At 36.8% G+C, this 144,179-nt stretch overlaps 3 protein-coding genes and 1 long non-coding RNA gene across 19 annotated transcripts; 1 reads left to right on the forward strand and 3 right to left on the reverse strand.

Annotated features, from left to right (window-relative positions):
• Positions 1 to 60,489: 60,489 nt before the first annotated feature.
• On the reverse strand, positions 60,490 to 75,348 carry LOC105219974 (transcription factor glial cells missing). 2 transcript variants are annotated; one of them, XM_011196341.3, is made up of 2 exons: positions 74,746 to 75,348; positions 60,490 to 61,670 (listed from the first exon to the last, which is right to left on the reverse strand). In XM_011196341.3, the coding sequence occupies exons 1-2, from the start codon at positions 75,120 to 75,122 to the stop codon at positions 60,566 to 60,568; spliced, it is 1,482 nt and encodes a 493-aa protein (XP_011194643.1). In that variant the 5' UTR covers positions 75,123 to 75,348; the 3' UTR covers positions 60,490 to 60,565. The 2 variants fall into 2 exon arrangements, with proteins under 2 accessions (XP_011194643.1, XP_054083640.1); XM_054227665.1 differs by lacking the exon at positions 74,746 to 75,348 and adding an exon at positions 72,961 to 73,372.
• An 8,311-nt stretch (positions 75,349 to 83,659) lies between these two features.
• LOC105219973 (junctophilin-1) lies at positions 83,660 to 98,808 on the reverse strand. Of its 15 annotated transcripts, none has more exons than XM_054226917.1 (10): positions 98,666 to 98,732; positions 98,081 to 98,161; positions 96,321 to 96,763; positions 95,316 to 95,530; positions 94,498 to 94,757; positions 94,311 to 94,447; positions 94,114 to 94,254; positions 91,971 to 93,459; positions 84,062 to 84,262; positions 83,660 to 84,010 (listed from the first exon to the last, which is right to left on the reverse strand). In XM_054226917.1, the coding sequence occupies exons 3-10, from the start codon at positions 96,569 to 96,571 to the stop codon at positions 83,924 to 83,926; spliced, it is 2,781 nt and encodes a 926-aa protein (XP_054082892.1). In that variant the 5' UTR covers positions 96,572 to 96,763; positions 98,081 to 98,161; positions 98,666 to 98,732; the 3' UTR covers positions 83,660 to 83,923. The 15 variants fall into 15 exon arrangements, 13 of the variants coding, with proteins under 13 accessions (XP_054082892.1, XP_054082893.1, XP_011194639.1 ...); XM_054226918.1 differs by having other exon boundaries at positions 98,698 to 98,716; XM_011196337.3 differs by lacking the exon at positions 98,666 to 98,732 and adding an exon at positions 98,292 to 98,601.
• A 16,084-nt stretch (positions 98,809 to 114,892) lies between these two features.
• On the forward strand, positions 114,893 to 116,865 carry LOC128920251 (uncharacterized). The gene is made up of 5 exons (XR_008470359.1): positions 114,893 to 115,017; positions 115,128 to 115,250; positions 115,307 to 115,769; positions 115,830 to 115,989; positions 116,040 to 116,865. It is a non-coding gene; the product is annotated as an uncharacterized LOC128920251 (long non-coding RNA).
• Positions 116,866 to 131,809: 14,944 nt separating this feature from the next.
• On the reverse strand, positions 131,810 to 133,279 carry LOC128920354 (uncharacterized). The gene is made up of 2 exons (XM_054227454.1): positions 132,950 to 133,279; positions 131,810 to 132,881 (listed from the first exon to the last, which is right to left on the reverse strand). The coding sequence occupies exons 1-2, from the start codon at positions 132,951 to 132,953 to the stop codon at positions 132,430 to 132,432; spliced, it is 456 nt and encodes a 151-aa protein (XP_054083429.1). The 5' UTR covers positions 132,954 to 133,279; the 3' UTR covers positions 131,810 to 132,429.
• Positions 133,280 to 144,179: the final 10,900 nt, after the last annotated feature.

Below are 144,179 nucleotides of genomic sequence, written 5' to 3' on the forward strand. Positions count from 1 at the left end.
CGAGTCCTTTAAGTCTTCACCTTCTGAAATTATTGGCATCATAAAAGAACTTAATCCAAAAAAGTCGCCAGGACATGATAATATCACCCCAAAATTGCTAATTGAGTTACCAAATATTGCTGTAGAGGTGCGCTCTTTGCTCTTCAATGCAATTCTAAGTTTCGGATACTATCCAATTTCGTGGAAAAAGTCGCAGATTATCCTGATAGATAAACCTGGGAAAGACTTGACACAGCCGCCTTCATACAGACCAATCAGTCTTCTACCCTGCCTTTCGAAAATATTTGAAAAGGTGCTACTATCAAAGATGTCTCCTTTCCTCCACGAAAATAATGTAATACCAACGCACCAATTCGGGTTTCGTGCAAAACATAGTACAATAGAACAAGTAAATAGAATAACTAACGAAATAAGAAAAGCATTCGAGCACAAAGAGTACTGTTCAGCTATATTTCTAGACGTAGCTCAGGCATTTGATAAGGTGTGGCATGAAGGGCTTTTATATAATATTAAAAACATTCTACCTTTAGAATTGTATAAAATATTCTTCTTCTTCTTGACTGGAGTAGACACCGCTTACGCGGTTATAGCCGAGTCTAAAACAGCGCGCCACGTATCCCTCCTTCTGGCAGTTTGGCGCCAATTGGTTATACCAAGCGAAGCCAGGTCCCTCTCCACCTGGTCCTTCCATCGGAGTGGAGGTCTCCCTCTTCCTCGGCTTCCTCCGGCGGGTACTGCATCGAATACTTTCAGAGCTGGATCACTTTCATCCATTCGAACAACATGACCTAGCCAGCGTAGCCGCTGTTTTTTTATTCGCTGGACTATGTCTATGTCGTCGAATAACACATACAGCTCATCGTTCCATCGTCTGCGGTATTCGCCGTTGCCAATGTTTAAGGGACCATAAATCTTCCGCAAAACCTTTCTCTCGAAAACTCCTAGTGCCGTCTCATCGGATGTTGACATCGTCCACGCTACTGCACCGTAAAGTAGGACGGGAATGATGAGAGACTTGTAGAGTTTGGTTTTTGTTCGTCGCGGGAGAACTTTACTTTTCAATTGCCTACTTAGTCCATAGTAGCACCTGTTGGCAAGAGTGATTCTACGTTGGATTTCCAGGCTGACATTGTTACCCTTACGCTTCGCTTCCTTATCCAGTCTGGAGAAAGCAGAACTAACGCCGCGGGTGTTGTTTCCAATGATATCGATATCATCGGCGTACGCCAGTAGCTGTACACTCTTGTAGAAGATTGTACCTTCTCTATTTAGTTCTGCAGCTCTTATAATTTTTTCCAACATCAAGTTAAAGAAGTCGCACGGTAGTGAGTCACCTTGTCTGAAACCTCGTCTGGTATCGAACGGCTCGGAAAGGTCCTTCCCGATCCTGACGGAGCTCTTGGTGTTGCTCAACGTCAGCTTACACAGCCGTATTAGTTTTGCGGGGATACCAAATTCAGACATCGCGGCATAAAGGCAATTCCTTTTCGTGCTGTCGAAAGCAGCTTTAAAATCGACAAAAAGGTGATGTGTGTCGATCCTATTTTCACGGGTCTTTTCTAAGATTTGGCGCATGGTGAATATCTGGTCGGTTGTTGATTATCCAGGTCTAAAGCCACACTGATAAGGTCCAATCAGTTTGTTGACGGTGGGCTTTAGTCTTTCACACAATACGCTCGACAGAACCTTATACGCGATATTGAGGAGGCTTATCCCACGGTAATTGGCGCAAATTGTGGGGTCTCCCTTTTTGTGTATTGGGCAGAGTACACTGAGATTCCAATCGCCAGGCATGCTTTCTTCCGACCATATTCTGCAAAGAAGCTGATGCAAGCACCTTATCAGCTCTTCGCCGCCGTATTTGAATAGCTCGGCTGGTAATCCATCGGCCCCCGCCGCCTTATTGTTCTTCAAGCGGGTAATTGCTATTCGAATTTCTTCACGGTCGGGCAATGGAACGTCTGCTCCATCGTCGTCGATTGGGGAATCGGGTTCGCCATCTCCTGTTATTGTACTTTCACTGCCATTCAGCAGGCTGGAGAAGTGTTCCCTCCACAAACTCAGTATACTCTGGTCATCAATAATTAGATCACCTCTGGGGGTCCTACAGGAGTGTTCTCCGGTCTTGAAACCTTCAGTTAGTCGAAGGATCTTTTCGTAAAATTTTCGAGCATTACCCCTGTTGGCCAGCTTGTCAAGCTCTTCATACGCACGCATTTCGGCCTCTTTCTTTTTTTGTCTGCAAATGCGTCTCGCTTCCCTCTTCAGCTCTCGGTATCTTTCCCATCCCGCTCGTGTTGCGGTCGATCGCAACATTGCGAGGTAGGCAGTCTGTTTTCTCTCCACGTCATACCAGCTGTTTTTTTGGCTTTTCCGAAAACCAATGGTTTCGGTTGCAGCTGTACGTAAGGAGTTTGATATGCCGTCCCACAGCTCCCATATACCGAGATGCTGATGAGTGCTCTCTGAGAGCAAGAGTGCAAGTCGAGTAGAAAATCGTTCGGCTGTCGGTTGTGATTGCAGCTTCTCGATGTCGAATCTTCCTTGTATTTGTTGACGTGTGCGCTTTTCTACACAGAGGCGGGTCCGAGTCGATGTTGGGACCACGAAGCGTACGCACATCAGAAACACTGGAGACATGTCGTCCATCTATCACAACATGATCGATCTGGTTGCGAGTGATTCGATCAGGGGACAGTCAAGTAGCTTGATGGATTTTCCATATTTCCATATTTTATTGGACCATATTTCGGGCCCCGGCGAAGACGATCAGCCTCAGACCGTTTGGTGATGTTTCATCATGGAGGCTGAATTTTCCGACTGTTGTGCCAAAGACTTCTTTGCCCACCCTAGCGTTGAAATCGCCAAGCACGATTTTGACATCGTGGCGGGGGCAGCGCTCATAGGTACGTTCTAGGCGCTCATAGAAGATATCTTTGATCACTTCGTCCTTCTCTTCCGTCGGGGCGTGGGCGCAAATCAGCGATATGTTGAAGAAGCTCGCTTTGATGCGGATTGTGGCTAGACGTTCATCCACCGGAGTGAATGCCAGGACTCGACGACGGAGTCTCCCTCCCACCACGAATCCCACACCGAATTTGCGCTCCTTTATATGGCCGCTGTAGTAGATGTCACAAGGACCCACCTTCTTCCGTTCTTGTCCCGTCCATAGCATTTCTTGGATTGCGGTGATGTCAGCCTTTACTCTTACGAGGACATCAACCAACTGGGCAGAGGCACCTTCCCAATTAAGGGTCCGGACATTCCAGGTGCATGCCCTTAAATCGTAGTCCTTTAAACGTTTGCAGTGGTCATCATCAAAATCGGGGTCTCTCATCCGAGGCTGTTTCGTCGTTTTCATTGGGGGGTGTTTTTATCTGGTGGGTCCCAAACCCTAGGCACAACCGCATAAGCGGGTTTCGCCTTCTCACTTTAGCTCGCCTCCAAACGGATGTCTGTTGGCTACCCAGAGGATACTTGGTCTAAGACCGGAAGTCGTGAGCTGCTTGAGCCACATGTAAAAGAATCGTTCCTGGCCACTCCCAAGTGAATGACAGTCAGAAACTTTCCTCACTTACGTTAACTTCTACATATGACTCCATCCTCCTATAAAATATTGGAGTCTTATTTAAGAAATAGACAATTTACGGTTAAAGTGGGAGACTTCATATCTGATGAACGACAAATAAGGGCTGGTGTACCACAAGGCAGTGTTTTAGGGCCAACTCTGTACATCATATATACTGCTGATCTTCCAACAGCTAATAATGTTTTGACATCAACTTTCGCGGATGGCACAGTTTTAGTGAGTCGTAACAAATGCCACATTATAGCATCAAGAATATTATCGGAGCACTTAAGATCTATCGAAGAATGGCTAGCCAACTGGCGTATAAATGTGAATGAACAAAAGTGTAAGCACGTTACATTTTCGCTAAGACCAAACATGTGCCCGGCAGTAAAAATGAACAATATTCTAGTGCCTCAAGCGAATGAAGTTACCTATCTTGGTATTCATCTAGATAGAAGGCTTACGTGGAGAATACATATATCTAGTAAAATAACGTGCATGAAGATAAGAGCTGCAAATTTAAATTGGCTTTTAAATAAAAACTCTAAACTTAGACTAGACAACAAAGTGCTTTTATACAATGCGGTCACAAAGCCGATTTGGATGTATGGCATTCAACTGTGGGGTACGACCTGTGCAACTAATATTGATATAATACAAAGGTTCCAATCGAAAATGCTTAAATGCAGATTGAAATATATATCTAAACTCCGTGATCACCCAAACTCATTGGCTAATGCCTTAGTACATTCCTGCGATCAAACACGCCTAAAAAGAAGGGATATGCCTGCGTACTAAAGAGCAACGTTTCACCAATACAGCTCAATCACTTGTTTGAGCTTGTCTAGTTTTTTAAATAGATTTAAGATTTTATAACTTATTGTTAGGCTTAAAGTAAAAGCAGATTCAATAAATAAACAAATATTGAAAAAAAAAGTTATGGAGAACTTCGAGTTTTAGAAGTTTGAGTTATGGTGATCTTCGACTTATAGAAGTTCCACTGTATTTCGAAATTAAAAACTTTCACTAATTTATTGACTAGGTACATATGTATATGTTTAATCTTTTAAATAAAAAAAAAACAAAAATTATTTATTTTTTACAAGCGTTAAGGTAAAACATTTAGAATGCAAAGTAAATACAGTAATCCCCGCTTAAGTGCCCCCTCTTAACATGCACGAGTTTTGAGACACTTAAGCGGTAAAGCACTTAAACGAATCTCGCTTAAGTGCCTCGAGGTACTTACCAAGCCTTTTCCCATATAATTCGATCTATTTTTTTTTTCTTTCAGAATGAAAAGCACACTCATTTCTTATTAATAACAAAAATACTTTTTAATAACAATAAATATGAAAAAAAAAAAACATTTAAAAACTATATAGATGTTTTACTTTTGACAATACTCAGCGCATTCAATGTCAAAAGTATTAAAAAACACTTAAAAGAGGAAATTTGCAAACAAAATTGTTTTTGTGGCTTAAATATTGCAGACATTTAAGCGGGAAAGGCACTTAAAGGTAGGCTCTTAAGAGGGAAATTTTATATGTAAATTTAGAGAAAAAATAACGATGCCGCAAAATATGATCACTTAAGGGGGAAAGACACTTAAACGGGGGGCACTTAAACGGGGATCACAGTACTGTTATAAATGTGAGCTATCCTGGACTAATATTTAAAATTTTGACATTTTAGTATGGTCATTTGTAAAGTATATTTGAAAATTGGCCACCAAACAAATATTGAAGGGCGCGAGCTAGTCCTAAGTATTATAAAGACGGAAAAAGTCAACACTAAGACAGAACGGAAAGAAATTGCTCCAAACTATACAAAGACATTGGTGAATCCATGCTGAAACGTATTAAAGCAGTTATTGATAGTAAAGGGCATCCCACAAAGTACTAATCGACCTAAAAATTTAGTTATGTTCCTAAAAAATTGCAATATATTTTGTTTTTTTTTGTCACTGCATCATTTTCGCTGTGAGGTGCAATATTATACTGTAGTTTGTTTTTGTTGAAGATAAATAAAATAACTAAAAAATCTGATTTTTTTTAAAGCATAAATTTAATGTGTATATCTGCCGCTGTAAAGTGTAAGGATGGTATATCTTGAACGGCTGCATCACTTTGGCTGTGAGCCACTGTATTTAACTAAAATTAATTTCTAATTTAATTTAGCGACAACAAATGGTATGAAAAGTTCATTTCAGGACAAAACATAAAAACATCTCCAGGTTTTTATTATTCCCTGCTACAACACTTTCTGTGAGCATATCAACAATCTTCCTTACTACACTTTTTATGTTCGTTTTTTGTATGTATATAATATCCGAAATATTACAATAACTATTCTAATTTTAAATAATATACTTCCATTTACTTACTTTCATATATTTGAATGGTTTTACTCAAATTGTAAAATGATGGAAACAAATTTGAGAAATAGCCTTTGAGAAACTGTTGTCTTCTAAATTGCATAAATATTGAACTTCAAATTGCAAATTAATATTTTCTCCAACGTTTGAGAATTTCAATTCCAGTGTTTTTCTTCTTCTTCTTGACTGGCGTAGACACCGCTTACGCGGTTATAGCCGAGTCCAAAACAACGCGCCACGTATCCCTCCTTCTGGCAGTTTGGCGCCATCTGGGTATTCCAAGCGAAGCCAGGTCCCTCTCCACCTGGTCCTTCCATCGGAGTGGAGGTCTCCCTCTTCCTCGGCTTCCACCAGCGGGTACTGCATCGAATACTTTCAGAGCTGGGGAACTTTCGTCCATTCGAACAACATGACCCAGCCAGCGTAGCCGCTAGCCGTTCGCCGTTGCCAATTCTTAAGCGACCATAAATCTTCCGCAAAACCTTTCTCTCGAAAACTCCTAGTGCCGTCTCATCGGATGTTGACATCGTCCACGCTACTGCACCGTAAAGTAGGACGGGAATGATGAGAGACTTGTAGAGTTTGGTTTTTGTTCGTCGCGGGAGAACTTTACTTTTCAATTGCCTACTTAGTCCATAGTAGCACCTGTTGGCAAGAGTGATTCTACGTTGGATTTCCAGGCTGACATTGTTACCCTTACGCTTCGCTTCCTTATCCAGTCTGGAGAAAGCAGAACTAACGCCGCGGGTGTTGTTTCCAATGATATCGATATCATCGGCGTACGCCAGTAGCTGTACACTCTTATAGAAATTTGTGCCTTTTCTATTTAGCTCTGCAGCTCGTATTATTTTCTCCAGCATCAGGTTAAAGAAATCACACGAGAGTGAGTCACCTTGTCTGAAACCTCGTCTGGTATCGAACGGCTCGGAGAGGTCCTTCCCGATCCTGACGGAGCTTTTGGTGTTGCTCAACGTCAGCTTACACAGCCGTATTAGTTTTGCGGGGATACCAAATTCAGACATCGCGGCATAAAGGCAGCTCCTTTTCGTGCTGTCGAAAGCAGCTTTAAAGTCGACAAAGAGATGATGTGTGTCGATCCTATTTTCACGGGTCTTCTCCAAAATTTGACGCATGGTGAATATCTGCTCTGTTGTTGATTTTCCAGGTCTAAAGCCACACTGATAAGGTCCAATCAGTTTGTTGACGGTGGGCTTTAGTCTTTCACACAATACGCTCGACAGAACCTTATACGCGATGTTGAGGAGGTAATTGGCGCAAATTGTGGGGTCTCCCTTTTTGTGTATTGGGCAGAGTACACTGAGATTCCAATCGTCAGGCATGCTTTCTTCCGACCATATTCTGCAAGGAAGCCGATGCAAGCACCTTATCAGCTCTTCCCCCGCCCCCGCCGCCTTATTGTTCTTCAAGCGGGTAATTGCTATTCGAATTTCTTGACGGTCGGGCAATGGAACATCTGCTCCATCATCGTCAAATGGGGAATCGGGTTCGCCATCTCCTGGTGTTGTACTTTCACTGCCATTCAGCAGGCTGGAGAAGTGTTCCCTCCACAAACTCAGTATACTCTGGTCATCAAGCGGGTAATTGCAATTCGAATTTCTTCACGGTCGGGCAATGGAACATCTGCTCCATCATCGTCGATTGGGGAATCGGGTTCGCCATCTCCTGGTGTTGTACTTTCACTGCCATTCAGCAGGCTGGAGAAATGTTCCCTTCACAAACTCAGTATACTCTGGTCATCAATAACTAGATCACCTCCGGGGGTCCTACAGGAGTGTGCTCCGGTCTTGAAACCTTCAGTTAGTCGCCGGATCTTTTCGTAACATTTTCGAGCATTACCCCTGTCGGCCAGCTTGTCAAGCTCTTCATACTCACGCATTTCGGCCTCTTTCTTTTTTTGTCTGCAAATGCGTCTCGCTTCCCTCTTCAGCTCTCGGTATCTTTTCCATTCCGCTCTGTTTTCTCTCCACTGCGAGACATCAATCCTCATCATACCAGCTGTTTTTTTGACTTTTCCGAAAGCCAATGGTTTCGGTTGCAGCTGTACGTAAGGAGTTTGATATGCCGTCCCACAGCTCCCTTATACCGAGATGCTGATGAGTGCTCTCAGAGAGCAGGAGTGCAAGTCGAGTAGAAAATCGTTCGGCTGTCGGTTGTGATTGCAGCTTCTCGATGTCGAACGTTCCTTGTGTTTGTTGACGTGTGCGCTTTTCTACACAGAGGCGGGTGCGTATCTTAGCTGCTACAAGATAGCGGTCCGAGTCGATGTTGGGACCACGAAGCGTACGCACATCAAAAACACTGGAGACATGTCGTCCATCTATCACAACATGATCGATCTGGTTGCGGGTGATTCGATCAGGGGACAGCCAAGTAGCTTGATGGTTTTTCTTATGCTGGAATCTTGTACTACAGACGACCATATTTCGGGCCCCGGCGAAGTCGATCAGCCTCAGACCGTTTGATGATGTTTCGTCATGGCTGAATTTTCCGACTGCTGTGCCAAAGACACCAGTGTTTTTGGGGCGTAAAAATTCTTTAAAATGAATTACTAATTAGGTGGAAATGAAGCAGAACTATTTCGAAACTGAAAAAACTACTTTTCAGTTAATGTGAAAACGTTTTGTGACAACAAACTGAACATAATGGAATCAATGAAAAATTTACTAAATACAAAAGTATTTAATTTCGCGGCTTTTTGTAGCAAATTTATTTTCAAAATGTCCAGATACACACTCTTGTACATAGTACAATCGATGAATTCCAAATTCCCGACACCAGGAGATGACAGACATCCCCACACTGCTGGATGGTGCTCTCCATTATGTTTTACGCTACTACGTAGATTTTGCGGTTGTAGCTCAGCAATTGGTCTTGTGCTTACATATCTATTTCTATCCGATATAAAGAGGTTGAAATTACTCTCATCTGCAAAAATTACGGTATTCCAGAAGCTTGCAGACTTATATAACTGTTCCTTTGCAACCTTCAACCTTGCACTTCAAGTTTTAGCATTGATGTAAAGTGTATTTCGGGCTGTGAGGTCATTTAAATCAGCTTCTCTTAGCATTCTTTTTGTGTTTTTGGGATGATTTTTTTCCATTTCGTTGCTTTAAGCTGGAGCACTTAAATAGGGATTTTCTCGTATTTTCCGTGCAATCCAACGGAAGTCACTTTCGTTAAATGTTATATTATGAGTCGATTTATTTTATTTGCGACAATTTTTCAAGAACATATCATTAAATGATATGCCGAATAGTCCCTTGATTCAGTTTCGCCGTATTGAATGTTGAGTTGACTTTTTCCGTCTTAGGACTAACTCGCACACTTCAATACTGGTTTGTTGGGCCATTTTGAAATATACTTAACAAATGACAATACTAAAATATCAAAACATTTAAATATCTTTCCAGGATACCTCACATTTATAACAGTATTTACTTTGTATTCGAACCAAGCCGTCACCGCTAACGGTAAACATTTGTGCATAATTTTGGCTGTGAGCTTGTATTTCGGTATACGAACATGTTTTTACTTAACGTTTGTAAAAAATAAACATTTTTTGTTTTTTTTTTTTTATTTAAAAGATTAAACATATATGTACCTAATCAATAAATTAGTAAAAGTTTTTAATTTCGAAATATAAACATGGTTTTTTACTAAGCGATTTTTCATTTCGTTGCTGCATCATTTTGGCTGTGAGCCACTCTATATTATTTGATTTAAAATACAACCCAGTGGATCTTGAAAAAAGTACTTCTATATTTCATTAGTTTTGAAAGTACTTATTGGCTATGGAAGATGAAAGTGATTACTTCGTAAATTGTGGTATGCCAATGAAGAAAAGGTTTATAAATTTAATTCAACCTCGCTACTAAGCCGCTTACGATTTCAGCAAATTGTATGCTTGTACAAATTTCTGTTCTTGTATTCGATATGTTGAATTTATTTTTCAAGAAGTAACGGCATTTTTTGGTAAACGTTCTCGTCCATGAAGTTATTTGTCACTTTAAAGAACAATTTTGTTTGTGGGTGTTGCAAATAAATTAAGCAATAAATATAAAGTGCATGGAAATAAAAGTGGAGATATATATACATATATAGTTATCAAGGTAAGTACTAACATCAAATTTTATTAATCATTAAATTTTATTAAAGTGTGTTCCCGTTGTCCAACTTGGAAGCATTAAAAAAACTGAATGCAGATATAGTGGCAGGTTCCAGTGCAGACTATGTAAGTTGTCTATATAATCCCTTAAGTTTCACTATTTGACTAATAAATATTATACCTATTTTTCTATAGATAATAATCATTAAAAATATAATAGGCAAAACGGGGATTATTAAATCTATTGAGGGTATTTTCGAAAGGAGTCTTATTGTTCAGTTGAACTACGATGGCATTCATTCCAAATACTCCTTAAAGGAATGCAAGGGGTTAATCGACTGCTTGTTTGGTAAATAATTTTAGAAAAAAAAAAATACTTACATATTTTCTAAAATTTTTTATGATTTCAAAGGCATCAATGAAAGAAGGATATTCCCATGGCGAGTTTGTTAAAGACTTGCGACAAGCTTTAAAACTGGCGAAAAATCGTCATTTTATAACAAACTCCATATTAAAATCTAAAAAATAAAATATTTAAATAAAATTAATGGTGTCCACTGTTTCTGCTATTGGTAGGTTTATAGTAAGTAGTTACTAGTAATAGAAAAAATAGTTTGGAGGAAAGTACTTCGAAGTATACGAAATACTGGGTTTATAATAAGTAGTTTCTAGTAATGGAAAAAATAGTTTGGAGGAAAGTACTTCGAAGTATACGAAATACTGGGTTTATAGTAAGTAGTTACCGAATTAATAAAATATTGGTGTGGGGAAAGTACTTCGAAGCACACGAAATATTAGGTTTATAGTAACTACCTACTGAATTAATCAAAATTAGGTGTGGGGAAAGTACTTTCCGTCATATGAATTCGTAAGCGAAGTGGAGGTCCTTCGCTCCAACGACATTGATCAGAAAAACGAAATTAGATAGTATTATTGTAGGAAATAGGAAGAGGGAAGCGAGACGCATTTGCAGACAAAAAAAGAAAGAGGCCGAAATGCGTGAGTACGAAGAGCTTGAGAAGCTGGCAGACAGAGGGAATGCTCGAAAATTTTATGAAAAAATGAAGCGACTTAACGAAGGTTTCAAGACCGGAGCATCCTCATGTAGAGACCAAGGTGGTAATCTGGTAACCGATGTCCAGGGCATACTGGGATTATGGAGGGAACACTTCTCCGACCTGCTGAATGGCAGTGAGAGTACAACACCAGGAGATGGCGAACCCGATCCCCCAATCGATGACGATGGAACAGATGTTCCATTACCCGACCATGAAGAAATTCGAATAGCAATTACCCGCTTGAAGAACAACAAAGCAGCGGGGGCCGATAGATTACCGGCAGAACTATTCAAATACGGCGGCGAAGAACTGATAAGGTGCATGCATCAGCTTCTTTGCAGAATATGGTCGGAAGAAAGCATGCCTGACGATTGGAATCTCAGTGTGCTCTGCCCAATCCATAAAAAGGGAGATCCCACAATCTGCGCCAATTACCGTGGGATCAGCCTCCTAAATATCGCATACAAGGTTCTATCGAGCGTATTGTGTGAAAGACTAAAGCCCACCGTCAACAAACTGATTGGACCTTATCAGTGTGGCTTTAGACCTGGAAAATCGACAACTGACCAGATATTCACCATGCGCCAAATCTTGGAAAAGACCCGAGAAAAGAGGATCGACACACACCACCTTTTTGTCGATTTTAAAGCTGCTTTCGACAGCACGAAAAGGAGTTGCCTTTACGCCGCGATGTCTGAATTTGGTATCCCCGCAAAACTAATACGGCTGTGTAAATTGACGTTGAGCAACACCAAAAGCTCCGTCATGATTGGGAAGGACCTCTCCGAGCCGTTCGATACCAAACGAGGTTTCAGACAAGGTGACTCACTATCGTGCGACTTCTTTAACCTGATGCTGGAAAAAATTATAAGAGCTGCAGAGCTAAACCGAGAAGGTACAATCTTCTACAAGAGTGTACAGCTCCTGGCGTACGCCGATGATATTGATATCATCGGAAGCAACAACCGCGCCGTTTGTTCTGCTTTTTCCCGCATGGATAAGGAGGCGAAGCGAATGGGTCTAGAGGTGAATGAGGACAAGACGAAATATCTCCTGTCATCAAACAAACAGTCGGCGCATTCGCGTCTTGGCTCCCACGTCACTGTTGACAGTCATAACTTCGAGGTCGTAGATAATTTCGTATACCTGGGAACCAGCATCAACAACACGAACAATGTCAGCCTCGAAATCCAGCGCAGAATAACTCTTGCCAATGGAACGATGAGCTGTACGAGTTATACGACGACATTGACATAGTTCAGCGAATAAAAAGACAGCGGCTACGCTGGCTAGGTCATGTTGTCCGAATGGACGAAAACACTCCAGCCCTGAAAGTGTTCGATGCAGTACCCGCCGGAGGAAGCCGAGGAAGGGGAAGGCCTCCACTCCGTTGGAGGGACCAGGTGGAGAGCGACCTGGTTACACTTGGGATCTCCAACTGGCGCCGAACTGCGAAGGAGAGAGACAGGTGGCGCACTATCGTCGATTCGGCTATAACCGGCTAAACGGTTGCAACGCCAATCACATACATACATACATTGTAGGAAAGTACCTCTACTTGTTTTTTCAGTAGGAAGTATCCAATTCTTTCATACTTCCAAGTCCCACTGGGAATAATCAACATCTAAAATTTCAATTACATTTTTTCAATCAAAATACAGAAAAACCTGTCTAAGTGTCCATGTTATAAATAAATATTATTTTTTCTTTTTATTGACTTACAGCCCTATTCTGAAAAAACCTCATAACTGAGTTGTGAGGAAAAATTTGTGAGGTTTCTTGTGACGTATATTTTGTGAGTTATTCTGGCTCGAACCTCATAAGAAAAAAGCTTAAAAAGTCACCAATTGAGGTGAAAAGCATTTTGCTGTCAAACAGTTGTTTCAAAAGAAATAAATTCAAAATAAATACAAATTGATGTAAAATTTGTAAACAAATGAAATTGCGTATTTACAGTCGAAAGTTAAAAAACAAAAGAATTATAAAACAAGTAAGGAAGATATGGTTTTTGACCCATGTGACCCAGTGGGCGGAACCACGCTCATTTAAAATTTTGTATACCATTTTGAGAGCAGCTCTTCTGTACCATCTTTACAATTAAATTTAAGGTTTCTGGTGGGTTTCCTTACTGAACTTACTGCATTTTTAATAATTTTCAATATAACCTTTGTATGGGAGGTGGGCGTGGTTATGACCCGATTTCTTTCATTTTTGGACTCTATAAGGTAGTACCTAAAAGAAACGACTCTAGAAAGTTTCCTTGATATAGCTTAATTAGTTTGCGAGATATGTACAAAAAACATAGTTGTGGGCGGGGCCACGCCCAATTCCCCAAAAAAATTACATCCAAATATGCCCCTTCCTAGAACATTCCTTTGTACCAAGTTTTCGGCTATCGCCATTTTGTGGGCGTGGCAGTGGTCCGATTACGCACATTTTCGAACTTAACCTTATTATGGTGCCAAGAAATACGTCTTCCAAGTTTCATCAAGAGATCTCAATTTTTACTCAAGTTACAGCTTGCACGGACGGACGGACAGACGTCCGGATTTGAACTTTTTTCGTCACCCTGATCATTTTCATATATATAACCCAGTATCTAACTCGTTTTGTTTTGGACTTGCAACCAACCGTTATGTAGACAAAACTATAATAATCTCGTAGCAACTTTGTTGCGAGAGTATAAAAATAACCTGGGTGTAAATCATCGTCTTTATAAAAATAATGCGTCCTTATCGGATCGTAGATGTGGTTGGCAGCAAATCGCTCAACAAATGAAAATGCAAGGTACGACCATATTGCTCCAGATTCGGTTAAACACAATTATTCGATAACTGAACTTTTATAGAGGCCATTTTTTTTTAAGAACAATTCCCCTATGGTCGTTATAGCACGCAAATATTTACACATTTGTTTACAAATATTGCTAAAAACCAAAACAATTGTGAGCATTTGAGCTTTTGAATTTTCTCCAGCATAAGGTAATCATCACAAAATCCAAAAACCTCACAATAGTGAGTGTGGTGATTTTTGTGAGGGCATGAGAATAGGGCTGTTAATTTTAAAAACTGGGTAAATAACGTACATTGAATTCTATAATTATTGAATAAAATCAAATATTATAAAACAATTGACTATGAAACATTCCAGTTTCATACGCATTAAACTGATGCTCATGTAAATAATTGTTTAAAAGTGTTGACTGTTTTTCCTTTAAACCCATTTATTTTAAATTGAATTTAAATCGACATGAAAATCAAATGCAACTCTGCGACAAAGATGTACGATATACCCAGCAAGACATGGGTACTGAAACTCCAACACATTCAAAGAAATTTTTATAACACCACTTCATACACGCATGTGCAACAAAGGGTAAAATGTGCATGAACATTTACCTCAACTCTTCTCTCGTACAGCACCCTAAATGAGAGAAAGAAACAATTAAAGTTCTTGTGTGTTTGAACAAGTTTTGAGCTATATCATGGCTGCTTGTGAAATATTAGTTTGGGTGTTTTATTTAAATATGTGATCTGCAGACTACGTAATTAAAGTTTAAATTATTGAACCACGCATTTTTAAAGAAGTAAAACATAAAATATAAGTTTTCTAAAGCCAAAAGATGGAATTGAAGAGGGTGATACAGTAAAAATTCATCTCAATGTCAATTCGAAGCATGCAATAGAAGTTTGGGCAACAATAGTCAACATCAAGGGCGAAACCATTGAATATGTAAATAATTGTTGAATATAATAATATTGTCTTGCCTTAAATCCTAATTAATTTTCAATACAGATATTTCAACCTAATTGGTGTCACTTATGGTAGCAGCGAAGAACTCTCGAAGGTATAGAAATATGTGCTGCAAACAAATCTAGAACTATGGACGCAAACGCTGCTACATACATCAAAGACAAATCATTTACACACCAGATATTAGTATGATAGTCTTTCAATTTGAAATTCGTCCTGGTTCAGTTATATGTAGTTGAATCGGAACTAGTTCAGGTGCAATGCCCCATTTTTGTATATGCAATTAAACCATAAGGAGGATGGGATCATGTGTAGAAGTTCACGCAAGTGAGGAAAGTTTTTGATTGTCATTCACTTGGGAGTGGCCAGAAACGATTCTTCTCCACATGGTTCAAGCGGCTCACGACTTCCGGTTTTAGACCAAGTATCCTCTGGGTAGCCAACAGACATCCGTTTGAAGGCGAGCTAAAGTGAGAAGGCGAAGCCCGCTTATGCGGTTGTGCGTAGGGCTTGGGACCCACCACATAAAAACGAAGTACCAATGAAAAATCTACGAAAGCCTCGGATGAGACACCCCCCTTTTGATGACGACCCCTGCAAACGTTTTAAGTATAATGATATAAGGGCATGCACCTGGAATGTCCGGACCCTTAATTGGGAAGGTGCCTCTGCCCATCTGGTTGATGTCCTCATACGACTCAAGGCTGACATCACCGCCATCCAAGAAGTGCGATGGACGGGACAAGGACGGAAGAACGTGGGTCCTTGTGACATCTACTACAGCGGCCATATAAAGGAGCGCAAATTTGTGGTGGGAGAGAGACTCCGTCGCAGAGTCCTGGCATTCACCCCGGTGGATGAACGTCTAGCCACAATCCGCATCAAAGCGAGGTTCTTCAACATATCGCTGATTTGCGCCCACGCCCCAACGGAAGAGAAGGACGATGTGACCAAAGATGCTTTCTATGAGCGCCTAGAACGCATCTATGAGCGCTGCCCCCGCCACGATGTCAGAATCGTGCTTGGCGATTTTAACGCCAGGGTGGGTAAAGAAGGTGTCTTTGGCACAATAGTCGGAAAATTCAGCCTCCATGACGAAACATCGCCAAACGGCCTGAGGCTGATAGACTTCGCTGGGGCCCGAAATATGGACGTCTGTAGTACCAGATTCCAGCATAAGAAAATACATCAAGCTACTTGGCTGTCTCCTGATCGAAACACGCGGAACCAAATCGATCACGTTGTGATAGACGGAAGACATGTCTCCTGTGTTTTAGACGTGCGTACGCTCCGAGGACCTAATATAGACTCGGACCATTATCTGGTCGCAGCGAAGATACGCACCCGCCTCTGTGCAGCAAAGAATGCCCGTCAACAAACACAAGGAAGGTTCGACGTCGAAAAGCTGCAATCGCAACAGACAGCCACGAAATACTCTACTCGACTTGTACTCCTGCTCTCTGAGAGCACTCATCAGCATCTCGGTATAAGGGAACTGTGGAACGGCATCTCAAACTCACTGCGTACCGCTGCAGCCGAAACAATTGGTTTTCGGCAACGACAAAAAACAAGCTGGTACGATGAGGAGTGCCGTCTCGCAGCGGAGAGAAAACAGACTGCCTACCTCGCAACGTTGCAAACGACCACAACACGTGCGGGATGGGATAGATACCGAGAGCTGAAGAGGGAAGCGAGACGCATCTGCAGAAAAAAAATAAAGAGGCCGAAATGCGTGAGTACGAAGAGCTTGAGAAGCTGGCATACAGAGGGAATGCTCGAAAATTTTATGAAAAAATGAAGCGACTTAACGAAGGTTTCAAGACCGGAGAATCCTCATGTAGGAACCAAGGTGGTAATCTGGTAACCGATGTCCAGGGCATACTGGGATTATGGAGGGAACACTTCTCCGACCTGCTGAATGGCAGTGAGAGTACAACACCAGGAGATGGCGAACCCGATCCCCCAAACCATGACGATGGAACAGATGTTCCATTACCCGACCATGAAGAAATTCGAATAGCAATTACCCGCTTGAAGAACAACAAAGCAGCGGGGGCCGATAGATTACCGGCAGAACTATTCAAATACGGCGGCGAAGAACTAATAAGGTGCATGCATCAGCTTCTTTGCAGAATATGGTCGGAAGAAAGAATGCCTGACGATTGGAATCTCAGTGTGCTCTGCCCAATCAATAAAAAGGGAGATCCCACAATCTGCGCCAATTACCGTGGGATCAGCCTCCTAAATATCGCATACAAGGTTCTATCGAGCGTATTGTGTGAAAGACTAAAGCCCACCGTCAACAAACTGATTGGACCTTATCAGTGTGGCTTTAGACCTTGAAAATCGACAACTGACCAGATATTTACCATGCGCCAAATTTTGGAGAAGACCCGTGAAAAGAGGATCGACACACACCACCTTTTTGTCGATTTTAAAGCTGCTTTCGACAGCACGAAAAGAAGCTGCCTTTACGCCGCGATGTCTGAATTTGTTATCCCCGCAAAACTAATACGGCTGTGTAAATTGACGTTGAGCAACACCAAAAGCTCCGTCATGATTGGGAAAGACCTCTCCGAGCCGTTCGATACCAAACGAGGTTTCAGACAAGGTGACTCACTATCGTGCGACATCTTCAATCTATTGCTGAAAAAAATTATAAGAGCTGCAGAGCTACACCGAGAAGGTACAATCTTCTACAAGAGTGTACAGCTCCTGGCGTACGCCGATGATATTGATATCATCGGAAGCAACAACCGCGCCGTTTGTTCTGCTTTTTCCCGCATGGATAAGGAGGCGAAGCGAATGGGTCTGGAGGTGAAGGAAGACAAGACGAAATATCTCCTGTCATCAAGCAAACAGTCGGCGCATTCGCGTCTTGGCTCCCACGTCACTGTTGACAGTCATAACTTCGAGGTCGTAGATAATTTCATATACCTGGGAACCAGCATCAACAACACTAACAATGTCAGCCTCGAAATCCAGCGCAGAATAACTCTTGCCAACAGATGCTACTTTGGACTGAGTAGGTTCCTCTCTCGACGAACCAAAATCAAGCTCTACAAGTCGCTTATCATTCCCGTCCTGCGTTATGGTGCAGAAGCTTGGACGATGTCAACATCAGATGAGACGACACTAGGAGTTTTCGAGAGGAAAATTTTGCGCAAGATTTATGGTCCTCAGAACATTGTCGACGACATTGACATAGTTCAGCGAATAAAAAGACAGCGGCTACGCTGGCTACGCTGGCTAGGTCATGTTGTCCGAATGGACGAAAACACTCCAGCCCTGAAAGTGTTCGATGCAGTACCCGCCGGAGGAAGCCGAGGAAGGGGAAGGCCTCCACTCCGTTGGAGGGACCAGATGGAGAGCGACCCGGTTACACTTGGGATCTCCAACTGGCGCCGAACTGCGAAGGAGAGAGAGAGGTGGCGCAGTATCGTCGATTCGGCTATAACCGGCTAAACGGTTGCAACGCCAATCACATACAATTAAACCATTTTACCATCTACATACATTAGCAGCTGAAACTTAGAATTCAGAGGGTAAATTTAAATGAATGTTTGTGATCATAAAAATTTAAAATATTTTTGTATGTTTAATTAGGAGGACATTTTTGATTAATTTTCACCATGTATTGAGGAATCATAACGTTGTTGTATCGCTTTACGAGGACATGTATTCACCGAAATTAGTTCAATGGGAATACTGCAGCAAGAGCATGGATGTTAAAACTAGAACGGTGCCATGCTAGGTTGAGAATTTCTGAAGTCTAAGATAATTCCTTACAGAAATTGGATGAATCTAGTACTAGTCAGATAAATGAAAGAACAAATCCTACAAAAATTCCTAAAGAAACCAAAAATGGCCTCACATAATGTGCGCAGCTTAACACTTCCAGGCCACACGGGGTAGCCTCCGTCCGATAACAAAAATTGTTCAACTATTCAATACTATATACATATGTATATAGTGTAGTACGATAATATATGTATAAAGTAAATATAATAATAAACACTTAAATGGCATGGTATTTTCAATAAATATGAAATATAATTAATGATTTTGTTATTAAATTCTCATTTGGGATTTTGGTAGAACTAACCGAAAATAGCGGGTATAGTTTCTGTGCTTTTGTGGGTCACAGTACTGAAAGTGCACGTGGAGTTTTCGTTCGCAGTTTTCGATCTTTCATCCGTGTTATTACCAAGAACAGTACTGAAAGTGCACGTGGAGTTTTGGTTCGCAGTTTTGGATCTTTCGTCCGTGATTGTGCCAAGATCATCCACCGAATTATACAAGAGGTATATATACATAGCTAAATGATGAAATGTGCAAGAAAGGGGTGAACGATCTCACGTACACAAGAGTTTCGGGTACTTTTGTCAATTTGCCCTTAAGAATCGCATAGAAACTTTCATTGAAACTGCCAGTACCGCTCCCTGACCTTTCACAGAAGAATGCGCCAGTACCTGACTTGCAGGGTACATTCTTTGTCTGCGATTGGCTGAATTTTTGGATAAAATAGCATTAATACTAATCGACAGTAGATGTCGCTATCGAAAAATAATAATCAGCTGATGAAATTTACCAACTTCTTATGAAAAGCAAAAACCAAAATGTATAATAGCTGATCGGTTATCGAGTTGCAGGCAGTATAAAAGACAAAAAAGGGTTTCTCAATAAAAATTTAAATTGATCAATTTATTTGGCTCTCTAAAAACGATATAAAACCTTTAAATTAATGTAATGTGTTAAGCGGGAAGATTCTAACCACACATTGTTTGCTTTAATGTTCTCTAGTTGTACCTCAATGGCTAGTAACTTAACCGTTTCTTAAATTATTGGGCCAGTGATAGTAATATTTTTCAAAAAACGATGTCACTCCCTAATTTGTTTTTTCCAAATAAGTTATACGTGTTTTTCTTTTCCGTTCCTTATCAGCGTTGTTTTCTAATTATAGTACTTTTCTATTAATTGACCATATGGTTAATTGGTTTCCTCGCTTAATTAAACCGTGTGGCCGTCAAAAAATATAGCATATGAATATATATATATATATATATCTTTGAGGTAGGAACCGCTTTAAGCGATTACAGCCGAATCCACCAGAGCGCGCCACTCATTCCTCCTTTTTGCTTTTTGGCGCCAACTGGAAACACCAAGTGAAGCCAGGTCACTTTGCACTTGGTCTTTCCACCGGAGTGGAGGTCGTCCTCTTCCGCGGCTTCCTCCAGCGGGTACTGCATCGAATACTTTCAGAGCTGGAGTGTTTTCTTCCATCCGTACAACATGACCTAACCAGCGTAGCCGCTAACTTTTTATTCGCTGAACTATGTCAATGTCGTCGTATAAATCGTACAGCTCATCGTTCCATCGTCTGCGGTATTCACCGTTGCCAATGTTTAGATGACCATAAATCTTGCGCAAAACCTTTCTCTCGAAAACCCCAAGAGTTGTCTCATCGGATGTTGTCATCGTCCACGCTTCAGCGCCATATATCAGGACGGGAATAATGAGCGACTTATAGAGTTTGATTTTGGTTCGTCGAGAGAGGACTTTACTTTTCAATTGCCTACTCAGTCCAAAGTAGCACCTGTTGGCAAGAGTGATTCTGCGTTGGATTTCAAGGCTGACATTGTTGGTGTTGTTAATGCTGGTTCCCAGATAAACGAAATTATCTACAACTTCAAAGTTATGACTGTCAACAGTGACGTGGGAGCCAAGACGCAAGTGCGCTGACTGTTTGTCTGATGACAGGAGATATTTCGTCTTGTCCTCATTCACCACCAGACCCATACGCTTCGCTTCTTTATCTAGTCTGGAAAACGCAGAACAAATGGCGCGGTTGTTGCTTCCGACGATATCAATATCATCGGCATACGCCAGGAGCTGTACACTCTTGTAGAAGATTGTACCCTCTCTATTTAGCTCTGCAGCTCGTATTATTTTTTCCAGCAATAGATTGAAGAAGTCGCACGATAGTGAGTCACCCTGTCTAAAGCCTCGTTTGGTATCGAACGGCTCGGAGAGGTCCTTCCCGATCCTGACGGAGCTTTTGGTGTTGCTCAACGTCAGCTTACATAGTCGTATTAGTTTTGCAGGGATACCAAATTCAGACATCGCGGCATAAAGGCAGCTCCTTTTCGTGCTATCGAAGGCAGCTTTAAAATCGATAAAAAGATGGTGAGTATCGATTCTTCTCTCTCGGGTGTTTTCCAAGATTTGGCGCATGGTGAATATCTGGTCCATTGTGGATTTTCCAGGTCTAAAGCCACACTGATAAGGTCCAATCAGTTCGTTGACGGTGGGCTTTAGTCTTTCACACAATACGCTCGACAAAACCTTATATGCGATATTGAGGAGACTTATACCACGGTAGTTGGCGCAGATTGTGGGGTCTCCCTTCTTATGGATTGGGCAGAGCACACTAAGATTCCAATCGTCAGGCATGCTTTCTTCCGACCATATTCTACAAAGAAGCTGATGCATGCACCTTATCAGTTCTTCGCCGCCGTATTTGAATAGCTCGGCCGGTAATCCATCGGCCCCCGCTGCTTTGTTGTTCTTCAAGCGGGTAATTGCTATTCGAATTTCTTCATGGTCGGGTAATGGAACATCTATTCCATCGTCATCGATTGGGGAATCGGGTTCGCCATCTCCTGGTGTTGTACTTTCACTGCCATTGAGCAGGTCGGAGAAGTGTTCCCTCCATAATCCCAGTATGCTCTGGACATCCGTTACCAGATTACCTCCTCGGTCCCTACATGATAATGCTCCGGTCTTGAAACCTTCTGTAAATCGCCTCATCTTTTCATAAGCTTTTCAAGCATTACCCATGTCGGCCAGCTTTTCAAGCTTCTCATACTCACGCATTTCGGCCTCTTTCTTTTTACGTCTGCAAATGCGTCTCGCTTCCCTCTTCAGTTCTCGATATCTATCCCACCCCGAACGTGTTGTGGTCGATCGCAACGTTGAGAGGTAGGCAGTCTGTTTTCTCTCCACTGCGGAACGACAATTCTCATCGTACCAACTAGTTTTTTTGCGTTGCCGGAGACCAATTGTTTCGGCTGCAGCGGTATACAATGAGTTTGAGATGCCGTTCCACAGCTCCCTTATATCGAGATGCTGATGAGTGCTCTCAGAGAGCAGGAGTGCAAGCCGAGTAGAAAATCGTTCGGCTGTCGATTGTGACTGCAGCTTTTCGACGTCGAACCTTCCTTGTGTTTGTTGACAGGCGTTCTTTGCTGCACAGAGGTGAGTGTGTATCTTTGCTGCTACTAGATAATGGTCCGAGTCAATGTTTGGTCCTCGGAGCGTACGCACGTCTAAAACACTGGAGACATGTCTTCCGTCTATCACAACGTGATCGGTTTGATTGCGCGTGTTTCGATCAGGGGACAGCCACGTTGCTTCTTGAATTTTTTTATGCTGGAATCTGGTACTACAGACAACCATATTTCGGGCCCCAGCGAAGTCGATCAGCCTCAGGCCGTTTGGCGATGTTTCGTCATGGAGGCTGAATTTTCCGACTGTTGTGCCAAAGACACCTTCTTTACCCACCCTTTCGTTAAAATCGCCAAGCACGATTTTGACATCGTGGCGGGGGCAGCGCTCATAGGTGCATTCTAGGCGCTCATAGAAAGCATCTTTGGTCACCTCGTCCTTCTCTTCCGTTGGGGCGTGGGCGCAAATCAGCGATATGTTGAAGAACATCGCTTTGATGCCGATTGTGGCAAGACGTTCATCCACCGAGGTGAATGCCAGGACTCGGCGGCGTAGTCTCTCTCCCACCACAAATCCAACACCAAATTTGCGCTCCTTTATATGGCCGCTGTAGTAGATGTCACAAGGACCCACCTTCTTCCGTCCTTGTCCCGTCCATCGCACTTCTTGGACGGCGGTAATGTCAGCCTTTAGTTGTATGAGGACATCAACCAACTGGGCAGAGGCACCTTCCCAATTAAGGGTCCGGACATTCCAGGTGCATGCCCTTAAATCGTTATACTTAAAACGTTTGCAGGGGTCGTCATCAAAAGGGCGGTGTCTCATCCTAGGCTCTGTGTTTGTTTTCATTGGGGAGATTTTTTTATGTGGTGGGTCCCAAGCCCTGCGCACAACCGCAGAAGCAGGCTTCGCCTTCTCACTTTAGCTCGCCTCCAAACGGATGTCTGTTAGCTACCCAGGGGTATGGTCTAAAACCGGAAGTCGTGAGCTGCTTGAGTCATATGCAAAATAATCGTTCCTGGTCACTCCCAAGTGAATGGCAATCAGAAACTTTCTTCACTTGCGTGAACTCCATCCCCCTAGCATATGAATGCACATGTAAATTTCCTCGGATAATTGAACCCGGTTAATTGATTTTCCTGCTTAGTTGGTTCAAAATATATGTCATCAGAAATAATTTTCTTTTAATATTCCCCGTTTAATTGTACCAAATAATATTGTGGAAAAAACTAATTTAAAAACATATACAAAGATTTGAAAAACTGTAAGTGCACATACATATACATTTTCTTTAAAGGGGTTAAGAGGGTTTCAGAGAGTATTTTTACAATTTTTTTTTAATATATACAATCATTTGTATATTTCATTTAAACTTTTCAGTATAGATATACATATATTTAAACAGTATTTTGTGAAATTTTTATTTACAAATTCCGAAAGTTCAGACGTTGGTACCTCATCTCCCATGAAATGTCCAAAAAAGGATTCTTGCCGTGGACAGCATAACTCATTATTCAACAAACCAAAAATATTTTGATAGTACATCAATGAATCTAGTTAATGAACGGAAAACAGAAAATATTAAAATTTTTTTTTGACTGGTTTTGAGGAATAAAATTAATTTTTTTTTGTCAAATTTTCGCCATATACTATATTTTAAAAAATAGTTGTAATAAAGATGTGTGAAAATTTGAACAGAATTGCTTTATAACTTTTCGACAAATCGTGTCCACTGACACTTTAAAATTATCACGCGTGACCTGATGGGCGGATCTTCCAAAGTGTCTTTCTCTTCAAATTTTCCTCGGATCGATTTGATAATTTTGAATAATATTTAAATATTGTATTATTTAACAAGTAAGGAAGGGCTAAGTTCGGGTGTAACCGAACATTTTATACTCTCGCAATTTATTGATGTAATTTTATAAAGATAACACAAGTCGACCCATATATTTGGTATAAAGTTCAATAGAATAACGAAAATCATCATAAATAGTATATGGGGACTGAGGTAATTCCTAAACCGATTTCACTCGTTTTCACCACCAAGATACAATGTATCGAAGACTATACGCTCACTTAATTTAATATTACTTATAATTAGGTATATGGGACCTGGGGGAAGTTATGACCCGATTTTTACCATTTCAGGTACAGAGAGAAACTGTTATAAGAAAAAAATTCAGAGGGAATGAATTACATTAAAATATCTGAGGGATTTACCGAAATTTTCGGTGAAAAATTAACCTTAGGCACTGAGTTCTTTATGTTCGATATCAGGGGCCTTGAAAAGTCATGGTCCGATTTTGACAATTTTTCCACAAGTGATGTCACAGCTCAAATACAGTATTTGTGTAAAGTTTTATTCCGCTAGCTTCATTGGTTCCTTATGAATACGTTATAAAGAGAACGAATCAGATGGAATTCAAAATTGAGTTATATGGGAAGTAGACGTAGTTGTGAACCGATTCCGCCCATATTCCACCCGTGTCATCAGGGTGTCAAGAAAGTTATATACCGAATTTCATTGAAATCGGTCGAATAGTTCTTGAGATATGGTTTTTGACCCATAAGTGGGCGACGCCACGCCCATTTTCCATTTTGTAAAAAAATCTCAGTGCAGCTTCTTTCTGCCATTTCTTATGTAAAATTTCGTGTTTCTGACGTTTTTCGTTAGGGAGTTAACCCACTTTTAGTAATTTTCAACCTAACCTTTGTATGGGCGTGGTTATTATCCGATTTCTTTCATTTTTGGACTGTATAAGGAAATGGCTAAAAGAAACGGCTGCAGAAAGTTTGGCTTATATACCTTTATTGGTTTGCGAGTTATATACAAAAAACCTATTTGGGGGCGGGGTCACGCCCACTTTTCCAAAAAAATTACATCCAAATGTGTCCCTCCCTAATGGGATCCTATGTTCCAAATTTCATTTTCATAACTTTATTTATGGCTTAGTTATGACAATGTATAGGTTTTCGGTTTGTGGGCGTGGCAGTGGACCGATTTTGCCCATTTTCGAAAGCAACCTCCTCAGGGTGCCAAGGAACATGTGTTCCAAGTTTCATTAAGATATCTTAATTTTTACTCAAGTTATCACTTGCACGGACAGACGGACAGACGGACGGACAGACATCCGGATTTCAAATCTACTCGTCATCCTGTTCATTTATGTATATATAACCCCATATCTAACTCTTATATTTCTTGGTGACACAAACAACCGTTATGTGAACAAAACTATTATACTCTGTGCAACAGGTTGCGAGAGTATAAAAAGACAAAATAAAATTTCAAAATTTGAAACCCACCTAACCCCTTAATTCAAAAGGTGGTCCAATTAAGCGTGATTCCTGTAATTGAACAAACTGTTCATTTAAACGGGTGTCTTGTAATTGAACGAATTGTTCAATTGATTGATTCCATGGTTAAATGAATGAAAATGTTTGCAAATTTTGATGTGCAATTAAGCGAAAAGTACTGTACACTTTAAAAATTTTGCAAAAATAACGGCATTGCAAAGTTTGGAAAATACATTTGTGTGTAATATAAGTAAATAGATTGCACATAACAGTTGTTTGTAAGTCATAAAACTAAACGAGTTAGCTAAAGTGTTATGTATGTATATCAGACGAGGCAAAATCCAAATGTCTGTCTGTCCGTCCGTCCGTCCGTCCGTGCAACGGATAACTTGAGTAAAAATTGAGATATCTTGATGAAACTTGGAACACATGTTCCTTGGGACCGTGAGAGGGTTGCTTTCGAAAATGGGCAAAATCGGACCACTGCCACGCCCACAAAATGACGAAAATAAAGTGTCATAACTAAGCCATAAATAAAGTTATAAAAGTAAAATTTGGAACAAAGGATCGCACTAGGAAGGGGCATATTTGGATGTAATTTTTTGAGAACTTTAAAGACGATTTGAATCGTTTGCTTTACAATATATAAAGTAAGCACTAGTGAAGATATCGATGTAGAACTCTGCACAAATACTACCTTTATAGTGTGGTAGCCCCATTCTAAAAAACCTCGAAATCGGACCATAGGTTTTCATATATCGAACATTAGGACCTCGGTGCTCAGCCCTTCCTTACTTGTTTGCTATATTTTTATTAAGATAACATCATATTATATGTATAAATATATTCGGTATAAAGTCCAATAGAAAAACGAAAATCATCATATATAATATGTAAGGAGTGAGGTAATTCCTGAACATACATTATATCTAAGACAGTGGTCTGCTTGGCACAATTGTGCCGACTTCACATCACACGTACGCTTACGCTCTATCATTCAGTCGTTGTCGAACCAGCAACGAATGAACCTCGCACATGGCTGTGGCACTTTGCATAAGTGCCTGCTTAAATGAATGTCGTTTGATGTTATGTATTATATTTATGGATTTACGCTGTTTAAAGGCAGTAAAGTTGAGGCTTTTATGATCTAATATATTTGGTTTAATAATAAAATGAATAAATGAGCACATAAATTCATGTTTTATGAAAAAATGAAAAACATTCTTAGGCTACAGTTAGGCTACAGAGTTCTCACTGGGTATTCATTACTTCGTGCTCACCTACACAGTCACAATTCCTCTCGTGCCGACCACTGGAATCTAAGATTATATGCTCATTTATTTTGGCTTAGATAATTCACATATTAACCGATTTATAATGTAATAAGCCCATCGTAGTTACGACCAGCTTTAACCATTTCTGGTACAGAGACACACTATATCATATATTCTATGGGCGCTAGAGTATTTGTGCAAAGTTTTATTTCACTAGAGTCGAGCACTCGCTTTTGTACCGCGTACGCAGAAACACACAGTCCTTTTATAATTACCATTTAATACTTTAAATTTGTCACTAGCGTTAAGCGTTTCCGAAAGAATTGAATAAAGTGCGATTTAACGCGTCGGAGAGCACGAGTTTTTCTTTAATCGAGTCGCCAATGGGTCCCGGAAAGCCGTAGAATCTTCTGCCCGATGGCAGATTATTCTACAAATTGGGGGCTCGTCCGGGATGCCCAAGTGCGAGTTCGTGATAAGTAAAAGTGCTACGAACATTGTATAAAAGTAAGGGCATATTAGCGATATGGCCCAGTAACAGTTGTTTAAAGTGAAATAGAATAGCGTTTATTCGTCGGAACGGCGGTGACTTTTGTACACAGAAAATGAAAAGTTCGTTGGCGAAATTCTAACGAAATTGGCGAACGGGAATATAAGCGAGATGACCCAGGAGCAGCGTGATAAAGACAAATTGAACAGAGAATCCGTTAAGTGTTTATCCGACGAAACGTAGGTGATCTTTTGTTTCGGACATTAAGAAACGGGTTGGCGAAATTCCAACAAAATCTGCGAACTTTTGTCGCATAATTCGATGGTGAAAAACTGTACCTGCAGTGCGAGGCGGCTGCAGTAGTCGATACCGTTAGAACGCCAATTCTAACAGCTATCGCAACGGTCGTCAAATCGGAATAGCAGTACCAGAACGAAGGAGAAGCAGTTTCGCCAATAAGAAAAAGGCGTCAGCAACGAAAGGAAAATGAAACATTGAGGGGTACATCGAAGTGTACATAATAGTGAACGGTCAACAGCAACGGTAACGAAACATCAAGTAGTACAATGAAGCGTACATAAAAGCGGTAATCACCAGCATAAAGAGAGAGAGAGAACGAGTTTTTCTTTAATCGAGTCGCCAATGGGACCCGGAAAACCGTAGAATCTAGTAGAACAGCGGAGCGGGCAGCAGCGGCGGACAACAGCAACAGCAGCGGCATAAATAAGCGTTCAACAGCGGTGAGAAACAGGCGTAGCAGCAAAGCTGAACACACATATAAGCCTTTGACATATTTATATATACACATTATTAAAATTTCACGTATGTACATATATGTATATATTCGTAAGCGATATAGCATCAAATCAAATAGGGTGTTATTTACGTTGCGTGATGTCGAGGATAGCATATCGAGTTTTTATGGAGATGGTACCTATAACGTGTACCACTGGGTTGAAGAGTTCAACGAAGTTGCGGAGACAGTAGGGTGGAACGATTTACAGAAGTTCGTATATGGGAAACAGTTGCTGAAGGATGCAGCCAAGCTGTTTGTGCGAGGGGCTGTAGGAATCAGAAATTGGAATAGTTTAAAGACTGCTTTACTCGGGGAGTTCGGTAAGAAGTTGACTGCCGCAGAGGTACACCGAACGTTAAGGAATAGGCGTAAACAAATAAATGAAAGTTTATATGAATATTTGTACTCCATCATCGAAATCGGAAAGTCAATATCGCTTGATGAAAAGAGTATAATAGAGTATTTCGTAGAGGGTATACTGGATAGTAGAGTGAATAAAAGTATGTTGTATCAAACACGTAGTTTGAAAGAATTGAAAGAGTAAATCCGAGTATATGAAAAAATTAAAGGTACTTTACAAATAATTATACTGGGTAAGCTTGAATAACAAAACTATGTACCAAAACGATGTAATAACAAACTTTAAATATCTCCTTATAACAAAGAAATGTAAATTATATATCATATACTACATAATTCCAAAAAGTTATATGAAAAAAGGTATTATTGACAAAATATTTTCAAGTGTAACTAGAAATATGCTAGAGTTACTAAATGTAAAAATTATGTAAGCACATTTATATGTACACAATTATGAGAGGACAATTGTAGTATCCCTCTATTAGAAGATAAGAAAGAAATGTATCATTGTTTAAGAAAAAACAAACCTATAATAATATTGGATCAAGATAATATGATCATTGACGGAGTGCACCACAATAATAAGAAATGAGGACATTTCATTTTAAAAGAGGGGAGAGTTAAGGAAGATAACATTCATTATCATACTCATGAACCCAAATATATCCACAAATCCATATCAGCTGTAAACATAAAAACATGTATCATGATATATACACATAGTAATCTATTGTAATTATCAGCAACAGATGAAAACTTATCCAAATATATTTATCAACTTAATAAAATAACACAACAGAACAACATGAATGGTCTGTCAATAGTATAAATAGTTGTAAGCAAACGAATTGTATTTTAGCCTTAGTATCGCCTACATTAAAAGAATATCATTACTCAATAATTAATAATAAATACTGTTTATTATTTAACTCGCGTGATTCGCTCGGGGGACTGCCAAGTAGCTTGATGCATTTCCTTATGCTGGAATCTAGTACTACAGACGACCATATTTCGGGCGAAGTCGATCAGCCTCAACCCATTTGGCGATATTGGCGGGGGCAGCGCTCATAGAAGGTCTCTTTGATCACATCGTCCTTCTCTTCCGTCGGGGCGTGGGTGCAAATAAGCGATATGTGAAAAACCACGGTTCGATGCGGATTGTGGCTAGACGTCCATCCACCGGAGTGAATGCCAGGACTCGACGACGGAATCTCTCTTCCACCACGAATTCCACACCGAATTTGCGCTCCTTTATATGGCCGCTGTGGTGCATGTCACAAGGACTCACCTTCTTCCGTCCTTGTCAGGTCCATCGCATTTCTTGGATCATCAACTTGCTGGGCAGGACATCTGGACATTCCAGGTGAATGCCCTTATATCGTAGTTTTCAGTGGTCGTCATCAAAATGGGGGTTTCTCATCCGAGGCAACTTCCGAAGCAACTTTCTGTTCATTGGTAATTCGTTTTTATGTGGTGGGTCCCAAACCCTACGCACATAAAATAAGCGGGATTCGCCTTCTCACTTTAGCTAGCCTCCAAACGGATGTCTGTTGGCTACCCAGAGGATACTTGGTCTAAGACCGGAAGTCGTGAGCTGCTTGAGCCACATGCAAAAGAAAAGTCAGAAACTTTCCTCACTTACGTGAACTTCTACATATGACTCCATCCTACGATGAGATCAGTATCTAGAAAAAGAGCCGGCGGCCTGACATTAATCAATATGACTTCCAAAAAGGTATATATTTGCAGTTCGACCTTAAAAATGCTTTCAATTCGGCATATTGGCCGCATATCTGGAAATAAAAAGAACACCGCCCTATCTGGTGAAGATTATTTCCAGCTATCTATCCGACTAGGTCCGCTACTGTGGATCGTATTATAGGACGGAGTGCTGCGGATCCCACTACTCAATAGGTTGAAATAAGTATCTGAAATATCTGGGTGTGATGATAGACGTGAGGCTAACATACAAGGCTCACATCGACAAAGCCTGTGAGAAAGCGGCAAGGGTTACGACAGTCCTATCGAGGATAATGATAATCACTTTTAGCCAATTGAGTCTGTACATATGTAATCGGCTCCTACTTGGGAAAAAGCTCTGCATCATAGAACATATGGGGGAAAGAGGAAGACAGTGTTGCAAGAGGCAGTTAGGGTTATAGCGGGACTTATGCCTACCGACATTATGGGGATGGAATTAAAGAAAATGTATGATTAAACTAAAGATTTGACGAATTTTCTAACTGGACACAGCTGTTAAGATAAGAGTTAAGAAGAGATGAGTGGCAGATGGCAGAGAGAGAAGGATGGAGAGCGAGGAGTGGTACAGCCAATTGGCTAAAGCTTACTCTTGCGATGAAATGCCTCAGTGGTACCGCAAGGAAAAAATGAAAAGCTATAGGAGACGGTTTAGGGTTTAGTACGTATGCATCCAGCTTCCGAAGTCCTGCAAATTTGAGAATGCTGTTGGACATGATCCCGAAAGAGGTGCAACATTAGCGAATAGGATGAATCGTGCATGCCGTTTCCAATATAACGATATCTTTAGAATATTCCCTTTCGACAACAAATAAAAAACACAAACACACCACACAGCTTACACCATCCTCATGCAAAAGGGAATAAAAAGAACTGACGAGGCGATCCACGCGATTACAGAAAACATCGTTTGGTTCCGAAGCTTATACAATAAAAACAAATAAGGAAAGGCTAAGTTCGGGTGAAACCGAACATTTTATACTCTCGCAATTTATTTAGAGATTTACATATATTTTCGGTGAAAAATTACCCTTAGGCACTGAGTTCTTCATGTTTGATATCAGGGGCCTTGAAAAGTCATGGTTCGATTTTGACAATTTTTCCACAAGTGATGTCACAGCTGATATACAGTATTTGTGTAAAGTTTTATTTCGCTACCTTTATCGGTTCCTTATGTATACATTATAAAGAGAATCAGAAGGATTCAAAATTGAGTTATATGGGAAGTAGGCGTAGTTGTGAACCGATTTCGCCCATATTCCACCAGTGTCATCAGGGTGTCAAGAAAATATTATATACCGAATTTCATTGAAATCTGTCGAGTAGTTTTTAAGATATGGTTTTTGACCCATAAGTGAGCGACGCCACGCCCATTTTCCATTTTGTAAAAAAATCTCAGAGCAGCTTCCTTCTGCCATTTCTTATGTAAAATTTGGTATTTCTGACGTTCCTCGTTAGTGAGTTAACGCACTTTTAGTCATTTTCAACCTAACCTTTGTATGGGAGGTGGGCGTGGTTATTATCCGATTTCTTTAACTTTTGGACTGTATAAGGAAACGGCTAAAAGAAACGACTGCAGAAAGTTTTGTTCATATAGCTTTATCGGGTTGGAAGATATATACAAAAAACCTATTTTGGGGGCGGGGTCACGCCCATTTTTCCAAAAAAATTACATTCAAATGTGCCCCTCCTTAATGCGATCCTATGTTCCAAATTTTATTTTCATAACTTTATTTATGGCTTAGTTATAGCTCTTTATGTGTTTTTGGCTATCGCCATTTTGAGGGCGTGGCAGTGGTCCGATTCCGCCCACCTTCGAACTTAACCTTCTTATTGTACCAAGGAACACGTGTTCCAAGTTTCATTAAGATAGCTCAATTTTTACTTAAGTTACAGCTTGCACGGACGGACATACGGACAGACACACATTCGGATTTGAACTTTACTCGTCACCCTGATCACTTTGGTATATATAACCCTATATCTAACTCGTTTAGTTTTAGGACTTACAAACAACCGTTATGTGGACAAAACTATAATACTCTCTTAGCAACTTTTGTTGAGAGAGTATAATAAGATAGCCATGTTTTGAGATGATGAGTTTCATCAATTTGAAGGGGCCAGATACGACAGCCAATTCATTATCTGGTTTAATTGACGATCTTCTGAGTGAAGAAGAAATAACATTGATGTACAATACACCTAACAATAGCAATACTTCTACCGATTTTTCTACTATGATCAAATTAAAAGAAGAACGCACCAATTAGTAACGAAACAAAATTTCATAAGTTAGAAAGGGAAAAGATAAAAATTCTTAAAAAGGAAAAGCAAGGATTTAGTTTTTATTTTTTTGTAACAACAAATCAAAGGTTTTAAAAGATATGTGACAGTATTGCCAAAATGTGGACTTTCTCGATTTATGGGATGGACACTAAATCATTTTCTTCTTAAAAGATTTTACAAATATGCGATTTTCACTTAAAAATGTCAAGTGGACTGCCCTTGACAATAACATTTTAACAATGAACCGCTCAGAAATAACGCTCATTAAAAAGTCATATGCCGTTCAAAATATCCGCTCAGCCGCTCATACCGGGACTGAGGCCTTAGGCCTTTAAGATATTGTTTTCAAGGCCAGTACGCTAAAACATCTTCAATGTCATGCTCAACTTCTAACTTATTGATATCACGTTTACTACGACTGTGGAGGATAATTTGAACCATCAAATTTGATGCCCCAACCGAAAATCAGCTCAGAAATTTTTCCTGTGTTGCCAATATTTATGAAGTTTTGAAGGTTACTTTCAATTAATTACTGAACATGCTTACATTTTTACCCTCGACAGTACCGAGACCGTACGAGATACTTATATGAATGTGTATGAACAAACACATCAATGTATATTATATTTTCATGCAACCCGCATGTATGTTAATACCACCAACAACACACTTAGTCACACTTCACAAGCCGTACTATTATAAATATATATATATTTGGATATGTAGAAGTTCACGCAAGACCGAACAGAGCCTCGGATGCGAAACCCCACTTTTGATGACGACCACTGCAAACGTTTTAAGGGCCACGATTTGAGGGCATGCACCTGGAATGTCCGGACCCTTATTTGGGAAGGTGCCTCTGCCCAGCTGGTTGATGTACTCATACAAATTAAGGCTGACGTCACCGCCATCCAAGAAATGCGATGAACGGGACAAGGACGGAAGAAGGCGGTCTCTTGTGATATCTACTACAGCGGCCATATAAAAGAGCGCAAATTTGGTGTTGGATTTGTGGTGAGAGAGAGACTACGTCGCCCAGTCCTGGCATTTACCCCGATGGATAAACGTCTAGCCACAATACGCATCAAAGCGAAGTTCTTCAATATATCGCTGATTTGCGCCCATGCCCCAACGGCAGAGAAGGACGATGTGATCACATATGCTTTCTATGAACCGACACGATGTTAAAATCGTGCTTGGCGATTTTAACGCTAGGATGGGCTAAGAAGATGTCTTTGGCACAACAGTCGGAAAATTCAGCATCCATGACGAAACATCGCCAAACGGCCTGAGGCTGATCGACTTCGCTGGGGCCCGAAATATGGTTGTCTGTAGTACCAGATTCCAGCACAAGAAAACTCATCAAGCTGGCTGGCCCCTGATCGAAACACGTGCAATCAAATCGATCACGTTGTGATAGACGGAAGACATGTCTCCAGTGTTTTAGACGTACGTACGCTCCGAGGGCCAAATATTGACTCGGACTAGTTATCTAGTATCAGCATTATCTAGTAGCAGCAAAGGTACGCACTCGCCTCTGTGCAGCAAAGAACGCCCGCCCACAAACACAAGGAAGGTACGACGTCGAAAAGCTGCAATCACAACCGGCAGCCGAACGATTTTCTACTCGTCTTACAATCCTGTTCTCTGAGAGCACTCATCAGCATCTCGATATAAGGGAGCTGTGGAACGGCATCTCAAACTCATTGCATATCGCTGCAGCCGAAACAATTGGTCTCCGGCAATGCCAAAAAAACCAGTTGGTACGATGAGAATTGTCGTTCCGCAGTGGAGAGAAAACAGGCTGCCTACCTCGCAACGTTGCGATCGACGACAACACCTTCGGGGTGGGATAGATATCGAGAGCTGAAAAGGAAAGCGAGACGCATTTGCAGCCGTAAAAAGAAAGAGGCCGAAATGCGTGAGTATAAAAAGGTTGAAAATCTGGCCGACATGGGTGATGCTCGAAAAGTTTATGTAAAGATGAGGCGATTAACAGAAGGTTTTAAGACCGGACCATTATCATGTAGGGACCGAAGAGGTAATGTAGAGCTAATGGAGGGAACACTTCTCCGACCTGCTGATTGGCAGTGAAAGTACAACCCCAGGAGATGGTGAACCCGATTCCCCAGTCGATCGAATCGACCGTGAAGAAATTCGAATTGCAATTGCCCGTTTGAAGAACAAAAAAGCGGCGGGCGCCGATGGATTACCGGAGGAGCTATTCAAATACGGCGGCGAAGAGCTGATAAGGTGAATGCATCAGCTTCTTTGTAGAATATGGTCGGAAGAAAGCATGCCTGACGATTGGAATCTCAGTGTGCTCTGCCCAGTCCATAAAAAGGGAGACCCCACAATCTGCGCCAATTACCGTGGCATAAGCCGCATCTACATTGCATACAAGGTTCTGTCGATTGTCGTATTATGTGAAAGACTAATGCCCACCGTCAACGAACTGATTGGGCCTTATCAGTGTGGCTTTAGACCTGGAAAATTCACCATTGACCAGATATTCACCATACGCCATACCTTGGAAAAGACCCGAGAGAGAAGAATCGATACTCACCATCTTTTTATCGATTTTAAAGCTGCCTTCGATAGCACGAAAAGGAGCTGCTTCTATGCCGCGATGTCTGATTTTGGTATCCCCTCAAAACTAAGACGGCTATGTAAACTGTCGTTGAGCAACACCAAAAGCTCCGTCAGAATTGGGAAGGACCTCTCCGAGCCGTTCGATACCAAACGAGGTGGTGACTCACTATCGTGCGACTTCTTCAATCTATTACTGGAAAAAATAATACGAGCTGCAGAGCTAAATAGAGAAGGTACAATCTTTTATAAGAGTGTACAGCTCCTGGCGTACGCCGATGATATTGATATCATCGGAAGCAACAACCGTGCCGTTTGTTCTGCTTTTTCCAGACTTGATAACGAAGCGAAGCGTATGGGTCTGGTAGTGAACGAGAACAAGACGAAATATCTCCTGTCATCAAACAAACAATCAGCGCACTCGCGTCTTGGCTCACCCGTCACTGTTGACAGTCATAACTTTGAAGTAGTAGATACATAGTTTCGTCTACTTGGGAACCAGCGTTAACAACACCAACAATGTCAACCTCGAAATCCAACTCAGGTGCTACTTTGGACTGAGTAGGCAATTGAAAAGTAAAGACCTCTCTCGACGAACCAAAATCAAACTCTACAAATCGCTCATTATTCCCGACCTGATGTATGGCGCTGAAGCTTGGACGATGACAACATCCGATGAGACGACTCTTGGGGGTTTCGTGAGAAAGGTTTTGCGCAAGATTTATGGTCCTTCCCAATGCCTTCATAATCAGAGAGAGAGACAACGGACACCAAAGACTAGAGGTCGTAATCAAGTCTTAGCTCATTGCAAATAAAATATAATTTCATTTTCGAATTTTACTCATTTTACTTTTTTAAAATGTACCCACGCAAGAAACGGGAAAGTACATACATATGTATGGGAGAGGGAGTAAAAAATTATTGACATGTTTGTTTAAACCCGTGTGAAGCCGGAGCGTTCTGCTAGTGTATAAGTTAAATAATATTAAACATCACATGTTATTTTGTATTGTTTATTTTATTATAATTTGGGGAGCTACTGCTGCACCTTTTGAGCTACAATTTATAACTGAAACTTAAATCTAAAGAAAAGTATATCCAGAGCCAATGTTTACTATTAGCTACGTGACTTTGCATTGTTGCACTATTAATAGTATTAGGCGACCAATGCAGTGGCTGACGTGAGATAATGAATTTCCTTATCCTCTCAATATCTTCTGTTGCACTATTAATAGTATGAAGCGACCAACGCAGTGGCTGGCAAGAGATAGGATTTTGTTCACTCAAGCCACGCGTGAGTTCTCCGTCTGTGGATGAGCTACTTGAGTTAACTGCTCCCTTTCTAAGTGTAGGCCGTCCTCGGGCTGTCAATAAAAATTTTTAGGAAGATGTGCGTCTCTTTCTTTTTTAATTTTTGGAGCACTTTATGAATAGAAAATACAATAGCTGTGAGGAGGATAGCTACGCTAAACTTTGCAGATCTTGTTGTCGGCTTTCTATCTATGCCACCAATGAATTGTAGATTATTGATGTTAACCCTTCGTAGGTATAATAGACTCAGAATTTCTTGATGACGATTTCAAGAGCGCCGATGTCGCTGAGCTGGGGTGTCGTCCAACAATATTCTTGATATTATGGAGTAGAGACTCATTTATTTCGACTTCTTCATCGAATGACACCAGAAATATGCCATGGATGGTTTTTCCGGAACTTTTGTCCATTTTTATAACAGCAGTTACATAATTTAAAACGATGTTACCGTCGTCTATTACTTCCAACGGTTTTAGGTCGCTGGAACAGGTATCGCAATGCGCCGTGCCACCGGACTGTGCTTTTTGATCACAAGTGGTGAAGGGTTATTTCTTGTAGAAAGTCTTAGTGAGTGTGGTGGTGCAGTTTCCATGATAGTGTAGTTTCTAATTAGCAGGATCTTATCGCCGCAATCTGCGACATTGTAGCTTTTAGCGAAATGTAATATTGTGCCATTGTGTTCGACAGGAAAATGAGTTATCTTTTTACAAACTAATCTAGGTTCAGTATATTTAATTATAAAATATAAAAATTATGATCTAGTAGGATCATTAAGAGGGTTAATAACGCGAGTGTAAGTGACAACAATAGTGTTTCAAGTCCTGAGTATTGTTCATAGAGATGACAAGTATAAATTTCTTTATCTTTTGCATAATTAACGATAGTATTTACGGTTTTTGTATTTATTATTGCTTATCTATCTATTGACTCAATTAGCTTTTGCTGGTTGGATTTTCAAAATTATCAAAATCGGGAGTTCCGAGTATCACTTTCAAAGCGGTTCCTATAATATTAATACTCCTACTGGTGAATATTAACTGTTTCAGATTCTAATTTTTTGCATGTGGGACTGGGAGAAGTGGTTCATAAGTAATCTTGTTTCGCCATATTTCTGAAAGTCTTATCTGTACTTAAGGATTTCTCTCTTTTTCATTAGAACCGCTGATCCCAAGTCGATTTCTATTGCAGCTTCCTGAAACTTCTGTCAGAATATTGGCATCGATAGGTAATCAAATTTATAATCTGTATTAGCGGTATTGATTAATGCCGATAATTTGCGAATTCGCAGATTTCATCTAATGTTGACTACCATGGAATCAATAATTCCCATATGGTTGATAATACATACATTTTTTCAATTGAGTTTGAGTAACTATTTGTTTTCTCAAAACGTTTGATTAGTGTTGTACTATTTCCTTGTGAAGTGTATCTCTTGTTGCAAGGCTTCAACATCACAATTCGAACATGACCGTCATTTCCTGGGTATGTTTCTACGAATGTTTTTAGAGGACATATTATGGTTTGTGAGTTATCGTCATCCTCGCCTTCTTCTGTGGTTTTAACTAATTCGGTTGGTATTCATTCATTTCTGCGGAAGATTCTTCTTCAACTACATATTTGTGAATCAATTTTTCTTTTATTTCGGTTGTTTCAAAAATTTCAGTTGCAACTTCATATTTTACTGGGGAGCGTTCTTCCTCTCTTGATGCTTTATCATACTCGTTTTCTGTTGTGACGTTTTTTAGTTATACTAAGGGTTTAATGGTTTCTAAAAAAGTTATTTCATCATATTGATAAGTTTCATCTCTAATATCATTCGCCTCTAATTCGTCTGTACTTTGATATTCTAATTCCTCTTGAGCAAGTTTGCTTTTATTTCGAAAAAGATGATTTATTCTTTGTTGCTTTGGTTGCGTAAACCTTGCAGCCCCTTGCAGTACATTAGGATATAAACTTCCATTTTGTCAATCGGTCTTTCTTTCAACCTTTTTGACAATGTGCTATTTTGAGATTTTTGTCTGCCAAAAAATGGATTTTTAGTACACGTACACGTTTTTATAGAGTGAATCTAAACACTGATGGCAGGTCAATTGGGCGTGCCGCAAAAATAATGTCACTTAAGGGTTCTTCGTACCTGAAATAAATATCTTTAGTGCATCTGTTCTGTATTTCTCGTTAAGAGAAGCAGCTAAGGAGCTTTCGTATGTCATTATAGTTTTATTAAAAAGGAGCGTTAACTTACGCTCGATTTCCTCATAGACCTGCATTATTGCCAAGTTTATTTGACACAAAGTCGATAACTCTTGTTCAATAAGATGAATAGGACGCTTGTCAGCGTATCTATAGTCTAGTCTATTAATTATTGCTTTAAAATTAAGTGGTGTATCGTATGAGAACAGCATCATATCAGCGGATCCCCTCTTTTTATTTCTAATAATGCCTAAGGCGTGGTAGTGTTTAGAACTCCCCACATAAGTCTCAAAACTTTTATAGGCCATATGAGCAGCTTTGCGCCACGATACATATGTCTCTTGTTTCCCTGCGAAGTCAGGTAGTGACATTACCATGTCTAATGTTTCACCGCAATGTATTCCTTGTACTATTTCAGAATATTTAAATACTTCTACCTCGGGTGCCGTTAATGATACAAATTTATTTTCTATAGCTTTAATTTTTTTTTCGAAAATGTGAGCTTGATTTGCAAGCGCAGTGTTAACCGCAAGCTCGACAAGTGCTCATTTTGTAAGATCAATCTGAACACTCTAATTCACGGTCATTCGAATATTTTTAAAAATATTTTATGAAAATTAATTAATCTTTCGCACACATTCTATTAATAACTCTCTTGGAAGCAAAACATTTTTTTTATTTATTTAGATTTTATTTGACTAATGAGCACTCTACTTACATGCTTCTTTATTTATTTATAGTAATTATGTTCCAATCGGTTTTTGTTGTGTTCCAATCTTTCTTGTTGGGCGCCAGTTAAATAGTATTAAACAACACATGTTATTTTGTATTGTTTATTTGTTTTATTATAATTTGGTGAGCTACTGCTGCACCTTATGAGCTACAATTTATAACTGAAACTTAAATCTAAAGAAAAGTATATCTAGAGCCTATGTTTACTATTAGCTACGTGACTTTGCAAATTTGCACTATTGATAGTATCAGGCGACCAATGCAGTGACTGACGTGAGATAACGAATTTCCTTATCCTCTCAATATCTTTTGTTGCACTATTAATAGTATGAAGCGGTCGGAGAGGGCCCCGGAAGAAGCCAAGCAAGGAGGGGTTGAAGGCAAAGGCGCGATATAAAGCGGCGGTCGGGATTTGCAACCGACTCGAAGGCAAGCCTAACCTGAAGGAGGAGGAAGAGAAAAGGTTGGCTTGGGCCAGAGAAGAGGTAAAGAACGGCCGAGCTCACTTCGCCATTCGTAATTGGTGCAATGCTTCAGACCCAGCGTTTGCGAATCGCATTGAGGAGCATATTGCGGAGAAGAGGCAGCGCTCTACGGAGGGTGAAACGAAGGCACCAACAAAAAGGAGGAGATGCAAAGACGTAGCTGAGAAGCTAGACGTCAGGCATACGGACGAGAAGCCGACAACGTCCAAAGCAGCGGCGGCGGTCAATGAGATTACGAGGCGACACTTGATCGTTGCGCTCATCATTCGCAGCAACCCGCTGGGACAGATGTCACAAGAGCAGTGGAGAACAGTGGAGATGAAGCTGTTGGAAGCCCTCTTCGCACGGATGGACTCCGCGATCCAAGCGCACCCATGCCAACTTTCGATGGAGCGGGGTGGCTTGGGGGGTCAAGATCCTGAAATGTAAAGACGACCCGTCGTTGACCTGGGTGAAGGAGGCTGTAAAAACGCTTCCGAACCTATGGGAAAACGCCAAATTGGAGGTGGTAGACCAGCAGCATTCCTTCGGTGCCCAAAGCGAAGGTTATTATACCTAGGGTGGTAGACCCGAATCATGCTCTGCGGTTACTACAAAGACAAAACCCGGACGTGCCGACTAGCGACTGGAGGGTACTAAGCGTGGCGAAATCTTCAAACGAAGACGGAGGCCAAAGCTACATCCTCCAGATTAATAAAGCGGCGGACGACATACTCTATGCGAGGTTCGGGAAGAGGGCATGGGGCGTTGGTAGCGTGTACCTTCGCCTCAAAAAGCGCCACCCCGCGGACGGCAACGAGAACACGCTAGAAAAAGGTGAAGTGGAGAAGGATCTCGGCATCGAAGAGATCATGGCGACTTCACTGGTCTTACAGGAGGTGGAGAGGGCACCTACCCAGCAATCTGATGGCGCAAAATCAGGAGCTGAGGGTACTTCAGGTGAACCTCCACAAGAGTAGGATCGCCTCAGCCGAGCTCCTTCTCAATTTAGAGAAGGGCGGCTACGACGTGGCTCTAGTCCAGGAACCATGGATAGCTTCGGGAAACGTGGTCTCTGGGCTAAAGTCCAAAAACTTTATAACATACATCCCGAGCGTAACCAACAGGGTAAGAACGGCAATACTGGTGAGCAAAAAACTGTATCCTCATGCTGATCTCAATCTTTCCACAGATGACTTAACGGTGGTGGGTGTAAAGGGTGTCAAGGATGAGCTCATACTCCTTGCATCCTGCTACATGCCACACGATAGCGAGGCGCCAACGGCGGAGCTCCATAGACTGGCGGTTACATCCAGTGACAGGAGGCAGGCGCTGGTGGTGGGCGCCGATGCCAACGCCCATCATACGATCAAGGGAAGCCCAGACATAAACCAGAGAGGTGAGTCACTATTCAACTTTATCATTCAAAGTAGTTTAGCGATAGCCAATCGAGGTGAGGAACCTACTTATATAGGACCCATATCGAAGAACGTTTTAGACATTACTCTATATACAAGTAGAGGTGTAGTGATGGAGAACTGGAAGGTGTTAGGTACACCATCATTCTCTGATCATAGGTACATCTACTTTTCCATTCGATCGAAAGCGAAAATAAGAAGTGTAGGTAGAAGGGATCCAAGAAAGGCAAATTGGGACCTCTACAGACGAATATTATTGTGTAAGAGACTCAGACCTTGCACTTTTAACTCTCACAAAGAACTAGAGGAGGGCGTAAACCTATTTACAAATGCTCTCAACAAGGCATTCCAATCCGCGTGTCCTCAATTACTGCTGAGGCAAAACACAAAGCCCCCCTGGTGGAACAAGGAACTCGGGTCCTGCAGACGCAATGTACGAGAGATGTTCAACTGGGCCAAAATAGCAGAGAATAATGAATGCTGGGGTGAATATAAAGATCTGCTACGAGACTACAAAAAGCTATTGCGTAGGACCAAGCGTCAGTCCTGGAAAAGCTTTTGTGGCAAGTTTGAAAAGACCAATGAGGTGGCAAGGCTCAGGAAGTTGTTATCCAAGAGTCCCGCTCCACCTGGTCTGATTCGCAAAATTGACGGGGAATGGACGCATAACTGTGAGGACTCATTAGAGGACCTTGTCAGCGTGCACTTCCCAGGCTGTAAGAATACAGTCACTCCTGAGTGTGTAGAGGAATGTCCTAGGAACTTTCCTGAACAAATTATCACGGATGACAAGATTGAATGGGCAATTCGCTCGTTCAGCCCATTCAAATCCCCAGGTATGGATGGAGCCATCCCAGCCATGCTACAAAACATACCACGGTTGGTTGTGCCGTGGTTAAAAACGATTTTTAGAGGATGCCTAAGGTTCGGGTATGTGCCGCACTCGTGGAGAGAGGCTAGGGTAGTGTTCATTCCAAAGGCAGGTAAGAACAACCCAACCTACTCAAAGGAGTTTAGGCCCATAAGCCTCACCTCTTTCCTTCTGAAAACATTAGAGAAAATTATAGACGTGCATAAAAGGAACGCGGCGCCCCCTGGCAGCCTGTCCAAGGCACAGCATGCGTATACTAAAGGCAGATCTGTAGAGACTGCACTCCATTCACTAGTATTTAACATCGAAAAGGCCCTGGAATATAAGGAGTATGCTCTCGGAGCTTTTCTGGACATTTCCGGGGCATTCAACAACGTTTCAACGGAAGCCATTTTGAATGGCATCGAGTCTATAGGAGTTGAACCAGCCATACGGCACTGGGTAAAAAACCTCCTGTCATCTAGAAGAATAACGGCAGAATGGAACGATGCCAGAACGACTAAGGAAGTTGATCCTGAAAATATGATCCTAAACCTTACTCAATGTATGACACAATTTATGTCTAGCATGCAAAACATGATCCAAGATTTAATCAAATCACAAAATCAAATGCTACAGACCTTATTACCTAAAAAATGAGTATACTAAATATTTGTTTATGGAATGCCAATGGTATAAACCAACACAAACTGGAGATAATACAATTTCTGACTGAAAAAAGCATAGATGTTATGCTGCTATCAGAAACTCATTTAACAAATAAGAACAATTTCTTTATACCGGGATATAGACTTCATGCTACAAATCATCCAGATGGAAAGGCGCAAGGTGGAACAGCAGTATTGGTTAGAAATCGGTTAAGCCACCACGCTTTAGAACCGCATGCTACAGCCCAGTTACAAGCTACAACAATATCTTTGAAAAATCGGGGTGCTGACCTTAATCTAACTGCTATATATTGTCCACCTCGCTTTAAAATTACAGATTGCGAATTTAAAGACTTTTTTGGAACGCTAGGTCCAAGATTTCTAGCAGGTGGAGATTACAATGCAAAACACATGTACTGGGGCTCACGTCTTATTAATCCGAAAGGACGGCAGCTGTACTACACTATTATAAATAAGCACAATAACCTTGACATAATATCTCCTGGTAAGCCGACATACTGGCCCAGTGATAGAAACAAAATACCAGACTTAATAGATTTTGCTGTAGTCAAAAACATAGATAGATCGCTAATAACAGTAGATACATGTACTGACTTATCTTCTGATCATTCTCCTGTACTAATAAAGTTATGTGAACAGCCCATGATAGTTGAGCCGAAAGTTTCTCTAACAACTCATAAAACAAACTGGTTGAAATATAGAAAATATATCAGTAGCCACATTAACATAGATTTAAAAATAAATACAGGAAGAGATATTGATAACAGTATAGAAGAATTTAATGATGTAGTAACTAATGCAGCTGTCTTGGCAACACCAAAAAGAAAAATTAAGGTTTTTAGAAACATGACTAATAATGAAATAGAAAAGCTTGTGAACGAAAAAAGGCGAGCTAGACGCGAATGGCAGATACATCGCTCTCCTTCTACTCAGCTTCAACTGAAATCTGCTGTACGTAAGTTAAAAAAAGCGCTTAAACGCGAGGAAGAATACAGCACTGAAAATTATATAAAGAAACTGTGTCCAAATTCTACCAAGCAAAACTCTCTTTGGAAAGCCCAAAAGTCTTTTAAGCCACCCGTAGATTCCAACATGCCTATAAGACAGTCAAATGGTAATTGGGCACGAAGTGACGAAGATAAGGCAAATTGTTTTGCAAATCACCTAGAAAAGGTATTTCAATCAAATTGCCCAAAGAACAATTTTAAGTTGCCAATCATCCACAATACCACAAACGAATCACTTGGGTCTATTAAGACTTCAACTACTGAAATTGTTAGTATCATAAAAGAGCTTAATCCAAAAAAATCGTCAGGCCACGATAATATTACTCCAAAAATGCTAATTGAGTTACCAAATATTGCTTCAACAGTGCTCTCCTTGCTCTTTAATGCAATTTTTAGTTTCGGATACTATCCTATTTCATGGAAAAAGTCGCAGATAATCATGATAGATAAACCGGGAAAAGACCTGACACAGCCGTCTTCATACAGACCAATCAGTCTTCTACCCTGTCTTTCTAAAATATTTGAAAAAGTGTTACTATCAAAGATGTCTCCTTTCCTTCATGAAAATAGGGTAATACCAACGCACCAATTAGGTTTTCGTGCACAACATGGCACTGTAGAGCAAGTAAATAGACTAACTAACGAAATTAGGAAGGCATTCGAACATAGAGAGTACTGTTCTGCTATATTTCTAGATGTGGCTCAGGCGTTTGATAAAGTGTGGCATGAAGGACTTTTGTATAAGATTAAAAAAATTTTACCTTTCCAATTGCATAAAACCTTGGAGTCCTATTTAAAAAATAGAAAATTTGCTGTAAAAGTAGATGATTTTATATCTAATGAACGTTCAATAAGGGCTGGAGTACCACAGGGCAGTGTTTTAGGCCCAACTCTATACATCATATATACAGCTGATCTTCCAACTGCTAATAATGTTTTGACATCAACTTTTGCGGATGACACAGCTTTAGTGAGTCGTAACAAATGCCCCATTATAGCATCAAGAATATTGGCGAACCACTTAAGTTCTGTCGAAGAATGGCTAGCAAACTGGCGTATAAATGTGAATGAACAAAAGTGCAAGCACGTTACATTTTCTCTAAGACCAAAAATGTGTCCGGCAGTAAAAATGAACAATATTTTGGTGCCCCAAGCGAATGAAGTTACCTATCTTGGTATTCACCTAGATAGAAGGCTTACGTGGAGAAAACATATATCTAGTAAAATAACGTGCATGAAGATAAGAGCTGCAAATTTAAATTGGCTTTTAAATAAAAACTCTAAACTTAGCTTAGACAACAAAGTGCTTTTATACAATGCGGTTATAAAGCCGATTTGGATGTATGGCATTCAACTGTGGGGTACGACCTGTGCAACTAATATTGATATATTACAAAGGTTCCAATCGAAAATGCTTAGATCAATCACGTGCTCACCATGGTACATGCGCAATGAAAATATCCATAAAAATCTTGGTATCCCTATGGTAAAGAAAGAAGTAGAGGACAGCAGATTGAAATATATATCTAAACTCCGAGATCACCCAAACCCATTGGCTAATGCTTTAGTACATTCCTGCGATCAAACACGCCTAAAAAGAAGGGATATGCCTGCGTACTAAAGAGCAACGTTTCACCAATACAGCTCAATCACTTGGTTGAGCTTGTCTAGTTTTAAATAGATTTAAGATTTTATAACTTGTTGTTAGGCTTAAAAACAAGCAGATTCAATAAACAAGGAAATATTGAAAAAAAAAAATTTTTAAAGAAAATAGCTTCAACATAGAAATGGAATCAGTTTATCACGTGCTGTGAAGTGGACCAGTGGTTATTTCCTATTTTGACAATAATGGAGAAAAAATATGAAACTTCCTCAGATTTTAGGGAAATTATGATATAGTAACGAAAAGAAGCAAAATTAATGAGCGAAATTGATAAAACTATCTCTAAATATAAGTTTACAATACAGCACATACTAGATTCGTTTATAAAAATAGTAGTAGAGAATAAAAAAATGGATCGAGAGGCGCGCGAACACTTAATGATAGATATAATTAGGGATATGGTACGAAAAAAATTTGTGTGAGCTGTTCAGAAATAGGCAGTGAAATGGAAAGAGCTTCAGGAATATGGTTGAGCAAGTATACAATTCAGAAAACATTACGGCGTAATGGTTATCTTCACCAACAGCGCGACGAACACCGCCTATATCTGAATCGAACAGTCAAAAACGCATAACTTTCGCAAATCAGCACTTGAGACGAAAGCATATTTAATCTTTTCGGCGATGATGGACCATAAAAAGTTGAGTGAAAACGGGACACAACGCTTCTTACTAAAAATTTGCGAAGTACTGTTAAATATGGTTTAAGAAACTTGATTGTTAGGGGCTGTATGACAGTTTCTGGAGTTGGCAAGCTGATCTTTATTAGAAGAAAAATTGACAATGAACAATATTTAGAAATTTTGAAGCAAAATTTAAAGCAGTCAGTTGAAAAAATGGGCTTAACTGATGCTTATGTTTTAAAACAACACAACGACCCAAAGCATACTGCATATTTGGTTCGCGAATGGACAAGCAAGTCACCATGTACATGAAGAGGCATCCATCCTCATCGGAACTGCTGAACGAGAAAACCGACTGAAACGTAATAGGCCTTCAGACTTAGCAAGGCAACTGTAGCAGCAAATTAATTTCAAATTCTTAGAATTGAATTGTTGTTAGTAATTAATCATTGTATACTAAGTACAATTGTAGTAAAAACAAGTAAGGAAGGGCTAAGTTCGGGTGTAACCGAACATTTTATACTCTCGCAATTTATTTATTGAATATTATATAATACACAATTTGGCCAACATATTCGTCATATATATTGTATACAGTCCATTGAAAGTTGGAAACCATAATATTAGGTTAGAAGCACCGAGGTCCTCGTGTTCGATATATGGGGCCTTAAAAACCTATGGTCCGATTTCGGCGATTTTTACAATGGGGCTGCCACGCTATTAACATAGTATTTATGCAAAGTTCTGCACCGATATCTTCACTAGTGCTTACTTTATATATTGTAAACTAAACGATTCAGATTGTCTTCAAAGTTCTGGTATATAGGAAGTAGGCGTGGTTGTGATCCAATTTGAACTATTTTCACAACATATGATTGGGATGTAAGGAAACTATTACAAACAAAGTTTCATTGAAATCGGTCGAGTACCTGAACCTGAGTTATGGTTTTTGACCCATAAGTGGGCGACGCCACGCCCATTTTCCTTTTTGATCATAACAAAATACCAGATCTAATTGATTTCGCTGTAATCAAAAATATAGATAGATCGCTTATGACAGCTGATACATGTACTGATCTATCTTCTGATCATTCGCCTGTACTAATAAAGTTATGTGAACAACCCATATTTGTTGAAACGAAAGTGGGCCTAACATCTCACAAAACGAACTGGCTAAAATACAAAAAAAAATACGTAAGTAGCCACATTAATATTGATCTAAAAATAAATACAGAAAATGACATTGACGAAGGCATAAGAGAACTCAATGATATAATAACTAATGCAGCAGTCTCAGCAACACCAAATAAGAATTATAAGCCTCTTTGTCGCCGAAAAATCACTAACATCGAAATTGAAAAGCTTGTAAATGAAAAAAGACGAGCTAGACGTGAATGGCAAATAAATCGTTCCCCTTCTACTCAGCTCCAACTGAAATCTGCTGTGCGAAAACTAAAAAAACACTTAAAGGCGAGGAAGATTATAACACTCAAAATTATATAAAGAAACTGTGTCCAAATTCAAGTAAACGAAACTCTCTTTGGAAAGCCCAAAAGTCTATGAAGCCTCCAGTCGACTCCAACATGCCTTTAAGAGGCTTGGGTGGAAAATGGGCACGAAGTGACGAATATAAGGCAAATTGTTTTGCAAATCACCTAGAAAAGGTATTTCAATCAAATTGCCCAAAGAACAATTTTAAGTTGCCAATCATCCACAATACCACAAACGAATCACTTGGGTCTATTAAGACTTCAACTACTGAAATTGTTAGTATCATAAAAGAGCTTAATCCAAAAAAATCGTCAGGCCACGATAATATTACTCCAAAAATGCTAATTGAGTTACCAAATATTGCTTCAACAGTGCTCTCCTTGCTCTTTAATGCAATTTTTAGTTTCGGATACTATCCTATTTCATGGAAAAAGTCGCAGATAATCATGATAGATAAACCGGGAAAAGACCTGACACAGCCGTCTTCATACAGACCAATCAGTCTTCTACCCTGTCTTTCTAAAATATTTGAAAAAGTGTTACTATCAAAGATGTCTCCTTTCCTTCATGAAAATAGGGTAATACCAACGCACCAATTAGGTTTTCGTGCACAACATGGCACTGTAGAGCAAGTAAATAGACTAACTAACGAAATTAGGAAGGCATTCGAACATAGAGAGTACTGTTCTGCTATATTTCTAGATGTGGCTCAGGCGTTTGATAAAGTGTGGCATGAAGGACTTTTGTATAAGATTAAAAAAATTTTACCTTTCCAATTGCATAAAACCTTGGAGTCCTATTTAAAAAATAGAAAATTTGCTGTAAAAGTAGATGATTTTATATCTAATGAACGTTCAATAAGGGCTGGAGTACCACAGGGCAGTGTTTTAGGCCCAACTCTATACATCATATATACAGCTGATCTTCCAACTGCTAATAATGTTTTGACATCAACTTTTGCGGATGACACAGCTTTAGTGAGTCGTAACAAATGCCCCATTATAGCATCAAGAATATTGGCGAACCACTTAAGTTCTGTCGAAGAATGGCTAGCAAACTGGCGTATAAATGTGAATGAACAAAAGTGCAAGCACGTTACATTTTCTCTAAGACCAAAAATGTGTCCGGCAGTAAAAATGAACAATATTTTGGTGCCCCAAGCGAATGAAGTTACCTATCTTGGTATTCACCTAGATAGAAGGCTTACGTGGAGAAAACATATATCTAGTAAAATAACGTGCATGAAGATAAGAGCTGCAAATTTAAATTGGCTTTTAAATAAAAACTCTAAACTTAGCTTAGACAACAAAGTGCTTTTATACAATGCGGTTATAAAGCCGATTTGGATGTATGGCATTCAACTGTGGGGTACGACCTGTGCAACTAATATTGATATATTACAAAGGTTCCAATCGAAAATGCTTAGATCAATCACGTGCTCACCATGGTACATGCGCAATGAAAATATCCATAAAAATCTTGGTATCCCTATGGTAAAGAAAGAAGTAGAGGACAGCAGATTGAAATATATATCTAAACTCCGAGATCACCCAAACCCATTGGCTAATGCTTTAGTACATTCCTGCGATCAAACACGCCTAAAAAGAAGGGATATGCCTGCGTACTAAAGAGCAACGTTTCACCAATACAGCTCAATCACTTGGTTGAGCTTGTCTAGTTTTAAATAGATTTAAGATTTTATAACTTGTTGTTAGGCTTAAAAACAAGCAGATTCAATAAACAAGGAAATATTGAAAAAAAAAAATTTTTAAAGAAAATAGCTTCAACATAGAAATGGAATCAGTTTATCACGTGCTGTGAAGTGGACCAGTGGTTATTTCCTATTTTGACAATAATGGAGAAAAAATATGAAACTTCCTCAGATTTTAGGGAAATTATGATATAGTAACGAAAAGAAGCAAAATTAATGAGCGAAATTGATAAAACTATCTCTAAATATAAGTTTACAATACAGCACATACTAGATTCGTTTATAAAAATAGTAGTAGAGAATAAAAAAATGGATCGAGAGGCGCGCGAACACTTAATGATAGATATAATTAGGGATATGGTACGAAAAAAATTTGTGTGAGCTGTTCAGAAATAGGCAGTGAAATGGAAAGAGCTTCAGGAATATGGTTGAGCAAGTATACAATTCAGAAAACATTACGGCGTAATGGTTATCTTCACCAACAGCGCGACGAACACCGCCTATATCTGAATCGAACAGTCAAAAACGCATAACTTTCGCAAATCAGCACTTGAGACGAAAGCATATTTAATCTTTTCGGCGATGATGGACCATAAAAAGTTGAGTGAAAACGGGACACAACGCTTCTTACTAAAAATTTGCGAAGTACTGTTAAATATGGTTTAAGAAACTTGATTGTTAGGGGCTGTATGACAGTTTCTGGAGTTGGCAAGCTGATCTTTATTAGAAGAAAAATTGACAATGAACAATATTTAGAAATTTTGAAGCAAAATTTAAAGCAGTCAGTTGAAAAAATGGGCTTAACTGATGCTTATGTTTTAAAACAACACAACGACCCAAAGCATACTGCATATTTGGTTCGCGAATGGACAAGCAAGTCACCATGTACATGAAGAGGCATCCATCCTCATCGGAACTGCTGAACGAGAAAACCGACTGAAACGTAATAGGCCTTCAGACTTAGCAAGGCAACTGTAGCAGCAAATTAATTTCAAATTCTTAGAATTGAATTGTTGTTAGTAATTAATCATTGTATACTAAGTACAATTGTAGTAAAAACAAGTAAGGAAGGGCTAAGTTCGGGTGTAACCGAACATTTTATACTCTCGCAATTTATTTATTGAATATTATATAATACACAATTTGGCCAACATATTCGTCATATATATTGTATACAGTCCATTGAAAGTTGGAAACCATAATATTAGGTTAGAAGCACCGAGGTCCTCGTGTTCGATATATGGGGCCTTAAAAACCTATGGTCCGATTTCGGCGATTTTTACAATGGGGCTGCCACGCTATTAACATAGTATTTATGCAAAGTTCTGCACCGATATCTTCACTAGTGCTTACTTTATATATTGTAAACTAAACGATTCAGATTGTCTTCAAAGTTCTGGTATATAGGAAGTAGGCGTGGTTGTGATCCAATTTGAACTATTTTCACAACATATGATTGGGATGTAAGGAAACTATTACAAACAAAGTTTCATTGAAATCGGTCGAGTACCTGAACCTGAGTTATGGTTTTTGACCCATAAGTGGGCGACGCCACGCCCATTTTCCTTTTTGATCATAACAAAATACCAGATCTAATTGATTTCGCTGTAATCAAAAATATAGATAGATCGCTTATGACAGCTGATACATGTACTGATCTATCTTCTGATCATTCGCCTGTACTAATAAAGTTATGTGAACAACCCATATTTGTTGAAACGAAAGTGGGCCTAACATCTCACAAAACGAACTGGCTAAAATACAAAAAAAAATACGTAAGTAGCCACATTAATATTGATCTAAAAATAAATACAGAAAATGACATTGACGAAGGCATAAGAGAACTCAATGATATAATAACTAATGCAGCAGTCTCAGCAACACCAAATAAGAATTATAAGCCTCTTTGTCGCCGAAAAATCACTAACATCGAAATTGAAAAGCTTGTAAATGAAAAAAGACGAGCTAGACGTGAATGGCAAATAAATCGTTCCCCTTCTACTCAGCTCCAACTGAAATCTGCTGTGCGAAAACTAAAAAAACACTTAAAGGCGAGGAAGATTATAACACTCAAAATTATATAAAGAAACTGTGTCCAAATTCAAGTAAACGAAACTCTCTTTGGAAAGCCCAAAAGTCTATGAAGCCTCCAGTCGACTCCAACATGCCTTTAAGAGGCTTGGGTGGAAAATGGGCACGAAGTGACGAATATAAGGCAAATTGTTTTGCAAATCACCTAGAAAAGGTATTTCAATCAAATTGCCCAATTTTAAGTTGCCAATCATCCACAATACCACAAACGAATCACTTGGGTCTATTAAGACTTCAACTACTGAAATTGTTAGTATCATAAAAGAGCTTAATCCAAAAAAATCGTCAGGCCACGATAATATTACTCCAAAAATGCTAATTGAGTTACCAAATATTGCTTCAACAGTGCTCTCCTTGCTCTTTAATGCAATTTTTAGTTTCGGATACTATCCTATTTCATGGAAAAAGTCGCAGATAATCATGATAGATAAACCGGGAAAAGACCTGACACAGCCGTCTTCATACAGACCAATCAGTCTTCTACCCTGTCTTTCTAAAATATTTGAAAAAGTGTTACTATCAAAGATGTCTCCTTTCCTTCATGAAAATAGAGTAATACCAACGCACCAATTAGGTTTTCGTGCACAACATGGCACTGTAGAGCAAGTAAATAGACTAACTAACGAAATTAGGAAGGCATTCGAACATAGAGAGTACTGTTCTGCTATATTTCTAGATGTGGCTCAGGCGTTTGATAAAGTGTGGCATGAAGGACTTTTGTATAAGATTAAAAAAATTTTACCTTTCCAATTGCATAAAACCTTGGAGTCCTATTTAAAAAATAGAAAATTTGCTGTAAAAGTAGATGATTTTATATCTAATGAACGTTCAATAAGGGCTGGAGTACCACAGGGCAGTGTTTTAGGCCCAACTCTATACATCATATATACAGCTGATCTTCCAACTGCTAATAATGTTTTGACATCAACTTTTGCGGATGACACAGCTTTAGTGAGTCGTAACAAATGCCCCATTATAGCATCAAGAATATTGGCGAACCACTTAAGTTCTGTCGAAGAATGGCTAGCAAACTGGCGTATAAATGTGAATGAACAAAAGTGCAAGCACGTTACATTTTCTCTAAGACCAAAAATGTGTCCGGCAGTAAAAATGAACAATATTTTGGTGCCCCAAGCGAATGAAGTTACCTATCTTGGTATTCACCTAGATAGAAGGCTTACGTGGAGAAAACATATATCTAGTAAAATAACGTGCATGAAGATAAGAGCTGCAAATTTAAATTGGCTTTTAAATAAAAACTCTAAACTTAGCTTAGACAACAAAGTGCTTTTATACAATGCGGTTATAAAGCCGATTTGGATGTATGGCATTCAACTGTGGGGTACGACCTGTGCAACTAATATTGATATATTACAAAGGTTCCAATCGAAAATGCTTAGATCAATCACGTGCTCACCATGGTACATGCGCAATGAAAATATCCATAAAAATCTTGGTATCCCTATGGTAAAGAAAGAAGTAGAGGACAGCAGATTGAAATATATATCTAAACTCCGAGATCACCCAAACCCATTGGCTAACGCTTTAGTACATTCCTGCGATCAAACACGCCTAAAAAGAAGGGATATGCCTGCGTACTAAAGAGCAACGTTTCACCAATACAGCTCAATCACTTGGTTGAGCTTGTCTAGTTTTAAATAGATTTAAGATTTTATAACTTGTTGTTAGGCTTAAAAACAAGCAGATTCAATAAACAAGGAAATATTGAAAAAAAAAATTTTTTAAAGAAAATAGCTTCAACATAGAAATGGAATCAGTTTATCACGTGCTGTGAAGTGGACCAGTGGTTATTTCCTATTTTGACAATAATGGAGAAAAAATATGAAACTTCCTCAGATTTTAGGGAAATTATGATATAGTAACGAAAAGAAGCAAAATTAATGAGCGAAATTGATAAAACTATCTCTAAATATAAGTTTACAATACAGCACATACTAGATTCGTTTATAAAAATAGTAGTAGAGAATAAAAAAATGGATCGAGAGGCGCGCGAACACTTAATGATAGATATAATTAGGGATATGGTACGAAAAAAATTTGTGTGAGCTGTTCAGAAATAGGCAGTGAAATGGAAAGAGCTTCAGGAATATGGTTGAGCAAGTATACAATTCAGAAAACATTACGGCGTAATGGTTATCTTCACCAACAGCGCGACGAACACCGCCTATATCTGAATCGAACAGTCAAAAACGCATAACTTTCGCAAATCAGCACTTGAGACGAAAGCATATTTAATCTTTTCGGCGATGATGGACCATAAAAAGTTGAGTGAAAACGGGACACAACGCTTCTTACTAAAAATTTGCGAAGTACTGTTAAATATGGTTTAAGAAACTTGATTGTTAGGGGCTGTATGACAGTTTCTGGAGTTGGCAAGCTGATCTTTATTAGAAGAAAAATTGACAATGAACAATATTTAGAAATTTTGAAGCAAAATTTAAAGCAGTCAGTTGAAAAAATGGGCTTAACTGATGCTTATGTTTTAAAACAACACAACGACGCAAAGCATACTGCATATTTGGTTCGCGAATGGACAAGCAAGTCACCATGTACATGAAGAGGCATCCATCCTCATCGGAACTGCTGAACGAGAAAACCGACTGAAACGTAATAGGCCTTCAGACTTAGCAAGGCAACTGTAGCAGCAAATTAATTTCAAATTCTTAGAATTGAATTGTTGTTAGTAATTAATCATTGTATACTAAGTACAATTGTAGTAAAAACAAGTAAGGAAGGGCTAAGTTCGGGTGTAACCGAACATTTTATACTCTCGCAATTTATTTATTGAATATTATATAATACACAATTTGGCCAACATATTCGTCATATATATTGTATAAAGTCCATTGAAAGTTGGAAACCATAATATTAGGTTAGAAGCACCGAGGTCCTCGTGTTCGATATATGGGGCCTTAAAAACCTATGGTCCGATTTCGGCGATTTTTACAATGGGGCTGCCACGCTATTAACATAGTATTTATGCAAAGTTCTGCACCGATATCTTCACTAGTGCTTACTTTATATATTGTAAACTAAACGATTCAGATTGTCTTCAAAGTTCTGGTATATAGGAAGTAGGCGTGGTTGTGATCCAATTTGAACTATTTTCACAACATATGATTGGGATGTAAGGAAACTATTACAAACAAAGTTTCATTGAAATCGGTCGAGTACCTGAACCTGAGTTATGGTTTTTGACCCATAAGTGGGCGACGCCACGCCCATTTTCCTTTTTGATCATAACAAAATACCAGATCTAATTGATTTCGCTGTAATCAAAAATATAGATAGATCGCTTATGACAGCTGATACATGTACTGATCTATCTTCTGATCATTCGCCTGTACTAATAAAGTTATGTGAACAACCCATATTTGTTGAAACGAAAGTGGGCCTAACATCTCACAAAACGAACTGGCTAAAATACAAAAAAAAATACGTAAGTAGCCACATTAATATTGATCTAAAAATAAATACAGAAAATGACATTGACGAAGGCATAAGAGAACTCAATGATATAATAACTAATGCAGCAGTCTCAGCAACACCAAATAAGAATTATAAGCCTCTTTGTCGCCGAAAAATCACTAACATCGAAATTGAAAAGCTTGTAAATGAAAAAAGACGAGCTAGACGTGAATGGCAAATAAATCGTTCCCCTTCTACTCAGCTCCAACTGAAATCTGCTGTGCGAAAACTAAAAAAACACTTAAAGGCGAGGAAGATTATAACACTCAAAATTATATAAAGAAACTGTGTCCAAATTCAAGTAAACGAAACTCTCTTTGGAAAGCCCAAAAGTCTATGAAGCCTCCAGTCGACTCCAACATGCCTTTAAGAGGCTTGGGTGGAAAATGGGCACGAAGTGACGAATATAAGGCAAATTGTTTTGCAAATCACCTAGAAAAGGTATTTCAATCAAATTGCCCAAAGAACAATTTTAAGTTGCCAATCATCCACAATACCGCAAACGAGTCGCTTGGGTCTATTCAGACTTCAACTACTGAAATTGTTAGTATCATAAAAGAGCTTAATCCAAAAAAACCGTCAGGCCACGATAATAAAGGGTGATTTTTTAAGAGCTTGATAACTTTTTAAAAAAAAAAAACGCATGGTCCATTCGGAAAGTCCAATTTTGGGCAACTTTTTCGAGCATTTCGGCCGGAATAGCCCGAATTTCTTCGGAAATGTTGTCTTCCAAAGCTGGAATAGTTGCTGGCTTATTTCTGTAGACTTTAGACTTGACGTAGCCCCACAAAAAATAGTCTAAAGGCGTTAAATCGCATGATCTTGGTGGCCAACTTACGGGTCCATTTCTTGAGATGAATTGTTCTCCGAAGTTTTCCCTCAAAATGGCCATAGAATCGCGAGCTGTGTGGCATGTAGCGCCATCTTGTTGAAACCACATGTCAACCAAGTTCAGTTCTTCCATTTTTGGCAACAAAAAGTTTGTTAGCATCGAACGATAGCGATCGCCATTCACCGTAACGTTACGTCCAACAGCATCTTTGAAAAAATACGGTCCAATGATTCCACCAGCGTACAAACCACACCAAACAGTGCATTTTTCGGGATGCATGGGCAGTTCTTGAACGGCTTCTGGTTGCTCTTCACCCCAAATGCGGCAATTTTGCTTATTTACGTAGCCATTCAACCAGAAATGAGCCTCATCGCTGAACAAAATTTGTCGATAAAAAAGCGGATTTTCTGCCAACTTTTCTAGGGCCCATTCACTGAAAATTCGACGTTGTGGCAGATCGTTCGGCTTCAGTTCTTGCACGAGCTGTATTTTATACGGTTTTACACCAAGATCTTTGCGTAAAATCTTCCATGTGGTCGAATAACACAAACCCAATTGCTGCGAACGGCGACGAATCGACATTTCACGGTCTTCAGCCACACTCTCAGAAACAGACGCAATATTCTCTTCTGTACGCACTGTACGCATTCGTGTGGTTGGTTTAATGTCCAATAAAGTAAACTGAGTGCGAAACTTGGTCACAATCGCATTAATTGTTTGCTCACTTGGTCGATTATGTAGACCATAAATCGGACGTAAAGCGCGAAACACATTTCGAACCGAACACTGATTTTGGTAATAAAATTCAATGATTTGCAAGCGTTGCTCGTTAGTAAGTCTATTCATGATGAAATGTCAAAGCATACTGAGCATCTTTCTCTTTGACACCATGTCTGAAATCCCACGTGATCTGTCAAATACTAATGCATGAAAATCCTAACCTCAAAAAAATCACCCGTTATTACTCCAAAAATGCTAATTGAGTTACCAAATATTGCTTTAACAGTGCTCTCCTTGCTCTTTAATGTAATTTTTAGTTTCGGATACTATCCTATTTCATGGAAAAAGTCGCAGATAATCATGATAGATAAACCGGGGAAAGACCTGACACAGCCGTCTTCATACAGACCAATCAGTCTCCTACCCTGTCTTTCTAAAATATTTGAAAAAGTGTCAAAGATGTCTCCTTTCCTTCATGAAAATAATGTAATACCAACGCACCAATTCGGTTTTCGTGCAACACAGGGCACTGTAGAGCAAGTAAATAGAATTACTAACGAAATTAGGAAGGCATTCGAACATAGAGAGTATTGTTCTGCTATATTTCTAGATGTGGCTCAGGCGTTTGATGAAGTGTGGCATGAAGGACTTTTGTATAAGATTAAAAAAAGTTTACCTTTACAATTGCATAAAACCTTGGAGTCCTATTTAAAAAATAGAAAATTTGCTGTAAAAGTAGGTGATTTTATATCTGATGAACGTTCAATAAGGGCTGGAGTACCACAGGGCAGTGTTTTAGACCCAACTCTATACATCATATATACAGATGATCTTCCAACTTCTAATAATGTTTTGACACCCACTTTTGCGGATGACACAGTTTTAGTGAGTCGTAACAAATGCTTCATTATAGCATCAAGAATATTAGCGAAGCACTTAAGTTCTGTCGAAGAATGGCCAGCAAACTGGCGTATACTCGTAAATGTAAATGAACAAAAGTGCAAGCATGTTACATTTTCCCTAAGACCAAAAACGTGCCCGGCAGTAAAAATGAACAATATTCTAGTGCCTCAAGCGAATTAAGTTACCTATCTTGGTATTCACCTAGATAGAAGGCTTACGTGGAGAAAACATCTATCTAGTAAAATAACGTGCATGAAGATAAGAGCTGCAAATTTAAATTGGCTTTTAAATAAAAACTCTAAACTTAGCTTAGACAACAAAGTGCTTTTATACAATGCGGTTATAAAGCCGATTTGGATGTATGGCATTCAACTGTGGGGTACGTCCTGTGCAACTAATATTGATATAATACGAAGGTTCCAATCGAAAATGCTTAGATCAATCACGTGCTCACCATGGTACCTGCGCAATGAAAATATCCATAAAGATCTTGGTATCCCTATGGTAAAGAAAGAAGTAGAGGACAGCAGTTTGAAATATTTATCTAAACTCCGTGATCACCCAAACCCATTGGCTAATGCTTTAGTACACTCCTGCGATCAAACACGCCTAAAAAGAAGGGATATCCCTTGCGTACTAAAGAGCAACGTTTCACTAATACAGCTCAATCACTTGGTTGAGCTTGTCTAGTTTTAAATAGATTTAAGATTTTATAACTTGTTGTTAGGCTTAAAAACAAGCAGATTCAATAAATAAGGAAATATTGAAAAAAAAAAACTAAGGAAGTTGGTAGGGGAACTCCGCAGGGCGGAGTACTTTCTCCGCTCCTTTGGGCACTGGTCGTGAATAATCTGTTGAAGAACTTAGAAGGTAAAGCTCCCAAGGTAATAGCATATGCGGACGACATAGCCATAGTAATAACAGGAAAGTGTCTGCATACTATTAGCAACATAATGACCAGCACACTCAATACTGTCCAAAATTGGACAACACAAGCAGGCCTAGGGTTAAATGCGGAAAAAACCGATCTGCTTGTTTTTACAAGGAAATACAAAATCCCTCAATGGAGGTTCCCATCGCTAAACGGAACAGAACTATCACCAAAGGACCGCACTAAGTACCTAGGAGTCGTCTTGGACAGTAAGTTACTGTGGAAGCACAATGTGGAAGAAAGGGTAAGAAAGGCTAGTAATGCTCTATATGCATGCAGGCAGTTGCTAGGCACTACCTGGGGGCTTTCTCCCTCTCTCATGCACTGGTGCTACACAGCGATAGTGAGACCAATCACGCTCTATGGTGCTATTGTGTGGTGGACAGGCTTGAAGAAGTCAACTTATCGAAAGCCATTGGAAAGGGTTCAGCAACTCGCAGCTCTCTGTATAACGGGAGCTCTGAGAACCACCCCTACGGCAGCTCTTGAACGGATACTTAACCTGCCGCCGATAGATCTCTTTGCCGAAACTTATGCGGCAAAATCTGCGGGGCGATTACTGGCGGGAGGAGAATTTACGCATAGAACTTTTGGGCACAGCTCGGTGGGTAGGGGCGGTTTGGCAAGTACCGACTACTTGACCCCACTAATGAACTGGGAAAGAAGATTCCGGGTGAAAAAGACGGCTGGAGTAAGGGAATGATAACCTCACGCAGCACATTGAATATCTACACGGATGGCTCGAAAATGGAGGAGTTAGGCGTAAAGCAGCCTTTTAAACTTCCGAGCCACTGCAGTATTTTTCAAGCGGAGGTATTTGCTATTGGGAAAGCCGCGGAGCTAGTCCTCAATACAGCAGCCGGCTACTCCAAAGTCAATATCTACGTAGACAGTCAAGCAGCAATTAAGGCAACAACCTCGGTTTGCATTTCGGCCAAAAGTGTCTTGGATACCAGGATGGCAGTGTAGAGAGTTGCCAGGAACACGTGTCTTCGCTTCTACTGGGTGCCAGGACATAAAGGCATTGAAGGCAACGAGATTGTGGACGAAATTGCCAAGAATGGTGTAAAACTGTCTTCCGGAAACGCGAATAACATTGGCAAACCCATGCACTGTCTGTTCGATGATCTGGACAGGGGCATGAAAAGAAAAATCCTAGCACGTTGGACAAATATACCGGGGTGTAAAACTGCTAAAGCCATGTGTAAAACCGTTGACCAGAAGTACACCAAACTCATTCTGTTACTCGATAGAAGGGACTGCAGGAGTTTGGTGGGAATACTCACGGGTCACTGTCTGGTGGCGGCACATGCCTACAAAATGAGACTTACAGATCGAGATAACTGCAGGAAATGTCAAGAGCAAGGTGCAATAGAAACAATGAAGCATCTTCTGTGTACCTGCCCTGCATTGTCAAGGCAGAGACTTCGCTACTAGGGGGCCTCACAATATGAGAATCTGGAAGAGGTATCGAAAGTGAAGCCACAAATGCTTTTAAAATTCGCTTCAAGCGCAGGCATCCTAAGAGATGACTACTCCTCGAGGACAACGTGACGGCACTCCATCTGGTATCGCAAAGGACCTAAATATGTGTGGCGTATTGGCCTACCAGTTTAACCTAACCTAACCTAATAGTATGAAGCGACCAACGCAGTAGCTGGCAAGATATAGGATTTTGTTCACTCAAGCCACGCGTGAGTTCTCCATCTGTGGATGAGCTACTTGAGTTAGCTTATATATATTTGACGTAAGAACCGCTTACGCGATTAAAGCCGAATCTATTAGAGTGAGCCATTCATTCCTCATTATTGCTATTTAGCGCCAATTGGAAATACCAAGAGAAACCAGGTTGCCTTCCACCTGGTCTATCCAACGCAATGGAGGTCTTCCTCTGATTCCACTAGCGAGTTCTGCATCGAACACATTCAACAACATGACTTAGCCAGCGCAGCCGTTGTATTTTTATTCGCTGAACCGTATTCCCCGGAAAGGATGGAAGTAGTAATGTAATTAAGAAAGCAATTTGCTTACAGTATATACTAATAAGATACTGCATATATAACTAGGTACCTAATTAAAACACAATAGTTTTGTTTTTTTTTTTTAATAAAAAAAAATATGAAATGTAACCATAATTTTTGAAATTGATGATCAAAAAATATTCATAATTTGAAATGGAATCGAAACCCGTTAACGGAGCTGATTCTTAGTATAAATGAACAAAATAGTATTATCTGCCATCTTTGAATCTTTATTTGAGCAATTCTTTTTGTAATGAAATTTTCAAATTTATGATGCTTAAATAATCTGAGCGTCATCAACGGCCTAACTTCGCAATTGGATATGAAATATTCGTTTCAATGAATTATTTTAGATTGATTTATAATAGATTTTATTAGATTATTATTAAAATTCTATACAGTTTCTAAATACAGTTATGTTGTTATAAACAAATTTTTTAAATGTTATTTTGATTTTATCCTAGATAATTAAATACAAAAGTTCCAGGCATTATCGTTACCTGAATTACAATAGTAAAACTCGGAATTTGTGTTACTTTCGAAAGTAGAGTGCTGGTACTGGGTCTGAAGATTTTCTATATTTTTTTCATAAGAGTTCGTGTTTTGATATTCTTCAACAAAATCGAAATGCAGGTCTCTGGAAACATGAGGTATCTGAATCTGTTGCATCGAAACAGGTTCAAATACTGTATTATATATTTCAGTTGTTTGAGCGGCGAAATATGCAACTGACCTTGCTAATTCTTGGCGTTGGTTACCAGCAAGAGTTAGAGAACTAGAGGAGGTTGAACAAGGCACAAAGCAGGGATAATAATAATCATCTGAATTGTACCCGGAACTAGAAGTTACACTGGATGTGTCATCGTAGTTTTCATTAATTCGGAGGGGTTCATGATAAAGGGGTGTATGGAATTGTGTTTCGCCTGCAGAATTTAATTCTATTACTTTAGATTTGTTTGTCATATTTTGTAATTGCTGACATTGCATAGAAGGGGAATAATAAAGAGAAACTGACGATTTCTTAGCAGATGATGGTGGACAATTTTCGAGCATTGTAAAAGTATTTTCATGTCTGTGAAAATTGGAAGGCGCAGCCGTTTGGTTAAAATTCGAATTATCCGCAAATGTTGTAGTATTAAAACATAAATTTGAGGACATAAAAGGTGTAGATTCTGGGGTTAAAAGTCTGGACTGCTCCAAATTTTCCTGCTTTTGACTCAATGGAACCACACTGTGACAACTTTCATAAATACTACAATAATTTGTTATGTTCTTTGCTTCCTCCACTGTATGCATGTCGTGCTGGGGATGCTTCAAGTAGTTGTTAGTGCAGCGGTGTTTATTACTGCGAGTAATTTTGCCATGTGTAAGCATAATAGATGTATTGCGAATGCGTCGGCTACTACCAAAAAGACGTCGTGCTTCAGTTGAGCCTTTGGCTTCGGGCTTTGGATGGTCATGTGTACCTTTTGCTTGAAAAAAGATAACATTATTGGCTCGACGCCAAAAATGAGTTACCGGATAACCACAATGACCTTTGCATGGTTGTATTTCAAGACGTCCTGAGCAATTTCTGAAAGATAAATGAAACAATTTTATTTGTATATGTTTGATAATTTTCAGCCTTATATATAAATAACAATATGTCAAACTAGTTTGGTAACCCAATACTCGAGACAAATATTGTATATGTACAGTAAGACCACGCAAATTGAAACAACGCAAAGTGGATTGCTATTTTCTATTGCAAATAATATAAACATCAAAGATAGGTTACCGTATTTTTCATTCAGTCTCTAAACTTTAAATAAAACAAACGTAAATTTTTATTAATTCATTTAGAAATATAAGAAAGATTAGAAATTGAATGAAAATTTAAAAATAGATAAAAAAAATTAACAAATGAGTATGAATTATGAGAAAGTAGTACAGTAATCCGCGCTTAAGTGCCTCTTCTTAACACGCAAGACACGCAAGAAGGGGGGTGCACTGAAGCGGGGATCACTGTAATTAATTTACATATTTCAACTTCATTCATCCCTTAAAATTTTGACTCTCTTGCAAAACTAGCAATTTCATGACATTTACAGCCGGTTTCACGAAATTTTTTCATTGAAAATTAAGTTCCATTTAATTTTAATTTTTATTTAACTTTAGACTTTACAGCCCACTTTACAAATTCAACAAATTTCTAATTTGTAAAAATTTGATATCTATCAAGCATTTCGTATTCTGTGATACGTAATAAAAAGCTTTTTTTGATAAGTTGTTAAGAAGTAAAATGCTCTTGACAAATAAAATATCTCGTTGTGGATAGTTGTGAAAATTAATTTTTTTAAAGGAGATATTTAACTTTTGTCGTAATTTTATACAAAGAGGAAAAATATGAACATGTTGATGGCTCGCGTTATTGAGCCGTTTTTATATTAAGAAGTTTATTTTTCCTTTTTTTTATAAAAAATGAAGATAATGAGTAAACTTTGCCGAAATTATTTTCTATATGTATATTGCATGCGATTACAGCTTAGCACATTTTCCCAAGGATAAATTGATAGATAAATTGATAACTGGTCAATCAAAATAACGACCTTTAGCATGGGAAATAAGGCCAGATTCGGAGCATCGAATATTTACATATTCTCAGAATCTTGACATCTAGCCAAAGAGCAAAGGCCTTACTGTAAAATTAATGTTAAATTATTAAATGCCTACCTCGCAACGTTGCAAACAACCACAACACGTGCGGGATGGGATAGATACCGAGAGCGGAAGAGGGAAGCGAGACGCATCTGCAGACAAAAAATAGAAAGAGGCCGAAATGCGTGAGTACGAAGAGCTTGAGAAGCTGGCAGACAGAGGTAATGCTCGAAAATTTTACGAAAAAATGAAGCGACTTAACGAAGGTTTCAAGACCAGCATCCTCATGTAGAGATCAAGATGGTAATCTGGTAACTGATGTCCAGGGCATACTGGGATTATGGAGGGAACACTTCTCCGACCTGCTGAATGGCAGTGAAAGTACAACACCAGGAGATGGCGAACCCGATTCCCCAATCGATGACGAAGAACAACAAAGCGGCAGGGGCCGATAGATTACCGGCTGAGCTATTCAAATACGGCGGCGAAGATCTGGAAAGGTGCATGCATCAGCTTCTTTGCAAAATATGATCGGAAGAAAGCATGCCCGACGATTGGAATCTCAGTGTGCTCTGCCCAATCCATAAAAAGGGAGATCCCACAAACTGTGCCAATTACCGTGGGTAAGCCTCCTAAATATCGCCTATAAGGTTCTATCGAGCGTACTGTGTGGAAGACTTAAGCCCACCGTCAACAAACTGATTGGACCTTATCAGTGTGGCTTTAGACCTGGAAAATCAACAACCGACCAGATATTCACCATGCGCCAAATCTTGGAAAAGGCCCGTGAAAATAGGACCGACACACACCACCTTTTTGTCGATTTTAAAGCTGCTTTCGACAGCACGAAAAGGGGCTGCCTTTATGCTGCGATGTCTGAATTTGGTATCCCCGCAAAACTAATACGGCTGTGTAAGTTGACGTTGAGCAACACCAAAAGCTCCGTCATGATTGGGAAGGACCTCTCCGAGCCGTTCGATACCAAACGAAGTTTCAGACAAGGTTACTCACTATCGTGCGACTTCTTTAACTTGATGTTGGAAAAAATAATACGAACTGCAGAGCTAAATAGAGAAGGTACAATCTTCTATAAGAGTGTACAGCTCCTGGCGTACGCCGATGAAATTGATATCATCGGAAGCAACAACCGCGCCGTTTGTTCTGCTTTTTCCCGCATGGATAAGGAGGCGAAGCGAATGGGTCTGGAGGTGAATGAGGACAAGACGAAATATCTCCTGTCATCAAGCAAACAGTCGGCGCACTCGCGTCTTGGCTCCCACGTCACTGTTGACAGTCATAACTTCGAAGTCGTAGATAATTTCGTATACCTGGGAACCAGTATCAACAACACCAACAATGTCAGCCTCGAAATCCAGCGCAGAATCACTCTTGCCTTTTGGACTGAGTAGGCAATTGAACAGTAAAGTCCTCTCTCGACGAACCAAAATCAAACTCTACAAGTCGCTTATCATTCCCGTCCTGCGTTATGGTGCAGAAGCTTGGACGATGTCAACATCAGATGAGACGACACTAGGAGTTTTCGAGAGGATTTTGCGCAAGATTTATGGTCCTTAGAACATTGGCAACGGCGAATACCGCTGACGATGGAACAATGAGCTGTACGAGTTATACGACGACATTGACATAGTTCAGCGAATAAAAAGACAGCGGCTACGCTGGTTAGGTCATGTTGTACGAATGGACGAAAACACTCCAGCCCTGAAAGTGTTCGATGCAGTACCCGCCGGAGGAAGCCGAGGAAGGGGAAGGCACTCCGTTGGTAGGACCAGGTGGAGAGCGACCTGGTTACACTTGGAATCTCCAACTGGCGCCGAACTGCGAAGGATAGAGAAGAGTGGCGCGCTCTCACCGATTCGGCTATAACCGACTACACGGTTGAACGCCAATAACATAAATACATACATGTGAAAACTTATGTTATAAAATAATTCAATTAAATTTTTCAATTCAATTCGAATATAATTGGACAGAAATCAGCTGTTTCTGTTTACATTATTTTTTTCCCACATGTTTGGGGAAAAGCTATGCGTACTGAAGCTTTTTATTTTACAAAATTTTCACAGAATACCAAATAATTTTTTACTTGATAAAAATCTGAAAAAATTTTCAATTTTTTTGTTATTTTGCCAAGTGCACAGAATAGGGCTGAAAGTCACCATTATTCACATTTGACATCAAAAAAATTAAAAAGCAGACATGTTAGTATGAAAAAGGCTGATTTATATAAACAAATAAATTGTATTTTATATACTTGAATTTCTAATCAATCTACTGCAACTCTTCTTGTTGAATATGATTGAAAAATCTTTGCACTTTAAGCAGAAATCAAATAAAACTATAAATACAATATTTGTGCAAAGTTCTGTTCCGATATCTTCACTAGCGCTTAACTTATATATTGTAAAGTAAACGGCTCAGATTGACTTCACAGTTCTGGTATATAGGAAGTAGGCGTTGTTGTGAACCGATTTGGTCTATTTTCACAATATTTCATTGGGATGCCAGGCAAATATTACGAACCGTATTTTATTGAAATAGGTCGAGTAGTTTCGGAGATATGGTTTTTGCCCATAAGTATGCGGAGCCACGCCCATTTAAAATTTGGTATACCAATTTAAATGCAGCAGTTCTGTATCATATTTATAATGAAATTTAAAGTTACTGGTGTTATCCTTACTGAATTAAAAAAGTTTTAGTAGTTTTCAACATAGCCTTTATATGGGAGGTAGGCGTGGTTATAATCCGATTTCCTCCATATTTGGACTGTATAAGGTAGTACCTAAAAAAACGGTTCTAGAGAGTTTCGTTGTTCTAACTTTAGTAGTTAACGAGATATGTACAAAAACTTAATAGGGGGCCCATTCGGTCACACTCACTTCCCCAAAAAAATTACATCCAAATATGTATCATCATAGTGCGATCCGTTGAAATAAATTTTACTTTTATATCATTATTTATTAGCTTAGTTATGACACTTTATGTGCTTTCTGTTTTCGCCATTTTGTGGGCGTGGCAGATGTCCGATTTTGCCCATCTTCGAAGAAACCTTCCTATAGTGTCAAGAAACACGTGTACCAAGTATCAAGATATTTAAATTTTTACTCAAGTTACAGCTTGCACATACGGACGGAGGGAAGGATATATACGTAAGTATGTACATATGTATGTATATATATTAGGCACGAAGCTACATTATATGAGTTCAGATTTTCTCTGAATGAAATATTCTCAGATTCAGGTTGTATATGTATGATATAAATCCAATCAAAGGGAAAACATTTAATATATTGGGAAAGAGAGAATCATTATATACATATAGTATAATACTTATTGTCAATACAAAGAGTCAAAGTGCATAACTTCTTTTCTACACCAAGTACTTCATAAGATAAGTGCTATATTAAGACAATTGCTTACAAGAATAAGCAATGAAAATACATAAGTTCGTGCAACCAATAGAATAACGAAAATCATCATATATAGTAAATGAGGGCTAAGGTAATTCCTGATCCAATTTCACTCATTTTCACTACCAAGATATACTATATCCAAGACTATACGCTCACTTAATTTTGCTAAGATATCTCTCATATTACCCGATATATGTAGAATAAATCCCACCGTATTTTTGAAAACACAATAATTAGGTAAAAACACAATCATTTGAATTACATTAAAATATCTGAGTGATTTAACGATATTATGTGTGAAAATTAAAATTAGGCACTGAGTTCTTGTAGTCCTATTTCGACAATTTTTCAACAAGTGAAGGCACAGATGATATACAAAGCTTGTGTAAAGTTTTATTCCGCTATCTTCATTGGTTCAAAATTGTGTTATAAGGAAAGTAGTCGTGATAAGAAAGAAATGGATATATGTACATAATAGCCTAAAAAAAATATAACAGCTTATCGTTAATCTAGTAGGCAGCTGTGTGAAAGGCAAGAGCTGGTTTCTCAATAAATTCTTAAATATTAAATTATACAAACATATGTCTAGAATCCTTTATCCAACTCGTTTAGTTTTAGTGTTACAAACAAGAGTTAGGTGAACAAATCTATTTATTCTGTGCAAAATATTGCGAAAGGATAAACAAGTAATTGGATAAATAGGAGAAGGAAGGGTTCGGATGTAAAACGGGCATATATGCTGACTATATTCATCAAATTAGTGCTAAGTAAAGTAAGTAAAATTCATACTGATATCAATAATTTTTACAAGATAACATAATGCTGATTAACTAAACCAAGAGAGACGAAATTCAAATTCAAATCGTTATATTCGGTAGAAAGTCAACCATAGGCGCTCAGGTCCTCATATTCTGTAAGTGGGACTTGAAAAGTTGTGATCTGTTTTGGACTAAGTTAGAGTTACTACTTTAGTGAAGATAGTTTTACCATTTTTACGATAAAATTTAGTGCTTATGGCGTTTTTCGTTAGCCATTTTAGTATATTCAATCCCGAATTTCATATTCAACATAACCTTTATTGGCATGAAAGGTCGGATTACAAAGTTGTTCGCATACTTCAAAATGTGTTTCAGAGAAATGTTAAAGAAAATAAATTGATTCGATAATTGAGCGGGGACATTACAATTAACTTCAATAAGAAAAATGAGCTACTAACTGATCCATTTTGTAAAAACTGCTTTTGGACGGATTTAAATTTGTCCGAATATTTGGCAACAGAGTACCGTCCTACAGGACTATATTCCGATATTTGCTCCTTATAGCCTTGTAAATAATATTAATAGCATACTTTCTTCTAATTCTTTAAGCAATCAAAATTAAGCTAAGGATCCCTAACTCCTGAATTCACAAAGTTAAATACTTCTTCTAGGCTGTAGCATTTCAAGTTTCAGTAACATAACATCACACTAGGTGTTGAAGTATGTGTGCAATGACCACTTGTATGAATCAGAGTATTCTCGTATGATTTACAATTTGTACATCGTCGTGATACACGTACATATAATAAAATATTTAAGTATTTTATTACAAAAGATATTATTAAATAGCCAGAACCAAATCTAATTAAGATTACACATTGTGGAAAACCTGAAGAGTCATCAATTTGCGTTCCTTTATATGGTCCCTGTAGTAGATGTCACAAGGTCCCACCTTATTCCGTCCATCGCACTTCTTGCATGGCGGTAATGTCAGAATTTAGTCGTATGAGGACATCAACCTCCTGGATACAGGCACGTTCCCAATTAAGGGTCCGTACATTCCAGGTGCATGCTCTCAAATAATAATCCTTAAAACGTTTCCAGGGGTCGTCATCAAAAGAGGGTTTCTCATCCGAGGCTTTTGTCGATTTTTCATTGGTATTTTTTTATTTCCGTGTTGTCAATCTGAGAATCATTTAATTAAACAATAAAAAAAATTGTTCATCTGTGGTGATGGTTTTAAAGACGTTAGGCAATGCCGTTATATTTGCAATGCTCTCTTAATTTTCAATGGATAACCTAAATCCAGTCTAATGCAAAGGAATTATAAACACTAGTTTTCATATTGAAATTTGAGAGAAGAGCTTTGTTAAAGGTACATATGTTTTTTACACAATTTTGATAAAGCTTAATGGAGTCATATCTGAGCTGAATCTGAGAATTTGTGTTGAAATTACTGCCTGTGAAGTATGTCTGCTTATCCGTACGACATATTGTATATCGAAAATTAAGCCAGAATATTTCGGTTTTACTATGTACATAAGGTATTCGGTAATAAAAAGTATATCTTTTGGCGGTAATATGATGAATATGGCGATTCGTATTGTCTAGAGAGATTTTGATTTAAATATCTCGGACATTAAGTAAAATATGGTAAAAAACTAACTAAGTATGTGACCTGTAGCACAAGTTAATATGATTCTTGTATTATAAAGCTTGGCGAACACCTGATATTCCCCGCCTTTGAATAGCTTTCTTAAATGATCAAGATTTTAGACAATTATTACCTCTATGGCTCAAATGTCGAAAAACTGTCAAAAATGACAACACAGGTTTCGAATTTTTAATCTAAATTTTTAATTTTTTTTTATAATTATAATATCGAAAAATTTTAATGCAAGTAATTATTATTATACTCAAGAAACAAAATTATTGACAAGGCCTTTCAAAAAGAAATCAATATTTTTCCAGTAGATGACTTCGGTAATCTGAATCTCATTGCAAAAGTGTGAGGCTCAGACAATTTTGTGTCTGCTTGACTAGGTATTCTTTATCTACGATTCAAAGTACACCAGCAAGGAGAAAACACGCAATATTTCCAGTGAAAACTCAAGCAACGTGTCTAAAAATGTGAATAGCGAAACTTATCGATTCTATTACAGTACAGTCTATTTATGTTGAACTATCATGCCCATTTATAGTAAATGAAGCTGGATACAAAAAGAAGCTCGATGAATAGGAGCCACATGAGTCAATGCAAAAGAAGCCAATTGCATTGCGACCGAAAATTAATCGAAATTCTATCTGCGAATCGCTGCTGAAAATATATTAGTTCTTTATTTTACACCTATATACCCCATCTATATAGCTTCCATACCCCCATTATATTGATTTACGCCCATCTAGTCGACTTTTTTCTTATATACGTCATATTACGTTTTGTCTGGCCTGATCGCTTTGTGTTGTGAAATTAATTGAAAAATTGTTTGCAATTATCCTCTTTTAAGTGCATTTTATTATTTTTTGCATTGAATGCGCTGAGCATTGTCAACATAACAACATAAACATATTTTTGTAAAGTTTTTTTTTATACTCTCGCAACAATAGTTCCTAAGAGAGTATTATAGTTTTGTTCACATAACGGTTGTTTGTAAGTTATAAAACTAAACGAGTTAGATATAGGGTTATATATATCAAAATGATCAGGATGACGAAACAAGTTAAAATCCGGATGTCTGTCTGTCCGTGCAACGGATAACTTGAGTAAAAATTAAGATATCTTGACGAAACTTAGCACATGTTCTTTGGGAGCGTGAGGAGGAAAATGGGCAAAATCGGTCCACTGCCACGCCCACAAAATGGCGAAAACCGAAAACTTATAAAGTGTGATAACTAAGCCATAAATAAAGTTATGAAAGTAAAATTTGGTACAGAGAATGACATTTGGGCATATGGCATATTTAGGTATAATTTTTTTGAGGAAGTGGGCGTGGCTCCGCCCCAAATAGGCTTTTTGTATATATCTCACAAACCAATAAAGTGATATAAACCAAACTTTCTGCAGACCGTGCGTACCCCACCACACACCATGAAAATAGTTAAAATCGGATAATAATCACGCCCACCTCCCATACAAAGGTTAGGTTGAAAATTACTAAAAGTGCGTTAACTTACTAACTGAAAACGTCAGAAAACCTAAATTTTATAGAAGAAATGACAGAGGAAGCTGCACTTAGATTTTTTTACAAAATGGAAAATGGGCGTGGCTTCGCCCAATAATACTGCATATCATCTGGGGTTTCACTTGTGAAAAAATATTCGAAATCGGACTATAACTTTTCAAGGCCCATGATATCGAACATGATGAACTCAGCGACCAAGGATAATTTAATGTAATTCAGATGAAATTTTACCTCAGCCCTCATACTCTATATATCATGATTTTCGTTATTCTATTGAACTTTATGGCGAACATATTTGGTCAAATTGTGTGATATCTTAATAAAATTACTTCAATAAATTGCGAGAGTATAAAATGTTCGTTTGCACCCGAACTTAGTCTTTCCTTACTTGTTTTAATTAATAGTGTTTTGCCAATGGTAAATAATTCTGATTTTGATTTTTGATTATTATTCAAGGCTAGAGTATCTCATTTCAAAGTAGTATTTTAAACTAAATGAAAAGTTGTAATTTTCAAAATAAAAAAATAAAAAAATGATACAGTAATCCCCGCTTAAGTGCCCCTTCTTAACATGCAAGACTTTTGGGACACTTAAGCGGGAAAGGCACTTAAATGAATCCCGCTTAAGTGCCTCGAGGTCCGTACCAAGCTTTTTCTCAAATATTTCGATCTAAGATTTTGTCTTTTAGAATGAAAGTCTCATTTATTTCTTATTATTAACAAAAATACTTATTAATAACAATAAATATGGAAATAAAACATTACAAAGCTATAATATATATATATTTTCCTTTTGACAATACTTAGCGCATTCAATGTCAAAAATATTAAAAGACACTTAAAAGAGGAAAATTGCAAACAATTTTGTATTTGTGTCTTAAATATTACAAGCATTTAAGCGGGATAGGCACTTAAGCGGAAGCTCTTAACCGGGGAATTTAAATGTAAATTTAGAGAAAAAACAACGATGCCGCAATTTTTGTCACTTAAGTGATTTTTAGTTGGTGTCATATTTAGAATCTCCATATTCAATTCCATATTGTGAAAAACTTTATGAATATCGATTCAGTACTTAACGCGATTTTAAAGAATTAAAAATAGCGCAAGTCAACTTGACAATGGTTTGCACATGGTAAATCCCTTTATGCTGTTGGCAGCGCAAATTCAACTTGCAAATATATATATTATTTATGTATTCTGATTTTTATATGGGCGGAGTAATGGTATAACTGTCTTATGCTTTTATTTCAAAATAAGTATGTAGTATATTGCTTAACTTTATACAAAAAACAAGTAAGGAAGGGCTAAGTTCGGGTGTAACCGAACATTTTATACTCTCGCAATTTATTTATTGAATATTATATAATACACAATTTGGCCAACATATTCGTCATATATATTGTATAAAGTCCATTTAAAGTTGGAAACCCTAATATTAGGTTCGAAGCATCGAGGTCCTCATGTTCGATATATGGGGGCTTAAAAACCTATGGTCCGATTTTGGCGATTTTTAGAATGGGGCTGCCACAATGTAAACGTAGTATTTGTGCAAAGTTCTGCACCGATATCTTCACTAGTGCTTACTTTATATATTGTAAAGCAAACGATTCAGATCGTCTTCAAAGTTCTGGTATATAGGAAGTAGGCGTGGTTGTGAAGCGATTTGGCCTATTTTCACAACATATCATTGAGATGTAAGGAAGCTATTACAAACCAAGTTTCAATGAAATCGGTCGAGTAGTTCCTGAGATATGGTTTTTGACCCATAAGTGGGCGACGCCACGCCCATTTTCCATTTTGTAAAAAAATAGAAAAACGTTTTTGACTGCTCCGGTGTGGGTTGACCCTTACAAGACAACAGCTTTAAATGTGACAACCCACACCGAACTAAACACTTTTCTTTGTCTTGTCTACCTGAATATGTGTTGTCGAACTATTCATGTATTTTCATACAGGCAACGCATACCAAATGCGATAAATTTGTCTCAAAACGTCTTTGTTGTCGAAAAATACTTGCTGAGATACAGCGCAATCCACACCGATTGAAACAAGACAAAAAATACTAAAAATACTGGAAAAAAAGCCATATTGCTGAACCGATGTTTTTTAAAGACAATTTTGTTACATTTATTTGTGCTTTATTGCATTAATGTTGTTATTGACAAAGAAAAATTAGTGGTTGAGCAGGATGCCCAATATGTAATTATAAAAATGGTCATCAATTAAATAAATTTTAACTAAATAAATAAAATTAATACATAGGGTTATAATTACTTTTCCACAGGAATTATGCTTTCTTGGTAATTTGTATTAAAGACAAAATGTTTTGCTACGTCGCATTGTGGATCGCATGGTGTTGGCTAGAGCAAATAACGATAAAACGATGTGATTTTCTAGTAAGGATGTATATCAGTAGACTATGATTTGGGAGTTACTAAGCTGCCACATAATAGTATTAATATTTACAATAAGCACTAATAATAATGTTAATAGTTTTGTTAAATGATTGTTTGAAGAATTTAAAAATGATTACTATACTTTCGTGAGACCGTATGGTTCGGTTATATGGAACCCATTTTGATATTGGAATCCTTTTCAAAATAATTATCCTTTACCTCTTAGGTCATTTCCATAGGATTCTAAGTTAATTTTTCCTTCATATAATATAATTACAAATTGTTTTGGGCTATCGACACAACCTTATACGATTGAACTATAACAAAAATATTTTAACAAAGCAACAATGATAACCTTCAAAATATTATTTTTTTGTTTTCTCTTTTTATATTTTTCTTGTCAACTCGAATAAAATTCTTTTATTATTATCTTTCTCGCAATTTTTTCATATTTACTCACTTTCCAATCTTTTTCTGGCCTTCCAAAAACAACGTTATCCAGTTGAATTCGTACAAGAGAATAAGTTTGAATTTATTAAAGAAAACGTAAGACATGGACTCAACTCGAATCTGAGGGTGCTACCTTTGGCCGTTCTCGTTTTTTTGCGGCACAAACGAACAGCAATTCATTTTATTATATTATATTATTATCAAGCGACAATTTTTTTAATTCCGCACAGAACCTTTCAGTAGGGAATCGACCGCGCGAGTGAACTTAACCCCTCCCGTACCACCGTGCCCGAGTGACGCCTGCAACTCTACATACAACGCATTGTTAGCCGCCGCGCGGCTTTTCAACATTTTTAACTCGTGATATCTTTTGAATGGAATGTCAGAATCTAATAATTCAAAAAGTTATATAAAGGTTTTGAAGCGATCTTAAATAATAAATCATTTATTTCGATAAGGATTAATAATAAGGTATAAATAAAGAGTCTTTTCAAATAATGGTATTTTAATTAATTTTTTTTATAAAAAATCGCTTATTGTGACAAAACTATAATAGTTAGAGATATCATGATCCCGTTTTTTGTAGATAATGATAAGTTCTACAAAATTGTAGTACATCACTTTCTTATATCTTCAATCGTTTTCGCAGCATTCGCGATTAAAGAAAGTTTTTTGGTATTTTTTTTTACATTATCGGAGTTTTGGTAAGGAACCCTATTTTTTTTAACTAAATATAGCCTATGTCACTCAGGGATAGTATAGCTTTCCAACAGTGAAAGAATTTTTCAAATCGGTTCAGTAGTTTCTGAGCCTATTCGAGACAAACAAACAAAAAACAAACATTTCCTCTTTATAATATTAGTATAGATTAAAAACTTAGAAATGATCATTGCAGACATATGTAGTTGTCTAGGTAAAACTTCTAAATAGATCAGTTTATAATTTTTTAATGCCTGAAGTTAAATATATTGCCACAGACCGATTATTGAGAGCAATTGTTGGGTTTATAATATTAGCTGTATTCGATTGGTCGCTTCTCTGCTGGTTATCTTTGGGCACTGCTGGTTTGTCAAAAATTGTACATGTGAAACCAAAAACAACGTTATCCAGTTGAATTCGTACAAGAGAATAAGTTTGAATTTATTAAAGAAAACGTAAGACATGGACTCAACTCGAATCTGAGGGTGCTAACTAGTGCGCATGCTCAAGAGATTATTTGCAGGGTTGCACCATAAGTGCTGTCTGTTTGTTTGAATTACTGGATAGTGAGTTCTATTAGCTTCTCTATAACGCATAGCCAGTCGATGACAGTTATTATTATATTAATGATTAGTTAGTATTCATTGATTACATTAAGGCATTGCAATGCCAATTAAGTAATATAGGGAAAATTATATAGAGAATTTCAAAAAAACAAAAGTAAAGGGCACATGTATCTGCTTTGTGTTTAATATGCTATGAAACTTACAGTAACAAAATTAGGTGAATCTTCTTTAAAGATTTAGACTTAAGGATCACTTGCACAAATGAAGGCAAAAAAATGTAATTTCGTACAATTATGATATTAAATAACAAATTTGTTGACATAAAACTTTTAATTACGCTGCTTCATTTTAAGATAAGATTAATTTAGAGGTAATTTCTCACAATAAGGTTATTACTTTTATTAACGGTGAGTTTTTAATATTCAGAACTTTTCTACCGTTACCGTTTATCACAAATGTCAAGTATTTTGATATATGTAAGTGTAAGTTACTATATGCACATAAAATTTAAGTAGTAAAAAAATATTTACCGATTAGGGCATTGTCTACCCTGTTGTTTACGTCGCGCTTTATCGCAAATTGCTGGACGCAAATTTATATTGCTACCATTTGGTAATTTGCATTTGGCGGTGCAATAAAGAACACCCAGACAACTCTTTTTTAATATGTTGATATTGTGATTGTTTGTGTTACGCATAGCCCAGCCGGATGAATGCTTTTTCGCATCTTCATTAGTTGCCGAATAAACTAGACGGCGATGACCATCGACCCACTCATCAAACTCATCGAATTCATTTACAACAGGTATAATCACGTCATTAATGTCCCAAGAAATTTCTGTCCGCAACTTTAATGGTGCTGGACTTGGTGTGTGATATTGTGCCAACAGTTTATTATTTTTTATCATTTATTTGTTTATTAATTAGTAATAGATTATGTAATTAAACTATGAGATTTCCGATAGGACTTAATTAAAATGCGTCTAACATAACATTAGTTTATTTCACAAAATATTCAGAGTTTAAAATTCGCGCTTCTGGAGAACACGATTATTTTATTGTATACATAATAAGCTCCTGAATGGATCTGGCCTTCTATTCGTCATTTACCATTACCGAACCTTAAAACTTGGACGTAAAAGAACTACTGAATTGCTTACTGTATGTCTTGACAAATGAAATGACGGTATGCCTTCTCATACACACATATATACATTTCGACTTGCTGATTGGTGTTGTTTTTATCAGTTATCCGTTATCCGTTAGGTTAAAATTTATCCGTACCAATGGTTCGGGTTTCACAGTCAGATGCACATTTCATCTGAACAATTAGTTCATTAGGGTGTTTCACATTCTGCAAACAATTAAAATGCAAAGGTATGCGTGTGAGCTATGTAATTTGGGTGGGAATTTGTTAAAAAAAACTTTAATACATTAGAGTTTAGCATGCATTTTACATAATTTTATTATATTTATAATGAGGGATATGAATACGGGAATCAGAGTTTCTCAAGCAAAAAAATCAAAAAAAAAAATTAACAATATTTGGTTGGTTATTTGGTTTTTACTATCGAAATACGTCGTAGTATATTTTAGTCTAATGGTAACCCCTTAAATTAATTGAGACAGATAGAGGGGTACATATTATAATAATTAATAGAATAACGAATGTAGTCATAAGATAGAGTATTATTATTATCTGCAATATCTGTGTTCGATTGGTCATTTATCTGGTAGTTACCCAGTTGAATGCGTACAAGAGAGTATGCGGATATCTTATTGAAATTGGTATCGCCGCTGCCTTCACTACTACCAAGTTTTGATTTGGACCATTCACTATGGTTTAAATGGCTCAAAGTCCAAATGTTTTTTTATTGGTTTTAACTTCAAATAAATTATATTTTTTTAAAGGGTATGTAAGGTATGGACCTTGCTCACAAATAGCGGGTAAAAAATGTTTTATTTCGCAGAGTAAAGTATTTTTCTACAAAAGAAAGTACCGACACACTTTTACTCACGCGTTAGTGAACGCTTAAGGTTTCAACGCTTGGCGAATCGAAAACAGTTAATACTATATTAGATATTATTAATTGTGTGCGTAATTAATATTTTCTCTCACAATAGGACGTACCTAATGGGCTTTCACAACAAATTATGTGTAATCCGTAGCATTATGCATGTGTTGGAATGAAGAAACTAACGGGCATTTTATTGGACACTGCATACATGTGTTAGTTTATACTCTAGCAAATAAACAAGAGCAGAGTCTACTGGCGACCAATAGCGTTTCTATACGATTTTCTGGTCTAAAGTGTGATTATCTTTCCACAATAAGGTTTATGCAAAGTATTATGTTATTTCAAAAGTAGATAAATCTGTTGGAAAAGTCTAAATTATTATATGGTGGATATGGAAGAAGAATAAGAGAAGTTTGACATAAAAACAACATACATGTAGTTACGTATATGTATAAATACGATTATTAAAGAATAGCTTTTATTAATTATCAAACTTCATTTTTATTTCTTATAAATGCGCATATACTTCTGTATGTACATATAGTGCCTATTTGTTTTATTCATGTACGTTAATTATATAATTTCTTCCAAATTCATTCTTTATACCGGATACATATTTTTGGTATAAAAAGAAGAAATGTTGAAAAGCCGAAATGATTAAATACTTCTAAATTAATTACAGTGGAACTTCCATAACTCGAACTTCTATAAGTCGAAGATCTCCTTAACTCGAAATTTTGAATTGGAACTCTTAAATTGGAAATAGAAGTCAAATTTCATAAAAATTTCCTTCCATAAATCGAATTTTTCGACTAGGGCATAATACAAAATTTAGATTTTTACTATCAAGGAACAATTTTAAAGGAGTCCCTATATTTGTATGGAGGCGAACAAAAAATATGATATTACACTTGTGAATTCCATAAATCGTGTAACAAAGGCATGAGATACAGACGTCAAGAGCCAAACAACAGCAAAGTGCAACAAACAAAATTTCAGAATACATGTTTAATGTATTTTAATAAAACTCTTTGCGAAGTAACAGTGGCGAACGCAGGAAAAAAATTTGGGGGGGTTTTAGGTAAAAAGACAATGTTTCATTATTTTATTCAGAAATTGAAGTCTAATCTTCTTTTATTTTGGGCCATAACATTTAAAATCTCTTCCTCCGTCACGTCTAAAGCCATTCCGTTCAGGCGTGCTTCTCCAGTTTTATTTCTTAAATATGTTTTAAGCCTGCGAAGTGAGGAAAACGAGCGTTGACTTGAAGCGACAGATATAGGGATTGTTGCTCCAATCTTTAAAAAACGATGCACTGTTTTGAAAATTTTTGCATCGCAACAATTTAACGTGTCTAAAAAAGTTTTGGATCTCTTTGTTTGATTTAACCAGTTCCTGAAAATATATTCAAAATTTTAGTTAGAAAAGATTTTTAACCTTTTCCACATTCTAAATTCAGCAACGAAATCATCCGAATCTTCTACATCAGCGGTTAAGTTAAGACACTCAAGTATTTTTTTGCAAATAGCATAATTTTTTTTAATTTAAATTTATTTCACAACAGTTTGCTCATGGAACGAAAACTGAAAGTCATAATAAATGAGTTTTTATTTTTCCTGTATTATGATCAACAATAAACTCTAAAAAAAATAATAGAAACCTTATTGGTGACTTTTCAGTTCAGAACTAATTTTCAAAAGAAGTCCATTTTCCATTTTCCATTTTCGACTCACAATTCCCCTTAAATCTAAAAAAAATCCAGTTCAGCAGCCACAGAGTTATAACCCAAAGTCCAGTTTATATTTTTCTGGGTTTTTTAATTGGCCTACATTCCCACAACTTTTTAATACTATCCAGATACAATAGGTTTGTTATACTCTCGCAACAAAAGTTGCTACGAGAGTATTATAGTTTTGTTCACATAACGGTTGTTTGTAACATCTAAAACTAAAAGAGTTAGATATAGAGTCATATATACCAAAGTGATCAGGATGATGAGTAGATTTGAAATCCGGATGTCTGTCCGTCCGTCCGTCTGTCCGTCTGTGCAAGCTGTAACTTCAGTAAAAATTAAGATATCCTGACGAAACTTGGCACAAATATTCCTTGGCACCATAAGAAGATCAAGTTCGAAAATGGGCAGAATCGGACCATTGCCACGCCCACAAAATGGCGAAAACCAAAAACACATAAAGTGTCATAACTCAGCCATAAATGAAGATATAAAAGTAAATAAAGGAATAAAGGATCGCACTAGGAGGGGGCATTTACGAAAGCAACCCTCTCACGGTCCCAAGGAATATTTGTGCCAAGTTTCGTCAAGATATATTAATTTTTGCTCAAGTTACAGCTTGCACAGACGGACAGACGGACGGACAGACATCCGGATTTCAAATCTACTCGTCACCCTGATCACTTTGGTATATATGACTCTATATCCAACTCTTTTAGTTTTAGGTGTTACAAACAACCGTTATGTGAACAAAACTATAATACTCTCTTAGCAACTTTTGTTGCGAGAGTATAAAAAGATACAATTGTATCAAAACGGCAACGCTGTTAGTGAGTAATGTATTCATTTATTTTACATATTCATACATCGTCGGCAGAAAGATTGCTTTGAAAACAACAAATTACAATTTTTCAAATGACTATGTAGAATTAAATTATATTATTTAAAAATTCAATTACTTTGGGGGGGCGGGGGGTTATTTTTGGGTATTATTTTTTCCAACATCAAGTTAAAGAAGTCGCACGATAGTGAGTCACCTTGTCTGAAACCTCGTTTGGTATCGAACGGCTCGGAGAGGTTCTTCCCAATCATGACGGAGCTTTTGGTGTTGCTCAACGTCAACTTACACAGCCGTAACACATAAAGGCAGCTCCTTTTCGTGCTGTCGAAAGCAGCTTTGAAATCGACAAAAAGGTGGTGTGTGTCGATCCTCTTTTCACGCGTCTTCTCCAAGAATTGGTGCATGGTGAATATCTGGTCCATGGTGGACTTTCCAGGTTTAAAGCCACACTGATAAGGTCCAATCAGTTTGTTGACGGTGGGCTTAAGTATTTCACACAATGCGATAGAACCTTATAAGCGATATTTAGGAGGCTTATCCCACGGTAATTGGCACAGTTTGTGGGATCTCCCTTTTTATGGATTGGGCAGAGCACACTGAGATTCCAATCGTCAGGCATGCTTTCTTCCGACCATATTCTGCAAAGAAGCTGATGCATGCACCTTATCAGTTCTTCGCCGCCGTATTTGAATAGCTCAGCCGGTAATCTATCGGCCCCTGCCGCTTTGTTGTTCTTCAGCCGGGTAATTGCTATTCGAATTTCTTCATGGTCGGGTAATGGTACATCTATTCCATCGTCAAAGCAAGCAAAACTGAGACAGTGCTGTTTGCTAGGAAACATAAGATTCCAGAGTTCACACCACCTTTAATAAATGACACATCACTAACAATAAGTGAGAAGGCAAGCTATCTGGGACTAATTTTAGACAGGAAGCTATCATGGAAACCAAACTTATAAGCCAGGATAAGAAAGGCGGCTTTGGCCTTATACACCTGTAAAAGGATGGTCGGACCAAAATGGGGACTAACACCCCGCGTATCGCATTGGCTCTACACAGCTGTGGTAAGGCCGATTATGACATACGGTATATTGGTCTGGTGGCCAATAATCGACAAGAAGTGCGCAGTAAAGAGCATGGGAAGTCTACAAAGAGCGGCATGTATATGTATCAGTGGAGCTCTCAGAACAACGCCGAGCCAGGCATTAGATGTTATTTTGTACTTACTGCCTATAGACAAATTCTGTAAGCAGCAGGCTGCGAAATCGACACTTAGACTGAGAGAATCTTCACTACTGCAAAACTGCAATAGGGGACATTCTAGTATACTCGGCAAGTTCCCATTTCTACCAAATAGGACGGATTTTCGCAATCCTATAGAAATGAATCTAAAATCTGAACTACATATATCATTCCCCTCTAGAGAGGAGTGGGATATGGGAAAAGTGGACAAAGATTCAGTGATTAGTATCTACACGGACGGGTCAAAACTAGACAAACGAGTTGGAGGTGGGGTATTCTCAGAAAAACTAGATACCAGAATTACCTTCCGGCTACCGGATCATTGCAGTGTGTTCCAGATGAGCTAGCCAGACTGGGCTCCACACTGCAGTTGGTGGCCGATAAAGAGGAGACAAACATGCAGTAGATATGGCTGAATCACAATGGAAACAATATTAACCACTTGCTCCGTAAGCAGACAAACGTGGCCAGAGTGGAATAAGAGCCATACTTGTCGCTTATTGAAATTTAAGAGGAATGAAACAAGAACCCTTGTAGGGGTGTTAACGGGACACTGTCTGATTGGGAGACACGCCAGCAGACTGGGGCTACCTTTCAATGATTACTGCAGGAGCTGCCAAGAGGAAGAAGAAGAAGAATAAACGATTACACACCTTCTCTGTGGATGCAAGGCTCTGTACAGAAAAAGAATCCCAACTATTGGACGCGGTTTTCTCGAGGATGTGGGCGAAGTTGCTCATGTCAAATTGGGTGAGCTTTTTCACTTTATCATGACCACAGGGTGGTTCAATGAGGACTCGATAGTGTGAGGGATCTCAGTCCCAGTGGTCCTCCCAAAGGCCTAGGTGCGTCGTTAGACAGCCACTTAATAAATAGGCCTACCACTGTGCATTGGTCGCAAGTGAAGAGTTAAATTTATGTCATCCGTTTTTGGCATCAATGTAGCTTGATAAACATATATACACACATATATGCTTGATATATGTATGTGTTCATAGTAAAATAGGTAAATCGGAGTTGCCACGTATCAAAGGCGATAGCGTTTGTTTTTATTATAGCTGTCATCGATTGGTCACTTCTCTGGTCGCTATCTTTGCGCGCTGCTCGTCTGTCAAAAATTTACATGTGAAAGCAACAACAAAGTTATCTAGTTGAATTAGTACAGGAGAGTATGCGGATACCTCATTAAAAATGCTATCGCCGCTTGCTGAGTGCTGAGTGCTGCCAAATTTTATTTTACATATGTATACTATTCACAATGGTAAAAACGATTCAAAGAACAAATTTTAGACAAAAATGACAATACAATATATATGTTTGTTGTTTTTACTTTGAAATACATTTTAATTTATTAAATAACACGTAAAACACAGACGCAGCTCGAAACAAAGGGATACAAAAATATTTTTGTGCAGATTTAGGTATTTCTCCACCTAAAAAAATGGTTCAGCCCTATTGCGCATGATTAAGAGGACATTTTAGCGCAGGCTTGCACCATAAGTGTTGCCTGTTTGTTGGAATTACAGGATAGTGCGTTCTTTTGGCTTTTCTATAACGTTTAGCCAATCGATAACAGCTAATGTCAATATACTTGAGTTATGCGTCGTCAAGTAAAGAAAAAATATATTTTAATGAAGCCAACTAAAAGCATTTGCTTTGATGTAAAAATGTTGTATACATGATTAAATTTGACTTAACCCGTTTGTTGAACATTCAAAAAATTATTAAAATGTTTCATAAATTCTAAAATATATAATATAATATAAAGTTTTGCTCTTTCTTCTAACGTGCCATATTTCATTTAAATTGAAATAATATTTTGCAAATACTATGAATTTATAAATTACTTGTAACATTTTTAATGCTTTTTTGAATTCAAACAGCAGTTAGAAAACATACATACATAAATTCGAGTTAGCGAGAGTTTCTGTAGTTCATTTGATTCGAAATCGGCATCCAAGCTAATTACATACATTATTATGCTTATGGGTTGCTGGATAGTATTTACATATAATTAGAAAACACAAAAATGCTAATGCAGCAATCCGTGAATGGCGCCAAACCGTAGACTGAGCCAGCTGATTCGACCTATCTTATGAGAGCGCAATTTAAATGTACACTTACCACTGGTTCTACCGTAACATATCGTGGATATCTACTAGAATCGGATTTTATCCGTAGAAACGAGTCGGCTGATTGCTTCGCAGAACACAGGGTTACCAGTCTGGATATTTTGCAGTTATTGAAAAATAAACTTTTTTTTGTGTCAAAAAAAAAAAAAAAATTTCCAAGGGGCTAAAACGGGAGGTATACTGATTCGAAGTCATGCGGCGATTTTGAGCAATTATTTTGGTATTAACAAATTAGCTGCTCGATGAATATGCAAAAAGTAATATTTTTGTGCGATGCTAGGGATTTTTATTTCGAAATACTAAAGCAGGTCGATTTCCTGGTCTTTCCAACGGAGTGCTAGTTATTCGCTGAATTATGTCAGTGTCCTCGTATAACTCGTACAGCTCATCGTTCCATCGTTTGCGGTATTCGCCGTTGCCAATGTTCAGAGGACTATAAATCTTGTGCAAAACTTTTTTGCAATATAAAGCAGGACGGGAATAATAAGCGATTTCTTGACTTAGAGAGGTATTTACTTTTCAATAGCTTAGTCAGTCCAAAGTAGCCGCTTTTGGCAAAAGTGATTCTACGTTGAATTTCAAGGCTGACATTGTTGGTGTTGTTGATGCTGGTTCGAAGGTAAACGATATTATATACAATTTCAAAGGTACGACAGTCAACACTGACGAGATAGACAAGAAGCGAATGCGCTGACTGTTTGTTTGGTAACAGGAGGACAGGAGGTCACCACCAGACCCATTCGCTTCGAATCCTTGTCCAATATGGAAAAAAACGGCGCGGTTGTTGCGTTCAATGATATCAATATCATCGGCATACGTCAGCAGCTGTACACTCTTATAGAATATTGCTATATTTCTAATTAGATCTGATTCTCGTATTATTTTCTATCGCTATAGATTGAAGAAGTCGCACGATAGTGAGACACTCTGTCTGAAACCTTGTTTGGAGAGGTCCTTCCCAATCCTGACGTATAACCTCTAGTATATTCATGGAAAGCTATCTAATTCTATAATTTTCCCACTGAATAATACACTTTAAAAATATCTTACATTAAACATAAGTATAAACAAATTAGTATTTTATATATTTAAACAAGAATCGAATTTATTTTGTTACAATTAGGTCAATTCGCGCTGAAGAAAAGGCTAGATGTTACTAGATTAATGAAGAAATTATAATATTCGATTATTAGGTAAATAAATATTTAATTTATTCTTACATTTACGAACTACCAATTCTCTATGTAAGTATTATTTTAAATATGATTTATATTTGTACATATATTTCATAAGTTGTAAGTAGTTAGTTTAGAGATATAGGGAATATTTTAGAATTTTTCTATATCATTTATGCAACGAATATTTTGGTGCTAAATAATTTAAATTGTGCCTAGAAATATGTCAATTTCCTACAAACAACATAGCTAAGAAAAAGGGCTCAATGTTCCTAGGAAACGTTAATTTTTAATTAGTGGACTATATTATGAGTACCTTCCTTTAAAAAATATAATATGTGCTTGGATTGCATAAATACAATCTCTCCGAGCGAACTGACCAAATGCATAATAGTGAACGACGAAATCTTTAAGTATATAATGCTTATATAGTGACCATTTAGACAATTGATTTACACTGTTATTTTTTGTCGAAATTTTGCAGGCAATAATCTGAATACATCTTAAAATTACTAACATATTTAACTAAAATCGAACATTTACATATGTGTTTATTAGTCATTATTTTTGCTATGTCAACATTTTCACGAAGAGGTAGCCTAAAAGTATATTCACAAAAAGCACAAGTAGCACCAATTGTTGTCGAGAGAACCAATCCTGAAAAAAAATTAAATTTAAAATTTCCAATTTTCAACTTGACAATTATACCTTAACTTGTGGACTAAAAATATAAAGTAAAGGATTCGCTTTTAGTCTTTCGTTAATTTCTATTTGGCGACGAACAGCTTCACGCCTTGCCGAACCCAATGCAGATACCTCCTCCCGACTCATTGCTTCCGTGGCACGTGGAAGATCTTGAAAATCGGGTAGCGATTTTTTTCGTTGAAGAGTTACATTTATAGGCGTGATCTAAAAATGCATATGCAGATGTAATAAAAAATGTGTTTTTATTAAAAGATAAAGATACCAAAAACAAGTTCAAAATTTAAATGTATACACTTTTAAACGGGTTTCTATATAAATGTAATTTTAAATATTTAAAGTAACCTCGATCGGTGGCTCTACGATCCAGCTCTCAGATGCTCTTCTAGCCAATAAAGCTGGCGAATACATTAAATCTTCTTCATCTTCTTCAGGATACCAATCCATTTTAGAGTAATTTCATAACTCTGCAACCGTTAAGTATGTATTACTGATGGAAATTCAAACCACACAATTTTTTTTTAACTAAATAGTAAACACTTTTCACTTGTTGATATACAATTTCACAATATATTATTGACATATTTTATTTTTCGATCCACAATGTTTGTTTCCTTTTTAGCTCAATTTGGGCAGTAGGCCAGTTCATTTTAATGTTTTATACGCATTGCGTATTTAAAAATAGATTTATACATATTTCACTTCGTTAAAGATGTCAAAGCGCAAACAAAAACAAAATATTAGTTAAATTTATATTGATTCATGAGTTTTTAAACATTTTATATTTTATTTGACTAAATAATATGTACTTATTGTACAATTTTGCTTTTAATTATTAAAAATCAAATTTAGCATATATGTAAATATTTATATGTATATAACAACTTTTACATAAGAACACAGACCGCTTGGCCACCGAAGTTGAACAAAGTATTTGGTGTTTAGAAAATGTCGTTCTTTGTTCGTTTTTTAATTGTATATATTTTGGTGATTCTATAAATAATTACATATGTGTCAGAGGCATAAACATCAACATGTCAGAAGAATCGAATGATGCTGCCACATCGTAAATTTAATTCAATTCATACGTTTAGATGGTTTACTAACTCGGGAGATAATTTTGTTATTCACATCTAAACTGTGACATATTGGATAGTACTTAATTGAAGCTTATTTATTAACAATAATTTTCTTTTTGTTATACACAAATGAAGGCCAAAATTATGGTAAAAATAAATTTTTTTAGAAGGTGTCATTTTGTTATTTTTATTTTTACAAATAAAAAAGTAGTCAAATTACTATAAAATGTGTAAAAAATTTTAGAATAATAAAATTAGAAGTTTTCTCAGGAAAATTTTTGATAAAGTTCATTTTTAGGTCTTCTAACTACATAGATGTAGCTCCTTAAAACAAAAGTAAGGTAATATAATACCTACATACATACATATGTATGCTATACTCAATATTGAGGAACTTTTCATGGACAAAAGTACAGTAAAACCTGTAAAGTTGAACATCTTTATAATTTGGACACTCGCTTAAATTAGACAAAATGTTCTGTACCAACATAATATAGAACAAAATAACCATATATTCACTGTTTAATTTGGACACTGCCTTTCTTGGAAGTTGGACAATAATTGTCTCAATTTTTAAGCAGCAGGCAATGAAATCCCTTTCTATCTTGGACAATACATTCAATATCTATGTATATTTGTATGTTATTTCCTTATTTACACACAAATGTATTTGAATTTCGGCATCAATGGAATTTTTCAAACGTTGTAATACCGTTATTTTTGCCAAATTTTGTATGTATCAAATTTCATGGATTAGCTATGACACAATTACGCGTATTTGATCTGTGTTAATTTTTATACTCTCGCAACATGTTGCACCGAGTATATATACATATATACTGACTATTAAGTTTTTTGTACATATGTATCTCGTAAACGACTTAAGCTAGAACAACGAAACTCTGTAGGTTCGTTTCTTTTAGGTTCTAACTTATACAGTCAATGGAGGAAATCGAATTATAACTACGCCTACCTCCCACACAAAGGTTATGTTGAAAACTACTAAAAATGCTTTAAGGGGTTATATAAAGTTAGGCGGCCGAAAAAAAGTGAATTTTCCAGAATTTTTTCTGAGAAAACTTTTTAATTTATTGATCCAAAAATTTATACACATATTATGGTATCTTTTAACTGTATCTTAAGACTTAGTACTAGTAAAAATATTTATTTGAAAAAGAGATACAGCTGATCTCCAGGAGCTCCTCTCAAAAAAGACGTTTTGAGGTGACCACTATATCTCGGAACTGGATCATTTGAAATTAAAAAACCAAACAGATTTCATTAAAATAATGTTAAATCTAGTAATTAATCGAAGGAATAAGCAAAATAAAATTTCTTGACAAAATGGCGGTTTCTCAAAAAAAAAAATCGATTCGTCACCATTGTTTATTAAACAAGTAAGGAAATGCTAAGTTCGGGTGCAACCGAACATTTTATACTCTCGCAATTTATTGAAGAAATTTAAAAAATACATATATGCGGAATAAAGCTCACCGTATTTTTGAAAAACCTACAATGAGGTATATGGAAATGTTATGACCCGATTTTAATAATTTTTGGAACAGAGACACACTATTAGAAGAAAACAATTTCCTCTGAATTAAATTGAGATATCTGAGAGATTTACCCATATTTTCGGTTAAAATTTATCCTTAGGCGATGAGTTCAACATGTTCGATATCTGGGGCCTTGAAATGTTATGGTCGGTTTTATACAATTTTTTCACAAGTCAAGCCAGAGATAATATGCACTAATTGTGGAAAGTTTTATTCCGTTATCTTCATTGGTTCCTTATGTTTACATTATAAAGTGAAGGAATAAGATGGATTTCAAAATTGAGTTAGTAGTAGTGATTGTGAACCGATTTCGCCCATTTTTTGTCCGTGTTATCAGGGTGTCAAGAAAATATTATATACCGAATTTCATTCGAATCGGTCGAGTAGTTCCTAGAATATGGTTTTTGACCCATAAGTGGACGATGCCACGCCCATTTTCCATTTTGTAAAAAAATCTGAGTACAACTCCCTTCTGCTATTTCTTCTGCAAAATTTAGTGTTTCTGACGTTTTTCGTTAGTTAGTTAACCCACTTTTAGTAATTTTCAACCTAACCTTTGTATGGGAGGTGGGCGTGGTTATTATCCGATTTCAACTATTTTCATGGTGTGTGGTGGGGTATGTAAGAGAACCGACTGCAGAAAGTTTGGTTTATATAGCTTTATTAGTTTACGAGTTAAATACAAATAACCGATTTGTGGGCGGGGCCACGCCCACTTCCCCAAAAAGATTACATCCAAATATACCCCCTTCTAGTGCGATCCTTTATTCCAAATTTTACTTTTATGTCTTCATTTATGGCTTAGTTATGACACTTTATGTGTTTTTGGTTTTCGCCATTTTGTGGGCGTGGCAATGGTCCGATTCTGCCCATTTTCGAACTTGATGTTATGGTGCCAAGGATTATGTGTGCCAAGTTTCGTCAAGATATCTTAATTTTTACTCAAGTTACAGCTTGCACAAACGGACAGACGGACAGACGGACGGACAGACATCCGGATTTCAAATCTACTCGTCACCCTGATCACTTTGGTATATATGACTCTATATCTAACTCTTTTAGTTTTAGGTGTTACAAACAACCGTTATGTGAACAAAACTATAATACTCTCGTAGCAACTTTTGTTGCGAGAGTATAAAAAATATTTATCGGAGAGAAAAAATCTTCGATTAATTAATAAAAAATATATTTAAGAAGGTCGTGTTAAAATTTGAGACTAATCGGTCCAGCCGTTTTCGAGTAATGTTGGTCACCGACTTTGAAAACACCATTTTGAGAAAAACGCGTTGCCGCTCGGACCTTGTACTTCCAAGCACTCTGAAACGCCTTTTCAAATTTGCTTGTAACTTTGAAAATATCCACCGGAACGATATGAAATCTGTGGGTATTCTTAAATATATGTACATTAAGAAAATGAAAAAAAAAAATCGATTTTTTGAAAATTCTAACTGTATATAACCCCTTAATTCAGTAAAGAGAAACACCAGAAACTTTAAATTTCATTTTAAGTATAGTACAGAAGGGCTGCACTCCAATTGGTATATAAATTTTTAAATGGGTGTGGCTCCGCCCACTTATGGGTCAAAAACCATATCCTCGAAATTGCTCGACCAATTTCAATGAAATTCTGTTCATAATATTTTACTGGCGTCCCAATGATATGTTGGGACGGCTACTTCCTATATACCAGAACTGTGAAGTCAATCTGAATCATTTACTCTACAATATATAAGTTAAGCGCTAGTGATTATATGAATAATAATGATATCGGCACAGAAGTCTCCCAGATATTTAAAAAAATGCAGAGCGAATATTTTTCTTCTAATAATATGTCTTCATGCCAAAAATTAGTGAAATTGGGTCATATCTTCACCTAGCTCCCATATATGTACCTTATATTAGGGTTTTTAAACTTTCAATGGACTGTATACCATATATATGATGAATATGTGGAGCAAATTGTGGTGTTTATTAATGAAATTATGTAAATAAATTGCGATGTTCGATTATGTTACTTGTTTTTATTATGTATTAAATTCAATGTACGTTTTTTACCGAGTTTTTAAAACAAAGACAATAAAATGAGAAAAAAATTTAGTGTCCATGTTATACACTTGCGGAACTTGGACAAAAAGTGCTGAACCGCAGGTGTCCAGCATAGACAGGTTTTACTGTAGTATTAAGTAAACTATTCTATAAGTTGTTGAAATAAATTTTTAATAATAAAAACTACCACAAACTTTTATTACTGGAAAAGTAAAATCATGGCCAAATAATTGCTATTGATTTTTGTGTTATTAAATCCAAATTATTTTGGTTAAGAAAGAACTGACAATTATTTCTGAATAAAATAGTATAGATAAGCCATCTATTTTTTAATGATATAAATAAGTGAAGGGTCAGAAGAAATAATTGGGAATACACTCCTTACATGTCTGGTTTAACATTAGTTATAAAATTTAGAGAAGTTTCAAATAAAAACTTTTGAATTTACCACAAAGTTTTTCTCTGAATTTCTTCTAAATATCTCAGAGATTTAATGGTTTTTTCGGTAAAAACTGAGCACTTAATGTTCGATATCTAGGGAAAAGTTATAAATCTATTTCGACAATTTTTAAACGGTCTCACTAGAAATGAAGTATTTTTTTACCGATATCCTCGCTGGTGCTTAATTTATGTAAAGTGATGCCCGCTTAAGAGTCACCCATTTAAGTGCCTTTCCCGCTTAACCCGTTACTGCCCAGAACTTTTTACGTTCCTGATTTTTCTGATATGAAATACACACATGTATTTTGGCCCCCTGAGCATGAAAATGAAATCTGTTTTACGATTATATTCAATATTTAACTTTTCAGGAAAATGCGAAAAATCAATGTAGTTTGTAGTTTTATAGTGTAATTTTCAAATTATTTATGAAGATATAGGGATAAATTTTGAGTTACCATATGGTAATCGTGGGTTATTTCGGGTTAAGTGACAATATTTTTCGGCATCGTTGTTTTTTTTCCAAATTTACATATAAAATTCCCCGCTTAAAAACCTCCTATTAAGTGCCTTTTCCGCTTAAATGTCTCAAAAGTCTTGCATGTTGAGAAGGTGCTCTTAAGCGGGGATTGTAAAGTGAACGAATCAAAAGGACTTCAAATTGTATTATAAGTAAAGTAGGCGTGATTGTGAACCGATTTCACCCATTTTCCATTGGTATCAGGGTATCAACAAAATAATATGTCCCCAATTTCATTGAAATCGGTTGACTAGTTCTTCAGATATGGTTTTTGACCCAAAAGATTTGATTTTTTTCTCTTTCTTCATATGTCTTCTTCATGTTGTTCGTTAAAACGAGTACTTACAAATCCCCGATGTTCGTTATTTAAGGTACTCAATGTAACAAATTTGCTTGTTCGTTATATGCGGTTTTTGTTAAATCGAATATTAGTTATTTCGGAAAACTACAGTATTTATAATTGCTATACTATGTATCTTTATAAATTGATGGTAAAATATTTTACGGAATTTTTAAAATTGATAATGAAAAGATACTTTTACGACATATAAAAAAATTAATACAAACCTACTAAACAACGATACCATATTTGTATATTTAGTAGAACGTAATAGATTTCCATGTCTTTATTCTTGCGCAAATTTGTACAATGTCGCTTTATATTTCACACAGTACTATCTATACTGAAATAAAATAAAATCTTGTTATAGTTGTCAGGACAAACTATTATAATAGGAGGATTCAGATCAGCTTTGTTAGTTCGTTATTCAGTAGTTTTTACGAGCATTTTGTTTTTGTAAAATTAACAAACTATAGTTCTATCGAGAAACGAAGTACCAGTCGGACAAGCTCTCTAATTTTTTAGTTACTTGCAATTTTCTATTTGTTTGCGCCGTTGCTTCAAAAGTATTTTTTTTATTTTTCAAAATTTATCACACTACTGATATAGATAAAAAAATAGTGCTTTAAATAACGAATTAACAGAGTAACATGTTCGGTCTGAATATCCCTAATGAGTCCAAACGCTTACAAATTGAGTCTCTATCATTAAGCAATGAACATCCAATTACTTCAATTATATAAAACAAATAAGTAAATTATCATTGATTTGTTCAACAGTTTTTTCTACATCAACAACTAAGTTCTAGTAGCAAAAACTTCACTAGTAGAGAAACTTCTTTATTAATAGCACAATTCGTCATTCATGCTAAAAACGTTTTCGTTTTCGTGCTATTAAGACCAGGGGGTTACTCCGTATTGCGATGCGAATGAAATATTGTGGTGCACATTAACTTTATTTGTGGTTGCAACCTCCTTATGGTGCCAGGAAACACGTGTATTATTACAATTACAGCTTGCACACACGGACAGGCGGACAGACAGACATCCCGATTTCAAAAATACTCGTCCAGATCACTTTGATGTATGTATATGTATTTCCCTACATCTAACTCGCTTAGTTGTAGGTGTTACATACAACCGTTATTTGAACAAAACTTTATTAGTCTCTTTGTAACATGTTGCGAGAGTATTAAAAGGGTGGTTTGAGACAGCGGACGCTAAAAAGGCTTCTTCCAACTTATAGAAATGGCTAATTTATCAGTTAAATGCAGCTGGCCCATCTATGCGGGACATTGCCGGATGGTAAAATGTTATTATTTTAATGCAATTTCTATAATAGATGGTAATTAACTTTTATTTTAAGAGTGGCTAGATTGCAAAGTTCATTTGAAAGTATGCATAATAATCCATAGCCGGATTAAAATGGCCACTAGAGTTTGGTGCAACGCAGACTTTTTTGTAGAATCCATCCACAACACCACATAGTCCATTTTCCAAAATAAATTATTCGAATTAACCATTTGTTTTAATTTTCAAATTTTGCCTACTTATACAAAATGAATCCCGAAAAATACGGTGACAAACATTGTTTGTCATGCGTAAACAATTCAGAATCCCAAATGATTATCGCATCGTATTTGACTTTTGAATCGTGTTGCTTACACTTACATGTTCTACATGTGATTCGGTCCGATTATAAACCACATAACAAAATACATATAAATTCATAAAATTTAACATATTTGATGATATTATCACATTAATTAATTTAAATTTATAAATGTAATATATAATATATAAAGTTAAGTATAATATTTCAAAATGGCTTGAAAGGAAATCATGATTGTGAGTTTTTAAGGCGATATGATATTTAAAGATATGATCTATGCGGAATGTTTCATATAAAGAACGAATAAATATATGTCCGTACATACCTTTATGGGTTTGTTTCCTGTATAGTTGTAAGAGTTAACTGGAGCTCCTTTTGGAATAATCACTTTTGCAGGAGTATACAAGCTTTCTGTTCGTTTCGGAGTAATTGGGGATGGAATAATATCCTGACCTAATGTTCGCTGATGTAAAAGAACATCTTCGAAAGGTTGATTTAAGGACGGTCTTTTTTCTGCCGCATTGGGAATTTGATTTGAAAAATTATTATTAATAGATCTTGGTGCACTTTCTCGATTGTATGAACCCTCTCGTGGCCTTATTTCTTTATTAGGTGATGGCATATCTCTTGATTGTAAAGGTATAGATCGATCAATCGATGGTTGGCGTGAGCTAATTCGACTAGCTGTCCGAGGATAACGATCTGTAGATGAGTCTCGACTAGGAGGCCTCTTATAGTGGTCGAAATAATCAATGGACAATTGTTGATTAATTTCATTGAGTGGAGGCGGCCTCGTTGGTTTTCTTGATTCCCCTGATATTTCGGTTTGTTGTGGTGACATTTGATAAAATTGAGAACTTTGATTAGCTAATGGCTGATTGAATGTTTGTGTTAAGTTTTGCTGATGCGATTTTTGTTGTTCATTGTAATTTGTTTTTGAGTTGTTTGCAACTATGCTTGACCTGTGGCCAGAGTTATTGTACATATAGCCATCAAGTTGGTCTGTATTAGCATTCGAAATATAATTGCTGACATTAATAATGTTTTTATTTTGTCCAACTGTGATGTCATTTTCTCCAATTCGTTGTCTGTATGGTGCAGGGCTATTTCCTTGTTGTTGGATATTTTCTTGATACTGCTTTGATTGATTTTCATTGTATTTGATTTGTGAAAGATACATCTGAGGAAAAGAATTGTTACCGGATTGACTTGGTTGATTAACTAAATTGGCAAAATCGGTTTGTGGTGTCACTTTTTTTTGTGCGAGTACAGAATTTGACGGAATATCTGATTGTTGTCGAAGAGGCACATTGAGATCGGGTTCATTCAGTTCTTTCATTGCGTATCCACTTTTTTGTGGTACTCTAAGATTTCCATCATAAGGTAATGAAGGGGTGTTTCCACTCAATGGGTTCAATTTTGTGTGATTTCGAGAAAACAGCTTCTGAAATCTTTCTAGAACTGATGGCTTAAAATCAGGAGCAAACTCACGTGCCATACTAACAGCGAGTTCACAATCTATGCGAGCTTGATCAGCTGCAATATCAGCGTTTTGTGCTCTATCAGAAGCAGTTGAAGTACGTGAAATGGCAATGTCAGATCTTTGCATTGCCATTTTTAGCGCCCTTTGTGCTGAATTGACCGCTATAGTGATGCGGTCTCGGAACTTACGTGATCGCGCAAGAAACAAGTGTTTCTTTTTTTGGCTGGTCATTAAAATATTATTCTTATATTTCCCTTCTTCAAACGTACCGTCTCGGAATGTAGTTACACCGTAGCCGTGTTTTTTGTTATTATACCACTCTCCTTCGTATCTGTGTTCAATAAAAAAATATTGTATTAAAATCTAAATAAAGAAAAGAAGGACAATTGAAATGTAATGTCTTAGCAGACATATGGTCTCCGTACTACATTGTGTACCATAATTTAAGGAGAGCTTAAAGTTCTAGGTGTGTCCAATGCGATCTGTTGTAGTTTGTAGTATTTCTCATAACACCATATAATTTCCATGGTTTCTGGCACTATGTTGTATATGGAACACCATTTGCTTTCGAATAAAATTCAGAACATCGATGATACATATATGGTTTCTGTAGAATACTAAAAATATACTACTTGCCTATCAATGGTCAAAAATGTGAATTGTATAATAATATCATACGATTAGTACATAATCAATTATATAATTTTTACAAAACGTATTCATTAAAAATGTTTTTTTAATTTATATCCTTTTGAACAAAGGCATATTAGATTAATGGCATGATAATATACTTAAATTAGTACAATTCAAATACTCCACAACAATGACGGAAAGTAATGATTTAACCATCAATAAGAATTTATAGATGCTATAAAAACTAGATTCGAGATTATACATTTGCTAAACTATCAAAATTCCCAGAACCAATCGAAGAAAATTTCATCCACTATAAATACATTTGACATTACATTGACATTATACTCACTTAAGACCATCACTACGTTCAGCAACGCCATGCCCACAGCGTTTGTCTTTCTTCCATTCGCCCATATATGTTTCCGTCACTGCGGAATCCAATTGTTCATCATCCATTGTAAAGCTAGCGTTGGAATCCGTGTGAGCCGACCTTAAAAAAAATTAAATTATTTCAGAATTCACCATAGCAAAAAAATATTATTCAACCTTGTAGTTAAGTTGGATTGTTCGGATCCGGTGCTTGCCCATGATGAGGTTGACGCCGTTGACCTAACGCTGCTTGATGTTAAAGTACCACGTTTTTCCAAATCTCCAGTACTTTTTTGTTTTCGCATTTTAAATCCCTAACAAATATTTTTTAAGATAATATTTTTATTCATAAAATGCGTCTTACAGATAAAAATCCTTTTTTTGACTTCTCGGTCAAACTATTACGTCGTGCAGGTAGTTTATCCGATCTTGCAGTTAACACGAAACCGCCTCGTATTTCTTCAGACCGACCTTTATCGACTTCTCCAATATCTGAACTGCGTAATGAGTTTAAAGATGTGTGAATATCTTTTCGTCGATAATGTGATGCTAATCCGAAGGGTGCTGAAGTCCGAATACCATAGCCATGACGTTTTCCTTCTTGCCATTGTCCCTGATATTTCCCTTTAAATAAATTCTCTCTTTTGTATTCTAACACAGTTTATTTTATAATTTGTAGAATAGGGTGTTAGAGCTACAAATTATTTAATACATTTGAACCTAATACACAAATATTATTTAATCATTTCAAAAATAAACAATCAGTTTAGCTTAAATAAACCTATAGAATTATATCTTCATTAACCGCAGTAGATTACTGTAAAATGGTAATGGATCAGTGAAAGTGGATAAAATAACATATTAGTTAAAAAACAACTAAATTCAACACTGTAGAGTGTTCGGATATAAAACCGTATTTATGTAGTCCATTAAACTTTTAATATAGATTTATTATTCATCGCAATAGCTTAAAATAATTTGTCATTTTTAAATTAACCCAACTTACAGAAATCGTTATTCAATATCTTAGTATACTTCTCGAATCCATCGTATATTTTTACTGACCTAACTTTTATGTGGCCCTGAAGCTTCTAAACATTTTTGTATTTGTTGTGTTAAATATTTCACCGAGTAAATTAGATTAATAGATATACATACATATATTAAAGTTTATTTATATACCTCCGTCAGCATAAGTTTCACATCCGTAACCGTCTTGATAACCCATATTCCACGTTCCTTCGTATCTGGCAGTTGAAACAGTGCTTTCGCGAATACCATACCTTCCCTTATGTCCATCTTTTGACCATTCCCCTCGATATATTTGACGCCCAATTTGTTCCACGCCCAAACCATGACGTCGTCCATTTTGCCATTGACCTTCATAATGTGAACCGCTGAATTGAAAATTTATTTATTTTGAAATATACATATGTGTACAGTTATAATAAGTATGTACTTGTGTTGTTTTAACTGTATAATAATAAACTAAGTTCTTATGTCAGGAACATTTGCAGGAAGTTTTGAGTGGTTATATTCGAACCAATTCCGGTAAGGTTCATTTCCAATATACAAAAATAGAGACAATTCTTCCCGTCATCATTTTTTATACTCTTGCAACAAAAATTGCTAGGAGAGTATTATATTTTTTTCACCTAAATGAGGATGAAGAGTCGAGTTGAAACCCCCTAAATAAGTTTTTTGAATATCTCGAAAAATAATAAAGCTATATAAACCAAACTTTCTTCAGTCGTTTCCCTTATGTACCCATAAAAGTTGACATAATCGGATTATAACTATGCCAACCTCCCAAACAAAGGTTAGGTTGAAAATTACTAAAAGTGCGTTAACTCACTAACGGAAAACGTCAGAAACACTCAATTTTACAGAAAAATGGTAGAGCTGAGCTGCACTCAGGTTAAAAATAAAATGAGCTTAGCATCGCTCAATTATTCCGTGCATAATACTTTCTTGACACCCTGATAACACGGATAAGAAATGAGCGAAATCGGTTCACAACCAAGACTACTTATTCAGAGGAAATTTGTTTCTTCTAATAGTGTGTCACCGTTTCAAAAATTATTAAAATCGGGTCATTACTTCCCCTAGCTCCCACATAACTAATTATAGGTTTTTCAAAAATACGGTGGGCTTTATTCCGTAAATATAAAAAAAATAACAAGTTACCTTGGCCAGATATATGCTCCAGATACCTCAAACCCATAGTTCCAAGCTCCAGCATATGCGCCTTGATGTTTAGGTCCGGTACATACGCCATGCCCATGGGCCTTGCCCTCTTCCCACCCGCCACAAAATGTTCCTCCATCCTCAAAATCGAATCGGCCACCACTTATTTGGGGTCGCTTAGAACCATCAAATGTGGCAGAGCCATGAGGGTCGTTTGCAGATGAAGGCTTTTGTACGCCAAAAGAATTCATCGTAATAGTTATAACGAAGTCTGAATTCGAATAGCTTTTAACTTCGATTATTCGTTTTATTCATTTATGTTGCTTAAAATATGGTCTTGCGTTATTTTTAAGAAATATTGAATAGTAAGCTTAATATTTCGATTTGTTCTTTTTCGTTAAGGAAAGTATGTGATTTGTTTGTAACTTTAAGTTTGTTGCTTTCTGAAAAGAAGAAAATAAAAGATTATAGTGACCTTCACATCGGTTATTTGCATTGTCTCTTCTATAAATTATATATTAATATATTTATCATATTTTCATGTATGTATCATGTATCATATTTTCTATAACAAACAAATTAAACGAAAAGTATTATAAACTTCGGACACGTCATATAGAATAAACCCGAATTGATTAAGAGATACTAATAAAGCAACTAAGGATTTTTAGTGAGAGAAAAAATATACATTACAAAACAAACTCAATTTCTGATTCAAATTACTTTCAACTTTAGCTTCAAACTACGTACGCAAATTGTTTGGAAGTTTTTTGGAAGATTTGAAGTATGTAAGTTGGGGTGCAGTCGACCAATGAATATTCTTGCAATTTATATTATCACATATTAATTACAATAAAAGACTAGATCAACAGTCATTATTATTGAAAATTGTGGACCGATTACAATTATTTTTTGTATCTTGGTAACATGTATTAAATCCAACCTTTGCGTATCAGCATATCAAGAAGCTGTTGATTTGAAGATGGAGTAAAATAATAAACAAAAATAGAGTAAAATATCAAATCGTACATATTATATGTTTTACCGACCTTAAAAACTTTCTATATTATTTTATCACAAATAACTTCACACGCTCTGTGTTGTCAGGAAACTTTGTTAAGTGCTGAATCTAATACAACTAGAATTTGTATAACATCTCTCTCCTAAAAGTATCAAAATTAACAAGAATTCAATATCAGTTCACCTTCGTCCGTAACTTCTTTATACTTTATGTAAGTTATTAGTTTCCGCCTCTTATTATTGGTTTATAAATATTTTTCCTTGAAAGTTATATACTATTTAAAACATATTATTTTCATTTACTGTAACTCTATTAATGAAATCCAATTATAATATTTAATTTTATAATATATAATAATTGATGTATAATTTAGTTTTACCGTTATAAATAAGAATAAATCTTAAATATGATTTTTTTGTAATAGTCAGTATTTGTTCTTTATGTACCCTGGTATGTATAAATCATGCATATGTGTAAATATTTTTGCATACATATGTATGTATGTATATTAAAATGTGAACTTTTAACTAAAATTATTGAATAAAATACTAAGCACTCTTTACAACTATTTGATATTTATGAAGTAACAATGTTCATCTACAAAATTAATAATTGCTCTTTGGAATATTTAAAATCAACATTGTGCAAGCATTATTGTAAAAACTTTTATTTATATGTGCGTTTGTGTGTATTTGAAAAACACAGGCATGACTTCTTTATACATTGCTATAGTGTTTACCTTGCGTGCCACATTTCAATCAATCCATGCAGATATTTTTAGCCATAGAACATAATATACACATTCTGTAAGGCAGAATTCCTACAAAGTAACAATGAACACTAGTTTTTAATAGTTAAAATAATTATGAAGTGAAGTAAAACATTTTTTTTTTCACGAGTAGCTGGTTACCACAAATATTATATATGAAGATATATATATATATGCTCACATATTGCACTTATTTCTATCGGCTAAAATTCTCGCTAATTAAAAATGCAAATTTTTTCAATTTTGATTTTCAAATGTATTTCCAAAAAACACATTTACTTAGGTAACAACAAGTATATCTGCAAGATTCTATTGATATATTTCAAAGAGCTTAACTACATCCAGTACTTTAAACATTTAAATTGCTCTATATTTTTTTATAATTTCCACTGGGATCCGCAAAAGCTACACAAACGATTAACTTGCGTATGAGTTAGAGCTCTTTGATTTAGAATCAATAGAGCGCGTGCTCTTGCAGATACTAGAAAACTGTCTGTGTATTAAAATACTTAAAAATTTTCTTGATTAAATATGTGTATGTGGGTATGTACATACACTTGTGCACTCAATTGCTCATAAGTACAAACCCATAAGGAAAGCACATCTTTCACAGCTATATAAACAATACTGAATGCCAGATTTCCAATTTTAAGTTTCAAATATTTTCGGAAGTGTTGCATTTGTTCCATTATACTAATGCTATACTTCAATTTGAATATTTTCAGTCTCTGCAAACACTAGGCGGAATATATACTTTTAATATAAATTTGATTTTATTTTCATATTTGGAACGTAAAATAATTTCAATACATGTAAAAATAAGTATTCACTTTTACACCTCCTTCTGTAGTCGCATATCATTTAAATCGTTTAATTCTGAAACCACTAGAAAGGAAAGAAGAAATACAAATAATAAAAAAGATTTATAACAAAATAAACAGGGTGGCTATGAGAACTAATTTACGGCTTTCTCTCTAAGTCTGTCCCTGCAAGCCAACTTGAATAATAACATAATTAAATTTATCTACATTTATGATACAGCAGCTTTGGATGGGGCAATTTTGAAGATACTTTTTCTTACTCGAAAGGTAATCAAATATTACCACATTGGATCACAGGAAAAGTTTAAAAATGTACGAAACTGTAAAAAACAACTAAATCTTTAATTTTTCTTTTATTGTTCTTATTTGTCTATTCAATATATCTATATTCTAAGATAACACACAAATTTACCCATAAATTCGGCATAAAGTTTAATAGAATAACGAAAATCGCCATATATAGATATGAGTGCAGAGGAAATTCCTGAATCGATTTCATTCATTTTCACCAGCAAGGTACACTATATCCAAGACTATACGCTCAATTAACCCATATTTTCGGTTAAAATTTACCCTTAGGCGCTGAGTTCAACATGTTCGATACCCTGGGCCTTGAAAAGTTATAGTCCGTTTTCGACAGTTTTTTCACAAGTGAAGCCAGAGCTGATATATACTATTTGTGTAAAGTTTTATTCCGCTATATTCATTGGTTCCTTATGTATTCATTATAAAGTGAAGGAATCAGATGGAATTCAAAATTGAGTTATAAGGAAATTAGTCGTGGTTATGAACTGATTTCGCATTTCTTATCCGTGTTATCAGAGTCTAAAGAAAATATTGTATACCGAATTTCATTGAAATCCGCCGAGTAGTTCCTGAGATATGATTTTTGACTCATAAGTCGGCGATGCCACTTTAGTGTTTCTGACGTTTTTCGTTAGTGAGTTAACCCACTTTTAGTAATTTTCATCCTAACCTTTGTATGGGAGGTGGGCGTGGTTATTATCCGATTTCAAATATTTTCAGGTGTGTGGTGGTGTACGTAAGAGAACCGACTGCAGAAAGTTTGGTTTATATAGCTTCACTGGTTTGTGAGATATATACAAATAACCGATTTTAGGGCGGGGCCACACCCACTTCCCCAAAAAAATTACACCCAAATAACCCCCTTCCTAGTGCGATCCTTTATTCCAAATTGTACTTTTATAACATTATTTGGCTTAGTTATGACACTTTATGTGTTTTTGGTTTTCGCCATTTTGTGGGCGTGGCAATGGTCCGATTTTGTCCATTTTCGAAAGCAACCTCCTCAGGATGCCAAGGAATACGTGTTCCAAGTTTCTTTAAGATATCTCAATTTTTACTTAAGTTATCCGTTGCACGGACAGACGGACCGACGGACGAACCGACAAACATCCGGATTTTAACTTGTCTCGTTATCCTGATCATTTGATATATATAACCCTATATCTAACTTGTTTAGTTTTATGACTTACAAACAACCGTCATGTGAACAAAACTATAATACTATTTTAGCAACTTTTTTTACGAGACTATAAAAATAAATAATCGGCCTATCGTTAAATTACTCTGATCTAAATACGTACATTCTTCCTTACAATGTGAATACTCTATTTATACTATATAAATAATTTTGAAACGAATATGTAAATCGTATGCCTAACTTGCTTAATGCTTAGTGGGATGGTAAGCCGAAAATGAATATTGTATTTGCGTTTGGCTGCAAATTTTAGTTAATAATATGCGAAATTGTAAATGAATCTCAACATATAAGGAAAGGCTAAGTTTGGGTGCAACCGAACATTTTATACTCTCGCAATTTATTGAAGAAAATTTATTAAGATAACAAACAAATTTTCCCATAAATTCGTCATAAAGTTTAATAGAAAAACGAAAATCGTGATATATAGTATATGAGGGCTGAGGTAATTCCTGAACCGAATTCATTCATTTTCACCAGCAAGCTACACTATATCCAATACTATACGCTCAATTAATTTTGCCTAGATATCTCACATATTAAACAATACATATATGCGGAATAAAGCCTACCGTATTTTTGAAAAGCCTATAATTAGGTATGTGAGAGCTAGGAGATGTTATGACCTGATTTTAATAATTTTTGGAACAGAGACACATTATTAGAAGGAAAACAATTTCCTCTGAATTACATTAAATTATCTGAGAGATTTACCCATATTTTCGGTTAAAATTTACTCTTAGGCGCTGAGTTCAACATGTTCGATATCTGGGGCCTTGAAAAGTTTTAGTCCATTTTCGACAATTTTTTCACAAGTGAAGCCAGAGATGGTATGCACTATTTGTGTAAAGTTTCGCCCATTTTTTATCCGTGTTTTCAGGGTGTCAAGAAATTCATTCGAATCGGTTGAGTAGTTCCTGAGATATGGTTTTTGACCCATAAGTAGGCGATGCCACACCCATTTTCCATTTTGTAAAAAATTTGGAGTGTAGCTTCCTTCTGCTTATTCTTCTGTAAAATTTAGTGTTTCTGACCATTTTCGTTAGTTATAATCCGATGATATCATATTTTATGGTGTGTGGTGGGGTACGTAAGAGAATTGACTGCAGAAAGTTTGGTTTATATAGCTTTATTGGTCTGCGAGTTATATACAAATAACCGATTTGGGGGCGGGGCCAGACCCACTTGCCCAAAAAAATTACATACAAATATTTTATAACTTCATTTATAGCTTAGTTATGACACTTTATATGTTTTTGGTTTTCGCCATTTTGTGTGCGTGGCAATGGTCCGATTTAGCCAATTTTCGAAAGCCTCTCATGGTCCCAAAGAATCTTTGTGCCAAGTTTCGTCAAGATATCTTAATTTTTACTCAAGTTACAGCTTGCACAGACGGACAGACATTTGGATTTCAAATCTACTCGTCACCCTGATCACTTTGCTATACAGTAAAAGCTTCTTATTCGCGCTTCCTTTATTCGCGTTTTCACTATTCGCGGATTAAAAAAATGAGACTCAATTTCTATATTCGCGACTAAAATTTTTTTATTCGCGGATCAAATAAGCACATACATAATAATAAAATTATTCCAATAGGTATCCAACCCAATATTCTTGTCGAATGGACTAATAAAAAAGTAAAGTAGATCTTATTACAAGAAAATGTTAAATATTCCACTATTTTCGCAATTTTTTGAACTTTTGGTAATATTTCCATATAGAAGGGGCTCACATGGAACTGGACACAACCTATTGAAGAAGAGGCTTCAACAAGCACTGGAAACGTGACATTCAATTTGAAAAATCTTAGTGAAGGTTTAAGAATGGCAAATGAGCTCTGCGATTTCTTTATGAACATTGATCCGTCTATGGAAGGAAGTTTAATTTTTAAGAGACAAATGTCTAATGCGACTGCTGTGTATCTGTCTGAATTGAAGGAGCTTTTGAAAACTGCTAAGCAAGAAAAAATTACAAAATTCTTCAAACCATTGCCTAAGCCTTAAGTGCCCTGGAGACGATCAAATAATTGCGTCAAACAGTGCATATGTGTTAGTGATGTTCAATCGTGTGTTGCCCGCAAACGTTCAAATTAACACGTCAAACATCAGTTTAGTTTTGAGCTCGTAACGAACGGTCATCATGTCATCGTCGGATGATGATGATCTATTAATGGCATGTGCAGCAATTCTTATGAAAAAAAATTTCTCCATTTTTGTATTATTTTATATTATTTAGTTTATTTTATTATATTTGATTTTACTTTACTTTATTTTGTTATTTTAATTTATTTTATTTATTTATTTTATTTTATTTTATTTTATTTTATTTTATTTCATTTCATTTCATTCCATTTCATTTCATTACATTCCATTCCATTTCATTTCATTTTATTTTATTTATTTATTTTATTTTTTTAATTTTATTTTATTTTATTTTATTTAATTTAATTTATTTATTTTAATTTAATTTAATTTTATTTTATTTTTTTTTTTTTTTTTAACTTATTTTATTTTATTTTTTTTTTTTTAATTTTATTTTATTATTTTATTTTATTTATTTTATTTTTTTTTCTTTTATTTTTTTTTTTATTTTAACTTATTTTATTTTTTTAATTTAATTTAATTTAATTTATTTATTTTATTTTTTTATTTTATTTTATTTTTTCCGCTTCGCTTTACTTCACTTTTCTATGTCCTCTCAGCTTGAAATCTTCCCTGCAAATGAGCTCATGCTTGTCAAACATGAGTGGAGACGATCAAATTATCGTCCGTCAAATAGAAATATCAAAAATTTTTGATTTTCATCAAACAGAGCCGACAACAGGTCGGTGTAGCGTACGTGTAGCCGACGAGAGCCGACGACACCAACACACTTAAAGTGTTTGACGCAATTATTTGATCGCCTCCAAGGCACTTTAAGATAATTAGTTAAAATTTTCAAAAACTTCAATTAAATCAGTTTTTTATATACAATTTTCTTTTTTTTATATACAAATAATTTTTTTTATATAAAAAAAACAAATTTTTTTTTGTCACCTAGGAACATATCCCCTATAATCCCATATAAATTACCATCCCGTATTCACGGTTTCTGTATTCGCGGCATATTTATGGAACATATATCCCGCGAATAAAGAGCTTTTACTGTATATGACTCTATATCTAACTCTTTTAGTTTTAGGTGTTACAAACAACCGTTATATGAACAAAATTATAATACTCTCTTAGTAACTTCGTTGCTAGCAACTTTGTACAGAAAAGAACGCCCGTGAAAAAAAACAGAAGGAATTTCAACATCGACAAGCTGCAATCACAAAAGACAGGAAGCTATTTTCTTCTTGACTTGCACTGCTGCTCTCTGGGAACATTAGTATATCGATACAAGGGAACTGTGGAACGACATCTCAAACCCTCTGCGTACCGCTGCAGCCAAAACAATAGGATTTCGGCAAAGCCAAAAAATGAACTGATACGACGAAAAATGCCGTTACGCAGTTGAAAGGAAGCGATCGACCATAACACGTGTTGGGTGGGATAGATACCAACAGCTAAATATGTAGAGAAGTGACGCGCATTTGTATACGTAAGTGAGTATGAAGATCTTGAAAAGATGTCCGCCATGGGTAATGGTCGAGATATGATGAAAATATACGGCGACTTACAGAATGTTTCAAGACCGGAGCCAAGGAGGTAATCTGGTCACTAATGTCCAGGCCCTTTTGAGATTATGGGGGGAACACTTCTCCAACTTGATGAGTTGCAGTGAAAGTGCTACAACAGGAGATGGCGAACCCGATTCTCTAATCAATGGCAATGGTAACTGCTGTTCCAATGCTATACGAATACGGCAGCGAAGAACTGATGCCTGCATCATCTTCTTTGCAGAATATGGTCGGCCGACGATTGGAACCCAAGTGTGATCTATCCAAACTACAAAGAAGGAAACCCCATAATCTGCGACAATTACCGTCATCACTGCAAAGCTTACAGGGCTATGTAAACTGGATTTTTGCATTATCCTGATGCTGGAGAAAATAATAAGAACCGCAGAACTAAATATACAGTGTACAGATTTTTACAAAAACTACAATTCGCAAAAATAATACGAGCTGCAGAGCTGAATAGAGAATGTATAATATGTATTCTATACGAGTGAAGAGCTGTACGCCGAAGATATTGATATCATTGGAAGCAACAATCGCGCCGTTAGTTCTGTTTTTTTTGGGCTGAATAAGGAAGCGAAGCGAATATGTTTGGTGGTGAATGAACACATCGTTTTGTCCTATCATCAAACAAATAGTCAGCGCATTCCCGTCTTAGCTTCCACGTCACTGTTGACAGTCATAACATTGAAATCGTAGATAGTCCCGTTTACATGGGAACCAGCATCAACAACACCAACAATGGTCAGCCTAGAAATCCTACTACGAAGTGACTAGGTAATTGAAAAGTAAAGTCCTCTCTCGACGAACAAAAACCAAACTCTACAACTTTCTCATTATTCCCGTCATGCTTTATGATGCAGAAGCGTGGACGATGTCAACATCCGATGAGACGGCACTAGGAGTTTTCGAGAGAAAGGTTTTGTGGAAGATTTATGGTCCCTTAAACAACGGCGAATACCGCAGACGATGGAACGATGAGCTGTATGTGTTATTCGACGACAAAGACATAGTCCAGCGAATAAAAAGACAGCGGCTACGCTGGCTAGGTCATGTTGTTCGAATGGATGAAAGTGCTCCAGCTCTGAAAGTATTCGATGCAGTACCCGCTGGGGGAAGCCGAGGAAAAGGGAGACCTCCACTCCGATGGAAGGACCAGGTGGAGAGGGACCTGGCTTCGCTTGGTATAACCAATTGGCGCCAAACTGCCAGAAGGAGGGATACGTGGCGCGCTGTTGTGGACTCGGCTATAGCCGCGTAAGCGGTGTCTACGCCAGTCAAGAAGAAGAAGCCATAAATAAAGTTATAAAAAATTTGGAGTAAAGGATCGCACTATAAATGGGCATATTTGGATGTAATTTTTTTGGGGAAGTGGGCGTGGTCCCGCCCCTAAATCGGTTATTTATATATATCTCGCAAAACAATGGAGCTATATAAACCAAACTTTCTGCAGTCGGTTCTCTTACGTACCCCACCACACACCACGAAAATAGTTGAAATCGGCCCACGCCCACCTCCCATACAAAGGTTAGGTTGAAAATTACTAAAAGTGGGTTAACTTACTAACGAAAAACGTCAAATACACTAAATTTTACAGAAGAAATAGAAGAACAAAGCTGCACTCAGATCTTTTTACAAAAAGAAAAATGGGCGTGGCATCGCTCATTTATGGGTCAAAAACCATATCTCAGGAACTACTCGACAGATTTCAATTCGGTATATAATATTTTCTTGACACCCTGATAACACGGATAAAAAAAGGGCGAAATCGTTTCACAACCACGACTACTTTCATTATAACTCAGTTTTGAATTCCATCTGATTCCTTCACTTTATAATGTATACATAAGGAACCAATGAATATAGCGGAATAAAACTTTACACAAACAGTGCATATCATCTCTGGTTTGACTTGTGAAAAAATTGTCGAAAACGTACTATAACTTTTGGAGGCCCCAGATATCGAACATGTTGAACTCAGCGCCTAAGAGTAAATTTTAACCGAAAATATGGGTAAATTTAATTTTATGTAATTCATAAGAAATTGTTTTCTTCTAATAGTGTGTCTCTGTTCTAAAAATTATTAAAATCGGGTCGTAACATATCCTAGATCCACCAGAGCGTGTCACTCGTTTCTCCTTTTTGCTTTTTGGCGTCAACTGGAAGCACCATGTGAAGCCATGTCATTTTCCACTTGATCCTTCCATCGGAGTGGAGGTCGTCCTCTTCCTAGGGATGCAAACATCGTGAAATGAAACATCGATGGTTAGATGTATTGATGTTTCTTCAAAACCCATCGAAATCAAAAACATCGGCCATTAAAACATCGATGTGTTTTTTAACTTTTTTTAAATTTAGTGTGAAAAGCTAAGGGATACAGAAGCAGAAGCATAAAAAAATGAAATGTAGTACGTCTTAAGTTGATACATTTTATTTCACTAGGCGTTATATGTCTGTTAAAGTTTTTTCTTAATAAATAACAGAATTTCAAAACAACGACATGGGAAGTTTTTTCACTGTCATTTCTTTTCGATTTTACTTCTGCGTGATAGTTGCCCTGGGTTTAGAAAACGGTCGTTTACTCGGCAATGAAGTGGCCACAATGTGTAAATATTAATAAGCCTATTTATACAACTCCGGAAACACAGTATTCATGTCAACCCAAACTCTATTGGCTTCTGATTGGTAGGGGTAACAGCCGAGATACACTTTCTCTTCAACCTTCCGTCCCTGTAATTGTAGATAAATTTGACAGCTTACATTTCACCTTTTGGTGGACCAAATGTTTATTCTGGTTCCAAATATCAAACGAGTATTCTGTTTCACACTCATCCGAAGATTCTGTTGTATCAGCGCGATTCATCTGATGTTGTCTTCTGCGCCATCCATCAGGACGGGAATAATGAGCGACTTATAGAGTTTGATTTTGGTTCGTCGATAGAGGACTTTACTTTTAAATTACCTACTCAGTCCAAAGTAGCACCTGTTGACAAGAGTGATTCTGTGTTGGATTTCGATGCTGACATTGTTGGTGTTGTTAATGCTGGTTCCCAGATAAACGAAATTATCAACAACTTCAAAGTTATGATTGTCAACAGTGCCTGGGAACCAATACGCGACTGCACTGACTGTTTGTTTGATGACAGGAGTTATTTCGTCTCGTCCTTAAGACAAATTCAGACATGACGGCATAGAGGCAGCTCATTTTCGTGCTGGCGAAGGCAGCTTTAAAATCTAAAAAGGTGGTGAATGTCGATTCTTCTCTCTCGGGTCTTCTCCAAAATTTGGCGCATGGTGAATATCTGGTCTGTTGTTAATTTTCCAGTTCTAAAGCCACACGTTGATGGTGGGCTTTAGTGTTTCACGCAATACGCTCATCAGGACCTTGTATGCAATGTTGAGGAAGCTTATCCCACGGTAATTGGCGCCAATTGTTGGGTCTCCCTTTTTATGGATTGGGCAGAGCACTTTGAGATTCCAATCGTCAGGCATGCTTTCTTCCGACCATATTCTACAAAGATGCACCTTATCAGTTCTTCGCCGCCATATTTAAATAGATCGGCCGGTAATCCATCGGCCCCCGCCGCTTTGTTGTTCTTCAAGCGGGTAATTGCTGTTCGAATTTCTTCATGGTCGGGTAATGGAACATCTATTCCATCGTCATCGATTGGGGAATAGGGTTCGCCATCTCCTGGCGTTGTACTTTCACTGCCATTCAGCAGCTCGGAGAAGTGTTCCCTCCATAACCCCAGTATGCTCTGGACATCCGTTACCAGATTACCTCCTCGGTCCCTACATGATAATGCTCCGGTCTTGAAACCTTCTGTAAATCGCCTCATCTTTTCATAAAATTGTCTATCCCATGTCTTCCAGCTTTTCAAGTTTTTCATACTCACGCATTTCGGCCTCTTTCTTTTAGCGTTTGCATATGCGTGGAGGATGGAGTCATATGTAGAAGTTCACGTATGTGAGGAAAGTTTCTGACTGTCATTCACTTGGGAGTGGCCAGGAACGATTCTTTTACAAGTGGCCCAAGCAGCTCACGACTTCCGGTCTTAGACCAAGTATCCTCTGGGTAGCTAACAGACATCCGTTTGGAGACGAGCTTAACCCATTAAACGCGAAAGCTAAATAGCAAAGATAGAGGAACCAAACTTTGTGTGGAACTACAAGGGTTGATATGTACACAAAATTACAAACAAAAGTTTCGACCCCTATCCGGGGGGGTCTGCACGACCCGTGACATATGTGTAACGCTCGCGGGTTTCTGTTATGTAATACAATGTTTGATACTAACATGTAAATAAACATTTCCATTGGATTTAATTCATCAATTTTATTATTTTAATTATAAAGTTTACAAAAAGAAAACGAAACAAGTACAAACGTTTGAAAATTCATCAATTTTTGGTTGAGAAAGAAAACTCAAACTGGTCTAAAGTGAAAGTTGTAGAAACAATCCACACACAAACCTCCGTCACACTTTACACATTTGGTGTTTATTGATCGCTCGCAGTTGTTTCTAGCACAGCGTCTCCTGGTAGGATTTCTAACTATGAAATGGCCAATTAGGTCATATCTAGCATCAAGCTCAATCTGCGAATCCGGACGTCTAAATCCCCTTGGTCCTCGGACTTGTCCATAAGTACGACAAAAGTGATTAGCAATGGTTCTTCTAAACTGTAGCTGGGTTAGCCCGTGTCCGCCTTTTCTATGTAAGAGCCAAGCATTTTGAATGGAGACATCAACCAACCAGGTAAAAATTGAGAACCACCACTTCTTCCCTCTAGCTCCAATCCTGTAAGCGTTAACGTTTTGGTCCATACGGTCTGTTCCGCCCATATTCTTATTATACATTACGATAGCATTGGGGACTTGAACCTGAATTCGAGCATGTTCTGCCCTAGAGAATCTTCCAGCTGTCCCTACCGGTTCCTTCCCAAATAAAGTTGATGCAACGGAAACTACTGCATTGTCTACCCATTTCGTGGCTGTAATATCGCATTCAGAAATCCGGGAACTAACCATATAACCACGTTCCCTTTTTTTCAACTTATTCTTCAGTGGCAAAGGGCAAGAGATTTGTATTGAATTTTGCCAAATTGTTCCAGTTCCCTCATATCCCATTTTTTTTAATCCAACCAAAACAGGTATTGAAGTGAAGAGATTATCGAAAAAAAAAATTGAAATGGAAGTGGCATCCACGTTTCATTGAATTCATCGATCATTGAAAACAACGGAGCAGCGTTCTTTCCATAGTTTGCAGCGTACTCTTCGTTCGTCCTAGGGTTTTTTGCCTGATACATCTCGAAGTTTAGAGGATAACCGGAAGGCGTATTTAGACACCACATTTTATAACCAAATCTCAACGGTTTGCCTCTAATAAATTGTTTACAACCGTGTCCATATCAAAGTCGGTATTTTTTCTTGTAACAATTTCACAATCCTCGTCAAGCTGTGTATGTGACGAGTTTTCCAAAGTACCGCCGTCTTCATCTGCCGAATCATCACCTGAAAGAACACCCGCGTCAGGAGCCTCTATATATATAGCTTCCACCTCTTCTTCTTCATTATTTGTCAATTCGTCCAAAACTGCGCAAACTTCTTCAACAGTTAGTTTTGCCCTAATAACGGAAGAACACGCACATAAATATGTATATTATATATAGTTATACAATTCATAAGGTGAACCCGCGAACGTGACATATATGTCACAGCTACACAAGAAGAAAAAAAAGCTACAAATACAGTCAACAAATCAAGCACAAAATTTCAAACACTATCAAAATATACAAAACACTATTTTCACATATATCGGTGACACTTTATTAAATATCATACTTACCGACAACGTGTTCCCATTTCGATAGTTTTTTTAGGTGTATGAAATCGGCTTCGTGTTCACTGCGCTACTAATTTTGCTACACTAGGCGTGGTTGTGAAGCGATTTGGCCTATTTTCACAACATATCATTGGGATGTAAGGAAACTATTACAAACAAAGTTTCATTGAAATCTGTCGAGCAGTTCCTGAGATATGGTTTTTGACCCATAAGTGGGCGACGCCACGCCCATTTTCCATTTTGTAAAAAAATCTGAGTGCAGCTTTTATCTTCCATTTCTTATGTGAAATTTAGTGTTTCTGACGTTTTTCTTTAATGAGTTAACCCACTTTTAGTAATTTTCAACCTAACCTTTGTATGAGAGGTGGGCGTGGTTATTATCCGATTTCTTTCATTTTTGGACTGTATAAGGAAATGGCTAAAAGAAACGACTGCAGAAAGTTTGGCTTATATAGCTTTATTGGTTTGCGAGTTATATACAAAAAACCTATTTGGGGGCGGGGTCACGCCCACTTTTCCAAAAAAATTACATCCAAATGTGCCCCTCCCTAATGGGATCCTATGTTCCAAATTTCATTTTCATAACTTTATTTATGGCTTAGTTATGGCACTGTATAGGTTTTCGGTTTCCTCCATTTTGTGGGCGTGGCAGTGGACCGATTTTGCCCATTTTCGAAAGCAACCTCCTCAGGGTGCTAAGGAACATGTGTTCCAAGTTTCATTAAGATAGCTTAATTTTTACTCAAGTTATCGCTTGCACGGACAGACGGACAGACGGACAGACATCCGGATTTCAAATCTACTCGTCATCCTGATAATTTATGTATATATAACCCCATATCTAACTCTTATATTTCTTGGTGACACAAACAACCGTTATGTGAACAAAACTATGATACTCTGTGCAACAGGTTGCGAGAGTATAAAAATCGTGAAGAGATATTGACGGACGATGTTATCCAATAATATAATATTGATGGAATTCATGGAAACAAATTTTTTAAGAAGTCTGGAAATAGGTAAGTAAATACTATTTAATTTTTTTTTAGGTTATGTTATGTTTGTGATAGCACTATAGTTTTCAGAATGATATGTGATTTTTATACTCTCGCAACAAATGTTGCTAAAGAGAGTATTATAGTTTTGTTCACATAACGGTTGTTTGTAACACCCAAAACTAAACGAGTTAGATATAGGGTTATATATACCAAAGTGATCAGGGTGAAGAGTGGAGTTCAAATCCGAATGTCTGTCTGTCCGTCCGTCCGTCTGTGCAAGCTGTAACTTGAGTAAAAATTAAGATATCTTGATGAAACTTGACACACTTATTTCTTGGCACCAGAGGAAGGTTGCTTTCGAAAATGAGCAAAATCGGACCACTGCCACGCCCACAAAATGGCGAAAACCGAAAACACATAAAGTGCCATAACTAAGCCATAAATAAAGCTATGGAAATAAAATTTTGTATGAAGGATCGTACTATGAAGGGGCATATTTGGATGTAATTTTTTTAGGGAAGTGGGCGTGGCCCCGCCCCCTACTAAGTTTTTTGTACATATCTCGCAAACCAATAGAGCTATATAAACCAAACTTTCTGCAGTCGTTTTTTTAGCCACTTCCTAATACAGTTCAAAAATGAATGAAATCGGATCATAACCACGCCCACCTCCCATACAAAAGTTAGGTTGAAAATTACTAAAAGTGGGTTAACTCATTAAAGAAAAACGTCAGAAACACTAAATTTCACATAAGAAATGGAAGATAAAAGCTGCACTCAGATTTTTTTACAAAATGGAAAATGGGCGTGGCGTCGCCCACTTATGGGTCAAAAACCATATCTGAGGAACTACTCGACAGATTTCAATGAAACTTGGTTTGTAATAGTTTCCTTACATCCCAATGATATGTTGTGAAAATAGGCCAAATCGCTTCACAACCACGTCTACTTCCTATATACCAGAACTTTGAAGACAATCTGAATCGTTTACTTTACAATATATAAAGTAAGTACTAGTGAAGATATCGGTGCAGAACTTTGCACAAATACTATGTTAATAGTGTGGAAGCCCCATTCTAAAAATCGCCGAAATCGAACCATAGGTTTTCAAGGCCCCATATATCGAACATGAGGACCTCGGTGCTTCTAACCTAATATTAGGGTTTCCAACTTTCAATGGACTTTATACAATATATATGACGAATATTTGGGTCAAATTGTGTATTATATAATATAAATAAAGTTAAATAAATAAATTGCGAGAGTATAAAATGTTCGGTTACACGTGAACTTAGCCCTTCCTTACTTGTTTTGTTTACAATATTACAACACCGTGCTTTGAAGAAAAAAACAAGTTGGTCGTTTTTTGCATTGCAAAAACAGTGTTCCTGAACAGTAAGATTCATGAAAAATTTTCAACAACAAATTGCATAACTTAGATATTAACGGTATATTTAATGAAAACACTTTGTTGTGGTTGATATCATTCATTAATTTAAAAAGTTTTGTTCAATAATCATACAGTGAGATACTTTCTTGTTCTTGAGTAAACTTTCTTGTAAATTGTACATCGACAAATAGAACCATATATACATTTACTCATAATCATTAATTATGCATTTTCTCAGATGTATGTTAAAAATATTCAATTTCTTGGGCTTAGTTATAGCACTTCATAATTTTTCGGTAAACGATGTTGTGTGAGAGTGGCTGCAACAGCAACCCTAATGCAATAATGCCTATATATTTCAATGAAGAAGAAGAAACACTATAAGGAGAATGAAGTCTTAGGGTGAACCCACACCGGAATAGTCAAAAACGTTTTTGACTAAAAAAACACAAAAACATGTTGTGCTCTAATCCACATCAAGCGCACCACAATGCGGCTTGACAACCAATTTTGTATTTTTGTCTCGCTTGGTGTGCATTGCAATAAAACAAAACGTAAATATCACAAAATTCAAATGTAAAACATTCAATTTTTAAGCTAAATACAAACTACCAAGAAAGCATAACTCCTGCGGAAAGATTGATTATAACACTATGTTTTTAATTTGTGATTGGCGTTGTTTTTAATTTATTTATTTAAATTATGATTATTTTTATAATTATGTACGGCGCTTCCTGCCTCAATTAAAGGGTTAGGTGGATTTCAAAATTTAAAAAAAATAGTTTGTCTTATTAAATAGCAACTTGTTTAGAATATTATCCAAAAATATCAAAGCAATCCGAATAATATTAAATGAGATATACCCTTAGGAAGTTTCGCCCATCAGGCCACATCAGTACACTGAGAAAAAAAGTGCGCTTTAAAATTAAATTGTCTCAGTCTATAGGTTCTTTATGGGGAACACAAAAAAAAGTATTTTGTAAAAGTGCTAATTTTAAGTTTTTTAATTGTTTATATATATATATATTTGGCGTAGGAACCGCTTTAAGCGATTATAGCCGAATCCACCAGAGCGCGCCACTCATTCCTCCTTTTTGCTTTTTGGCGCCAACTGGAAACACCAAGTGAAGCCGGGTCACTTTGCACTTGGTCTTTCCACCGGAGTGGAGGTCGTCCTCTTCCGCGGCTTCCTCCAGCGGGTACTGCATCGAATACTTTCAGAGCTGGAGTGTTTTCTTTCATCCGTACAACATGACCTAGCCAGCGTAGCCGCTGTCTTTTTATTCGCTGAACTATGTCAATGTCGCCGTATAAATCGTACAGCTCATCGTTCCATCGCCTGCGGTATTCGCCGTTGCCAATGTTTAGAGGACCATAAATCTTGCGCAAAACCTTTCTCTCGAAACCCCCAAGAGTCGTCTCATCGGATGTTGTCATCGTCCACGCTTCAGCGCCATACATCAGGACGGGAATAATGAGCGACTTATAGAGTTTGATTTTCGTTCGTCGAGAGAGGACTTTACTTTTCAATTGCCTACTCAATCCAAAGTAGCACCTGTTGGCAAGAGTGATTCTGCGTTGGATTTCAAGGCTGACATTGTTGGTGTTGTTAATGCTGGTTCCCAGATAAACGAAATTATCTACAACTTCAAAGTTATGACTGTCAACAGTGACGTGGGAGCCAAGACGCGAGTGCGCTGACTGTTTGTTTGATGACAGGAGATATTTCGTCTTGTCCTCATTCACCACCAGACCCATACGCTTCGCTTCTTTATCTAGTCTGGAAAACGCAGAACAAACGGCGCGGGTGTTGTTTCCAATGATATCAATATCATCGGCATACGCCAGGAGCTGTACACTCTTGTAGAAGATTGTACCCTCTCTATTTAGTTCTGCAGCTCGTATTATTTTTTCCAGCAATAGATTGAAGAAGTCGCACGATAGTGAGTCACCCTGTCTGAAGCCTCGTTTGGTATCGAACTGCTCGGAGAGGTCCTTCCCGATCCTGACGGAGCTTTTGGTGTTGCTCAACGTCAGCTTACATAGCCGTATTAGTTTTGCAGGGATACCAAATTCAGACATCGCGGCATAAAGGCAGCTCCTTTTCGTGCTATCGAAGGCAGCTTTAAAATCGATAAAAAGATGGTGAGTATCGATTCTTCTCTCTCGGGTCTTTTCCAAGATTTGGCGCATGGTGAATATCTGGTCCATTGTGGATTTTCCAGGTCTAAAGCCACACTGATAAGGTCCAATCAGTTCGTTGACGGTGGGCTTTAGTCTTTCACACAATACGCTCGACAAAACCTTATATGCGATATTGAGGAGACTTATACCACGGTAGTTGGTGCAGATTGTGGGGTCTCCCTTCTTATGGATTGGGCAGAGCACACTAAGATTCCAATCGTCAGGCATGCTTTCCTCCGACCATATTCTACAAAGAAGCTGATGCATGCACCTTATCAGTTTTTAATTGTTTACTTTTAATTTAAAAGTAAAAATTTTTATTTCAAATAAAGTAAGTAAAAATTCTTCGGCAATATTAACACTTATGCATTATTATTAATGTTCCTTAGATGCTGGAATAACTTTTCAAAGTTTAAAATATTTGTCAAAAGAAGACATTGCGGAAGCAGTAAAAAATATTGGTCTTCGAGCAGAGTTTAGAGAAAAGTTGTTTTTCTGGCGCAAGTGAAAGGTAAATATAATATTAATTTTGAAGCTTATTTGCGACGTTAAGCACGTACATAGATACAATTACCATTTGAATATTACTACGTTTATAATTCAGCAAACTTATTTTTTCAGTTTGGAATAGAAGACGAAACGTTGAGCCAGACTTCAAAAGTTGTTGGTTGGCTAGAAAAAAACCGTCACAAAGATTCACCTTGTTCTTCAAATAATTCAATAAGAAACGCATTTGGATCACAGGTAAGAATATACAGTAAAAGGTTTTGTATTAAATTTTATGATAAATTTCTTTGCAGCCCCTTTCAACATTTTTAAACGATAACTCAGCCGGAAAACAACTTATTCAATATTATGAGGAATGGGCATGTTTTACGAATAAGCAACGCGATGCCCTCATTAAAATAATTTTAGAAGATGTCATGTTAACAAAGACAAAGCTTAGACCAGAACACTTTGCTGTTTTGTGGAAGAAATAATTGGTTTATTTCCCAATTAAAAAGAGTCCCAGGTATTATTAAAAACGATATATCTTTTTCGAGTGAAGTACGTGATCTATTAGTAGACGAAAATGTTGAAGTTGACGAAACGCTGTCGTTATGTTTAAAACCTTCGCTTCAAAAAGATATCAATAATTGGGATGAGGTTATTGACAAATGGCAAAAAAACATTTACATTTCGGAAAAAGGATTTGGCAAAGCTTTCGAATTCTGATTTTTGCAAGAGTGGCCAATTTTAAAAGCCTCCAGAGCACCATTTCTGGTATTTAAAAAGAACTTTAACACAAAATTCAAGGATATAAAAGTTTTTATATATTTTTAGATTAATCTAGATTTCAATTTGATTTATCCAGCAAAAGATAATCGTTTAAAAACAAAGTGGGATAATTTTAAAACCAAGATAGTGAACTACTACTATGCCAACATACGGAATCAGCAATCAATAGATCTTTTGAACCAAGCAAAAACGAGGAAAAAAATTGGTAAGTTGTTGTTAAATTAATAAAATAACACTAAATAATTTTTTTTTTAGATTTTCAAGACTACATTTTTACAATTCTTCTCAATTCAGTTTTGCTGCCTTCAGCAAGATTTAGTGTAGATGGAAATACAAAAAAGAAAGCCACCATTAAAGATGCTAATGAAAGCTTCGTATTGCAGTTAACAACAATTAGCGATTACTCAATACGAATAAAAGAAATTATCGGTAAATATTTTTATAATAAATTGACTGTACAGCCGTTTATAATTGTGGTAGGAGACTCTGAGGACAATCTAAAAACCTTTTACATTTACTTTGTACAAACTAAATTCTTTTATTGAAAGTTTGGATATATGCTTTAAAATCTTTCACGTGTTTAATCTTAAATATACTAAGATCTGCGAAATGCCATGGATATTTATCCAAAAGTATTTTTATGAATTAGATTCAAAATTTGATTTAAAAAGTTCAAATCTTACTTCATTGTTAACACATATGAATGAAAAAAATTAAATTTTTCGATTGTAATAATGTATAAATGTTTCAGATGTTTTCTAATTTCGATCTTGATAAGTTAACAAATTTAATTAAAGCACATCATCAATTATATATTCTACTTTACGGTAATTTGAAACCTAAGCATCATTTTTTGGTGCACTACCCACAAGCAATTGAGAAATGTGGTCCTCTCAAGTTTGTCTGGGCAATGCGTTTCGAGGCAAAACATAAAGATGCAAAAATATATTTTAACAATATAACATCTCGAGTAAATCCTGCTTATACAGCGGCTATGAAAAGTTCTTTTTGTTTTTCAAATTTTTCACATAAGTATAAAGATGGGTTTCCGCATGCTTTTAACACTGAAACATTTATTACAAAGGACTTAACAAAAGAATAATATTTTCCTAAAATATTGAACTTTGAAAATATTAACTATCAATCTGTTTATGTTTCGACTATAATACATTATAAAGGAATCGAGTATAAACAAAATAATTTTTTAGCATTACTGAATGAGATAAATTGTTGTATCTATAAAATCAAACTTTTTATTTACGAAAGTGAAATTATTTACGTTCTATGTTATCATATTGAAATTATTAAATTTGATGCACATTTTCAATCTTACGAGACTGGTATAAAACAAAATTGCCTTAAACTGATTAACATATCACATTTCACAAGCCTGCCTATGAATTTACATCAAATTAACAATGGAAAGACATATGCAAGATTAAAAAAGATATAATAATATAATGGTTTATTTTTTAATTTTGAATTAAATTATTTTATTTAATGAATTATAAATGAGTTATAAATGAGTTATTTCATAGATATAAAATAAATTTAAATTTAAATATGTTTGAATAAAAAAAAATGTGAATTAAAAACAATTTAAATAGTGTGTTTTCTTTAAAGTTTATAGTGAAAGCTTTTAAATTGCATTTGAAAGTGTTCACTCTCAAAATAAAAGCTAAAGCTTTTAATTTGAGGTTGAATGTGTTAACTTTTAATTTAAATACAAACATTTTTAAATTGGGTTAAAAGTGTGAACTTTAAAATCAAAAGTGTTTATATTGTATTCGAGAATGCGCATATTAAAATGTAAAGTTTTCACTTTAATATTCAAAGTGCTAACATTAATAATTTACATTTTAAAGTGTTAACTTTAAGATTAAATATTTTTCAATACGGCTGGTTTTCATACATAAAAATTTTTAATTTTAAAGTTCCTTGTGCTGGATTTAAAGTGACTTTAAAGTGTTTCTTTTCTGAGTGTATGAATGTAAAAATTTAAACGCGTTTAAACTTAGCCTTTCCTTACTTGTTTTTTGGATCTCAAAATTTGAAAAAAAAAATAGTTTGTCTTATTAAATAGCAATATGTTTAGAATATTATCTAAAAATATTAAAGCAATCCAAATAATATTCTAAGAGATATACAGGTCATGGTATGAATGTAAAAATTTAAACGCGTTTTCCAAAACTCAATTTTTTAGGTCGGTGAACACGACATCTCGAAAAGTTAAGCGATTTTGTTCAAATTTTGCACACATTTTTGACCCAATATATGGCGAAATTTTCCCCTAAAAAGTGTGCTCAAAAATTAAAAATTCAATCATTTCATTTTTCCTTCGTTCTTTAACTAGATTTATTCATTTACTATCGAAATATTTTTAGTTTATTGTTTTTTGATGAACCAATCGTGAGTTATGATGTCCACGGCAAGACCTCTTTTGTCATGTGAAATGAGGTGCAAACGGCTGAGTTTTTGAAATTTGCAAATAAAAATCTTACAGAATATTCATTGATTAAAAATAATATTAAATATTTGAGTAATGAACTGAGGATGCATCCGAAAATATTTATAAATTTCACAAGGATGCAGGAGTCAACTTTCGAATATTTACTGTATTTAATAAAACATTTAATTTTTAAGTAAAATACAAATTACCGCAAAGCATAACTCCTGCAGAAAGATTAATTATAACACTATTTAATTAATTAATTAATCTAAAATTTATTTAAATTATGCTTTTTTATAATTATATGTATATAAAGCCCCATTCATGTATCAATTAAAAATACAATTTTTTCGCTTCAATATCTATTTTAAATTACAATAGTTTTCCGAAATAACGAATATTTGTTTTAACGAAAACCGTTTATAACGAACAAGCAAATTTGTTACATTGAGTACCTTAAATAACGAACATCGATGATTTGTAAGTACTCGGTTTAACGAACAACATGAAGAAGACAGATGAAGAAAGAGAAAAAAATCAAAAATTCCAAAAAAAAATTTGCAAATTGAAAAAATGTTGAATTTTATAAAAAAGCTTAAAATTATTGATCAGTACCAAATAGAAGTATAAGTATTTAAGTAAGAATTATTTTGTTATGGTTTTTCATTTTTTAATAAATAATTAATAAAACAATATATTAAACTGCAATTTACGGATATTTAACTCATTTTTATTGAAAAACATACCTCTAAGTGAGTACTCGAATTAACGAAAAATTCGATGTAACGAACAGGCTTGACAATTAATGTGTTCGTTTTTTCGGAAAACTACTGTATATAATGGGGCCCTGCCTCAATTAAAAACACAAATGTTTCCGCGTCAATATCCGTTCTAACTAATAATTTAGCCCTAGAAAATACTTTTTGAAATACAATTCATAGAACAATAAAAATGAGCCCCATAGATTTTATAATAAAGAATTGTGATAAAAAGTCTATTGAAAAGTTAAAAAATTATACGAAAAATAGAACAATGAATGGATTGGGAAATTGAACAGAAATAGATTTCATACTACTGGTAATAATGTTGTCATGACATAATCATGCCATTAGCTGTGTTATAGTTGAGTGAAATTCCAACTGGTCTGAATATAAAAGAGTATTGGTATAAATAATTGGCAAAATGGAAATAATCATTTCCAATTAAGATAGAACAGTAATAAACATTGAAAACGGTAACATGTGGAAGGTTAAATGTATCAAATAACAGCAATCTTCTTTCTCAGGGCTTTGCGCAACCAAATATACAAAATAAAAGAAATAAACACGGTTTTGTATTTAATAATTTATTTATGCACTAATTGTAGAAATAAAAGTAGGTATTTTTTGCAGCCCTGCACAAAAAAATTTAGTTTAAACCAAACCCTACCCTAAATGATTCGATTAATTCGAGAACAAGCAAATCTTAGTTTAGTTACAATAAAATTGAGACAAAAATAAACTATAAGTCCCCGTGACAAAACATTATTTATATATATATAAATCAATCAATATACAATCTATATACATAAATCGTATTTCATTTGGATCATGGGTTTAGAAAATATTTTACTATTTTAGTTACCTTTTGTAAACCTTGACAAATAAGACTTGCGTTATATGATTTATTTCTGCTTCAATCCTCTCTTCATTGTTCGTTTTCATCTTCATTATTGTTTTCATCATCATGTAAAACAGAATCTACCAAAAATATGATGATACATTTTTAAAACAGATACCCATGCCATGCAAAGCATTTATGCATTACTTCCATTCTTTGCCAAAATATTCAATGCATTTATATGACGTTTATGAATGTCCCAATGCACTACCTTAAAAAGTTAAAGTTTTTTGTGATACTCAATTATTTTTTGGATGTATAATTTATTATTGGGTGCGTTAGATTTTTTTTTTACTTTGGCAGAAACTTCCATGTTTATTACTTCAAATAAAATTATATTGGAATAACAATAAAATTTAAATCATAATTAACGTATTTTAATAATAATATATTAATATTTATCGGCGGGACCCTAATATTGATAAATATTTCTTTTTTTCTCTATTAATTATTTCATTCATTTCTTTTTATTCCAATGCATGTAAAATAAAACTCATGCACAATTTGACAACTCGTGCGCATGGAATAGGGCTGTTATGTATTTATGACAGTGGTCGGCACTGCTTGGCACAATTGTGCCGACTTCACATCACACTTACGCTTACGCTCTTTCATTCAGTCGTTGTCGAGCCAGCAACGAATGAACATCGCGCATGGCTGTGGCACTTTGCATAAGTGTCCTGCGCGAAATGCCTTACTGTTATGAATGTCGTTTGATGTAATGTATTATATTTATGGATTAGACTGTTTAAAGACAGTAAAAATAAGGCTTTTATGATCTAATATATTTGTTTTAATAATAAAATAAAAAATGAATAAATCAGCACACAAATTCATGTTTTATGAAAAAATTAAAAACATTCTTAAAATGTTAGGCTACAGAGTTCTCACTGGGTATTCTTTATTTCGTGCTCACCTACACAGTCACAATTCCTCTCGTGCCGACCACTGATTTATGAATTCAATACTTTGCCTAAAATAATGCATTGACGTTTAGGAATATTGTGCATTACATGTATGCATTGCATATTGCGTTTACGAAAGCAGCCTATCTGCAACTCTGTACAAATACAACTGCCGCAAAACACACCAAATGGAGGTATTGAAGCTATGATTTTAAATCTTACACAATGAATGACCCATTTGTAGTATGGTATACGAAACATGATCCAAGATTTGATCAAAACAAAACACCAAATGCTCCAAACCGTGTTAAGTAAAAAGTGAACATACTAACCATTTGTATATGTAATGCTGAATGGAGATTATACGATTTCTGGATGAAAATAATATAGATGTAATTCTATGTACTATCAGAAATTCATATTGCGAATAAAAATAATTTCTTTATACCGAGAATTATACAAATCACTCGGATGGAAAAGAGTATTGTGTAATAATAATTTGTGTTTTCATAGTTTCACAGTAGTAGCTAGCTAGCTAGAAGTACATTCATATCTATATGAGTCTAAAACAGCTGATTTATAAATCTGCAATGGCAGTGAGAATAGAATAGATTTGTGAAGCGTTTTGTGAGTGAGCATTCTCAGTCGTTCTCGCGACAGATGAGATTTTACACAGATATACTCCGCGTGTATTCTTATAATATATGTATACAATACGCGCTCATTGCATAGGCATTCGTTCGTGTCCTCGCGATTTTATATTTATTTTATAAATGAATATTAAACGGAAAATTTATTTATTTAAATATTTCATTTGACTTGTGTTGCTGCTATGGTATTGTGTTAAAAAAAAAAAACAAATCTAAAGTGTTAATAGAATTATTTTATACTCATTTTATACTCTCGCAATTTATTGATGTAATTTTATAAAGATAACACAATAACAAAAATCATCATAAATAGTATATGGGAACTGAGGTAATTTCTGAACCGTTTTCACCACCAAGATATAATATATCGAAGACTATACGCCCACTTAATTTTATTTTTATTTTATTTTATCTATAATTAGGTATATGGGATTTGGGGGAAGTTATGATCCGATTTTAACCACTTTTGGTACATAGACAAAATGTGATAAGAAAAAATTCAGAGGGAATGAATTACATTAAAATATCTGAGAGATTTACCTATATTTTCGATGAAAAATTATTCTTAGACACCGAGTTCTTCATGTTCGATATCAGGGGCCTTGAAAAGTCATGGTCCGATTTTGACAATTTTTCCACAAGTGATGTCACAGCTCAAATACAGTATTTGTGTAAAGTTTTATTCCGATATCTTCATTGGCTCTTACTGTATATATTCAAAATTGAGTTATATAGGAAGTAATGAAATTTAGTGTTTCTGACGTTTTTCGTTATTGAGTTAACCCACTTCTAGTAGTTTTCAACCTAACCTTTGTATGGGAGGTGGACGTGGTTATTATCCGATTTCTTTCATTTTTAGACTGTATAAAGAAATGGCTAAAAGAAACGACTGCAGAAAGTTTGGTTTATATAGTTTTTTTTTTGGTTTGCAAGATATATACATAAAACCTATTTGGGGATGGGGTCACGCCCACTTTTCAAAAAAAATTAAATTGTGCCCCTCTCTAATGCGATCCTATGTTCCAAATTTTGTTTTCATATCTGTATTTATGGCTTAGTTATGACTCTGTATAGGTTTTCGGTTTCCGCAATTTTGTGGGACCGATTTTTGGACCCATTTCGAATGCAACCTCCTCATGGTGCCAAGGAATGTGTGTTCCAAGTTTCATTAAGATATCTTAATTTTTACTCAAGTTATCGCTTACACGGACAGACGGAACATTGTTGTAGTGCTTTTGTATACTATAGTGTTACTATATTTTGTATACATTATTACAACTGCTGCTCGTCATCACGTAAGTAAATTATTATTTTATTTGGTAAATATTGTTACGTACATGATACGTACATAAACATATGCAGCACGTTATTAAATAAAAGTATCTAAAAAATTAGAAACACGTGGGTACATATGTGTTTACAGTAGTGTATTTGTATACGCATATGTAGGTATATATCAGCTGTCTCTTTCTTCGGCTAGGGAGACAACTTCCTGTTTTACCAACAGTTACATTTAAAGTTTGAAGTTGATAAATTTCTACAAAATTAAAAATTTTGGGAAATTAGGAAAATTAACTCTATGCACATTTCAGCTAAGAATTAAAAATTATCGGAAAGCCGGAAAAGTAGGAAAACCTGAAAAATCGAAAATATACTCATTTTATTAGAGAATTTCACTAGGGACGTGATTCGATGGTCGGAAAATCGCTAAAAATTATGGGAAAGCCGGAAAAGTAGGAAAACCCAAAAAATCGAAAATATACTCAATTTAGTAGAGAATTTCACTAGGGATGTGAATCGACGGTCGGAAAATCGCTAAAAATTATGGGAATGCCGGAAAAGTAGGAAAACCCGAAAAAATATATTTGCTATGACTATAGCTTTAAAAAAATAAGTCCGACTTGGCAAAACAAGCGAAGAAAGATTATTGTAAACGATACAGAGATAAACGAAGAACGTTAAATTTATTATCAACTGACCAAACATTTGTACAACAAAGTGTACCTCCTCAAATCGCTGGTCCATCTACCAGAGATGTGCCTTGATTTAACGATGTCCAATGATTGCAATCTTAGCACAACAAAATACAAAACTACTTTTGATGGAGTATTCACAAAATATTTTTTATTAAGACTTTATTTTTTAAAAAATAGCGGACTTGCGTCCGCAGTTTATACTTAGACTGTCCATTAAAGACTCCAAATAAAAGCTGTTGTCGACTCAAGACTTTCTACTAAAGACTGAATACTAAATACTTCTTAAGCCTAAATTAAACCTATATTATTTGCTGGTCACGTTGATGTTTGTCCCCAATTGCCAATATGCTGATGCGGAGTCAGCATTTGGACGGATGCGTGTGCGGAGTCAATAACTCATGCAGCGTCAGCAGGTGAAAGTTATTGACCGATATTTGCGAATTTCATAATCAATTGTGTTAACTCCTCCCCTCTTAAATATGACCGTCCTCCATCATTAACAGATTGGTAGGTCATTAAAATTTACGTATGTTTCTTTTCTTTTTGTGCTGTAACTTCTGGACTTGTACTTGATTCTATTACTTCTTTCTCAACATAGTGGATTTTTACGGACCGCTTTTTGAATAATAAGTATGATGATTATGGAAAATGTTGCTGTTAGTATGCTTCCGTAGGGCAATGTTGCCTTTTTAAGGAAGTTGATACGCTGTATATTATTTATATGTAAATCCTTTAGAGCTTCTAATGAGAGTAACTCTATGTGGTCCTTCTCTGATGGGGTTAACTGTAGTGATGCGGGGATTGTGTCGATCGTTTTTACTTCAAAATTATTAAATGTCTGGTTGTTGATTTTAATTGTGGAATTGTTGAATATTACCACTTGCGTTCCACTGATGTCATATAATGTCGTGTCGGCTTCTAGTTTACCGTTGAATTGATTTAATAAAAGTACTCCTGGTTTTATTTCTTCTATGATGGGATCTTGGTGGCCATTTGTTTTTTGGCATGTTGAATTTAAACTATTTATTATTCTTGTTAACCATAAATCTTTACTTATATCTATCAAATTGTTTTCTTTACAAATTGTTAAATCGTTGTAACTTTCATATTCGTTTTTAATTCCGTAAGATACACTTTTTTCCTTTTAGTATTTCTTTATAATTTGGTTAATTATAACATTATTAAATCTTTTTACTGGTCTTATAATATTTCTTTTAATTGTTTCTTATAGTGTTAGTGGTATTTTGACCATATATAAAATTTCTGTACCTTTACTTAACACATTTATTTTAGATGATTCTAATGCTTCCTCGAATTTTTAAACGGTACTTTTTCTTCTGTTAATTTTTTATTGACAATTCAATTTCTTCTTTACTTAACATTACTGAATTTATAATATTATTTTTGGCCCATTGAATGGCATATCTTATATTTACTAATTCTTCTTTTATTAATCTTATTTTATTTTGTAAATTTATTAGATTTTCAGTTATAAAATTTTCGTCTTTTTTATGGAGTTTGACATCTTATTTACTATGTTAGTTATATTATTCATTCGTGTTTCAACTAAGTTATTTATGATTATTTGTTTATCGTTATTGTTATTCAGATTATTTAAATTATTAGTTATTATATTTAGATCTTCATGATCAGAAGATCCGGCATTATATTTCCATGCCGTCCCCAATATATCAATTGATCTTCTCATTTTATTATTATAGATAGGTTTAAGTGCGTTTAGGATTTAAAAGGTTTGGATAGTTTCGTGTTTTAGTATAGGATATAGGAAATTATTTCTGGGGATTTGAGTAGTTATTTCGTGATAGGTAATTTTCAAAAAATGTTCGTATTTGTCCAAATCAATGATGTGTATTAGTCTGAATGTTCCGTCTTGTATTTTTGCTTGTCCATTGTCGATTGTCACTAACTGTGCTTTACTGTAGTCTAAGATTTTTACGTCCGATATGGAGTTGGATAATAATGTGCAAACAATTAATAGTCGAAAATGGTCCATTTTCCTGAAAGAAGATTGTTCAGGTTTTTATTAAACTTTTATGAATGATTCGTCCGGATGTGGTTTTTATAGTTGTCCTATTATTTTCGGATACTTGTTCTTTCTTGTATTTTGGAGTAAGTTTTGAGCCAAATCTTTTATTTATTTTGGCATAAATGATATCCCCTGGATAATAGTCATTTATTTCGTTTCTTTTCTTGTTGTGATAGGTTAGGTCTATTTCTTGTTTTTTCCTGAGTAAGGCAATGTTTTCTTGCCTTTTTTGTTCTAGCTTTTGAGGGTTAGTAAAAATTCTGTTTGAAAAAAATGTGTCTATGGGCTTATTTTTTGTTGTCGAATGGATAGAAGAATTATATTCCTGCATGATTTGAATAGTAGTTCTTCAAATGTCAATCCTACATAAGTTGCTTTTACACATCTCATTATTTCGGATAGCGTACTATGGAATCTTTCAATTTGTCCATTGCTTGTGCTACTATAAGGAGGTGTGGTATAAATATTGATAGACATTTGATCTTTAAGTAAAGATGATATGGTAGCAGAATTAAGGGATTTTTCGTTGTCTACTATTACGAGTTTTGGTATTCCGAAAGCTATCATTAAATCTCTTTGCTTTGTATTATTTTTACTTGTGCGTATTTCGAAATATCAATTGCTGTGAGGATTAGCTTCTTTTCTGTTGTATAAATGTCCATATGTACAATCTCTCCTGGGAATTGGGGAATGGGGGTTTCTTGTATTTGAGGCTTTGGAGGGTGTCTGTCGTATTTCTGTTCATGGCATGTGGAACATTGTCTGACTGTTTTTTCGATTTTCGAATGCATACTTGGAAAATAAAGTGTCTGTAGAATTTGTATTTTGTTTTCGCGACTATTTCTGTGAGCTCTTTGATGTTCTTTAATTATTATTTCTTCTTGTTCTGTTTCTTATGTGACATGCTGGAGTAGAGTTTGTGTGAATCGAATTTTAATATTTGAGAAATGAAGTGGATATATTTCTTGATTTTTTCCCATAAAACTTTCTGTAGTGTATAGTCCGTTAAGTAATGCTGGGTCAAGGTATTGTTTGAATATGTCTATAATGTCCTGTGTCGAGTAATTTTGTTTTGTAATTGTGTGTCTGTGATAGGATGGAAATGGGATTTGAAATGCATAGCTATCTTTATTTCCTGATAATAAGAAAATTTGGTTTTTAAAAGCATTTATCGGTGCTTCTGTGGCTGGGATGAGGTGATGTGCTGAGCTTTCATCACTATGGTCGGTAGTTGTTAGAACATTGATGTCAGTCTGTGGAGGTCTAGAGAGTGCGTCTGCTACGATATTCGTTTTTTCCTGGTTTGTATTTCATCTCGTAATTGTATTCTTCTAAGATACACTTCCATCTCTTCATTTTTCCATTGTGATTTTTATTACTCAATGCAAATGTGAGGTTCGTGGTCTGTGAAAATTATAACTTTCGCTGATCCATACAAATAATTTCTAAGTGAGGTGAGAGCCCAAATAATTGCCAGCATTTCTTTTTCATTTGCGGCGTAGCTTTCTTCGGTTTTATTTAATGATCGGGATATGAAAGTTATTGGTTTACCTGCTTGTTCAAGGACTGCTCCTAGAGCATAGTTGGATGCGTCAGTGGTGAGGTGAAATTCTTGTTTGAAATATGGGTATGATAATATAACTTCTTTTGATATTAGTGATAATGTAATTCTATTGAAAGCTTCTAATTCACCTTTATCGAACACAACTAGCTTTTTGCTTGAGGCATTTTTGGACACTCGTACATCTTCCCCTCTCAAAAGCGAGGTCAGAGGTTTCGCTAGTTTGGCGTAATCTCTGATGAAGCGTCGGTAGTAACCTGATAGACCAAGAAAGGACCTTAAGTCTTTCAACGTTCTTGGACATGGAAATTCTTGAATTGATTTTACTTTGGCAAGCTTAGTTTTTATGCCTGTTTGTTTTTGCCTGTATATTAAGAAACCTAAGAATTCGACTTCTTTTCTAAAAAACTCACATTTGTCCAGTTGGACCTTCATGTTTGCTTTTTCGAGCGAGTAAAAATTTGTTCAACATTTTGGAAGTGGCTTTGTTCATCTTTGCCAAAAACTATTATGTCATCTATGTAGACATAACACATTTTTTCTATATGATTCTTCAAAATATCATCTAATACTCTTTGGAAGATTGCTGGTGCATTCTTCAGTCCGAAAGGAAGTCGAGTGAATTCGTATTTGCCGTTATTGACTGAAAATGCCGCCTTCTCGATATCGGATTCCTTCAAGGGAATCTGGTGGAAGCCGCTCTGAAAAATATTTATTATTTCTTAGCTGTGAAATTACTTCGTTGATTTCTGGAATGGGGTATCTATCTGCTATTGTTAATGTGTTTAATTTCCTGTAGTCAATTACTAATTTGTATTTTTCTTGTCCTGATGCATCTAATTTTTTTGGTACAACCCACATAGGTGAGTTGTAAGGTGATCGCGATGGCCTAATGATTCCATCCTTTAGTAAGTTTCCTATTTCATTTTGAACAAAATCTCTCATTGCCAAAGGATATGGATAGTATTTAGTGTATACTGGGGTTTCAGAAGAAGTTCTAATTTCTCCTACTACGGTGGTGGTATAAGTAAGTTTTTCATCTGGTTCGTTAAAAAGATTAGGATATTTTTGTAGCTGTCATATGATCAGTCCTTACGTCTATTTTATTAACTGTCGGAGATAATTTTTGTTTAATTTTAATTTTAGTGCCATTACCTAATGTCAGAGTATTGTCATAAGTATTAACGGTGGCACGCATTTCTTTAAGGCTATCATTTCAAATTATGCCGTCGAAAGAATTTAATGTAGGGAGAAGGAAGAATTTCAAAGTAGTGTCTTTATTGCCGAATAAATTTATGATTGTATAGTGAGTAATTTTCATCTGTCCTGCAATAGATTTTGCGAAAAATGGTTCGTCATTTAGTATCTGTTTTGCTACGTGGCAGGGATGTATATAATTTTTACTTGAGCCTGTATCGATTAACATTTTTAGAAGTTTTCCGTTCTTCGTTTTAAACTCTATGTAAGGCAACGAAGAACTACTCATTCTAAAAAATTGATATCGATATAATCTTGAGTTTCAGGCATTGAATTTTCTTCTACATAAGCCTGGTATGGCTGTTCAATTTCGTCAGAAGTCAGTGTATTTTCATAATTAGATGGTCTTTTTCCGGTGTTATTAACTTGGGGTATATTCATGTAATTGACTGCTCTTGAATGTAAGGAGCGGTCGACATCCATTGGCTCTGGTCGTGGAAATTGAGGTTTGGTAGGTGGTTGGCCAAATGGTTTGTAATTTTGCATATTGCGAAAATTATTTGGAGGAGCTTGATGACGTTGATGATACGTGAAATTTTGTGGCGGCATCTGTGGCCTCGGAATATATATTAACTGTGGATAAAATACCTCTTTCTGGGTGGGAGAGGTGGTTGATGTTTCCGAATTTGGTTATTATTGATTAGCGCGTAGTGCGAACGGTAGTTTTGATCTTCAAGTTTTATGCATAAGTGAGGAGCTTGAGGGAGATCAACTGGTTCTCTCATACCAAGAAATCTTGGCGAATCGCCCGAATAAATGTATCGAGAGCTTTGTCTCGGTAAGTGCGTGTAAGTAGATGCATAGATTCTGGACCAACTTCCATGCATCCGATTTTGTTTAGAATTAGAGATAAGTGCGAATACACTCTCTGGTAGAATTCTTGTATGTTGTGGTTACCTTGCACCAAAGAAGTCATTTGGTACGCAAGGGTACCTAAATCTCGCTTATCAGCGTAGTGGAGGGTAAGGCATCTTGAAATTGCCTTCCAGTCCAATGGCGTGTTATAAGATTCGAGGGCCATAAAGACATTTCCTACGACTTTATTTCATATAAAATTGAGGATGCCGTAATATTTTGGCGTTCCTCTCAGAGGTTCATAGATCTGAAGGATTCGATCTACACTTTTTAAAGTGTTAAACTCCCCTGGATTACCTGAGAAATCGCGAAGGCCTCTTACAACGTTTGGCATTTTTATTTATATAAGTTCAGTTATATTGTGGGAAAGTGTTGAGTACAGGAGGTCGGATTAGGTTATTAGGGTTTGACATATTTAGGCTGTTCACGGTAAGGTGGTTATCGGGTTATGTGATTATTAGATTAAAAATAACCTCTATGCTCCGTGAGCATCCTATGTATGGTTATTTGCTTATTTTTACACAAACAGCTGTTCATTGTTTACAATTTTAGTTCAATGAAATTTCCACTTATAAAATGCCTAAACAAAGTTTGAAAAGCAAAATAATCGAATTTAAAATAAGTTCTGCTATTCAGGAAATGGACTTTATTGAAGGTATGTGCTTATTAAATAATCCGAATTTTAAGGGTTCAAAAAATTCTTTGTATAAAATTTGCAGACATCTTGCGCCCTGAACAGTGTCACAATGCAATGGATGAAGTACTAGATGAACTGCTAGAGTATCAATCATCTGTAGTAGACGGGGAGATGAACTACATGTTCCGAAATTTATTCATTGGCGAGAAAATGTTCCGTGTTGCTTTGACAATGGAAGCTTTTTACAAATGCTGCGAGTCAGCAAATGCCAATTCGCTCATCTCCTAGAAATATTTCCTAATGATATGAACCATACTTATTCAAGTTTACAAATACCTGTAGATTTGCAACGTTTTTTTTTTTTTGCAAAGATTAGGTTCATCGGGTGAAAGTGCTTCTGTACGTAAAATCGCTACAACTTTTGGTGTGGGAGATGGAGGTACATTGACCAATATCACCAAAAGAGTTTTTTCGGCAATTTTGAATAAACTACCCCAATGCATTCATTGGCCTGGACCGGCGGAGCGCCGAGAACTTGTTTTCCAAACATTCTGCGAATTACCATATTGCATTGGTTACATTGACGGTAGCGAGATTAAACTGGCCGAATAAAAATCATGAGGTGTATTTTTCTCAGCAACGAATATACTCTATCAAATTGCAAGTCGTATGTGACTATAAGTTACGCATATTCATGCAGAAGTGGGCAATCCCGGAAGCTACCACGATTCTAAAGTGTTTAGGAAATCTCATGTTGGAAGAAACACAACTAGCTTATTTAGTGGAGAAGAGTGGATTGCAGGTGATTCTGCGTATAAGTTGACAAAACATTTAATAACACAATACCGAAGCAATTCTTCTTTAGTAGACTCTGAAAGACAAGCTAAATTCAACAAAGTACATAGCCAGTATCGTGTTAGAGTCGAAAATTGTTTCGGTATTCTTAAATAAAAGTTTTGTAGTTTGAAACAAATGCGGATAAAAATAAAAGACCGAGAGAGTCAAAAATTGTTTAATAAATGGGTACTTGTCTGCTGTGTGCTGCACAACATACTCTTGAAAGGGCGAGATTCTTCACACTTTGAAAGGCAAAGCGTCGAAGCCCTTGAATGCCAATATGGTGGAAATGCTATTGTTTCACCTACCCCCGAACTAAAAAGACAAGCACTATACAATATAATTTTTCAATAAAAATTCATATTTTTGTTTTAATAACAAGTAGCTGAAACTTATTTATTTGTTTATTGGTTGTTATATTATATTATTATTATTTTTATACTCTCGCAACCTGTTGCACAGAGTATCATAGTTTTGTTCACATAACGGTTGTTTGTGTCACCAAGAAATATAAGAGTTAGATATGGGGTTATATATACATAAATGATCAGGATGACGAGTGGATTTGAAATCCGGATGTCTGTCCGTCCGTCTGTCCGTGCAAGCGATAACTTGAGTAAAAATTAAGATATCTTAATGAAACTTGGAACACATGTTCCTTGGCACCCTGAGGAGGTTGCTTTCGAAAATGGGCAAAATCGGTCCACTGCCACGCCCACAAAATGGTGGAAACCGAAAACCTATACAGTATCATAACTAAGCCATAAATAAAGTTATGAAAATGAAATTTGGAAAATAGGATCCCATTAGGGAGGGGCACATTTGGATGTAATTTTTTTGGAAAAGTGGGCGTGACCCCGCCCCCAAATAGGTTTTTTGTATATAACTCGCAAACCAATAAAGCTATATAACCCACACTTTCTGCAGTCGTTTATTTTAGGCAATTCCTTATACAGTCCAAAAATGAAAGAAATCGGATAATAACCACGCCCACCTCCCATACAAAGGTTAGGTTGAAAATTACTAAAAGTGGGTTAACTCTCTAACGAAAAACGTCAGAAACACCAAATTTTACATAAGAAATGGCAGAAGGAAGCTGCACTGAGATTTTTTTACAAAATGGAAAATGGGCGTGGCGTCGCCCACTTATGGGTCAAAAACCATATCTCAAGAACTATTCGAAATTCGGTATATAACACTTTCTTGACACCCTGATGACACGGGTGGAATATGGGCGAAATCGGTTCATAACTACGTCTACTTCCCATATAACTCAATTTTGAATTCCATCAGATTCGTTCACTTTATAATGTATTCATAAGGAACCAATGAAGCTAGCGGAATAAAACTTTACACAAATACTGTATTTGAGCTGTGACATCACTTGTGGAACATGATATCGAACATGAAGAACTCGGTGCCTAAGAATAATTTTTCACCGAAAATATAGGTAAATCCCTCAGATATTTTAATGTAATTCATTCCCTCTGAATTTTTTTCTTATAATAGTTTCTCTCTGTACCTAAAATGGTAAAAATCGGGTCATAACTTCCCCCAGATCCCATATACCTAATTATAAGTAATATTAAAGTAAGTGAGCGTATAGTCATCGATACATTGTATCTTGGTGGTGAAAACGAGTGAAATCGGTTTAGGAATTACCTCAGTCCCCATATACTATTTATGATGATTTTCGTTATTCTATTGAACTTTATACCAAATATATGGTTCGACTTGTGTTATCTTTATAAAATTACATCATTAAATTGCGAGAGTATAAAATGTTCGGTTACACCCGAACTTAGCCCTTCCTTACTTGTTATATTTCATTTCTATTTCCAATTTTCTTATTCTTTCATTTTGCTCCAACTCCATTTTTTTGAGTTGGAAATCGTATTCGATCTTCTTTTCATTTTCATGTTTGTTTGTTTCAACTTGCCTCTTCCAATTGAATTTTTCAATTTCAAATTGAAGCTGTTTTTCTCGAAAGCTCCTTCGCTCAGCTTCTAGTGTAGCCAGCCTATCAATGGCGGTGTTTTGGTGGTTGGCCTTAATTTTTTTGGCAAACGGTCTGGCCGCAGATGAGCCAGATGCCAATTCAGAAATGTCGTGTTCGTCCTGCGGGTCTTCCAAATTATCTACAACATTTTCCACAGGGTCGAGTTCCATTGCAGAGGAGCTCATTACCACCACCTCAGCTTCCCTCTCCGTAGCAAAAATGTCCGCTAATTGTTTGTAGTGCGGACAACTTTTAAGCACTTTATCTGTAATAAAGCAAATCATTGATTACAATTTAATTCCAAAGTTGATATTAATATATATAAAAATTTACCCATAACAGTCAGCTCCACATCGCTATCCTCTACTCCAGCGCCCGTGGAATTTAGCCAGTGTTCTGCCGATTTTATTTGGCTCTTTAAATACCTAACCTTACATTTAAGAATGTTCCATGTCGCTTCAATTTTTGTTACTGCAAGCAACTTGCTATAATATATTTTCGCTGTTGGTTACTGAAATTAAAGGATATGTAATTAAAACAAAATAAATAACTAATGTGTCGAAAACTCGCCTCGATGTTTCGGTGTTCCTGCATATAGCACAGCACAGTTTTGATTTCGGCTTCCGTCCATTTGTTCTCCTCCTTTTCTCGCCGACGCTTTCGTATTTCTGTAGACACTAAAATTGGAGTATAAATAAATGACAAAAAATGTAAATTTATTTTGTACTTTATGATTCTTACTTACTTTGATGATTTTTGAAAATTTTAAAGATTTCTGATGTTTTTCGAAGCTTTTTATTTCGGTTTTAATTTGCCGATTGTAAACAAAAAACAGCTGTAAATAGCAGATTTTCCAATAAGAAAATCTAAATGGAAATGCCATTCGCTTAGTTTTATTTATTTTTTGTGCTGCCATTTAGTAAAACGACCAACGACTTTCTAACACTGGAAATAAGCAAACACCCACATAATCTGTAAACAAGGACCTAGGTTGGTCAAAGTTGGTTATTTTGTCATACCGCATTTTGTTGTTGATTACTTAATCACATAACCACATAACCCGATAACCACCTTATCGTGAACAGCCTAATTGTTAATTTTTTTATGTATTTATATTAATTGTTCTTTTATTCTGGAGGGTCCCTTGGGTGGTGAATCGCAGAGTTGAACTTTAATTATAAAGAACCGGAGGGTCCCCCCGAAGGTGGTGAATCAAGCCTATGTTTATACAAGCCTATGTATGTGGTGAATCGAAGCTTGATTTTTGAAGTTATACTCTTATACGAGTTCGGAACAGTTGCGATAATTGTTGCGCAACAGCAACATTATGCATAAACATACATACATGTACATGTATGTACATACCCAGCAGATTTAAAAGCGAGATCTCCTGAAAGGAGGAATGAAGGAGTCCTCCTATTGTCCTCTTTTAGGAGCAGTAAGGGAGATTTTTTAATTTTGTTCTTATATTGTGTTTTTTTTTTATATTTTATTTTAGTGTTGACCTCCCTTTGTCATCTTTTAGGAGCAAAAAAGGAGATTTTATACTTCTATTGTTATTTTTTTTTTATTTCATTTCAGTATTGATTTCCTTTTGTCCTCCTTTAGGAGCAATAAAGAAGATTTTTTAATTTTTCGTAGCTTAAAAATCGTACTTTTGATTCAAAAATTACAATTTAACGGGAAATAATAACTGTTAAATTTTGTCTTCAAGCAATTGTTCATTTCAACTGTGTTTTTTAAAGCGTGCGTAAAGACGTAAGTGTTATCTATTGAGTATTAAATATTTTAAATTGATAATTAAATGTACTCTAAAAGGCATTTAAAACGCCTAGTGAATAAAAAATTACATAATTTATATAAAAAACTAAATAATAATACACAAAATGAAAATGATGTGGAAGGTGTTAATGAAATTGAAAAACATGGAACAAAGAATACGGAAGCTAGAGGAAATATCGGTGCAGAACACTATACTCCTGGAGCGGATTATTGACATATTTCCACCGATGAAGATTGAATTAGTGATATTTCCTATTAAAAACATGAATGATTTAGCATCTACAGAATCTTTGCTTTTGAATAAGCCTGAGGCAGAAATTGTGAGTATGATAAATACATTTGATAAGATGTTACTAAACAGTTTGAGTTTATTATAGGTGGCGTATCTGAAGCAAAAATTTTCAAAGAGACCCCTATCAAAAATTTTGGATGAAGTGATTGCGGAGTCCCTGCTCTTAAAAGTGAATTGGGATGGAGCCAAAAAAAAGTTGCATTGAAGAATTATGCATTTTTCAATAAATTTCTTTACGGTAATACATAATTTCAATTCATGTCATCTATTTTTTTAACAAGTTTAATTTTTAGAGGCCTTAAAAGATGATTACTCATACCCTGATTTTGATGCAAAGATCAAAATGGCGTTTCTCAAATGTAAGGCTCAGTTCTACAAGAACACTTATACTATAAAAAAACCTTAAATTTCATGTACATTCATTTAATTAGAAAACTTTAATAAAAAATAAAATTATAAAAATTTGTTTGTGTTAAAGTAATTGCAGGTTGAAAATAATATAGGATTTATCATAGGGATCTCCTATAGTAGTAATCATAGAGATCTCCTTTAGGATTATTCATAGAGATATCCTATAGTAGTAATCATAGAGATCTCCTTTAGGAGTAATCATAGAGATCTCCATTAGGAGGTTAAAAGGAGTACTCGCGTTCCAATGACATGCAATGTTAAAAACGAGTATACAATTTTACGTGTATTTACACACGAGTATTAGGAGTAATAGGGAGTAGGCGACGATCATCCTAAAATCTGCTGGGTATTTATATGTCATTGAACAAACACACAAACTTACATTTGTATATGCGTGCACGAAAGTTTGTCAACCACCAAAAAATCAAAAGCAATGTTCTACAAAAACAACAAGCGCAAAAAATTTATGTCGATATGTTTGTATGCTCATACATATTCATACATATTTACAACAAGCCGATTTTCTACCAACAACGCAATGTAGCGTCGCGCAGCCGGCCATCAATTTTTCGACACATCGAGCTTCACAGAGTCCAGTGTGGTTATTAGCCACATTTGTTTCATTTCTCTGCGAATTCTCAACTAGTTTATGTGACTTTTGGTTGAAATACTCTGCGTTTGCCGTTGAAAAGTTAAGACTATGCTTCACAGGATCATTTCATGTAGTCAGTCTTCATTTACTTTCTTTGCAAATCGAAAGTCTTTGGTTGGTGACATATTCACATGAGTATGTATTAACATATTCGCATGTGTTTGTATTTTATTTCAATAAAATTAAATTTTTAAAATCTCTTCAGGTTGTGGGTTCCAGCCTCAACCGGGGCATTAAATTTTTTATTGATTTCAATAAAATAAAATTTTTAAAATCTCTTAAGGTTGTGGGTTCGAGCCTCAACCGGAGCATTAATGCCCGGTTTCACATTCAGTGCTTAGGTTGTGCTTAAGATAAAACAGAAATATTGCGTTTTACAGTTCAAACTTAAGTTCTGCTTAAGCACTGAAAATGGGAGACTTAAGCAGTGCTTTATTGACTTATTTGTCAAAAAAATAAAATAAAAATTTTTTGCTGAAAATTTTTTTGGAATTTCTTGCATTTAATGACAGTTATATGCTTTCCTGCGAGTTGCAATAGGTGCCCCCACTCGCTTGCGGTGAAATTCGGTGTCCTTTCATTGTTTCCATCCATTTCCCAGATTCTAAATTTATTCGTCGCAAAGTAATTTTTCATCAACAATAATTTCAATTTGTCAGATGGTATTTGTAAACAAATGTTTTTCATTGTGCTGCCATATGGCAGTATATCATAATAGATTTTTATAGAAAATAAGCATTGACTGTGAAACGCAAATGACTACTCAGTCAACAACAATGCTTAGCTAAGATTTTATTTGGGCACAACTTAAGTACGAACTGTGAAACCGGGCATAAATGTTTTATTTATTTCAATAAAATTAAATTTTTTAAATTTCTTAAGGTTGTGGGTTCGAGCCTCAACCGGGGCATTAAATTTTTTATTTATTTCAATAAAACTAAATTTTTCAAATTTCTTCAGGTTGTGGGTTCGAGCCCCACCCGGGGCATTAAATTTTTTATTTATTTCAATAAAATTAAATTTTTCAAATTTCTTAAGGTTGTGGGTTCGATATCAATATCATCGGCATACGCCAGGAGCTGTACACTCTTGTAGAAGATTGTATCCTCTCTATTTAGCTCTGCAGCTCGTATTATTTTTTCCAGCAATAGATTGAAGAAGTCGCACGATAGTGAGTCACCCTGTCTGAAGCCTCGTTTGGTATCGAACGGCTCGGAGAGGTCCTTCCCGATCCTGACGGAGCTTTTGGTATTGCTCAACGTCAGCTTATATAGCCGTATTAGTTTTGCAGGGATACCAAATTCAGACATCGCGGCATAAAGGCAGCTCCTTTTCGTGCTATCGAAGGCAGCTTTAAAATCAATAAAAAGATGGTGAGTATCGATTCTTCTCTCTCGGGTCTTTTCCAAGATTTGGCGCATGGTGAATATCTGGTCCATTGTAGATTTTCCAGGTCTAAAGCCACACTGATAAGGTCCAATCAGTTCGTTGACGGTGGGCTTTACTCTTTCACACAATACGCTCGACAAAACCTTATTTGAGATATTGAGGAGACTTATACCACGGTAGTTGGCGCAGATTGTGGGGTCTCCCTTCTTATGGATTTGAATAGCTCGGCCGGTAATCCATCGGCCCCCGCCGCTTTGTTGTTCTTCAAGCGGGTAATTGCTATTCGAATTTCTTCATGGTCGGGTAATAGAACATCTATTCCATCGTCATCGATTGGGGAATCGGGTTCGCCATCTCCTGGTGTTGTACTTTCACTGCCATTGAGCAGGTCGGAGAAGTGTTCCCTCCATAATCCCAGTATGCCTGGACATCCGTTACCAGATTACCTCCTCGGTCCCTACATGATAATGCTCCTGTCTTGAAACCTTCTGTAAATCGCCTCATCTTTTCATAAAATTTTCGAGCACTACCCATGTCGGCCAGCTTTTCAAGCTTTTCATACTCACGCATTTCGGCCTCTTTCTTTTTACGTCTGCAAATGCGTCTCGCTGCCCACTTCAGTTCTCGATATCTATCCCACCCCGAACGTGTTGTGGTCGATCGCAACGTTGCGAGGTAGGCAGTCTGTTTTCCCTCCACTGCGGAACGACAATTCTCATCATACCAACTGGTTTTTTGGCGTTGCCGGAGACCAATTGTTTCGGCTGCAGCGATATGCAATGAGTTTGAGATGCCGTTCCACAGCTCCTTTATATCGAGATGCTGATGAGTGCTCTCAGAGAGCAGGAGTGCAAGTCGAGTAGAAAATCGTTCGGCTGTCGGTTGTGAATTTTTTTATGCTGGAATCTGGTACTACAGACAACCATATTTCGGGCCCCAACGAAGTCGATCAGCCTCAAGCCGTTTGGCGATGTTTCGTCATGGAGGCTGAATTTTCCGACTGTTGTGCCAAAGACAACTTCTTTACTCACCCTGGCGTTGAAATCGCCAAGCACGATTTTGACATCGTGGCGGGGGCACCGCTCATAGGTGCATTCTAGGCGCTCATGGAAAGCATCTTTGGTCACATCGTCCTTCTCTTCCGTTGGGGCGTGGGCGCAAATCAGCGATATGTTGAAGAACCTCGCTTTGATGCGGATTGCGGCAAGACGTTCATCCACCGGGGTGAATGCCAGGACTCGGCGACGTAGTCTCTCTCCCACCACAAATCCAACACCAAATTTGAGCTCCTTTATATGGCCGCTGTAGTAGATGTCACAAGGACCCACCTTCTTCCGTCCTTGTCCCGTCCATCGCACTTCTTGGACGGCGGTGTTGTCAGCCTTTAGTTGTATGAGGACATCAACCAGCTGGGCAGAGGCACCTTCCCAATTAAGAGTCCGGACATTCCAGGTGCATGCCCTCAAATCATGATCCTTAGTACGTTTGCAGGGGTCGTCATCAAAAGAAATTTTCTTACCTCTTTTTAATATCTTTATTATTTTTGGATGTTTCTTTTTTTATTTCATAAATTTTTTAATTTGTAAAATTTGCTTACTTCTTTTTAATATCTTTATAATTTTTTGAAGTTTCCTTTTTTCTTTCACAAAATTTTTAACTTTTAATATTTTCTTAGCTTCTAATTCTTACTTGTTAGCCTCTTGGCGCCTAGGGTGTCCAATTGTTCCTATCCTTCAACGGATTTTAAGTTTGAGGTAGTAATGACTGAATACAAAATACTTCTTAAGCCTAAATTAAACCTATGTTATTTGCTGGTCACGTTGATGTTTGTCCCCAATTGCCAATATGCTGATGCTGAGTCACCATTTGGACGGATGCGTGTGCGGAGTCAATAACTTATGCAGCGTCAGCTGTTCATCGATTACAGGTGAAAGTTATTGACCGATGTTTGCGAATTTCATAATCAATTGTGTTAACTTATATAAATAGATTTAAATCAAAATTGTTCATTTCATAGGAGGATGGGATCATGTGTAGAAGTTCACGCAAGTGAGGAAAGTTTTTGATTGTCACTCACTTGGGAGTGGCCAGAAACGATTCTTCTCCACATGGTTCAAGCAGCTCACGACTTCCGGTTTTAGACCAAGTATCCTCTGGGTAGCCAACAGACATCCGTTTGAAGGCGAGCTAAAGTGAGAAGGCGAAGCCCGCTTATGCGGTTGTGCGTAGGGTTTGGGACCCACCACATAAAAACACCCCCCAATGAAAAATCTACGAAAGCCTCGGATGAGACACCCCCCTTTTGATGACGACCCCTGCAAACGTTTTAAGGATAATGATATAAGGGCATGCACCTGGAATGTCCGGACCCTTAATTGGGAAGGTGCCTCTGCCCAGCTGGTTGATGTCCTCATACGACTTAAGGCTGACATCACCGCCATCCAAGAAGTGCGATGGACGGGACAAGGACGGAAGAAGGTGGGTCCTTGTGACATCTACTACAGCGGCCATATAAAGGAGCGCAAATTTGGTGTTGGATTTGTGGTGGGAGAGAGACTCCGTCGCAGAGTCCTGGCATTCACCCCGGTGGATGAACGTCTAGCCACAATCCGCATCAAAGCGAGGTTCTTCAACATATCGCTGATTTGCGCCCACGCCCCAACGGAAGAGAAGGACGATGTGACCAAAGATGCTTTCTATGAGCGCCTAGAACGCACCTATGAGCGCTGCCCCCGCCACGATGTAAAAGTCGTGCTTGGTGATTTTAACGCCAGGGTGGGTAAAGAAGGTGTCTTTGGCACAACAGTCGGAAAATTCAGCCTCCATGACGAAACATCGCCAAACGGCCTGAGGCTGATCGAGTTCGCTGGGGCCCGAAATATGGTCGTCTGTAGTACCAGATTCCAGCATAAGAAAATACATCAAGCTACTTGGCTGTCTCCTGATCGAAACACGCGGAACCAAATCGATCACGTTGTGATAGACGGAAGACATGTCTCCTGTGTTTTAGACGTGCGTACGCTCCGAGGACCAAATATAGACTCGGACCATTATCTGGTCGCAGCGAAGATACGCACCCGCCTCTGTGCAGCAAAGAATGCCCGTCAACAAACACAAGGAAGGTTCGACGTCGAAAAGCTGCAATCGCAACAGACAGCCACGAAATACTCTACTCGACTTGCACTCCTGCTCTCTGAGAGCACTCATCAGCATCTCGGTATAAGGGAACTGTGGAACGGCATCTCAAACTCACTGCGTACCGCTGCAGCCGAAACAATTGGTTTTCGGCAACGACAAAAAACAAGCTGGTACGATGAGGAGTGCCGTCTCGCAGCGGAGAGAAAACAGACTGCCTACCTCGCAACATTGCAAACGACCACAACACGTGCGGGATGGGATAGATACCGAGAGCTGAAGAGGGAAGCGAGACGCATTTGCAGACAAAAAAAGAAAGAGGCCGAAATGCGTGAGTACGAAGAGCTTGAGAAGCTGGCAGACAGAGGGAATGCTCGAAAATTTTATGAAAAAATGAAGCGACTTAACGAAGGTTTCAAGACCGGAGCATCCTCATGTAGAGACCAAGGTGGTAATCTGGTAACCGATGTCCAGGGCATACTGGGATTATGGAGGGAACACTTCTCCGACCTGCTGAATGGCAGTGAGAGTACAACACCAGGAGATGGCGAACCCGATCCCCCAATCGATGACGATGGAACAGATGTTCCATTACCCGACCATGAAGAAATTCGAATAGCAATTACCCGCTTGAAGAACAACAAAGCAGCGGGGGCCGATAGATTACCGGCAGAACTATTCAAATACGGCGGCGAAGAACTGATAAGGTGCATGCATCAGCTTCTTTGTAGAATATGGTCGGAAGAAAGCATGCCTGACGATTGGAATCTCAGTGTGCTCTGCCCAATCCATAAAAAGGGAGATCCCACAATCTGCGCCAATTACCGTGGGATCAGCCTCCTAAATATCGCATACAAGGTTCTATCGAGCGTATTGTGTGAAAGACTAAAGCCCACCGTCAACAAACTGATTGGACCTTATCAGTGTGGCTTTAGACCTGGAAAATCGACAACTGACCAGATATTCACCATGCGCCAAATCTTGGAAAAGACCCGAGAAAAGAGGATCGACACACACCACCTTTTTGTCGATTTTAAAGCTGCTTTCGACAGCACGAAAAGGAGTTGCCTTTACGCCGCGATGTCTGAATTTGGTATCCCCGCAAAACTAATACGGCTGTGTAAATTGACGTTGAGCAACACCAAAAGCTCCGTCATGATTGGGAAGGACCTCTCCGAGCCGTTCGATACCAAACGAGGTTTCAGACAAGGTGACTCACTATCGTGCGACTTCTTTAACCTGATGCTGGAAAAAATTATAAGAGCTGCAGAGCTAAACCGAGAAGGTACAATCTTCTACAAGAGTGTACAGCTTCTGGCGTACGCCGATGATATTGATATCATCGGAAGCAACAACCGCGCCGTTTGTTCTGCTTTTTCCCGCATGGATAAGGAGGCGAAGCGAATGGGTCTGGAGGTGAATGAGGACAAGACGAAATATCTCCTGTCATCAAACAAACAGTCGGCGCATTCGCGTCTTGGCTCCCACGTCACTGTTGACAGTCATAACTTCGAGGTCGTAGATAATTTCGTATACCTGGGAACCAGCATCAACAACACGAACAATGTCAGCCTCGAAATCCAGCGCAGAATAACTCTTGCCAACAGGTGCTACTTTGGACTGAGTAGGCAATTGAACAGTAAAGTCCTCTCTCGACGAACCAAAATCAAGCTCTACAAGTCGCTTATCATTCCCGTCCTGCTTTACGGTGCAGAAGCTTGGACGATGTCAACATCAGATGAGTCGACACTAGGAGTTTTCGAGAGGAAAATTTTGCGCAAGATTTATGGTCCTCAGAACATTGGCAACGGCGAATACCGCAGACGATGGAACGATGAGCTGTACGAGTTATACGACGACATTGACATAGTTCAGCGAATAAAAAGACAGCGGCTACGCTGGCTAGGTCATGTTGTCCGAATGGACGAAAACACTCCAGCCCTGAAAGTGTTCGATGCAGTACCCGCCGGAGGAAGCCGAGGAAGGGGAAGGCCTCCACTCCGTTGGAGGGACCAGGTGGAGAGCGACCTGGTTACACTTGGGATCTCCAACTGGCGCCGAACTGCGAAGGAGAGAGACAGGTGGCGCACTATCGTCGATTCGGCTATAACCGGCTAAACGGTTGCAACGCCAATCACATACATACAAGAGTTGTTGAAATTATGGATGAGCATTGATAAATTTTGTATTTACTATTTACTAATATTTAATCATTTAAATAAAACCACTTCCTTCGAATATAGTTTCTATATTATTATACTTCATGCCCATTTAAAAAGTGTCCACATTGCTTTGATAAACTTGATTTTTTATGTACAATTTCTCATGTCGCGAGCGCACCTAAAAATGCTCACCCAAAAAAGTGCCCAACGCGCCATAAGTTCAAGTTTTCACTTCTGCCTGCACTCCCGTAGTGCAACCCCACTAGGTTTTTATACTCTCGCAACAAAAGTTGCTAAAGAGAGTATTATAGTTTTGTTCACATAACGGTTGTTTGTAACACCCAAAACTAAACGAGTTAGATATAGGGTTATATACATATACCAAAGTGATCAGGGTGAAGAGTGGAGTTCAAATTCGAATGTCTGTCTGTCCGTCCGTCCGTCTGTGCAAGGTGTAACTTGAGTAAAAAATAAGATATCTTGATGAAACTTGACACACTTATTTCTTGGCACCATAGGAAGGTTGCTTTCGAAAATGAGCAAAATCGGACCACTGCCACGCCCACAAAATGGCGAAAACCGAAAACACATAAAGTGCCATAACTAAGCCATAAATAAAGCTATGGAAATAAAATTTTGTATGAAGGATCGCACTATGAAGGGGCATATTTGGATGTAATTTTTTTAGGGCAGTGGGCGTGGCCCCGCCCCCTACTAAGTTTGTTGTACATATCTCGCAAACCAATAGAGCTATATAAACCAAACTTTCTGCAGTCGTTTTTTTTAGCCAATTCCTAAAACAGTCCAAAAATGAAAGAAATCGGATCATAACCACGCCCACCTCCCATACAAAAGTTAGATTGAAAATTACTAAAAATGGGTTAACTCACTAACGAAAAACGTCGGAAACACTAAATTTCACATAAGAAATGGCAGATGAAAGTTGCACTCAGATTTTTTTTACAAAATGGAAAAAGGGCGTGGCGTCGCCCACTTATGGGTCAAAAACCATAACTCAGGTTCAGGTACTCGACCGATTTCAATGAAACTTTGTTTGTAATAGTTTCCTTACATCCCAATCATATGTTGTGAAAATAGTTCAAATTGGATCACAACCACGCCTACTTCCTATATACCAGAACTTTGAAGACAATCTGAATCGTTTAGTTTACAATATATAAAGTAAGCACTAGTGAAGATATCGGTGCAGAACTTTGCATAAATACTATGTTAATAGCGTGGCAGCCGCATTGTAAAAATCGCCGAAATCGGACCATAGGTTTTTAAGGCCCCATATATCGAACACGAGGACCTCGGTGCTTCTAACCTAATATTATGGTTTCCAACTTTCAATGGACTTTATACAATATATATGACGAATATGTGGGTCAAATTGTGTATTATATAATATAAATAAAGTTAAATAAATAAATTGCGAGAGTATAAAATGTTCGGTTACACCCGAACTTAGCGCTTCCTTACTTGTTTTTACTACAATTGTACCTAGTATACAATGATTAATTACTAACAACAATTCAATTCTAAGAATTTGAAATTAATTTGCTGCTACAGTTGCCTTGCTAAGTCTAAAGGCCTATTACGTTTCAGTCGGTTTTCTCGTTCAGCAGTTCCGATGAGGATGGATGCATGGTGACTTGCTTGTCCATTCGCTAACCAAATATGCAGTATGCTTTGGGTCGTTGTGTTGTTTTAAAACATGAGCATCAGTTAAGCCCATTT

Source organism: Zeugodacus cucurbitae, chromosome 3 (assembly GCF_028554725.1).
Source record: "Zeugodacus cucurbitae isolate PBARC_wt_2022May chromosome 3, idZeuCucr1.2, whole genome shotgun sequence".
NCBI lineage: Eukaryota > Metazoa > Arthropoda > Insecta > Diptera > Tephritidae > Zeugodacus > Zeugodacus cucurbitae.

Excerpts from the sequence above, each read along its gene's own strand:
- LOC105219974 (XM_011196341.3), bottom strand. The coding sequence starts at position 75,122 with ATGATAAAAAATAATAAACTGTTGGCACAATATCACACACCAAGTCCA. Across the intron at positions 61,671-74,745 it reads GGTAGACAATGCCCTAATCG|AAATTGCTCAGGACGTCTTG; the intron begins GTAAATATTTTT and ends TTTATCTTTCAG.
- LOC105219973 (XM_011196340.3), bottom strand. The coding sequence starts at position 96,571 with ATGAATTCTTTTGGCGTACAAAAGCCTTCATCTGCAAACGACCCTCAT. Across the intron at positions 95,531-96,320 it reads GGAGCATATATCTGGCCAAG|CGGTTCACATTATGAAGGTC; the intron begins GTAACTTGTTAT and ends TTTTCAATTCAG. Across the intron at positions 84,011-84,061 it reads TTTTTAGTCCACAAGTTAAG|GATTGGTTCTCTCGACAACA; the intron begins GTATAATTGTCA and ends ATTTTTTTTCAG.